The sequence below is a fragment of the Cynocephalus volans genome, chromosome 8, assembly GCF_027409185.1.
Source record: "Cynocephalus volans isolate mCynVol1 chromosome 8, mCynVol1.pri, whole genome shotgun sequence".
NCBI classification, from domain to species: domain Eukaryota; kingdom Metazoa; phylum Chordata; class Mammalia; order Dermoptera; family Cynocephalidae; genus Cynocephalus; species Cynocephalus volans.
The window spans coordinates 57514110-57658288 of NC_084467.1; the positions used below are offsets into that span (position 1 = coordinate 57514110).

At 39.1% G+C, this 144179-nt stretch overlaps 1 protein-coding gene and 1 pseudogene across 1 annotated transcript; both read left to right on the top strand.

Annotated features, from left to right (window-relative positions):
• The first annotated feature begins 25808 nt into the window (after positions 1–25808).
• IL23R (interleukin 23 receptor) lies at positions 25809–100946 on the top strand. The gene is made up of 10 exons (XM_063107092.1): positions 25809–25878; positions 28646–28942; positions 34714–34837; positions 54527–54687; positions 58691–58836; positions 68485–68641; positions 80118–80207; positions 82612–82714; positions 91187–91277; positions 100290–100946. The coding sequence occupies exons 1-10, from the start codon at positions 25809–25811 to the stop codon at positions 100944–100946; spliced, it is 1896 nt and encodes a 631-aa protein (XP_062963162.1).
• Positions 100947–110511: 9565 nt separating this feature from the next.
• LOC134384161 (cytochrome b-like) lies at positions 110512–120182 on the top strand (annotated as a pseudogene).
• The last annotated feature ends 23997 nt before the right edge of the window (positions 120183–144179 follow it).

Below are 144179 nucleotides of genomic sequence, written 5' to 3' on the forward strand. Positions count from 1 at the left end.
TTCCCATCCTCAACAGTTACTTAATGTGGATTAAGTTTTAATGACTTTGGGGGGCCATTCAATTCACTGCACATGATATAATCCTAATGAAAGTAAAGAGCTCACATTTATATAATTAATTGCATGCAAATTAAATCAAATTAAATTGATTAGTGATTCAAGACTGTCAGTACAGCACTTAGCAGGCAGTTAGTCACACAGAAGGACCAACAGCTAAGCTGGTTAGGCCTCATTGCCATAATAGTTCATATTTTCTAGTAAATTAATATCGTTGAATATCCCATCTGGGGTCAAGGCATCCATATTAGGCTTGGGGAGCTGTATGAGACATCAGGACCTGCTTTATTTTCATCTTCAGATGAGAAAACTGAAGGCCACAAAGAAGCTTATCAATGCAATACAAATAGCTAGGGACACAGTGGAGTCAAGAATCCAGGAATATGAACCCAAAGCTCCCTTTATATTATTAATTTTTAAAATTTGAGTAGATCACTATGCATTCAATGTATTTTTTAATTGAATGGGCTCCAGTGGCATTTAAGTGTAAAAGTTATATGGCTCACAGAAAGTACTGAATTTATCAACATTTTTAATGAACATCAATGTCAATGCTAAGGTTCTTTCTAGCTCAAGAAAATCTATGATATTTCTCCCATATTCTATATTATTCAATCTATATCACACAGAAACAATAATGCATGAAAAGCCAAGCATTCAGGATCCTATGCCAAAAGCAGACATTATTTTGTATTTGGTTTCTTTTCACTCTTCTCTACTCTCTTTCCTTCACCATACATGGACCTGAGTGTGAATTCCTCCTGCTCTGATAGAGATTTCCCATCCTACTATGCTCTCTGCTATGCTGCTAGATATTCCACCTCCATCCCATGATGTAGTCCATTGTGACACAGAAGCTACGCACAGAAAATTCTGGTCCATGGGGGTGCAGGCAGACAGCATGCCTTGTTACAAACCACATAGCCTTAGGTTGTAGTTTGGAAAGGGGAGATTCAGGGTAAAGGTGTTAGTACAATGTTCATGACTCTGACGCTCTGGGTCTCCTACAGGATGGAAAGGGATTAGATTATGTGGACAATATATACTTTCTTTTCAGACCCGGGAACCAGCCTTCTGGTATATTCTAAAAACAACTAAGGAATTCTAGTTTCTGTGTTTCCCTTAAACATAACAAGAGTTCTGTGGGGTGGAGAAGGCTCCCATATTCCTTACCAAAATTTCTTTTATTGGAGATAAAGATTTCTCTCAGCAAGAGATATGAAGATAAAAAATTGGAAGAACCAACATATTGAAGTGAATGGGTTTCCCAGTTTGTAGAGGATTTGGTCACCACTGTCCTGGAAAACTCCTTTCACCTCCTCCCTAAATATACATAATCATTTATCTTGTACATGCTACATTCTAAATATCTTTTTGCTTTTTTCCTCTTATCTAGTCATATTGCTACTGCCTCAGTTTAGGATTCCGTAACTTGTTGCCTGGATTATTGCAATAGTTTCAAAATATGTCTATACATTTGATCCATTCTATCCTCTATCCTGTTCTTTACATCTGAATTACTTTTTTCAAGAAAAATACAATTACAAGACTCTCTGCTTAAAGCTTCAACCCCTCCCAACAGCTTTCAGAACATATGTCAAGTTCCTTGATTTATCACTCAAGGCTCACAGTTTGGCCTCTGACTAAATCTTTAACCTCATCTGTCTCTTGCTCATGTGCACTTGATACCCCAGTCATAACAAACGACTTGTGGTTCATTAAATATGTTGTATTTTCCTCTATTTGCTTTGCTTTTGCTAATCCTTTTGCCTACCACATCATTCTTCCATTCCCTGTATTCCTGAGTCCTACTCGTTCTTCAAGACCCAACAACACAAGCAACACCTCTCCTAGGAAGCTTTCTCTGACACACTATGATTTAGATGCCAAATGTCTGTGCTCATATGACATCTTATTGTAAACTGCTATCCTAGCACTTATCACACTATAATAAAACATGTGATATATTTGTCTTATTCCCCCTCTATACTATGTGTTTCTTGAAGGCTGGGACCATGTCTAATTTATCTTTGCATCCCTAATACCTAACAACTTGAATGAATGACTTAACCATCAGCCACAGAGGAAATGGACAACTGTAAATGTATGACTGTTTTTAGCTTGTGTTTATATTTATGAGTATGCACGAATCTTTGACAGAGTCCTGTTGAGGTTCTTCCAGATCAAGCCATAGCATTAAAAAAAAAAAAAAAGAGGAAGAGAAAATTGGTTGAAGGGAAGTAAAAGTTAAAGGAATAGATCCTATATTAAATGTAATATAGCAAACATTGCTTTCTCCCCCACCTTCAAACTTAGAAAGGCAGCATAGTGTACTGCTTAAGAACATGGACCCTGGATTCTGACTTTCTGGGTTTGAATCCTTAGCTCTGCTGCTTACCAGTTGTGTGACTGTGGGCTTGCTTAATCTTTCTGTGTTGCCCATCAATAAAATGAAAATAATAAAAGTACCTATTTCAAGGTTGTTATGAGGTTTTATTATGCAAATGTAAGTGACATATAAGTGGTAAATAAAATAAATAAATCTAAGTAGTGATACACTTACCAGTCAGAAATAAGATGTGTGGGATTTCCTATAAGTGCTGCAAAATGCACATTCTCCATCTGCAAATCATTTCATTTTTTTCTGTTATACTTGCCACCATGTGATCAGTGGTCTCTGTATGTCTGACTTTCTTTCTATTTGCTTCCTTTGCAATATATTTCTTCAGTTACACCTATACTAAATCACTTTGGAACTTGGGAAACAATGAGAATTTATTCAGCAGTTTACTATCTTCTATTTTAATCCAGTAATTCAATATCTTCTGTACAATGTTATCTGATTATTTTGTTTCCTTTCCTTTCCTAATTTCCTCACAGTTTTACTTCTGAACTTTCTATTAAATTCTTAATTTTGAGTTCAGTGAATAGAAATTGAAACTCATTGCCCTATAAAGCCCAAGTATAGGTCTTGAGTAGATAGTAACTATTTAGGGAGATTACCCTGATAAGCATTACTATGTCTCCATACCGGCATCTCGACAAAAAACAATAATATGTTTTGTGTTTAACAGATATCTAATCATCCCCTTTTCAAATGATATATTAACTGGGGGTGGGAGAGAGGATCTCACTTCTTAAATATGTATAAGTATGTCTGAAGCATTCTTATAGGGGGAAATGCTCTCATCTGGAATACAGGGTTTTTATGTGGTCACAGAAACCTAATTCATAGAATCTCAGGGTTAGAATGCATCAAGTCTTTCACATAATTCTATGAACAGTGGGGCTACATTGATACAAAACTCTACTGATCCTTGCTTTGACTTCCATTGCCCTTGCCCTCCTTCAGACCTTTAGGTTTTCACTTTCCCTGCCCTGGGTTACTGCACTATACTCCCCCTTATTTTGCCTGCCCCTAGCTTTCCTCCTCATCCCTCTAATACTGATCTTTCACAATGTTATCAGAACTGTCTTTCTTAAACAGGACATTGATCAGGTCCAGCTCCAGCCCACAAATGTTGGCTTGCTTCTCATTACCTGCAGGATGACACCCAAAGTCTTCAGAGGATAGCAGACCATTCAAGAATACACAGTCCAGAATCTGGCTGAGCTCACCTTTTCCAGTTTATCCACTCTATCCCTTCCTCTTCCACTATATTCGACTACTCCTGTTCCCTGGATGCTTCCTGCCCTTTTCCCAAGCACGTCCCCAACTCGTGTTTCCTTCCACTCAGAATGTTCTCTCCTCATGTCTTCCAGTCCAAAGCCTACTCTTAATCAAATCCTAGTGTAAAGACAACTACTTTCAAAAAACTCTTCTTAGTGTCTTCTCATTCCTTGTCTTGGTGAAAGTCCCTTTTCCTTACGTTCTCTTATTGCACAGTTAACACACCAGGAGGAAAGACCTTGTGAAGACACAGTGAGAAGGCAGCCGTCTCCAAGACTAGGAGAGAGGCCTCCAAAGAAATCACCCCTAAAAATCTACAACTTTTAGCTTCCAGTACTGTGAGAAAACAAATTTCTATTGTTTAGCCTCCCAGTCTGTGGTATTTTGTTATGGCAGTCCTAGCAAACCAATTCAGCCCACAAATTGGGAGAACTAACTTTAAAACTCATTAATAAAAGACAACTATAAAACTGGCCCATGTTCTTAGATCCATGTCATATATATTTTTGTCCTTTTTTTCTTATGAGAGAGGGAGAGAAAGCTTACTTTTCGTTTCTAACTTTTACTAAAATCTGCCTGTCACCAACTTGAGGTTGGAAGGGACGTTTCTAAGGAAAAATATGAAGGAATTTTAAAAGTATGATGTACATGCATTGGGGAATATTATTGGGAGCAACCAATCTGATAATGATTCTAAGAAGTGATTGGCTCACTCAACATGGGCCCATTACTACCGCAGGAGTGATTAGCCCCCCCAGCCGCTCCAGCTTCCTCCGGCCACTGGCAAGTTGGAAATGTATCAATTATGCGTCCTTGAGCAGCGTCTGGCGCCTCTCCCCGCCCCCCAGTTCACCTTCCCTCTGCGCCTCCATCCCTCTTGGAAGAGGAGCCCGATTCAAACACTCTATGCCTATGGTCCTTTCATGGAAAGCCAAAATTGGAGGCAAACTTGAGGAAGCTCATTCATATTAAGCATTGAAGAGGCAAAGGGTTTTTCAAGGCACCTGGAAGAGCCTCTCGGCCCCGCCTCCCACCTGCGTCCCACACTCACCTGAGAGCCCAGCTTCAGGTTATGCCTCTCGCATCCCACCCGTACTCTCTCCCATCCCAGATCCCACTGGCGAAAGTTCCACCGACTGGGGGGACAAAAAGGATGTTTTAATAAAACTACGTTTTTTTTCTGTTTCACCTCCCACCTCTGTACAGATCGTGATTTCCAGCTTTTCCAACGCAAAACAAACCCCATCTGCTTTCTCTTCTGGCTCTGGTAGTTACTCCCCTCCCCCGTCTTTAGTCCCGTAGCAACGCGTCCTGTGTCCATAGAAACAGTTTCCCAAGCTTTCCCTACCTTGAACAGTCTTGAGAGCAGCGTTCTCTCTTCTTGGAGGGGTTTCGCCCACGTACTTTAGTCACAAAACGTTAAAGTGTTTCACCAAATACTTACGGATATAAAGAGAGGGTGGGGAGGTGGGAGAGGAAAAAAAACCCCCAAAACTTATGGGTATAAAACCCGACTATGCTGAGGGACGGGAGGGAGAAAGGTTTAGGAAGGGAGAAATTAAGTAAAAAGCACTGGGGAGCAGTGATTTTGCTTTCCTTTATGGCAATTCCTTCTTCCTTTTGCACTTTCTTGGAAAAGGAAAACCTCAAAGAGAAGTTTAAAACTTTCCCCATGCAGCTTGCAGGTTTGAATGGAAGTAGACAGTTTATATTTGAATATTTGATGGAAGATAACTTTCATGACTTACAACATGAAGAAAAAAAAATACCCATTCTTATTCCCAAGGCCAAGAAACCACCCATGTGGTTACTAAGATCACCCTTGTATTATATATGTTGCATAGTGGGTTTGGACACATATGCACACACCACGGAACCATAATCTAAAAATGACTTGAAAACAGCTTGTATTTGATCAAGAACGGCAGGAAATTTCTATATTGATTAAATTTTTATTCAAGAGTTAAATAGTAAGCATTTCAGGAATGTACTTTGATGCAAATCACAATAGAAAAAAAAAAGCTTTAAAAAACAGCATCAATCATTACAACATAAGTCCTTGCTAGTGGCAGTGGCAGAAACTTTGCAAAAAATTTGGTTATACAACTACAGATAGAATTGTCGTATGATCCAGTAATCCCACTGCTGAGTATATACCCAAAGGAATGGAAATCATCATGAAAAAGAGATACCTGCACTCCCAGGTTTATCACAACTCTATTTACAATAGCCAAGATACAGAACCAATCCTAAATGTCCATCGACAGACGACTGGATAAGGAAAACGTGGTATGTATATGTACATAATGGAATACTACTCTGTAACAAGAAGGAATGAAATTCTGCCATTTGCAGGAACACGGATGAACTTAGAGAAAATTATGTTAAGTGAAATAAGCCAGGCACAGAAAGAGAAATACTGCATGTTCTCACTCATAAGTGGGAGATGAAAAAAAAAAAAAAAGAAAAGAAAAGAAACAACAATTACAATAATTCCTTGAACTCTCAAAAGGAGAGAATGAGACTGAGGACAACAGAGGTGGGAAAGGGAGAAGATATGTATAGCAATGTATAACAACTTTCCACAAAAAATGTTTACATTGTGTAATTGAAAAAATATATAACAACATAAAAGAATGTATTTGAAGTACATAGAAATCAAAATTTGGCTAGAGGGCTATCTGTTTAGCTCAGATGGTTAGAGCCCCTCCTTATAAAACTAAGATCAAGGGTTCAGATCCCCTTGCTGGCCAGCCATCCAAAAAAAAAAAAAATTGGCTAGAAATTGCTATTCATAATCAATGCATGAAATCAAATCATTGGAATCAATTTATTTTACATGCTTAAGATATATGAAATGCAATAATAAAAAGTATAAGGTACTTTGAGTCTATCATTTTTTAAAACCATATACATTCAAGTACAATGATTTGTATGGAACTGGTAACTAGAAACTAGATGGTAGTGGTGATTTGTCTAATACTATGTGTTAAATGTGTCCGCCAAAAGTTCATTCATGTGTTGGAAACTTGATCCCCATTGTAACAGTGTTAAGAGGGTGGGAAAGCCAATTATGGCATTTGAAAGGTGGGTCCTATAAGAGGTGATTAGATTGTGTCCTAATGAATAGAATAATCCATTCATGAACTAATGGGTTAATGGTTTAGTGGGTCACCATGGATGCAGAGTGGTGGCTTTATAAGGAGAGCACATGAAAGAGCTCTTGCTATGCTCACCATGCAATACCCTGTGTTGCCACCGGACCCTGTGGAGTTTCCACCCAGAAGGCCATCATCAGAAGCGCCTCCTGGACTTTGGACTTCCCAACCTATGAAACTATAAGAAATAAATTTTGTTTCTTTATAAATTACCCAGTTTCAGGTATTCTGTTATAAATGACAGAAAATGAACTAATATACCTAAGATTATTATAATGCTGTCAGTTCATAAGTTTGCAAAGAGTTCAAAAGTTTGGAATTAGTTTCTTAAATAAAGGAGAATTGAGTTCAGAAATATTAGCCACCCATCAATCTTTAGTCAACCAAATTTATGAAGTATAAATCTTATATGAAATTTTTAGAATATTATCATCATCTCAGTTAATATTTATGGAACACTTACTACATGGCAATACTAGGCTAAATTTTTTTTTGTGACCGGTAAGGGGATCGCAACCCTTGGCTTGGTGTCATCTGCACCGCGCCCAGCCAGTGAGCGCACCGGCCATCCCTATATAGGCCAGCCAGTGAGCGCACTGGCCATCCCTATATAGGATCCGAACCTGCAGTGGGAGCGCCACTGCGCTCCCAGCGCTGCACTCTCCCGAGTGAGCCACAGGGTCGGCCCTAGGCTAAAAATTTTTAATAATATATCGCATTTCATCCTTCATCTTTCATTAAACCTTAATCCTTACTTAGTATCTGTGAAAAAGATATTAATTTTGGAAATGATCAGACTCAAATTCAAAGAAATTATGTGATTTTCTCAACATCATACAATTAGTAACTATTAATATAACACAAAGTATTTTCTCTTTAATAAAAATCTTTGATAAAATGTACACTAAAAACAATTTAAGTGGATTCTTTCCTACTACTTTAATTCTTCTCAGTTAAATTCAATAGGTATTTATTGGATGATTTCACAAACCCATTATAGATGAATTAGGGTAAAGGAGCCTAATGAATGTTTTATTTAAAAAGTATACAGGGGCTGGCCAGTTAACTCAGTTGGTTGAAGTGTGGTGCTGATAACCTCAGGGTCCAAGGTTCAATCCCTGTGATGGCATGTGAACCAAACCCTTACCTTAAGCCACACTGTTGGTCTTTCTGAAGTGGCCAGCCCTCAAGCTAAATCTCATTGCTAGACTATCCAGTAGGACCTAAGGTCTCCAGGCAAACAAAGATCCTCCTATCAGGCATAACATTCCCAAGGCACAGAGATTACTCCCAGAAGCCAAACTTTCTCTTTGGGCAAGAGATTCTTTTCTATGAATTCTTTACTACACATCTACTATATTTGTCTTAGAAAGTATCCAAATTTTTATTTAGTATCCAGAAATGGTTAAAAGACCATGATTCCCCACCCCCATCTTCTATCCTGTCTGGAGAAGGGAGCTTTGTTTTTCCCTTGTCTACCCCATGAGGACTTGGAGAAATGTCTGTATTCTTCATCCTTGCTATTGTCCCTTCTACACCTTCATTTTTCCTCTTCCTTAAGAAAAGTCGCTTCTTATCAGGTTCATACCACCAACTTTCTACATGTACTTACTACAAATTCCCATTCATTTCTTACTTTTACAGATATGGAAACTTTATCAGTTTTCCTTTTCATATTTTCCCTGGGTCAAATGTGTCTCCCAAAAGTTCATGTATTGGAATCTTGACCCCCATTGTAATGGTGTTAGGAGGGTGGGAAATCCAGTTATGGTATTTGAAAGGTGGGACCTTTAAGAGGTGATTAGATTGTGAGGGCTGTGCCCTAGTGAATGGATTGATTGATTCATGGAGTAAAGGGCGTGGTTCTGATGGCTTTAAAAGGAGGGCAAGTGGGAATGTTAACTCTCGTAGGCCGTTTTCTTGCCACGTGATACCCTGGTCTCTATGGGACCCTAAAGAAGGTCCTCATCAGATGTGTTCCCTAGACCTTGGACTTTCCAGCCTCCAAAATGTTAAGAAATAAATTTCATTTCTTTATAAATTACCCAGTATCAAGTATTCTGTTATAAGCAACAGAAATGGACTAAAACAATATGAAATCCATGAAGTAAATAGTTTTGCCTCAAAACTCATTAACCTCCCAAATTAAAGCTATTTTTACTTCATTATCCTCTAAATCTATAACTCCGAAATCTTAAGCTTGAATCAGTCATCTCTGATCACAACCTCTTACCCCTTTAGCCCATCACCTCTATTATTACAGATAATAGGCTCTTTGGCCCATAAATGACTTTCTATCTCTTATTTGCCAATCCAAAGGACATCTTTCAGGCCCTATGCAATCTGACCTATGTTCTGAATTGAACACTTTACTTCTGGCTCTTTGAAACTTTCCTTTCTCTCGGCTTCAATTACACCACTGTCTCCTCTTTCACTTCCTGCCTTACTGACAATTTCCTGACTAACTTCCTTATGGGCTCCCATTCCTCTGCTCAATCCTCAAATATTATTGTACCCTGGTATTCTTTCTTGTTTTTTTCTCCCTTTGTTTCCTTCCTAGGCTTGACATTGCCCTCAGAGTTCAGTCAACATTATGTAGCATGAATTATAGACCCTTCTATTACCTGAGCCCAGTCTATGTTGAACGGAGTTCTGATTTCCTTTCCAGCTTTATCTCAGTCAACCCATGGTACACAAAGTGACAACCTTACCAATTAATGAGAATTTTTCCAGTGTTCCAGATTTTTTATATCTCTGCATCTTTTTATGCTGCTGTCTCAGCACAGGCACTTCAGAAGAACTTATTCAACCCTGTGGCTCCCAGGTGGAGCACGTTATCCATGTTAGACCAGTGACCACAACACCCTGACCACAGGATTGACTCAGGGAGAGGCAGATGACTCATATGAAGACAGTTAGGGCCTAGGAAATTCAATTCTGGCACTTTGAGCTCTTGGAGAAGCAGACTTTCTCTTCTCCTAGTCTGCCTGTTATGACAATTTGAGCCCTAGGCTGCAGGGGCCACCACGAAGAGCCTGATAATAGAGCCAATCCAGAGGAAACAAACTGAGACATGGAACTTGGTGGTATCATTTGAGCCCAGGGTCAAGCTACCACGAAAGCTAGACCTTTTCAGTTAACATGATCAAATAAATTTTCTTTGTGCATAAACTAGTTTGATTTATTTTTCCACTTTCTACAGAAGTAAGTCTAAAAACTGATACTGTGTTCAACAAATATTTGTCAAATAAATGGAAACCATAAAATGGGTAGATTATCAAAAAGGGCAGGTCTGAGAACTAAATGATTTACCAATCTAATGTGCCAAGCACAGTGCCTGGCAAAAGCAGATACTAGAAACACTCATTATGTTTCTATGCTCCAGCCTTCTCCCTATCCCCACAAAGTCCAGACAGTATAATTCAAAAATTGCTACCTGAACTTGATTTTATAGTATTAAAAAGAGCATATTCTCAAAATTGTTAGTTATTAAATGCTAGACTTTTCCCCTATAAGTGCTGTCCTTCTATTAAAGACCACAACTTTAAGCATATTCCTTTGTGTAGCATTTTTAAATGCTTTCTTACTATACATGCAAAAGCACAATACTTAAAGTAAAAGATTGTTAGATCTGACTTCATAAATATTTAAAATTTCTGCATCTCAAAAAATGATATTAACTGTAATCCTCAAGGACACTTACTTTGAAACCTTACTAAGAGAGTCTATGGGCAAAATGGTATTATTTCAGTTAACAATAGCTTTTATTGCTTCTTTGAGATGATATCTGTAAAATTCCTAGTATGGGAGTTCCGGTCAAGATGCAGAATAGACAGTCCCCAGCGTCACTCTTTCCCACAAATCAACAAATTTACAACTATAAAAATGTAACATCAGCCAAGCTGGGGCCCGTGGAGCTCAGGGGAAGAGGAGGAGAGACCTACAGAGTTCATGAAGGCAGGAGAAACCATGATGAGAGAAAGAAAAAACTGCTCTAAGCGTGTTGGGCTGTGGCTGCTTTAATGCTGGGGCTGCTGAGTGCATGGAGCAGGAGCTGACAGAAGCTGCAGCTGTGCCCTTCAGATGGAGTTACTTGGAGGTGGCAGGGTAGAAGAGGACCTTGGTGGCCCCCAGGACAGCAAGACCACTAATAGGGTTCCCATGGACCCACGCAGGAGCAAGGAGCCAGAACAGCTGAAAAGGGGGAGCCATTCAGAGGCCCGTGAGTCAATGCAAGGGACTAGCTCAGGGACCATCCCATGGTAAGTGTTTGTAGCATGGGCGGTCGGGGAGACCGGCCCACCCAGAGAACACTGGGACACAGCAAGGACAGCTGATCCACCCCTCAATCAGCACAGGACCACTCAGAGGAGACTGGTCAGGAGTGCAGAATTGCATGGGGTGCAGTTTGATGAAAAAACTCAGGCCCGGATCAGAGTTTCTACACAACCCAGGTACATCAGGTGTCTGGAGAGCCAAAAGTACCTATAAGGTCAACCATTAAACCTGAGCTATACAAAAAGCCTTCCCCAGGGAAAAAGCAGCAACGCAGTTAATTTAGCTCAACAACACAGCTTAAGTACTGGTTCCCACAGGGAGTTCCCCTGTGTTAGAAGTAAGCAAAGGACAAAAAATTAGTTCTGGCCCAGGCACACCACCAGTGCCTTGGGGCCCACCAGGGGACATGAGGCATGGAGCAGGGGACAGGATCCCCGCCCAGAACCACTCACACTGCCAGTGCATTTGGGGCCTGCCCAGGGGCCCCGGGCATGCAGCTGGGGACTGGACCCCCCCACCCACAACCAGGCACACCATGCCAGTGCCACGGGGCCTGCCCAGGGACCTGAGGCATGGAGAGGGGACCAGACCCCCCTCCCAGAACCAGGCACACCATGCCAGCACCTCGGGGCCCACCTGGGAACCCAAGGCATGGACTCGAGGATGAGACACTCCCACAACCAGGCACACCGCCAGCACCAAGGAGCATGCCAAAAACATCACCCGAATGTGTTTGGCCCACCACAGCCACCACAATAACCATGGCTGCCGCATAAGTGGCTAGACACCATAGCCACCATACAGATGGTCTGCCAGCCACTGGAGTGCATTGACACAAGGAGAGTCACCAGCAGAGATAAAGAAAAGAAGAGGATGTCTCTCTCCACAAAGCCTATTTCAGAGTGACAGAAGAAGCATATGCTCTGTGATAATATTGGGGGACCTGATCACATCTCTAGCATTGGACAGATCATCTAGGCAACAAGTTAACAGAGTAGCCATTATTCTTTCAGAAGGAGAGAAGAAATCTAGGGTAATTAGAGGGGGGAGGAGAGAGGGAGAGGGGGATGGGGAGAGATTGGACAAGGGGCATAAAGAATAATTATGATTTGTAACTATATATATGCTAGTAATATTGATTTGATCAACATATCTCAATGTTGAACCCCCAAAATATGTATAATCAATTTTGATTCAATTAAAAAAAAAAAAATTCCTAGTACAGTGCTTGTCACATTGTAAGGGCTAAAACTAGTTCTCTTTCAATTGCTCTCTAGCATTTTGGGATTGATAAAATCTACTAACTTCTTCATTCTACTGTATGTAATAATCTTACTGTATGTAATAATACTATCCGTGTAATAATACCACAGTGGACACCTATTCTCTTATTTGCCCAACATCCCATCTCCTTCTGAGGCATGTTTCTTGACATTCACCCTCTGTGGTAGATGAAATGATTAGCACTATCCTTCCCCCTGCTGGCCCCACCCCCCCACCCCGCCTCCCACCTCCCACTCTGACTGTAGCTTCACTGTGGGCAGAAAGTATTTCTCTGCCCTTTGACTTAGTGTTCAGCTTTGCCCAGTGGCTTGTGGGCAGGAGTGGCAGTGTTAGGAGGGTTCTAAGCCTAAGCTTCAGAAGCTTCTCCTATTCCCTAGCTGGCTTACTGGCCCCAGGAGGAGTATGACCAGTATGTGGAATAAAACCACCCAGTCACCACTGCCTGAGGCACAGCTGCCCCAGCCAAGCAGCAACTCTGTGAAAACAGATGATAGTTGTGTCAAACCACTAGTTTGGGGCCTTCTGTTATAGAACATTATAGAGGTAATAGCTAACTGATACACCTCCTACCCCACCCCACCCCCAATCAGGGCTCTCACAGGATTTACCAGGTTCTTTTTATAAGATCAGATCCCCTTTCTTGTCATCAGTTGATCCAGAGGCCAACTGGGCCACTTAGAGCTCTTGTCAATACTTTGAACTTAGAGCGAGAACATCAGGCACTCTTTCTTGTGGCAGAGAGTCTAAAGTGTAGGACCTGGGAATTATCAGCCATGTTGGCCAGCCTGTGGAGAAAACAGATTTGCAGTGAGAAAGAAGTCAAGTCAGGAGGTGGAGGGTGACACCTAGGGGCTGCTTAGAGTCCCTGGTTGCACTTAAGACCCCTCTGCTTCCTTCCCCTTTCTTAGGTTCTGTGAAAGAATAAATTCTTTTATTTTAGCTAAGCTATTTTGGTTGAGTTCGGTCCTTTAAACCGAATGAGTATTGACACATGAACACACAAATAGTTTCTTTTTTTAATTGTGATAAAAAATATATAACATAAAATTTACCATCTTAACCATTTTTAAGTGTATATACTCATGCAGTACAGTAGTATTAACTTTATACGCATGTGCATATTTGTACAACAATCTCTAGAACTTTTTCACGTTGCAAAACTGAAATGTTATTTCCATATAGCTCCCCTTTTCCATTTCACTCCTACCTCTGGCAACCACTGTTCTACTTACTGTTTCTAAGAATCTGATTATTTTAGATACTTACATAAGTGGAATCATGCAGTATTTGTCTTTATGTGACTGGCTTATTCCACTACGCATAAAGTCCTCAAGGTGCGTTCATGTTGTTGCACGTGGCAGAATTTCCTTCTTTTTTAAGGCAGAATAATATTCTATTTTATATAGACCGTATTTTCCTTATCCATTCATCTGTCGATGGACAATTAGGTTGCTTCCACCTCTTGGCTATTGTGAATATGGGTGCGCAAATAAACACATATGTATTTTCTTGATGGAGTCAAACTAATAATCATTTGTGGAACCTCTGCTCCTTCAGTTTGAGACATAAAGCCCCATCAGTGAAACACTCTCCTGAGCTTTCCCACCTTGGGACTATGCGCATGCCACACTTTCTACCCCTCAAAATTCCATCCTTCTCGTATTTTAGGGGCTATCTTACACACCATGTCCTCCATGGAGCCTTCCCAAATGTCCCCAGGTGAGAATCACTTTCTTTAGCTTGAACCTCCATGACTTCTTTCTATGGCTCTTACCACATTTTGCTTATCTTACTCCCTTTCTTCTGTTGTAATCTTTCTGAAGAAAAGGATAGTGTATTATTCATATTTGCATTTCTCAAAGTACCCTATCAAGTGTCTTACACATAACAGACACTCAGTAAATATTCGTGAAATAGAAGTGGTCCCCCAACCAGACCCCCTGAGTTAGAACTAGATCCCCCTCTTTTATCTGAGCAAGCCCACTGTTACTCTAATCTATCTACCTTATGCTGCAGGCTCATTTTTCAGTCATTGCCCAGCACTTGACTGAGGTTAAATCCCTAAATTGGAATTTGATTAAATGACTCAGTTAGCTAGTTTTTAAAAGGTAGTAGTATTTGTTGTCAAAGATCCAACAAGTTGAATCTGATCATCCTTTAGGTTAATGTCTATTTTAGCCTCAAGATTGTATAGTTTTGTGATGTATGCATTAACTATTTTTTTAATTACAAGCAAATGGATTTCCTTGTAACCTTCTTAAGATAGTAGAAAAATGGCCTTGGTTTATTTTTCTTTATATCTTTACATAGGAACATCTGGGTTCACTCTAGTATGTACTTCTGGTAGTAAATGAGTAATTATAGATGGTACACAGATAAACATGTTTATTTAATGGGCATGTGCTTATTTTAATGTGTATTAGTAAACATGAAACTAGCATGTGACAATTGTGATGTTCTAGATGTGACTTTTCAGGATGAGGCTAAAGAAGGTAGAGCTGTGTTAATCTGTACACAGCATGAATCACAGAAGCGGGACTCAGGCCTGCCCGTGATTGTCGTAAACCTCCAGGGACTGACTCTCCTCCTGCGACTGTTCATAAGAATGGATAAATTGGATGATGCTGTTCATTAGTATCGTTTCTTACATACTGAATTTTCAACCTCATTCCTGCATTCTTTTCATTACTAAACTGAAATGTCACCTAGAGAAGCTGACAATTGTTAAGTACTGAAGTATTAAAATGGTTGCCCTGAAAGCATAATCCAGTCACTGTTGCATGCACCAGCAAACAAGACACACAATCAAACACCTCAGCACACACTTGGAAATTGAAGAAAAATATTTAAATGGTGCTTTTTTTTAAGGGTCTGACCAGTTAGCTCAGTTGGTTTGAGTGTGGTACTGATAACACCAAGGTTCAATCTCCGTACTGGGCAGCCACCAAAAGATAAAAATTATTAAATATACTTTTTAAATTGTCAATCACATCAACCAAAGCCCTCTAAACTCCCGCTCAGATTTTTACTCAGCTCTCTGAGATGAGTAGAAGCAACGAAAGCCACTGCAGATTATTGGCTTCCATGCAGATGGGTCTCTTCCATTTGAGTGGTAGCTAATCTTCCTGGAGGAAATCTTTAATCTTCCTAATCATTGCATGAGTGGATTTGCAACTTAGGCTATCTCATTGATATTTTTATTAATTAGAACAACCTAAAATCACCCATACAATATAAACTTTCATTGCAATTGAAGGCCAGGTGAATGAGGGGCTTGCAGAGTGATGGGTGTGTGCCTTGATCAGGCTGAGCGCTGTTCTTCTTTAACTGAAAAATTCTCTAAAAAGATTTTGAACATTATGAAAGACTTCATAAATACTTTCCCCCATGGATTGGCAGCAGTAAGTGGATAAAGAAAACTTTATTTCTTTCATTACCTTCTATTGTATATAAATTGGTAAAAATTTTTCATCAAAACCAACAATAAATAACAAATGATACTAAATGTCTTTTTAAAAATTTTTTTTGGCAGCTGGCTGGTACAGGGATCTGCACCCATTATCTTGGTGTTATGAGGCTGCTCTCTAACCAACTGAGCTAACCGGCTGGCCCTCCTAAATGTCCTTATTAAAAATAATTATTATTACATTTCTGATGTGGTTTTTTCTTTGAGTCACTGAAATCTCAGTGTCTATATTGAAAGGAATAGAAGAAGAGGGAAGGGGAAGTTACTGGGATAAAAACTTTCTCTACTCCAATTATAGTTGAATTTGCGTAATGAAATGTGCATATCAGTAGACCTATTAATAATTCCCTTCAGCTGTCTCCTATTCTAGAATTGACTAGGAAGAAGCCTCCCATTTATGTCCCTTCCCTTTCCTTGTCCTTTAATGTGTTTAGTATTTAAAAAAAATTTTTAGATTATCACATATAATATACTCATCTTAAAAAATAGGAAGTTAAAGAAAAGCAAAAGGGAGAAAAAATAATCATAATTTCATAATCCAGGAAAAACTACTATTGATATTTTGGTGAGTTTTTTCTACAGATAGTTTTTATTTGGCTTGCTTAGTTGAGCTCTAGTGCAGTGGTCTTCCAAATATTTTCCTTGAGTACCCTTAAAAGAAGCTTTTCAAGCTACATACTCACTTGCATATTTTTAAAGTAACATCTAAAATACCAAACATAAATCTAAATAAATGTACTTCCTTTTTAATACAATAGAAATTATTGAACATTTTATGAGATGAAATAAGTGAGAGTTGGCTGTAATAGGAACAAATATGCCATAATATGATTTGACAAAATAGCCTTTACCTTACTGAATAAAGTACGGAAAATCTGAAAGAAATCAAGTCAAATTTTACACATGAATTTTATCCAATGTGTCTAAAAAATGTGATATTCCATCAAAAATTTCATTTTAATTTAAGAAGATAACCATAAGTCTATTCCAGAATGGGCCCAAATATCCCTGAATTGGCTAAAATTGAGAGTACCCCAACATGGGCTGAAATACAGGTATTTTAGTAAGCTTTACTTTTCTAAAAAATATATATAAGGCAGGGAAAGACGAGGAGCCTTGTGTGTTTAAAGTGCCTTGATGAACTATTTAAGGAGGCCTCCCTGAAACCATTATTTCCACTTATTCATTTGTTTGGCACTCTGGAACTATTTATACCAGGGTAATGTGCCATAATAAGATTTGAGTTGGAGGGGTGCTATCCTTTATGAATCTAAAGAGTGACTACTGTGAACCCAGGCTCATTCTTAGAGGAATCACATTTTGGAAAGAGCATATATAGAAGCTGAGAATCTGAAAAATAACCCCTAACAAGTATGCATGCAGTCTCCAAGAGCTAGAGTTGTCCATTGAAGGTTTTGAATTCACCTTCACTTCTTTGTGTTCTCAAGTCTCTAACAAGCTCTTAGGAAATAAGGCAAAGTTGACATTCAATGCACACTTCACAGGAAATGATGATGATTTGGTCTGCAGCACTCTTTCCTCCAGCAGAGCTGAATGAGCCGTAAGGTGTTTGATGGTGAGAAGAATCGAGCACCTGCATGTATGTACCATCCTTTGGATGAGTCAAAAGATCCATGGTATTTTATATCTCTTCAAGGAGTCTTCATAACTCTATGAATAATGGGGTTATCATTCAGTGGTTGAGAAAAATTAATAAAATAAAATGACACCTCATTTACCTGGCATATTTGAAGAATGTATAAAAGGGACCTCAGATAATTAAATCTTATAACATCAAGGCCATGAAGTTAGAAAAATAAGTTTAATATTTTTGATAAAAAGTGTTCTGAGGTGGGGCCAGCCCCGTGGCTCACTTGGGAGAGTGTGGCGCTGGTAGTGCCAAGGCCACGGTTTCGGATCCTATATAGGGATGGCCAGTGCACTCACTGGCTGAGCGTGGTGCAGACCACACTGTGCCAACGGTTGTGATCCCCTTACCGGTCAAAAAAAAAGTGTTCTGAGGTGAATAATATTTTGTTATGTTCTTAAATAAAGACTAGGGAGTTTAAATTGTACTTTTCTTAATTACTGAACAGTGAGCTGGACACCACCTGTGAATATGGTGGGGGTATGCACACCCACCGGAGGGGGATGGGGTAGCAGGAAAGCCTTTGAAAGAGGAATGTTGGCACCATGAAATCTAGTTCAGTGTCAGATGAGACTGGAGGACAGGCAAGAAACTGAGCCTCATTGACCAAGATCAGACGAGCTCTGCCCTACAGGAGTTGCCATTCAGGGCGGAGACTTGCAAAAGTATAGATTAGAGTCTGCTGTGTATTTCTCTCTGCTCCCTTAACTGTTTTCGTGAGTATTTTGTTCTTTTGCATTGCAATTTTTAAATAGAATCTTCTTTGCCACTCCAGAGTCCTTGGAAGCTGTTAACTTCACCCTCTAATCAAAGCCCCAAGCATAGTGTGGGCTGGCGCATGGAAGGCGCTCAATGAAGGTGCAGCCCCTTTAGAAGGCCTATAATACAGAAGGGCAGGATGGTCAAAGCAATTACAGGATAAGTCTCTGCTTCTATTGCACACACAGTCTGCAGTGTATTGGGGAGGGCAGAAGAGTTCTTTACTTCAGGATCAAGCCCTCGGTGCAGTACATACAGAAACTACCGTAAGTAGGCCATGTGGAGTGGCTTAGGACTCAGGGCCATCCACAGTCACAGAGGGCATTTCTCCTCCCATCCTCAACTTGTGGGGGCCCACCCATGTTGCTGCCTCTCTTTAAAGAAGAAATTGGGAGGAGGAAGCCACTTTCCCAGTCAAACATCTGTGAAACAATTAAACTTTTATTCTGCCAAAATTGGGGAATTGTTTCAAAAGCATAGTTCCTATTATTTGATTTAGAAAAAACAAAGAACAACAAAAAAAAGCCCTTCTGGCTTGTCTTCTCTTTGAATTGTCTTTCTAATGACAATTTTGTCTTCTTGGTTTGATTTGTGACAGCCCAAGAAGGAGGGTGGATATGTGTCTTGTCTCAGGCAGGGAGAGAGGTGGACATTCAGCCACACTTTACCCATTGCACTACAGTCAGTCCTCTCAAATGGGAACACCTATTTTCTACCCATGTGTAGGAGGAGACTGGACTGCACCACAGCATCCTACCTACCAAGAAATTGTACAGATATGTGGATGGTATCTTTCCCAAGTACACCCATGTGTTAGAGGACTTCCTGTTGGCATGTATAGGTAGCTGTTGCATCTTCTCTGCTTCAAAAACCAACTCATCTGACCACCCATCAGCCTCCAGATTTTCCATAATATTGATATCTTATTCTATAAAAAATTGCTAGATCCCTAAGGTACAAAATTTTGTCTCCCAAATCAGGTCTTCCTAATGGGATTTGCATATTTAGTGGTGCCTGCAAGGGGATGACTTGGGAGCTTTGTTCATTATAGTATTCAGACCCTCTCTCCCACTAAAGTCACTTCAAAGAAACACAGTAATCTAAGTAAAAATAGTGTTCCTGCTATGCAAGCACAAATTAAAGACAAGTTCCTTAGTCCCCTTCTCTAACAAGATTATCAGTCCTAAACAAGGTCTATTAAAAAATGCTGGAGTTGCCATATCACTTTCCCATATACAGGTGATAGGTTTCCCACCTTTATTCAGAGCCAGCGGTTCACCAGTCTATTCCCTGTTCTGCTCATTATCCATTCCCCACCCACTTATGGCATCTGGATCCCGAGGCAAGAGAGATCTCTCCAGGTCTGCCTCCCAGTGGGTAGACCAGTGTTGCTAGGCAACAGTGTAACATCCCTGTCTTGATCTTCAACTGTTCTTAAACTGAGAGATCCTAATTAATCCACTTCAAGGAGCCCTGCTATGGTCTGAATGTTTGTGTCCGTCTGAAATTCATTTGTTGAAATCTAATCCCCAATGTGTTGGTATTAAGAGGTGGGGCCTTTAGGAGGTGACTAAGTCATGAGGGGATTAGTGCCCTTATATAAAAGGCCTAAAGGAGCTTGTTTGTCCTTCTGCCATGGGAGGACATATAAAAGGAACCATCTTTGAAGAAGAGAACAAGCCCTCATCAGATACCAAATCTGATGGCACCTTGATCTTGGATTTACCAGCCTCCAGAATTATAAGCAATAAACTTCTCTTGTTTATAAATTACCCAGTCTAAGGTATTTTGTTATAGCAGCCCGAACAGACTAAGAGAAGCTCTTCCAGTAGCCAGTTAGTTTATGACAACATTTTTTTTACCTCTGGACAGGGAGACTGGAGATATTCTCAATCCACAATAGGCAGGTAAATTTATAGAAAAGCACCCCACCTTCCTGCTTCCCCAGCTCCAACCTCCCCTGGTGGAGCCCCACTATGCTGGACAGTTTGGACACTTTACAAAGACAAAGAGCCCTAGACCAGAGGGAGTAAGAGGAAGAAGAGGAGAGAAAGAAGGAAGAGACATGTGAGCTAGGAAGGGAGTGAGTTTGGAGACATCCTCCCCCTCTGATTCTCCTCGAAACCCCCTTATGCCCAAAGCCTGAAAACGCCAGCATGTCTCAGCTGTGCTGGCACCACTTTCAGACCCCACCTTTCTGAACTGGAAATGCTGGTGAGAGGTTATTCCCATCTCCAAGGGCTGTGGTGAGCCAACGCTTTGAGTTCCTTGGCCAGGACAATTGAGGATGGGAGATGGACAGTCACCCAGCTCCCTGAGATGAAGAAACTGAAGCTCAGAGAGGTTAAGAAACTCAACTGAGGTCACCCAGCTGAAGCTCCAGCAGGAGAAGAAAGCTACTAACCTGAATGACACTGTCAAGGAGCTGTTCAGCATAGTGCCTGGGGACGTGGACCCTGTGCTAGAGAAGAGGTCAGTGGGCTGCTGGCACTGCACCGTCATGGGTAACTCAGGCAACCTGCAGGAGTCCTTATACTGGCCCGAGGTATACAGACACAATTTTGTGCTCGGGATGAACAAGGCACGACGTAGGGGGCAAGACCACCCACCACATTGTGTACTACGAGAGCTTCAGGGAGCTGGGGGAGAACATAGGCATGGTACTGATCCCCTTCAAGACCACCAACCTGGAGTGGGTGGTGAGTGTCACCACCACAGGCACCATCTCTCACATTTACGTCCCCGTCCCTCCAAAGATCGAGGTGAAATGGGGTAAGATCCTGATCTACCACCCAGCCTTCATCAAGTACTTCTTCAGGTGGATGGATCCAGGTTGGTGGATTTGCGGAGTGCCCTGCACTGCCTCCCTTCCAGCCCACCTTCCTTCTTTCTCATTGTGCACTTAGGTTCATTCTCAGGCTAGGCGTCCGTAAAACTCAGTGAAATGTCACTGGGGCCAGGTGAAGAGTGGAGAGCCACAGGCATAGGAGGACAGTAATTGTTGGCTCTGGTTGGTGATGTTTAATCAGAAAATCTACTTTTTCTGTTGAAAGCGTTTCCTTAAAGCCCACTGTTGCTTTGGAGAGGTGTCACATTTTCCTGGTGAAGCAGGATGGATGCAGTCTTGGAAGAAGACGTGGGGCCTGCTCACCCCGTTGCAGGGCCACTCTTGCAAACTGGGAGGGAGGAATTACAGGAGCTCAGGAGGGGGCGCTTAGTCCACAGATGGCTTCCAACTGTTCACAAGGGTCCCCGGAAATTGTGCACTACATTCTTTTGTTTGTTTGGTTTTTTGTTCCAGAGCCTGCATATAAGCATTTTTCTGGGGAGAGTTTCCATAGCTTTTTATTAGATTCTCAAAGATTCAGAATCTAGAAAGTATTTAAAAATTAAAAACAACAACAACAACAACAAAAGACTTGCTCCAGCTTCAAAATCCTCCAAACCTTATGACTCTCTTGACTGATAGAGGCTGGTTAATCACTGTGAGCTCATCATTCCGGGCAGACATTTGCGAAGACTAGAGCTCACGGCATACTGATGTGAAGAACTCTATACATGTTTGTTGGTTGGCTGGTTAATCCTGGGGACAATACAGAGGGTAAATGGGCAGTGACACAGGGAGTGATGTTGGCTCCTGAACCAGTCCCTTCTCCTACAAGCTGAGTCTAATTAGGTATGACAGATTTAGGTTGAGCGAGCTACTTCTTTGGGTTTTACTGAGTGAGACTAGGTCCCTAAAGAGCAAACATGTCCATGTCTGAGCTAGATGCGGCCCAGTTCGGTTGTCTGATCTCCGTCTGGTCTCTCCCTCCCCTGTTTAAGCTGTGAGAAATCTTCCAGTCCACCAAACCCAGCTCTCCCATTTTACAGATGAGAAAAGCAAGGCCCAGAAAAGGGGAATGAACCAATGGTGAAAAATAGAGCAAGCCAAAGAGGTTGAACAAAAATAGGACATTATTGGCTCCATATTTAAAATATTCATAGGTGAGTTTTCCCAGAAAGGCCTTTTCCAGCATCTTGAAAAAATGTAACTGGAGCATAGGTGTCTGAGTCTCTGTTCTGCCTCTCAGCATCGGGTTCCATCCTCAGGGGTGACCATGTAGCGCTCTGGAGGAGACAATATTTCTCTTTCCCATAGCCTGTAGACATCTTGTGTCCCACTGGCTTAGCTAGGTGTACTTAACCAAATAAAAGCCAGTTGTGGCCAAGATTAAATGCACCAGTTGGGGCAATGGCAGGGTGCACCCTCAGGCACCTGAATCCCAGCCAAGGGCTCTGTCCACTCCATGGGTGCAGAGCTCCTTGGACCCCAGCCCTGGGCTCTGGGCAGGGGGCAGAGGAGTCCCTGTCTGCAGCACATGGGGCTGAACCTGAAGCAGCAGAGGCAGGGGCTGATGAGGGGGGACCAAGCAATCTCAGCAACACCCAGCCTGTGGGGTCCCCCAGCAAGCCAGGAGGCTGATTTCCTGGAGCTGGAGCCTCATGGCCCTCCCCTGCCCTCACCCACCTATTAGGGGGGAAAGGAGGATGGATCTGTAGCCCTTGGCTCCCCGGAGGAATCTGGGGCAAAGAAGAAAAAAGTCATTTAATGGATGCCTTTTGAAACTCTGGCTTTGTCAGTCATCATCCAGAAAATCATATGGGCTGGGCTTAATGGGAGAGCTAGATCTGAGAAAATAGAACATAAATAGGGAAAGCAGACAAAAAAAGAGGAGACAGCAGTTCAGATCTGGGTGATTCAGGGAAAGGACAGATTGGGAGGCTTAGATGGGATTGCAGTCTCTGCCGTGGCCAGTAGGGGCCACTGGAGGACAGTCCTACCTTGCCCTGAATAGGGCCTCTAGGTCAACCGTGGGATGAGAATCACAGAGAACATTTAGAACTGTGATGTTTGCTTTTATTGTTCTAGTCAAGCCAGGCTGAAAACAAATAAAATGGAAAACAGGAAAGAACTCACTCTTCCTCACCTGGTTATGATCGAGAATGCTTTCTCCAGGGAAGCCTAAGCCCCGAGTAGCCACTGTCCTGCTGAAGATGGCTGGTGTCCAGCCATGGGACATCAGCAACTGTCCTTATCCCTCTAAAAAGTTCAGGGATGTTGTTGTGTCCATCTGGCTCGCAGCAAACGTGTCCCCATGCCGGACTACTCGTCCTACCTAGTAATCTGGGATAGCCAGTTTTGAGAATCAACTTTCCTCCTCTTGTCATGAAAACACCGGCTCTTGCATCCCTGGGGTGCTACCTAACACCTGTGCAAGGAAAAGAAAGCGTAGTTGGGAGGAAAAGGCAGAGAAAGGCAGGGCAGCATCTCACGGTTTGTCAATTTCAGGGCATTAGCAACTATTTTTTCTTACCAAAAGAGCATTGAATTTCCTACAGACAGATGCCTGATTCCAGCCTGTCCTCTCTCCCAGCCCATCAGATGATCCGCACTTGGGTTGAACTCAATCCCATCACTCAGATTCTGTCATAGCACAAAACTGCCATTGGTTGGTTGCCACCTGCCAACAGTCCTGGGATGGGTCTTCAGCTTTAATCCCTGAGCCTGCATCAAGAACCCCTAGCCATTAGGATGAACATGGGTTCATTCCCTTCCTCCTGAAACAGTGGAATGGTGGTTACTACAGGCAGGAGGGTTGAGGAAAAGGGGAGATGTTGGTCAGAAAGTACAAACATTTCAGTTATAAGTTGAATTAAGTTCGGGGGATTTAATATATAGCCTGGTGATTATAGTTCACAATACTGAACCGTATACTTGAAATTTGCCTAAATGTTTTCACCACAAAACTAAACAAGACAAAAGGTAACTAGGTAAAGGTGATGAATCTTAACTAACTTGATTGTGGTAGTCATTTCACAAAATATATGGGCATCAAATCATCATGTTTTACACCATAAAATCATATGATTCTATTTGTCAATTAAGCCTCAATAAAGCTGAGAAAATTTTTAAAAAAGAAACAGATTTATAATTAATATCAATATTGGTTACAAATTAAAGCTAAGCATCATGTTTTTGGTGTCAAGAATTTTGACAAGTAAAGCATGTATGTGTGTCCTACCTCTTGGAAGAGACAAATAATTTTAAATTAAGCTGAGAAAAGAAAGTACTGACAAAGCAGTTCACTTTCAGTAATGTGGGTTTTCCCAAAGAGTGACATGAGAGCCAGTCATTTCAAATTGGACAGCCTGAGTTTCTCTTTAAGAATCTGAAATGTAGGTCAGGACGGTGCTGACGTTCTCATTTACCTCATAGCTGAAAACCTCAAGTGATCATTGATAGGCAGGCCCTGGGGAAGAAAGCACCACACAGCCAGCAAGGGCGGCAGCCTGGCTCTGAGGTGGAATTATGTGCTTCAAGCAGGTTGGAAGGTAAAGAGGCGATGGTCCTCAGAATTCTTAAAGACGCTACCTTTCCTTCTGGAAATGCACAGTCCACGTTGTTGTTTCTTATAAGTTCTCATGATCTTTCACATGGCGGTTACTGATGAAAGCTGCATCCATATTATTGTTTGGCATCACTTTAATAATTATTGCATATATTTCACTAAGTGAGTCGTTAACTTCTAACCAGGAACATTTTAAGGCTTGTGTTGCAAAAGAAGACCTACTATTGCTAACAAATTATAAAAGGGATTTCTATATTCCTGAGCCACGTGGACCTCAGCTTTTTAAAATATCATCATATATTTTATGCTATTCGATGAACAATGAATTGTGTTTTGTTGTTGTTTTAGATGAAAGGCTCAGGTTTTATTAAAAAATAATGTTGGTTATTGAGTAACTGAATTATTTAATAACTTAAGTCACTGATGAACTGAATAACGTAACTCCAGTTGTAAACTACTGACAGTGCTGTTTGGAATTTCTATAACATGTTTCTTTTGCACTCTCTACAGGAGAAACGGCTTTCTGTAAGCTTAACTGGTGATGGCACACATGCTTTTGTCTCAGTTCATATTTTTTCATTCTGAATATCTTCAAAAATTTTCATGTCTTTAATACTCTTCAAATATTTCATTTTGAATATTTTTTCTCTGGGAGTTCTAAAATTTGGGAGTTTTCCCAAGTTTTGCTCATCAAATACTGATATTTCTAGAGCATGATAGGTCAGGAGAAAAATTCATCATCAGAGTTAGAGCAGAAAGATTCCGATGGGAGAAACTAGATGAGGAATTGTATTTCGAGGGTAAAATGTCCTACTAAGGTCATTCATAATGACTTTTAAAAGGTATAAAGTCCTATTCTTATGCTTTACTCTTCCACCTCCTATTGTACCTCCTTATACAACAGTGACATTCTTTGCCCTGTTTCCTTTCTTTCTGCCTTCCTTCTTTTATTCCTAATCAAAGGTTCCCATCAAAAGCAGTAACTGTTAGTGAAAAATGTAATGCTTTTTATTGTTTTATTAAAATATTACAATTTAAACATTTTTAAATGTTTTTTTTCCAGAGGGAAACAAAGGGCTTTTTCCTGCTTTCAGGCATGAGTCATGTCACTATTCAATGGGATGTGGTAATAGCTCTTTACATATTCTTCAATTGGTGTCATGGAGGTATAGTATTTTTCATCTCTCTCTCTCTATCTTTTATTTAAAAAATAGAATATTGAGTGATTATTATTTTCAAGGCATTATGCTAGTTGCTCTGAAGAATACAAAAGTTATTAGATTGGGGGCCGAGCCCGTGGCGCACTTGGGAGAGTGCGGCGCTGGGAGTGCAGCGACGCTCCCGCCGCGGGTTCGGATCCTATATAGGAATGGCCGGTGCACTCACTGGCTGAGTGCCGGTCATGAAAAAGACAAAAAAAAAAAAAAAGTTATTAGATTGGGAAAATTTATATGTAGATAAAAGTTATATGGAATGAAATAGAAATGGTCCACCCTCCCTCCAAATGCAGGATTCCTTTCTCCAATATCCTTGATGATCAGTCCTCTAAATCATATGAGTATTTCCACGAAGGAACTTATTACTTTGAGTTGGCATGTTCTTTCTTCAGACTATATTAAGTGTTATGAGAAATCATCAAATATTTGAATTTAATTCAATTCCACAAACCATTCATTGATGGTTACCATGTGCCAGGCTCTGCGCTAGCCTTCTATTTCTCCCAACAACTTCATGCAGTACTATCAAGTGCTATTATTATTTCTATCTTATAATTGACACAAATATCTGGACCTATTTGGTTGGGCATCTTTGAGGAATTCAGGAAGGGGATTGTCAGAAGTTCAGGCAGGGCAGAAGTTGGCATTTGGGAGTTTCTGTTGGGGACAATAGTGTCCTGGGCAGGTGGCAGAGGTTCAATTACTGGAAGATAAACATCACCAAGGCAGGGTTAGAATAAAGTTTTGCAGACTAGCATGGTGACAAAAGCAAAACCATCATTTCTAGGTTGGGACACAATTATATTGAAGATATAGATGTAGTCTCATCCTCAGAACTAGAATCCCTCAGCAGGATGATGTTAGACACTTCTAGAGTCAGATCAATAGCTATCCAAGAAGGTTTAGGGGAAATAAGACACTAGCTGTCTTTTCCAGCTTCTTGAAATATGCAAATGGTAAGTAGAACTTCTGTTTATACATTCAAGTGATTAGTATATACAGAAATAAGACAAAAACCCCTGTGACATGGTCTTAGAGACCTTCTAGTTGCCCATTAGAAATTTTTTTATCTGTTGCTGTTCAATCTGTTATGAATATTTTTAATATCATCCAGATTACGGTTTTTTTTCAAGTTTTCTACTAGAATATGTCATTCCTTTTCAATAGCTTTGCAGAAATAAAAAATATACTAAGTTTATTATTCCTCTAACCAATACAATAACTCTATTACAAAGGGAAACTTATGTTTTTGTATGACTTGTTCTTATATAGTCCATTTTGACTCCATCAATCACTGATTTTTTTTTCTTTGTACTGAAAACCCATTGACTAAGTAATTCACTCCTGAATGTTGTGAAGCTCAGTGGTCCAGTGTTTCTGAGGTTTTCCTTTCTTACATTTTTGTAAAACAAGATAGCATTTGTCCAAATATGAAGTCTTCTCAGATTTTTGACATTTTCTATGTATTCTCAAAGACTACTCACAATAGTTTCATTATAGTATCACATATTTCTTTAAGGTGCTAGGGATACAGTTTGTCTAAACTGGAATTGTTGAACTTATTTAAAGTAGCCAGATACTTTCTTAAAACTTCCTTTTCATGTCTTGTCCTTTTTATTTTATTTCCCTATTGATGATGATGGAATTATTTTTATCACTGCATTAACATTTAAATATTTATAATTTATATGTAGATGTTCATTATACAAATAGAAATATTTAATTACATTTATATTATACAACGAGTTAATTCTTTAAGCTTAATGTTCTAAAGATAAGGTCCTTGATGTTCCAACTCAAATATTGACCTTTAATTTTCACTATTTTGATAAGAGTTAAAGGTAGTTTAATAAAGGTATATTCAGAAAAATCCTGCAGTAAATTTGGTAGAAACTTTAGTATGTTTTCCTTGACATATATTTCATTTTATTAATATTGCATTGAATTGTCATTTGACTTTATAAAAATAATTTTAAATGATTACTTTTTGGTTATTAAAGTAATGTATTCATTATATAATTATTAAAACACAGAAATATATCATTAAAAATAAAAAAATTAACACAGAGATTATCATTATTAGTATCTCAGAGTATTTCTCTTTCATTCATCCATCTGTTTACTTCTTTCTATCATTGAACCTAAATTAAATATGCTATTTTGCAACTTGTTTTTTTACTTAATATATTCTGAACATTTTCACATATTACTAAATTAATGATGAATTCTGCATCGTTATTTAGCACTAGATTTTTGTCAGTGGCAAGAGTATGATTTTATTCATCATATTTATACTTTGCTGATACAAGTAGCCTATATCTAAAAAAGAATGAAAGCCCGAATAACTAGAGAATGGGTTTCAGATTCTGAAGTACCAATGTTATTTCTAATCTTACTTTTGAAAAATGGTGTAACTTTATAATGCCTCAGTTCTCCTCTTTAAAGTAGGAGAGTTAATTTACTCTTTAGATAATTACAGAAGGTTAAAGGCTGACTCTAGTCTTGTTTCATGCTGCTGAATATCAATAGAAGCATGATAAAACCACACTGTAATAAACTAATCAATGAAAAGATACACTTAGTCCCAAAACTTTTTTTCCAATGGAAATCATTTAATTAACAGAAAAGAATAATTTTACATGCAATAGCATATTCTTTTGAATCTCTTGTTTTAACATTTTACATAGAAGTTATTATTTTATCTATTTATTTCCAGGAATTACAAATATCAACTGCTCTGGCCACATCTGGGTAGAACCAGCCACGATTTTTAAGATGGGTATGAATATCTCTGTCTATTGCCAAGCAGCCATTAAGAACTGCCAACCAACTAAACTATATTTTTATAAAAGTGGCATCAAAGAAAGATTTCAAATCACAAGGATTAATAAAACAACAGCTCGGCTTTGGTATAAGAACTTTACAGAACCACATGCCTCCATGTACTGCACTGCTGCATGTCCAGGACGCTCTCAAGAGACACTGATATGTGGAGAAGACATTTCTTCTGGATGTAAGTGTTGGGGAACCTCCAAAATGCAAACGTAAGCTAGTCTAACAACTAATTGGTAATTACCAGTCTTGTCTAAAAATAGAGGCAAAGTGATATAGATCACTTCTTCGATTGGTTTAACACAGGGGCCACAAAAACAAATATCTCCAAGGGCCACATTGGTGAACTATATGAATGCTACTGCCCAGATCCAGCATTCGTGGGACCTGGTATTCCCAGATTTTTGACTCTACAAAGAAAGACAGAAATATGAATTTTTTGTGTGAACTCTTCCGATTTTAAAATGTTGCCAATTCATTCAAAAAACAGTTTGGGGGCTGGCCAGTTAACTGAGTTGGTTAGAGCATGGTAACACCAAGGTCTAGGTTTCTATCCCTCTACCAGCCAGCTGCCAAGAAGAAAAAACAAAAACAAAGTAATTTTTCACTACTAGCCTGGCCAAAAATGGCATACGTGAGGGCCGGCACCCTCAGATTTAAACTGTTGCTCTTTTCACCTCTTTTTCACTTATGTTTTTTATTTCTTTTCCAAACTAATATCATCAGTCTTGAAGTAGATCCCATTGAGAAGTTTTGAGGTCAAGATTTAGGGAGAGTTGCAAAACTACCTTTGTGTTCCCGTTGTACTTCTTAATAGCTATGTAACCTTGGGCAAATCTCAAGGGTAACCAATTTGAGCCTTAATTCCTTGTCTGTAAAATGAGGTTAATTATACTGGTTACATTAAGCCCTGAATTTCAATAATTTATCATAAACTTTAAAATACAGCAACAGTGCTTGAACCTTAAAAATTCATCCTTTTGACAAAACATGAGGAGGTTCTCATACAATCCCCTGCTCTTAATTCCACTGCTCCAATTGCGGATCACTGTTTGTTACTGTAATTATTAAGAAAAAATGTAGTCAAGTTACTCTTAGAAATATAGGCTAAATTTAATTTGTGTTTATATTATTATGAAGGCGTTTAAGTTACTACAGTAATATGAGTTGATTTGTGGAATTGGACAGATCAATAAGTTCAGCACTGTCTTAATCCTGAGATTCATCCTCTGTGGCACCTGGGCTTATTTTCAGTGAAAAATAAAGGACTTTGGGTCTTTGCCTTGCTCCCTTCCTTCATACTTTTGAGAATCAAATCTGAGTTCTTGCTTCTTTCACACCTCCAGACCTTGGCTGAGAAGAGCCAGACCAATGTCACCACTACTGCCTGTTCTATATAGTGACCTCCTAAAAAGCAGGAGCCTTCCTTGTTCTGTAGTGAGGCCATTGTCCTACTTAACTGGGCAACTGATCATGCATAATTTTCAAAAGAGACAAGAACTACAGAAAGTGATGGGGGTGAGTTGAGGAAGGAAAGTAGTAAGTTTTGGAGCCAGACAATAAAGTTGGTAAACTGATGCCTTAAACATGCTAAACTTGCCCTAAATTGTGGAAATTAAACCACAAGTAGACATCTTATCTGATATATGAAATCTCCTTAAATTGTCCACATCCTCAGGAAACATAACCATCCCTCAGTGCTTAAATACTTTACTATTTATCCTTTGGGGGTGGGAGTGAGAGTGGAGAGAGTGTATCATTTCTCCAGAGAACAAATAAGCAACTTCCACAGTTATGGGAAAAAGATTAGTTGTTAATTTAAGCCAGAAGAAAAAAAGAAGCGAAATAAGTATTGTCTCTGTTAAAAGACAAAATTTCAACATATTTAGTTTTTAGATCTAATTGGCTTTTATTTGCCATTCTTGAATTGGGCAGCATTTCATTCTATAAAATAGACAGGTACTCCACTGGGCATGACAGAACAGTTGGTTTTTTGTAAGGTAGGAACAAAGAAACAGAATAATAAAAAAATGGATTGGTTAACACCATGTTATTTCAGGTTACTTTTCTCGTAAAGGTTAAAGCAGAGGGGACTTCCTTATACCAGCTCAGGTTGACTGGGCCGTATCTGATTGGTTTCAGTGAATCTCTTGTTTTCAGGAAAAACTGGTCTGTTTGGGGTTTTACCTGCTTTCTTAAAGTTTCAGTTTGATTACATGGCACTTAGCATAATCAACTCCATTTTGGTTTGGTCTGTTGGGGCCTAGTGCAGGAGCTCAGTCCAAAATGATAACCTCCTACAAATTTTAACACCTCCTTCCTTGTGTTGTAGTTTGTGGACTGATTATTCTCAACAGCTCTCCCAGTGTTGGCTGAGAGGCCTCTCTGCCCCCAAACCCAAAACCAAGCCATGGTTAAGATAAAGGAAACGGACTTTGCTCCCCTTCTAGGACAACCTAATAGATACACAGTCTCTGCTGATGACTGCTTAGAAAGAACATCACTCTTTCCATTTAATTTGTGAATTGTAACTCCTTACTTAGATCTCTGGTTATGAGTATGAAAAAGTAACTGTCAGGTAAAAATTTACTCAAACCTCTGGATTCAAGCTGAACTATTCTTGGGTTCTGCAGTCTTAGCAAACAAAACTTCCTATTTAAGTAGGTCGTAAAAAGGTTTTTGAGGGTTTTTGTGGCATTCTAGAAATCACATTGCTTTCACTGGACCACTTTGATCACAGGATAAAGCTCCTGTGAGCTTTACTATGTCAACTTATCATCGCTATTTTGAACAAAAAAGATTATATGTATTTTTTTAGACTGGAGGCAAATCATAAAAGACAAGATAAATGCGTCATTGCTTTCTCTGAAAAGAAATCCAGATATATTTAAAAGAAATCCAAATATATTTAAAAGTTTGTGCTTTAATGTGTAACTTGTAAAACATAAACCATATTGTCACAATTTCCATTTTTAGCCATAGTCTTAAACACTTCTTATATTCTTATCTGTGATTAAATGCACACATATAATGAGAAACTTGTTCTGACAGAGCCACACCAATCATGGGATAAAACACTACAAGATATCTTTATTTATGTAAAAACAGCAAAGTAACATAAACCATACACCATTCATCATGGTTCCACTTAATCGTTTATTTAAAATTTTAAACATCTCTGACTTAAATTTAGCCATCTTTGACCTCTACCTATAGTGATGAAAGCAGATTTGTTATCTAATAAAAGCCCCTGAATATTCATCTTTAACATTGCTATTAAGTATCATTACTACACAGTTAGGCTGGCCTGCACCGTCCTTGGGTAAGGAATGCAGAGTGGTCACTGCCAGACATTGTGCCTGTCTTCATTTTAGTCCTTGTTATCATCTTATTAATTAAGCCAATCAGTTCATGGAATGAAATTCATTGAGTGGTTACCAGCATGAAAAACATGTGAAATGCCTGAAATATAAAGAAGAGGGAATCATAGTTCTGCTTTCAGGAAGCTCTCAGTAGAAAATAATCCTTGGCTAGACTTTGAATTAACAAGAATCCTGGCCTGTGATTAGTGAGTGTCCCAATAATAGGGCAGGGGTGAAATGGGTAGGAAAAAGCAAAAACTCAAGCCTCCTCCTTTGTCTTTCAGGACATTCTCTAGTATCTAGTTGTATAGCAAGTTTATTCTTGGATATTGAATAATCTGGCAACGAGATCTAACAACAATCTGATGTAACTCTTATTACCAAAATCCTTACTCATTTGCTAATTTGATACATTTAAATGACATCCATTATTGTTTTGATAAAATTTTTAATATGCTTTATTATTTTACAAGTAACATTGTTGATAAATGATTTGCAGGCAAACTGAAAGAGTGCGTTTGTACTTAAGATAAATCTTTTGGTGTAGCTTCAGGTGCATAAATATCTTTATGAGCCCCCATTTTTCATTTGTTTTGTCATTCTTAGAGTGGTCAAGTATCTCAGGCAGTATTTCACATGTAAGGACAAGATGAGAGAGCCATGCCTGAAAAGTAAATATATAATAAACAGTATACATTTCCATACTTTTTTTCAATCTTGATTTTAGTTATTTTTTAATGGATATTACTGAAAATTTCAGATGCCCTCCTATAGTTCTTTGGGTTTCATAGGCTTCAGAGGCCCCAAGGGCTCAAACGGTGTCATCAGAACTCTCTCATCTTTTCCGGTCTCTTGGGTTTTGGTTTCCCCTATGTTGACTTTATTCTTAAATAGGCTAAAGAGTGATAAAAAGACTGTTTTACTATGACAGCAAGATGGCCACCAGCAACTCACAGCTCACATGCTACTCAGAGACAACAATTTCAGGGAGGAAGAATGAGCCTCTTTTACAATGGCTCCAGCAAAAGTCCCCTGGAAAATTCTAATTTGTTAATCTTGAGTTGTGCACTCAGTCCCAAGGAAAGTTCTCTGATTATCCAAAAAAAAAAAAAAAAAAAAAAAATTTCTCTGATTAGTTAGCCTAGGTCAAGAGCACACTTCTATGTAGAGCCTAATGATTGACAGCCTAGTAATTGACAGGGGTGGGGTGGGTGTGAGGGAGTTGGGGGATGTCAGTTCTCAAAAGGGAAAAATGCTAGTGGACAAAAAATAAAGATGTTCTCCATAATATGGCCACCTGGAGAAAAAGCTGGGTGGTAGGGGTTGGGTTTGGGGAGAGAATGGGGCAGTGAAGAAAAAGCCTTGAAAGAATTCTGTGAATACCAAAGTTCAAAAAAATTTTTTTTCTTGTTGTGGCAAAATATACATAACATAAAATGTACCATTTTTACCATGTTTAAGTGCATAGTTCAGTGGCGTTAAGTACTTTCCCCTTATTGTGCAACCACCATCGCCATCTATCTCCAGAATCCTCTTAGTGCAAACTGAAAGTCTGTACCCATTAAACAATAACTCCCACTCCTCCTCCCCACAGCCTTTGGCAACCGCCATTCTACTTTCTTTCTCTATAAGTCTGACTACTCTGGATACTTTGTATAAGTAGAATCACACAGTACTTGTCCTTTTGACTCTGGCTTATTTCACTTAGCATAATGTCTCCAGGTTTCATTCATGGTGTGGCATGGGCCAAGATTTTCTTCCTTCTTAAGGCAGAATAATATTCCTTTGTATGTGTGAGCACCGAGCTTTTAGAGTGAGTAGGGAATATGTGTCAGAGAAGGAGATAGTATGCCAGAGAAGTAGGAAAAAACTATGAAGAGCACTTTCACAAGAGCCAAAAAACAGAGAGGTTTCAAGGAGGGAGTGAGCAAAAATATTGAATGCTGCAGAGGTCAAGTTCAACGACAGCTGACAAGAGATCGTGGGGTTTGTTGAAAAGAAAGTTGTGAATGGCCTTAGCAACCGTGGTTTTGGTGGAATTGTGGGGACCAAATCCTGACTGTTTTGGATTTGAGAGTAAATGAGAGGAGCTGGCTGGTTAGTTCAGTTGGTTAGAGCGTAGTGTTGATAACACCAAGGTCCAGAGTTCGGTTCCCATACAAGCCAGCCACATACACACACACACGCACGCACGCACACACACACACACACACACACAAATAGTAAATGGGAGAGGAAGAATAATGAACTCTTTAAACATGTTCAGCTGTTAAGAAAAGGAGAAAGATATAGTGACAGCTGAGGGGAGACAGAATTTGGGAGGAGCCTTTTTGGGGGGATGGGAGGAACTTGACCATGTTAGTCTCCCCAAAGGAATGGAGAATATAGTGACGTATATGAAGGAGAGGAGCAATGTGTGACGGCAGAGTGTCTTGCGAGGTGAGGTGGCAGAGATGGAATGAAGAGCAGGGCGGTGAGGAGTGCTGATTGGCCTGATTTCCTAAATAAAATGGACAGTCCATCAACTGACTACTTCATAAAGAACTTCATGTTTCTTATGGCGGCTCCTAAGGGATATGTTTTGTTGCAGATCCACCAGATGTTCCTGACGAGGTCACCTGTGTCATTTATGAATATTCAGGCAACGTGACTTGTACCTGGAAAGCTGGGAAGCCCACCTACATCAACACAAAGTATGTGGTGTATGTGAAGAGGTAGGTTCCTTCCTCAGCTTCCTTCACATAAGCAGTTCCACTCCAGTTGTCCAGCCCAGGATCTGCCTCCAGCAGAGATCCAAACAGTTAGCCTCAAACAGTAAACATACACCCTGATTATCCCCAACTTCCTAGTTATGCTCAGTGAAACTACCAACAACCTTTTCGGGACATTCATATTTTCACTCTGTGGGGCAATGTGTTCTATGATCTTTTTTTTTTCCTCCAAATTTTAGTCCTCTTTTGTGTTCTTTGATCTTTCTGACCTTTTTATTCACTGGTAGGTAATTGGTAGCAGGGGCCCAACGTGGTACGGCAGGGCACAGTTTTAACCCTTTGCTGAAATCCCAGCTCTATTCTTGTTCTAGGTTTTAGACAACTTAATGTCTCCAAATTGTTATTTCTTTAAGATGGGCCTAAAAATAGAACCTAATGTACATGTTTTTTCTAATTAAGTGGAATTTAGCTTTTAAAGCATGTAACATGGTGCCAGGTCCACAGTTAGCACTAAACTCATGAAAACTATTAATTGTTAATAATGACCCTCAGATCTTAAATTTAATGTCTCTATAGGTTGACTGACTTTCCAAGATTGCCTGATACTAAGGGGAGTAGGGGACCAGATCTCAGGGTGTATTTAAGGGATGCTGTATATTTCTTATCATTATGGAAGAGAATAAACTTCCAATGTGTTGTCTCTCTCCACCTGTTAGATACTCAGAATAATTTTGATTAGGTGAAAAATAAAAAGAAATTTCTTTAATCAAGAAATTCTGTGTAAAAACTAGACAGATTTTATGAATACATTGCTAAACTTCAGCTTACCAGAGGCATTCCCTGGGCATATCATTCTCAGCCAGGGTTAAACAGAGGTGTGGTCAGGTACCATGAGACACTGATATCAGGGATAGGTAGCGTCCATGGATAAATATACAACATGCTGAGTACTGTTCCCTGTACTTGATGTGTATTATGTCTCAATTCTCAACTCAGCCTTGTGAGGGAGCTATTATTATTGTTCCCATTTTACAGGTGGCTTGAAGAACTCACATGACCTCTCCAAAGTTACTTGGCTAAGAAGAGAGATGGGATTCTAACAGGGGTCTCTTTGGCTCTGCAGTCAGAGACTTACCCCCTTGACTCCAGGGTGAAATATTTACCTGGGGTGAACAAAGGCCATGAGAACCAGAAAATTAGAGTCTCATTGCTAAGTCAACTTTAGGAATGTGAAAATGAGGGCGGTATGGGACCAAACCCCACACTTCAAGCTGTCAGAAAAAGTATGTAGTGCCAAGTTGACAGAGAAAGCCTAGTGCCTCGAGGATTTTTACTGTCTCCTGGAACCTGGAAGTATCTCATGGACCTACTGATCCTTTGGTTAGTTAACTCTATTTCTCTCTCTCTCTCTCTCTCTCTCCCTCCCCTTCCTTCCTTCCTTCCTTCCTTCCTTCTTTCGTTTTAGGTATAACAGCTTTATTGAATACAATTCATCTTATTTAAAGTATACCTGCTAAAGGCCCCTCTTAATATTATTGCATTGGGAGTTAGATTTCAGGTTTCAACATATAAATTGTGGTGGGAGTGGGAGGGGACACCCACATTCAGACCACAGCAGGGGGTATTAGAATATTATAATGACACTCAGGCTAACTCCCTAGGCTAGTTTGATTTGCTCTTACATCAAACCTAACTGATTTGGGAAAGGAAAAGATTGATTTAAAGCCATAAAAATGACAGGATATTATAAACAATAATTTTATTCACATTATTTTCAAGTAATAAAGTAATTTTGGACAAATCTAGAAAGAGATGTTGAAAAAGACTAATTTTCTAGCTATTGTATACTATTGTCAATAGTAAATTCATTTGTTAATCTAAACTAGAATGTAAGTTCAATGTCGGCAAGAATTTTCATTTGTTTTTTTCTTTGCTGTATTGATTAAGCCCAGAATGGGGCCTGACACATATTAAGTGATCGATACATACTTGTTGACTGATTATTTTAGCTAATAACTAGAAATAGATATTTCCTGCATTCTCCCTTACAGTCTAGTTCAATAATAATAATAGTACAGTATCACACATATTTTAAAAATTGTTTTATCCACGGTCTTTCCTAAAATCCAGCAGTAAACTATAGCCAAACTCTGACAAACCTAACCCAAATTCTGAACTGATGGAGTTCAGACTAATGGGATTTTATCATATTTTAAAGAGGAGGTAAGGATGTGAAAGACTAGCATAAAAATGAATGTTCTTCTCTAGCAAATTCAAAGCATGAGTTCCTGGAAGCACAAATTGGAACAGAAAACAAACATTTATTCATCTGATGATAATTGGAAACAAACTCATAAGTTACAAAAACTAGAGAAGAGAAAGTCAGTTTCTCTAACTAGCAAAAAGATCTTTCCCTCCAGGAAAAAGTTGACTTCTAATAAATGTTGTGGCTGGGGTAGTATTTATCAGGTTTAAAGAAGTTCTTCTGATCCTGGGTTATGACGGTATTTTTCACTTTGGCAGAAAAGAAGAGATCAGCATTTGCAAGGTTTCACTTCTAACTCATGTGGTGTTTTTTCCCATAAAATCACAAATACCTGCCTTGAGAAGCCTTTTACCTCAGCCCACCCACTAGTTTCACCAGTGGCAGAAAGGCGGTGTTCCCTCTATGGCAGCATAGGGGCCCTCAGGGGCCTCCTGGTGTTGGACTAAAGTACTGTAGAGGAATTATGTCTGTGTTGCTTCAAGACTTTCTTTCTCCCCAGCTCCTTTGTGGAGCCCCACCGGACACAGACGTATAGTTGTTCATATACTCTCTTCTACCTCCTGTATTTTACTATATATCAGTGGGTGGTGATAGGAAAAAAAAAAAAATACCCCACTTCTGCTAATAAACATCTACCACTGTTGTCCCACTGTCCTCAGCAGCTTCATGTAAGTATGTTTTTTCTTTACCTCGGGAACTCTTGTAGTGTCTGACACAGTGCCTTTTACTGAATAAATACCTGAATGAAAATGAATGAATAATGGCCCCGCATTCTGTTTCATTCAAGTTAATTTAGCAAATCTTTATTTAGTGTTTCATGTCTTCCTGACACTGTTAAACTCTATAGATTAATAAAAAATAATAGACACCATCTCCGTGTATAACAAGCTCATAAACTTTTTAGAATAACACTAATGGTGAAATTTGGGGGGACCATGGAAAATCACTAGGGCAAACATTTTTAGATTAGATATCACTTTAATTTTATTTACATTTTTAAATTTATTTTTTATGTTTGTTTTTTATTTTTATAGATTATACATATTCATGGGGCACAGAGCTGACCATCAGCATCTGTGCCCAAGATGCGGTGATCAGACCAATACTATCAGCGTGCCCACCACCTCAAATTGCAATTATTCCCCATGTCCCCCACCCGACCTCTCTCTGAACCCCCCTCACTGTCCTCCCCTCCCCTCACTGCCCCCAGCAACCCTAGTTCATCTCATTCCCTCTGCAAGTCCAACACACCACTGTGTCTTTCTTTCCTTCCTTCTTTCTCTCTTAGCTCCTACTTATGAGTGAGGACATGAGGTATTTTTCCCTCTGTGCCTGGCTTGTTTCACTTAACATAGTTTTCTCCAACCTTATCCATGTTGCTGTGAATGACAGAATTTCATTCTTTTTAATGGCTCAGTAGTATTCCATTATGCATATATACCACATTTTCCTTATCCAGTCGTCCCAATGGACATTTAGGTTGGTTCCATATCTTGGCTATTGTAAATAGAGCTGTGATGAACATGGGAGTGCAAGTATCTCTTCGACATGATGATTTCCATTCCTTTATGTATATGCCCAGAAGTGGGATTGCTGGATCATACGGTAGATTTATCTTTAGTTGTTTGAGAAACCTTCATACTGTTTGGTTTGATGACTGTACTAATCTACAGTCCCACCAACAGTGTACAAGAGTTCTTCTTTCTCTGCATCCTTGCTAGCATTTGTGATTCTCAGTCTTTTTTATTATAACCAGTCTAACTGGGGTGAGATGATATCTCAATGTGGTTTTACTTTGCATTTCCCTTATGATTAGTGATGTTGGGCATTTTTTTCAAGTACCTATTCATCATTTGTATGTCCTCCTTTGAAAAATGTCTATTCAGCTACTTGGCCCTTTTAAAAATTGTGTTATTTGTTTTTTTTACTGTGTAGTTGTCAAGTCCCTTTGTATATTCTGGTTATTAATCCCTTGTTGGACATATAGTTTGCAAATATTTTCTCCCATTCTGTAGGTTGTCTTTTCACTCTGTTGATTGTTTCCTTTGCTGTGAAGAAGCTTTTTAGTTTGATAGAATACCATTTTTTTATTTTTTATTTTCTTGCTTGTGCTTTTGGTGTCTTATTCATAAAGTGTTTGCCCAGTCCTACTTCCTAAAGTGTTTCCTCTACATTTTCCTTTATTAGTTTTATAGTTTCAGGTCTTACACTTAAGTCTTTAACCCATTTCGAGTTGCTTTTGGTATATGGCAAGAGGTACAGTTCTAGTTTCATTATTCTGCAAATGGGTGTCCAATTTTCCCAGCACCATTTATTGAGAACATACAACAATGTATGTTCTTATTGCCTTTGTCAAAGATCAGTTGACTGTAAGCGGATTGATTTCTGGGTTCTCTATTCTGTTCCATTGGTCTGAGTGTCTATTTTTATGCCAGTACTGTGCTGTTTTGGTTACTATAGCTTTGTAGTATAATTTGAAGTCAGGGAGTGTTATGCTTCTGGCTTTATTTATTTTTTGCTCAGGATTGCTTTGGCTATTTGTGGTCTTTTGTGTTCCACATGAATGTTAGGATCATTTTTTTCTATTTCTATGAAGAATGTTATTGGTATTTTGATGGGGATTGCATTTAATCTGTAGATCACTTTGGGTAGTATGGAGATTTTCACAATGTTGATTATTCCAATCCAAGAGCATGGAATGTCCACCTTTTTTTTCTTCTTTAATTTCTTTCAGTAGTGATTTGTAGTTCCTTTGTAGAAATCTTTCACATCCTTGGTTAGATTGATTCCTAGTTATTCTGGTTTTTTGGTGACTATTGTAAATGGGCTTACTTTCTTAATTTCTTTTTCTGTTGGTTTGTTACTGGAGAATAAAAATACTACTGATTTTTGAGTGCTGATTTTGTATCCTACAACATTACTGAAATTGTTCATTAACTGTAAAAGTTTTTCAGTAGAGTGTTTAGGTTTTTCTATGTAAAGGATCATGTGATCTGCAAACAGGGACACTTCCACTTTGTCTTTTCCAATTGGGATGCCCTTTATTTCTTTCTCTTGCTTCATTGCTCTGGCTAGTACTTCTAACACTATGTTGAATAGGAGTGGTGGTTGTGAGCATCCTTGTCTTGTTTCTGTTCTTAAGGGAAAAGTTTTCAGCTTTTCCCCATTCGGGATGATATTAGAAGTGAGTTTATCACATATGGCTTTTATTGTGTTGAGATACTTTCCTTCTATACTGGTTTGCTGACAACCTTTATCATGAAGGGATGTTGAATTTTGTCAGATGTTTTTCAGTGTTTATTGAAATAATCATGGTTTTTGTCCTTGATTTTGTTGATGTGGTATATCACATTTATTGACTTGCCTCTCTGGGATGAATCCCACTTGATCATGGTGTATGCTTTTTTTGATGTGTTGCTATATTCTGATTGCTAACATTTGTTGAGAATTTTTGCAATTGTATTCATCAATGATATTGGCCTGTAGTTTTCTTTTTTTGTTATATTTTTGTCTGGTTTTGGTATCAAGGTGATGCTGGCCTCCTAGAATGAGTTTGGGAGAATGACCTCTGTTTCAATATTTTGGAATAGTTTGAAGAGAATTAATATTAATTTCTTTTTAAAGGTTTGGTAGAATTCAGTGGTAAAGCCATCCAGTCCTGGGCTTTTCTTAGCTGGGAGACTGCTGATTACTGCTTCAATCTCATTGCTTTTTATTGGTCCATTCAAGTTTTCTATTTCTTTTTGGTTCAGTCTTGGTAATTTGTATGTGTTCAGACATTTATCCATTTCCTCCATGTTTTCAAATTTGTTGTTGTATAGTTGATTATAATAGTCTCTAGTGATTCTTTGTAGTTTTATGGTATCAGTTATAATGTCTCCTTTTTCTTTTCTGATTTTTATTACTTGGGTCTTCTCTCTTCCTTTTTTCATTAATCTAACTAATGATTTATCTATTTTGTTTATCTTCTCAAAAAAACAACTCTTTGTTTCATTGATCTTTTGTATCATTTGTTGGGTCTCTATATCATCTTGTTCTGTTCTGATCTTAATTATTTCTTTCCATCTACTATTTTTAGGATTGGATTGTCCTTGTTTTTCTAGTTCTCTGAGGTGGTGTTAGGTTGTATATTTGAAATCTTTCTATTTTTTTTTTCTTTAAAAGATGACCAGTAAGGGGATCTTAACCCTTGACTTGGTGTTGTCAGCACCACACTCTCCTAAGTGAGCTAAACAGCTATCTCTAGTAGGGATCCGAACCCATGGCCTTGGTGTTATCAGCATCGCACTCTCCCAAGTGAGCCTTGGGCTAGCCCTTAAATCTTTCTATTTTTTTGATGTAAGTGTTAATTGCAATAAATTTCCCTCTTAGTACTGCTTTTGCAGTATCCCACAGGTTTTGATATGATGTGTCTTTGTTTTTGTTGGCTTCAAGAAACTTTTGATTTCCTATTTAATTTCTTTTTGGACTCATAGGTCATTCAGGAGTCTGTTGTTTAATTTCCATGTATTTGTATAGTGTCCTGAGTTTTGCCTGTTATTAATTTTTAGTTTTAATCTGTTATGGTCTGAAAAGGTGCTTGAAATGATTTCAATTTTTGAAATTTGTGGATTTGTGACTGAATATTTTCTACCCTGAAAATGTTCCATGTGCTGATGAGAAAAATGTATATTCTGTAAGCTGTTAGCTGAAATGTTCTGTAGATAATCTGCCAGGTCCAACTGGTCTAAAGTATAGTTTAAATTTTGTCTTTCTCTGTTAATATGTTGCCTGGATGATCTGTCCAGTACTGAGAGAGATGTGTTCAGTTCCCCCACTATTACTACATTGGGAACTGTCTTTTTCTTTAGGTCTAATAGTGTTTGCTTTATATATCTGGGTGCTCTGGTGTTGGTGGCATATATATTTACATTTGTTATGTCTTCTGGTTGGATAGATCCCTCTATCATTATATAGTGGCTTTCTTTGTCTCTTTTTATGGTTTTTGGTTTAAAGTTTATTTTATCCAATGTAAAAATAGCTAATACTGCTCATTCAGGGTTCCATTTGCATGGTATATCTTTTTCCATCCTTCACTATTCATCTGTGTATGTCTTTACAGGTGAGGTGAGTCTATTGAAGACAGCATATAGTTGGGTGTAGCTTCTTAATCCAACCCATCAGCCTGTGTCTTTTGAATGGGAAGTTTAATCCACTTACATTTAGGGTTGTTATTGAAAGGTATTGTCTTACTCCTTCCATTTTATCAATTTTTGTTTAGATATTTTAAATATCTTTTGTTCCTTTCTTTCCCTTTTATTATTCATCTTCAATGTTTGTTAGTTTTTTGAGGTGGTAAAATTTAGTTTATTTTTACTTTCTTGTTTGCATTTGTGTTTTACCAGTGGGTTTTGTTCTTTCTTGTGTATTTGTGGTAGTGATTATTGTTTGAAGTTAGTTTAGCAAATATTTATTTAGCATTTCATATCTTTCTGATACTGTTAAACTCTAGAGATAAAAAAAAAAGGCACAATCTCTGTATGATAAGATCATAAACTTTTCAGAATAACATCAATGGTGGAATTTTCAGGGACCATGGAAAATTAGTAGGGCAAATAATTTTAGATTAGATATCATTTTAGACCTCCTAAAATCAGTTGCCTACTCTGCCAGTTCATAAGACCTACTTATTTTTGTCACATCCTCTTCTCCACATGCATGTTTAGTTCTTACATATGATTCCAAATATATTTAAGGCTGTAATGTTAGGTTTCAGTAGTTCTTTTAGGACTCAGTAAGCAGTTCATATTTTTTTTTTTTTTTTTTTTTGTGACCGGTAAGGGGATTGCAACCCTTGGCTTGGTGTTGCCCGCACCACGCTCAGCCAGTGAGCACACTGGCCATCCCTATATAGGATCCGAACCCACAGCCTTGGCGCTCCCAGCACCGCACTCTCCTGAGTGAGCCATAGGGTCAGCCCAAGCAGTTCATATTTTAAAATCCATTTCCTCACTGATTATGAGCCCAGAGAGCTAAATGGGGCTGGAAACAAACGCAGCCTTGTTGACTGGCGTCACTTTATATTCATGACCACTAACCTCAACTGGGCCCAGAGAACCTACCAGTAGTCTTACTACCAGTAGTGTTACTTTCACTAGCCAAGTCACTCCCCCACTAAACCAGATAATTATTTCATTGCTTTTTCTCACACCTATGGCCTCTAATATCCTCCCTTCCTCATTCTTTATTGATGACCTGCTTCCTTTTTTACTAAGAAACCAGGATAATGAGAAATACCACAATTTCCCTCACCTATTAATGCATTGACATCTGTACCCATATACTTGAACTTAACTTACTATGGATGAACTACCATTGGCCTAAGGGCAATTTTCCACTTGCATACTAGATGTTACCCTTCTGCCTACTGAATGACATTGTTCCAACAATTTTCCTCTTTCTTCTGAATCATTACCTTCTTTATCTTTACTGGATCATTCCCATCAGCTCTCAAACATGCTGTAGCATATGCCTGTTTGAAAAATATAATGCTTCCTCAGTCTCTCCTCTTCACTGCCTTATTTCTCTGTTCCCCTTTATATATATAAAAAAATCCTCAAAAGAGTTTTCTTTACTGTCTGTCTTTACTTTCTCTCTTCTCATCCTCTCTTTAATCTGGTTTAGTTGCATTTTTACCCTCACCACTCTACTGAAACTGCTCTTATCGAAGCCACTAATGGTTTCCCCATTGCCAAAGTGAGTGTTTTATTCTCCACCCTTATCTCACTTATTGGAAGCATTCACTTTCAGGAGTATTTGGCTTAGCTTTTCACTTCCTTCTTTTGGCTTTCAGGACACTACTTTCTTTTGTTTCTTCTCCTGCCTTTCTGGATGCTTTTTCTCTGTCTCTTTTGCCAATTCCTCTCCATTTCCAGTAAAGTAATAGTGACCCAGAGCTCTATCTTGGGGCCTCTTATTATCTCTATCAACACTCATTACCTAAAAGGTCTCATCCAGATTTATGGCATAAAATTTCCCAGTTTCTACCTCCAGTCCAAACATCTCCCCTGAACTGCAGCTGCCATATAGCTAACATCTCTTTCAACATTTTCTAGTAGATGTCCAAAAGGTGTCTCAAAGTCAGCATTTCAAAACTGAACACCCAGCTCCTTCTCCCCAGACTTGCATTTCCCGTCTCAGTAAATGACAACTTCATCCTTCCCATTATTTGTGTCAAAATCACTGGAGTCCTCCTGGATTCCTCTGTATAATGCCCTTCATCCAATTGATCAGCAAATCCTTTTGGATCAGTTTTTTAAAATCTGACCTCTTCCTGCCACCTATACTACATTCCTGGTCAAGCCTCATCATCTCTCACCAAGGTTAGTGTAAGAACTTCCTAACTGTCCCCTAGTCTCCACTACAGTCCCTAATTCACAAGTAGTCAGAGTAATCCTTTTCACATGCACCTCAGATCCTGTCACCCCTCTGCTCAGAACCTCCCAGTTCCCTAAGAGATCAAAGCCAGATTCTCTGCAGTGACCCTATGTGACCGTACAAGCCTTTTAAATCTCCCCTTCTTCAAAACTCTCTGATATCATCTCTAATTCTTTTCCATCTCCCTCCTACTGGAAACTCACTGACCTTGCTATTGTTTGAACAAGCCAAGCAAGGTCCTGCCTCAGGGCCTTTGCACACTAGAATGCTCTTCCTCCAGAAAGCCACAGAGCTTGTTCCTTTACTGCTCTAATGTCACCTTCTCAGAGAGGTCTTCTCCCATCTCTCTCTGAAAAAAAAAAAAAAATCCCTCACCACGACTCCCAGAAATTTCTAACCCCTTACTCTATTTGTTTTCTAAACATTTATCACCACAGAATATATTATATATTTATTTGTTTCCACCAAAATGTGTGTTACATGAGAGTTGGACTTTATCTGTTTTGTTCATTGTAGCCCCAGTGTCTAAGTATGTGCTTGGAACACAGCTGGTGTTAAATAAATATTTGTTGAATGAGTGATTAAATAAACAGAAGACACTAGTAACCATTATAGCGGCCAAGGGATGACTTCCCCTGTAACTTCCTGAATGTTCTCTGAAAAATCAGCTGACAAACACAGATTAATAGGGGGAAAAACCATAACAGATTTATTTTAACATGGGGAGGGGCAATGCACAAGGGAATCATGAGAGTAATTTTCCAATAACTCAATAAGGTACTGAAACTTACATACCAGTTTTTCATAGGGAAGTGGGGGAGAAGAGAAATGTAGACAATTCTTTTGAGGGACAGTAAATGATTAAATGAAATTTGAATGAGCATGAGAGGCAGATATTATTTTGAGAAAAGATTTATCCAAGTGTGGTGACCTCCCAGTCTGTCCAGTCTGTGGGGGTTGTTCTTTCTTAGTTGTCTAATGAGATTCCTTGTTTTGGAAAGAAGCTTTCTTAGTCAGATAAAGACATTCCAGAGAAAGTCCCTCTCTTGGGGTAAGCAGGGCAAGACAAAGTTAGAGGTACCTTGATTCTGAGACTTATTTCTGGGTCCTGTTAATTTTCAAAGTGCTCAGCATTCCAAAGCACCATAATTCAGGGAATAGTTTTCTGTGCCACAACACATCATCACTATAAATCGTCATTATTTATTGAAAATTTATTAATTATAACTAGGGCTAGATGCACAGGGAAATCAGAAAAATGTAAATTGTGCTGACCCCCTTCAATGAATAATCTGTTATATATTAGTCTACGAAAAAAAGAAATAGAAATAAATTAAAAAACTATGTAATATACATTTCTCTAAGGGATATAGGAAAAACCACAGTGTTTTTCCTACTCTCTATTCTCAACACAATACTTCTGACACCAGATGTGCATGTGTTGGGGGCATTGGGGGAAGGAGGTCTTCGCACACCAAAAATTTCTCCAGCAGACACCAGCTGGGTGTCTCTAATTCAATTCAATTCTGACACTATCGACCTAGAGATAGCATCAAATCCCACAGGTTAAGGGCTCTGCCCCACAAGACTGCACCCACTTCAGATGCCAGTCACAAGCCCCAGGTTGTGTGACCTGTGCTTCTGAACAACTGGCTAAAAATCAGGATTTCCACAACCCCCTCCCTGGGTTTGATTAATTTGCTAGAATGTTCACAGAACTCAGGGAAACACTTTACTTATGTTTCCCCATTTATTTTAAAGAATATTATAAATATCAAAAGACAAAATTACAACAAATTTAGTTAAAGATCTCAATTTACTTTGTTGTGATTCTAGAATTGGGCAACATGTCACATGAAATAGAATAAGTGTAATGAACCAAGCAGAGGAGTTTGGTTTTATAGACAGAAAATGCTGAAGAAAGCAGAAACACAGAACAAAAAATGGATTGGTCATCTCAAAGTTTCTCTCCTTGTAGGGGGGAGTCAGGAAGTCAGACAACGGAAAAGTAACTGTGTAATTAACATCAGGTTACTTCAGGCTATCTCTTTTGTGTAAGGATTAAAGCAGAGGGAACTTCACCTTTACGCCAATTGAAGATTTAAACAGGCCTGTTTTGGAAATTGGCTGTTATCTCTCTCTCCTGATTTCTGGACAGGTCAGATAACTACTTAAAAATGTTGGTGACTGGAAATTTAGCAGGAGTGACTCCATTTTGACTTTTAGTCTGGTCTTTTGGGGCCTAGTGCAAGAACTTAGACCAAAGCAATGGCCTCCTACAGTTTTTATTTAACATGAAGGATAAAGATGAACAGTTGGATGGAAGAGATGCACAGGGCAAGGGATATGGGAAGGGGCGTGAAGCTTACATGCCTTCTCCAGGTACATACACTATAGGTATCTCCACGTGTTCAGCTACCCGGACACTCCTTGGACCCAATCCTTTCAGGTTTTTATGGAGGTTTTTGTTAGGTTCAGTGAAACAGAGAAAAGAGAGAGAGAGAGATCCAAGCCAGGTACCATTTCAGCAGAGAAGGTTTATTCCACCAGTGTGGAGGGGAGACCAATCAGATCAGCTCCCACCCCTGTACAGACTAAAAAAGGTTTTATAAGGTTTGAATTAGAGGAAGGGCCTTGGGTGGTCATTTTTGCATAAGAATCCGTTTTGCATAAATTCTGGTTTTTCTCAGAAAGCAAGGGGGTAAGGGAGGGGGAAGTTGATTAACATGAGATAGGGAGGGGCAAGGGGGAAGAGGGTGGAAAGTTGATTAACATGGCTGTGCTGATGCTGGCCATGAGGTCTTTATTACATAGGCATGATTGATTACGTCACTGGCCATTGGCAATTTACTCACCCTTCAGCCCCTCTCCCTTTTCTGGAGGTGGGGGTGGAGTGAGGAGTGGGTCTAAAAGTTCCAATCCTCTCTCATCATGTGGTTGGTTCCTCTGGTAATCGGTTCCCATCCAGAGGCTATCCAGGAAACCCCAGTCATCAGTTGTCTTAACAGTATACAAAAAGACACATCACTATGGAGATTCCAAGGGTTTTAGGAGCTGTGTGCCAGGAACCAGGCAGAGACCAAATATATATTTCTTATTATATCACAGTATCACAAGTTTTATGTGAAAATAGTCCTAACATGTAGGCATTCGTTATTACTGGATTCTTCAACTAAAACAATGCCTTGTGGTCTAAGTACTAATCTGGGGTAGACTTTAAAAGCAGAATTAAATTACCTAGTAACTATGGTTAATATCAGTCTGAAAGTACATTTCCATTTTGACTTGCGGTCTCAATATGTGTGGTAAGAGAATTAGCCACAAACCAATTAAGAACATGTATGTGGTTTTCTCTAACTGGAAAATATTCAAAGATGTCCTACTTACCACTTACACAAAGCAGCCCATTTCTTGTTTTCACATCTGAATTCTTATTTAGCATGAATCTAGCATGCCTTATAATAAGTTCTCTGTTAATGTATTTATGTTCCATCTTCAGAAAAAATATAAGGCAACTATGTAAACATCTAAATGTAATGGCATGATTTAACTTTAGATACAATCCTATGAAAGAAATTTCATTGGTTGAAATATAACAATTTTTAAAGTTTTATTTGTATTCTTCAGAATGTGTAGAAGTCACATATCATAACTTTTGATTCATAATAATTATTGTTTGTTCAATGAGTCTTGTTAACAAAAGACAATGAGATCCATGGAAGAAGAAAAAAGAGAAAAACTTTATATCCAGAGAAAAAGAAAGAAAATTTAAAAAAAGAAAGAGAATCTGCAGACTGAGGAATTGAGACCTCCAGGAAAGCAGCATGTGCTTTCTGAAGGAGGGAGGCGGGGAACTGGTTTTTATGCCTTGCGGGGTGAGCTTCACGTACATATTTAGCAGGTTTGGAGGAATTCTGTGAAATATTATGAGGGAAGTCATGCTTGTACAGTAAGCACGCATGTAACATACGTCCCATATTCATTTGGGGGTGGAGATTTGTTATTAAAATGTGGTGAAATTTGGCTCCTGACACCAGAAGGTAACTATAAGGCACAAAGATTCTTTGTGCAGACTCAGTAAGCCCCTGAAGCTGGTTCAGAGGATGCAGTGCTTGTGGGAGAGAATTGTGTGTGAAGCCGATTCTCTGTCCAGGTGGAGTTTCAGTGGGCCCCCATAAATGAGGGGGTTGGTGAGGTTGGTGGCTGGCCAGGTGGACTGTTGAAGGTCAGTGTGGAAATTTCCCAGCTGTAGCCGATTTGACATTATCTTCCAGGAGCTGGTTTCTGATTGATTACAGAAAGAAAACTTCATGATAGTCAATACCAGAGCATATATATTTTGTAAGCAGGGGAATCCATGTCTAATCCCCTATCCTGCTATGGACATTTAGTTCCATTTGGGAGTTATAATGTTTCTTTTCAGCCACAGGGAGCCTGTTTTATCTCCCTGTTTGGGTTTAACAGACCTTTGTTATATGTGAAGCCGTTAGGTCCTTACTTTCTTTTCTTATTTGCTCATCTATCTCATTAACTCATGATAACAACAACAATTTTACCATTCCTATTTTATTGATGAGTAAATTCAAGTATATTGAGATTAAATAACTTGCTCCAAGTCCCACGACTTATCATGCTGAAAAGCTGGGATTTGAGGTTAGGTCTGTCTCTAAAACCTGAGCCCTGTGCTTTTAGTCGTCATGATGTGTCCTTCTTGTCCTCTCATGATGTTCATAGTGACCTCACTGCTGATGTGAGGAAAGAGGAAGCATTGGAAAATGGACTAGAACTTAAAAACCTGAGCCGAACAAGAGTAGTTGCTGCACCTGCAGCTTTGTAGTCCCCTCTTGCCCGCAATGACTGACAGCCTTAGAAAAATTCCTTTTTATTATTGGAAAATAATGGATTACACATATTTGTGGGGTACAGTTGAATATCAATACCTGTGCACTATGTGAAGATCAAATCAGGATAATTAGCATGTTCATCATTACAAAATGTAATCATTCCTTGTGTCTATTAACCAATTTCTTGCTAACCCTCCTCCCCCTTACCCACCTCTAATAACAACCGTTCTGTTCTCCCTTCTGAAAGTTCAGTAAATTATTGTGATTACCCTTCCTTCCTCCCTTCCTGCCTTCCTTCCTCTCTCTCTTTCTTTCTCTCACTCTCACATATAAGTAAGAACATGCAATATTTCTTTTTCTGTGCCTGTCTTGTTTCATGTAACATAATTTTCTCCAAGCTTATATATGTTGCTGCAAATGTCAGAATTTCATTCTTTGTTATGGCTGAGTAGTATTCCACTGTACATATATTCCACATTTTCCTTATCTAGTCATCCATCAATGGACATTTAGGTTGATTCCATAACTTGTCTATTAAAAATACAGCTGTGATAAACATGAGTGTGCCAGCACCCATGAGAATGTGTGGAGAGTCATGTGGGGGAGGTAAGGGCTACCACTGGGCTGGCTGTGGGCCATTGCAGGCACCTCTGGTTTCAGCAGGTCTGTAGGCCACACAAAGCAGATTTGCATGAATGTGGGGAACCACCACACCTTGGCGGCTTTTCTGCTCAGCTGGTTCATTTGCTTGCCTGGGGTGAAAGGGTGCTATGTGGGTTCAGATGCTAGAGTCTCAGACTTTCTGTCTGTTATAGGCACCAGACATCCTGGGCCATGGTCCCGCCAGCACCCATGTGAATGCGGTAGAATGCAGGTAGGGCCTCCAGACAAAGGGAGTCAGTTTTACTGGGTCTGGGGCAGGGTGCACTCCAACTGCAGGTTAGGCTCCAAGACTGCTCTGTGTCACAGCTGCTCAGGGAAGGAGGAGTTTTCTTCTCCTTGGGCTTCCACTATGAGACTGTGCAGCTATACTAACTTCCAGCTACTCTCCAACTGGGCCTGAGTCCCCAAAACACTGGGGGATTCTCTTGTGGAGGGGATTACTGGTGTTTACGGTGGTGGTGGTAGCAGCTGGGATCTTTTGCAGCTTACTTGCTCTCCACCTGATTCCAAGCTGGTCCCTGCAGTGGGGCATAGGCTGAGTGCCCTACTCTGCTCTCTATGGTGTCATTTCCATCTACCTTGTTTCACAAAGATCTCATCACTCTCCTGGTGCTCTGCAGCATATTTCTTCAGTTGTTCTGGTCAAAATATATTTGATTGTCTATTGTTTTGGTCTCTTTTTGTGGGGGAGAATAGCACCAGACCTCTTTAGTCAGCCATCTTGGTGAAAAAAACCCCCAGATATTCCTTGATCACCTACTGACGTCTTGCTCTAGTAGTAGCAATAAGTTTATACATACATACATATATATGTATGTATGATAAATATGTATAACATATATAATTTCTGTAGTATTTTGATTCATAAATCCATTTATTGCTTGGTATCATAAGCCTAGTTCCTTTTTTCTGTGTCTCAGCAAACATGTCTCTTGGATTCCAAAAGATGTAAGTGTCTGGCAAGTTATAATCCTGGCTGCTATATTGTGGAAGAATATTCAGGAGTTGCTAAATAGATACTCAGTAGTAACAGGACCTGGAGTGGAGCGCTGTTATGAAATAACAATGATTTTTAAGCTCTACCTTCCCCACAAATCCTGTCAAGACAGTCTCTTGAGAGCAGAGAGCAGTTAGTGGTACTGGATAAAAGAAATTAGATCAGAGCTTGCCTCGGCAGCATGAATGTTATAACTGAACAGTACAAAGAAGATGAATATGACCCCTGATCAAGATGATAAGCAAATTTGTGAAGTATTTCCACTCATTAAAAAAAAATAGGGGGCCGGCCCCATGGCTCACTCCGGAGAGTGGGGCACTGGTAGCACCGAGGTCACAGGTTCAGATCCTATATGGGGATCGCTGGTGTGCTCACTGGCTGAGCATGGTGCAGACAACACCGAGCCAGGGGTTACGATCCCCTTCCTGCTCAAAAAAAAAAAAAAAAAAGGAATGTAGGGTACTTGGTTTTCCATCATGGTTCAAATTTCAAGATTATTTTCCTTCTAAATGAGTATATCTGCATCAAGTCAGTTTTCCGAATGCAATACAATTAACTTAGGAGTGTATAAGTAATACACCGGACAATATAAAGCCTAGACCATTGTTATAGCTATCAAAACAAGGAGGAAAGATAAAATAAGGAAATAATATTTTAAAACATCCTTGACCTTCTTTGGTTATTGGTTGGCTCTTAAAGGAAAGTTGTTAAAAATGGCAAACTGAGAAAGGAGAGCATACTTTAGACAACAATGGAGAAACTGCCAAGAAGTGCTGATTTGAATGGAAAGATAATTTAGTTGTTAATATGCTGTAGGTCTCTGGTCCCACTCAGACACCCAATGAAGCGCCCTGTGAGAGAATGGATGTGTGGTAGCCGTATATGCACAACAGTGGTTGAAAGCAGGAAGGAGAGTGAGCCGAGGGAAAGATCTTGCAGAAAAGGCAGTGCCAAGGCTGCCCTTCAGAGTGGTGGGGTGAGAGGGAAAGGGAGAGGAACCCAGGTGGAGGGCTGGAGGCGGAAGATGTCACTAAGCAGGTGTGGGATAGAGATGTAGGAGCTCTAACCCGGAAGACAGGGTCCAGGTAGCCAAGGGAAGTGAGACTTTTAAGTGATCAAGAGGGACAAGTGCTTAAATGAGGATCCAGAGGACTTAGATAAGTAATTTCATAGGAAAAGTAAAAGCAAAAATCACAATAAAAGTATTAAAGAAGTGGAAATGGTAACTTGGAGGTAGTTGCCAAAGATGTAGAAAATCTGACTGAGAGCTTAAGAAAAGAAAATACAGAGTTGGTAGTTCAAAAACTTAGTGAAGTCTAGTGAAAACACTTCCATGTTACCAATGGATCTGATTATATGTGATAGTGGTTTTTAGAGTTTATGGGGCCCTATATTTGTCTCTGCAGATATCTCTCATGAGTTCTAAACCAACTGAGAGAAACCAAAGAGTCAGCTGCTAAAGTCAAAAAATCAAAAAAATATTATATTTAAATTAATTTTAAATTTTGAAAATTATTTATACAAATATTTAATAATATTTATTATTGATGAAGCTGATAATGTAGAGCATGGCTTTGGTATGTAGCAATAGTGAACTTTCTAATAATAACTTTCTTATTTATTTATTTTTCAATTTTTATTTTTTATACTTTGTTTTTCTTCTAGTAACTTTCTAATAGGAACTTTCTAATCCTCCCAGAATAGACAGATTCACTCGACCCCCACCAACGTCCCCGCTGCAGCCAGCACTGGATATGGAACTTACTCCTCTAAATCTTACAGCATATCGGAGGAGCAGACGAGATCAGATCACATGCCCAGTTCTCAATCCCTAACTCGGATGAGCAGAGTTACCCACACCTTCAAGGGGGCAGAATGAGCAAGGGATGGGGCAAGAGGCTAGGAGGTTTAAGAACAATCTGTCTTCCCAGAAACCAGAGAAGGAGAGAAGCAGCATTCTCCAGCATGCCCCTCACCACTACCTCCAACCCCTCTCCACATAATATTGTGTGCTTATTTTGAGTTAGTGATTTAAAAACATAGGCTCAAACTTTCTGTCCAAAGCCAATGTCAATTAATAAAAATTGAAATTTTAGTATTAACAGACAACATTTGAAATTTTAGCAAATTCGGTTGGCTGGTTAGAAATCCTGAGCCATTCAATTGTAACAATTTAGATAAATATAATTTGAAATGATATTTAATAGCTTTCTCTATTCCCCATTCCAAACTGGGTCTTTCTCCCCTATCTTCTCCGTCCTTTTCAGCAGTAAACAACTTCCTTTCCCCTCATTCAATCTCTTAACAGGTCCAGTCAGTTCTGCTTTCAAAATCCTTCATGTCCATCCTCACTGACCTCCATGTACTTCTAATAATCCAATTCTGGGTTATTTCATAGTCTTTTAATTTTTCTCCTACCACCACTTTCATTTCCCACCAATCTACTCTCTGTAAAGGTACCAGACAGCCAGCCCCAGAGACCCTTAAAATAGTACGCATCTGATTATATACCCTCTTTCCATCACTTGCATGATGAAATTCCTATCCATTGACAGCTCATGGAGGGTCTTTTTAGCTGGCCTGCTCTACCTCAAGTGACTTCTTACATTTTCGTGCTCCAGAGTATCACACTTGAACTTTCTCAGAAATGTCATGTCATTTTATTTATTCATTTTAGAACATGCTGGTTTTTATCTGCCTGGGAGGTTGGCTTTCCCCTACCCCATCTCGACCTCTCACCCCATCCTCACCCCTCACCCTACATCCTGGTAGAAATGTCTACTTCAAAGCTCTTGCCCTGAACCCCTCTGCAACGTTCCTCCCCAGAGGTGGCTCATTTATTTCAAGCTAAGTCCAGAACCCACTTATTCAATAGACACAGTAGGCACAGTGGGTAGGGCCCACATTTTAAGAGTCCATGAAAATGTTTAATTTCATTTAAAATCAGAAGAGAAAAACTGTTAGGTTAAAGAAAATGTTTTAATGTGTAATATTAATATTTTTGTCTTTATGTCAACACAGTTGTAAAACAATGCATGTGAATGTATGTGTGCATACGTATGTGTTTGTATATATGTGTATTTTATGTATATTACATATATATAAAATATATACACACACACTTTTTTTTTAATAAAGGAAGGGGTCCATGAAGACAAAAGGGCTTAGGGCCTACCAAAGCCACACTGTGGCTCTTGCTGGATTTGAATTTATTTTTAAAAATTCTGAAAATCAAATCAAATTTGATTCTTTTTGCAGTAAAAGGTTACATGTCTGAAAACAGGCTTTAAAAGGTAGCATCAAAAAAGTTCTGTAACTAAGTGAGGGAATGCATTTGTTAATTAGCTATATTTAACCATTCCACAATGTATATGTACTGCAAAATATCATGCTGTACATGATAAAAATACACAATGTAATGTGTCAATTCAAATTTTTTTTAAATTCTGCAATAATTAATTCAAGCTAAATATAACTTGCGGTTATCTTTTTTTTTTTTTTTGAAGTTTAGAGACAGAAGAAGAGCAACAATATCTCACTTCAAGCTATATTAACATCTCCACTGATTCATTACAAGGTGGCAAGAATTATTTGGTTTGGGTCCAAGCTGCAAATGCTCTAGGCATGGAGGAGTCAAAACAATTGCAAATTCACCTGGATGATATAGGTAAAGAAAAACAAATTTTATGATGCCTTTAATAATAAACAACTAATTTGTGCTGACCTAGTCAAATGAAGTCTAGATCTGAAGAAGTTCCCCCAAAGTTCCTGCAGATCATAATAAAGAAAACAGAAATTACCCAAAATTCCACCTGCCTGAGACAACTCACAGATCAGTGTGGCCACACTTTGTTGTATGTCCTTCTGGTCTTATTTCTGCCTAGGCATATGTGTTTTTACGAATATTTATAGGGAACTCTTATGTTCCAGACATTGTTCTAAGGGCCAAGGAGAATGAGATAGACAAAGTAACTGTCCTAAAATAACTGCGATCTACCAGGGAAGATGGAAAGAAACAAGGATTATAATAATGTGCGATAAGCCTCATGTTATGAGAAGTAGAGCATACTAAATAATTATACTCTATACACTATTTGGGGACTTATGTGGGAGGGGTGTTTTTATTTGGAAAAGTTTTATAAAATACATAGAAAATTATAGAGAATTGTGTAGATGTCTGTATGTTCACCAGCCAGATTTAACAAATGTTATTTTTGCTTCAAATATTTTTAGAACATGCCTTTTTTTCTTACAATATGTAAGAAACATTTCTATTAATTTAATCTGCAATATTATTTTTAATGTTGGCTGAATGTATAATAGTTTAATCTTATTGTTGGAGATTTACATTGGTTTCAATTTTTCACCATTATAAACTATATTGCCATGAACAGCCTTGTGGCTAAATTTTTGCATAACTCTTGGTGTTTCCTTTAGGTAAATTTCAGAAGGTAATTACCACTGAGACTTTTGCAACTGTGTCCAAGTCCTAAAATCAGAATTCAGCCAAAGAGCACCAAGTGTGGATCACCCTCTTTTTGAAAATCCTAGCACTAATGATTACTATTGTTATAATCAAGGATGATTTCAACAAGCTAACATTTATCGAGCACTTTCTCATGTGCTAAGTGTTGTTACATACATTATTTTATTTAACCCTTAAAACAACCTTGTTTTGTAGGAGAGTATGACTTATACATGAGAAAACCGAGGCTAAGTGGCATTAACATTTTTAGATTGCAGAGCAAAAGAGCATCTAATTTCAATATCCTTGACTTCTATCTTCAGTCTTTTTTTGTTTGTTTTTGGAGACTGGCCAGTAAGGGAATCTGAACCCCTGACCTTGAGTTTAGCACATGCTCTAATCGAGTGAGCTAACCAGCCAGCCCCCTCAGTCTTTTTGAGAAAAACAAAATCTCATTGCAATGTATCTGAGAGCTTTCTAGCTGATTAATGATGCAGGGATATGAAGCCTTCCCTTGGGATGGGTACCCTTTGGGGATCACTGAGGTCTGCTATCACAGCTATCTCAACCTTTCAGCTAACCTCAACTATCTCAGCTACTGCAATTGCTCTAAAAATCTGTCAATATGTTCTGAATATTAGATTTGAGAACACATACTGTTGACTACGGTGATGAACAATAACTGCATTTTATGGTATATTTCTGGGGTTATAGGTCTCTTGACTAATATCTGCACCTGTTTGTAAATTTGCATTTTTGAGGTAGAGTGCGATAATATGCCCTTTTCTTAAAATAGTTTTCCTTGACGGATTAGAGTGTGTAAAGCCTATCATGTCCAGTGATATTTTGGCAGTTTCATTTTTAGGAACTAAGTTGTAATTAGTAGTAGTATTACTGTTATTATTATCATCATGAACTTATTATGATCTTAATATCATTGCGTGCAATTATTGAATATCTACTGTGTTGCAGACATTCAACATGCACATCACATTTAATTCTGGGAAAAAAACATACCATACTCGATACTACTGTCCCCATTTTACAGATGAGGAAAGTGATAAAATAATTTGCTGAAGTCACTTAGCTAGCAAGAAGCAGAGCCAGATTTCATCCCAGACTTGCTGACTTGCCATAGTTAACCACCACCCCACCACCTGCACAGGGAAGATCTCATCCAGCCTCCACATCCATATCTGACTTGTCACACTGTGAACTGGGAGTTTGGCATTGTTATTCCTTCTCTTTCTCCTTCTCCTCCTCCTATTCCTCCTCTCTCCTCTCCCCACCCCCACCTTCTCATTATCCCAAAATGGACTCAGAAACTTGGGTTGAAGAATACAGGTTGACTATATAGGAAGCTCCAGTCAACAAAGCCACCAGATTATTAACAAATGAGCTGTTTACACTGATGACACTTTAAGAATGAGACATTGCAAGTTGGATAAATGAACTATTCCGTAAAACTGAGAACAGAAGGCTCTCCTGGGAGCAATCTCCACATAACAGCCATGGGGTTGGGCTTTAATTATGCGGGGAGGCTTTGCTGAAAGGCAGGGCAATTAGCAGTGTGGGAGCCAAGATGACATGTGTGAGGAAGGGGCTTTTTGACTACTCTTATAGAGAAATAAGTTTCAATACAGAAAGTGCAGTGCCTTCTGACTGCCATTGTGAACACTAATTCTTCCCATTGTGTGAATATGGATAAATACATGTTGTTAGAAAGATACCACGCAACTATAATCTTGTTCGTTATTTCAATACAAGTGGAATTTAAAAATATGCTATCTGCACTTCTCATAGGACTTAACAGACTTTTGCTTCCTCCTCAGAATATTTCTTTCTGAAAAAGCATCTCAAAATGCTTGTGCTGCTGTACTCGTGGCCAAGCTGGACTCAGAGGTGGGAGACAGGAGGAGGCAGGTAATATAGCCTTGAGGATGCTAAAATGGCCCCAAGTGGTCTCAGAACCCTGGGGACTCACCTCCTTGACTCTAGAAATCTCTGAATACTGATTCTTATTGCAAGAAGCTTGCACTCACAAAAGGAAACTAGCTATGGAATTCAGACTAGAAAAGTTAAGTACAGTAAGCTCTTTAATTAAACTAATTTTGCTACTACTACATCTATTCTATACTAGGTTTAGCCCAAGGATTTTATTATAGGACTGTGCTACTAAAGAGCAAATATATAATTTTTATATTTCTCTATAAATCACCTACCTGTGCACATAATTTTAGATAATAATAGTCACTGATAATAAAACAATAATTTTCCCAAGGAATACTTTATAAACTTAGAATAAATGAAAAGAAACTAACTCATAGAGAATATTAAGCTTTAACAATGGTCCCTAAAGGTACATACAGGCTCTTGAGTTCTTTATTAAATAATACATCTAGCAAAGTGTTAGGTTTTTATTGTTGTATCATGCATATGGGAGAAATGAAAAGTGTCAATGATTCTATTCTGTTTAGACAGAGCAAATTTACAAGTATTTGTACAGTTTATAAATATAGAGATTCCAGTTATTCCACGCCTGCTAGTACAACAAAGTAAGTAGTAAGATAACCAATCAGTATCTCAGTTCCTTTTTGAGGGTTATTATCACAGAACATGGCAACAATGTGTAAAGTCTTTAGAGTCTTATGGGACCTGCTTTCAAATCACACTTTCAAGGGAAGATTTAATGGAGAACAAAACAAGTTAGCAATAACTGTAAATATTCATACAGGTTTCCCTATTACACAAGAGAAGAGGAAGATTAATGTGCAAGGTTTTAACTTAACATCTTATCAAATTAGATTCGTTGAACTAAATTTGGATGCAAAATATTATTCCTCCCTAAACAGATGAGGGAAAGAGGGGTATCTCTTTTTTACACTCTTTTGTTAATAAGGCCAGGCTCTGGAATTTCATTAGTTAGGAATATGTGGGAAGTGGGAGAAAGCAGAACTATTAGAGTTTGGTTTAAAAGAAATGGAGAATGGGGGAATTTTTCTTAACAGCAGTTTTCTCCTACATAATAGATTAGCAATCAAGAAAAAGTTCATTAATTGTTAATTAGATCATGAAATTGCTTGTTTTTTTCATTGAACGTTGAGTTCTAACATGCCTATATATTGATGAAAAGATACCGATTTCTCCCCAGGAAATTTTTAAATTGCTAGTTTTTTTTGTTTGTTTTTTAAATTTTTTTCTCTAGTGATACCTTCTGCGTCCATCATTTCCAAGGCTGAGAATATAAATGCTACAGTGCCCAAGACCATAATTTATTGGAATAGTCAAACAACAATTGAAAAGGTTTCCTGTGAAATGAGATACAAGGCCGCAACAAACCAAACTTGGAATGTAAGCTAAAATTTCATTATTCTTTAGCATGTGAACAAATGATTTAAAGAAAAGCCAACCATTAGTGGCCACAGTGGACCTATAGTGATCCATTTTACATGTTTTTATCTGCTTGCACAAAATTCAGACCACTCAAGTTTTAATAAAGATTACCATAGGTTTTGGAACAGAGAGATGTTTCCTGAAAAGATCCTTTGCCTTTTATGAATTGATAAATAGACAAATCTCCAGTTAAGAGAGATCTATCTATTTGGCTCCTTGTAATTACGTGTCTCCTAGGGTGAAATTTACATCAGTGATCATGGATAAAATTTAAGTATTCTATGCTGAAATTTGACAGGCATCCAGGGAAATAAAAATTATTCAAAAAAGGAGAACTTAGACTTATGGGTGTCTCTTTCTAAATGAAAAACTGTGTAATTCAAAGTAGAAAATGTATTACTAGAACAGGCCTCAGTTTCAGATGAGCTTAAAGTAAAAAGTGGATGTCTAGAGAAACAAATTAACCATCCTTAAATACCAATGGTAAATTATCAAATGTCTTAGGAGAAGCATAGGCACAAGGTGCATCGATAAAATCACATTGGGTGACAGCACCTATAAACAACGTAATAAGAACTCACTGATTTGAACTATGGAAGAATACTAGTCTGACGTAGGAATAAGTTCCAATTTTGGTGTATTTGAAAAGAAATGCCATTCTATTATTTTCAAGTACAATAAACTGCCATTGAGTCCAAATAATTGAGGAATGGAGTTTCTGGTTTTGTTTGAATAAGAGTTATAAATCAGCTATGGGTTACCATCTTTAAGGGAGTTAAATAAAATGTATTTAACACTAAAACATATATTACACATAATTTAACTTTTCTTTGGTGATTAGGGAGACTCCAAAGCCCACTGCTTTAGCTTCATCATCTGAACATCAGTTTTGCTAGACTAATATGTTTTTAAAGTGTTGAGAAGATGGGGGTAAAGCTATACTGATTGCTCTTTAAAAATAAATTCCTGATGTCAAGTTGTTTGTTTACCTTTGTTTGCTTAAATCCTTAATGTGAATTTTATCATTGTTTGGATTATACTTAGATGGGAGACTACGTTCTGTATCATTTGATCAAAAACCAAGTGGAGATCTTGCTGGACTCCTTTTGTATACGTGGGATTTAGGTAAATTTCAGAACAGCCCAGATGAAATTCTTGAGTCTTAGATTTTTGAGTTAGTGGGGTTTTATTCTAGTAAGACACCTGGGGTCCTTTGTGAAGTGCCGCGGTCATAGAATAATACTAAGAATACTACAATCCCTTTTTTAGTGTAAACAGGAGGAGGTAATAGACTCTAAGAATGTTTAGGAAATAGAGAATATACCTAGGGATACAAAGTGGAGTGGGAAAAGGGGGATGGGGAGGGAGGTTGGGGATAATTGAGGGGATAATTTGGTGAGGGACATGCGGTATAATCACAATTTGTGGTAATGGGCATGCTGCCAGTATGGATCTGGCCATCACATCTTAGGCACAAGTGGTGACAATTTGCTTTGTACCCCATGAATATTCATAACCAATAAAAACAAAACAAAACATTTAAAAAAACAACTTAAAAAAAAACAACCCCCCCCAAAAAACTTGCCCTTTATTCCAAAGGCATTCATTTTAAAAAACAAAAACTCTAATATTCTTACATTGTCTTATTAAATAAATAAAACATATCTTACATCATAAAAAGAAAAAAAAAAAAGGAAATAGAGAGGAATTATATTATCCGTGTCTCTGAACAGGTTTTCAGAAGCCGTTTTCTGGTTGAAACGCTTGTTCTCTGCTCCCTTGGTTGGTGCTACATGTGCCATCATGAGACTTGGTAACTTAGAGGTAAATTTCACTTTCCAAAACTTTCTTTTTATCAGAAGCAGCAAATGAAGGAGCTTAAGGAAATATTTGTCATCTCACATAATCTTCATGACAATCCTTTGTGATAGGTATTAGCTCCTTTATATAAATGAGGAAACAGAGCTTGAATGAGGTCGAGCCAGGTTTTTCCAAATGTCCACAGTCGGCAACCATGTGCCTCTCACAGACCCTACATCACTTTAGGCACTCAATAAATATTTAGAAAATGAAAGAACAGGTTTCAATCCCAAAGCCCGTAGTCTGTCCCCTCTACCACACTTTTTCTAAATATAACCGCTAACACAGGAAAAGGTGAATTAGCATTTCTATCCAGATTACCCAAGTCAATTCAGTAAGGAAGAAGCTTTGCTTTACATTTGTTACCATCAGCTTCATCTGGGTCATGCATGGAGCATTGTCTTTGCCTCCTCGTAGGGAGACAGGAAAGTCAGAGTTAAGAAGAGTAGGAGGACACAAAGGGCTACAGATCCCCTCTTCCACCTCAGCCTACATCGGACATTGCTGAAGGGCAGTTCTTTACTTCAAAGTGGCGGGCAGCTACAGCAGGAAAGCCTGTGGCTAAGAGCTCGTGCTCCAGAAATCAAAGCCTGGCCTTGCTACTTTCCACTTGAGCAAGTTCCTTATCTTCTCTGTGTCTCATTATTCCCATATGTAAAATGGGGATAGGATAGGCACCTACCTCATATGGTTGTTGGGGGGGAGGGGACCAAGTGATGTAAGAAGTTAGCCCAGAGCCCGGAACAGGGTTAATGTTCGGTGCATGCTAGCTATCATTGTTACTCTTTATCATAACCTCCAGGGGAGCCATGCAGCAGGGTGGTAGTGCAAAGCAATCTGCCTGAAAATCAGGGTATTGAGGGTGTTTTTCAGCCTCATCAGCTAAACTGCATACAGACTGCGAAGCATCTAAGGGAACCAGCCAGTCCTTCTGGTGTCCTGCAAGGCTGACACTGCATGGAGAATATTTATCTGTAGAGAAATGCTTCCAAATCAAAGCATCCTATTTTGTGCCTGGAGATTAAACTGCATTTGGGGGATCATTTACAAACCTCTTGCCCCCACCTCATTTGCCTCGTACTCTTCTTGGATTCCCCACTAGTTTATCTGAGACTACACTGAAACGTGCAATGGACAGTTTAGTAAAGGCTCAGAGGTAGCAAGAAGAAAAAAACATTTTAGAAAAAAACCAGCTACTATACAATATGGATTATAAAATATGACTAGTTCCCCAAAGTTGGCAAGCTCTGTCCAATCCAGCTTAAGCTTTTCTTTCATGCAGTAGACATCAGCTTAGCAACCACAACAAAGAGCTTCAGGGTACTTCAGAAAGTTTGTGGAAAAATAGAATTGAAATAGAATATGAATCTTTCCATGAATTTTTAAAAGTGCGCTCATATATCTGTCCTTCTGGACTCTAAGATCAAGAGAGCAGGCAGTTTCCATAGATAGGTAGGGTTCCTCTCTATTTAAATCCTGTCTTCTAAGTTCTAATTATGTCTAAGAACAATTACCCTACATAGATAATGGACACCAGGAATTTCCACTCTCTTCACGGCAAGTTATACAAGTGCACACACACACGCACACACACGCACACACACACACGTGCACACACACACACACACACATAAAGTGGATTTTACACTGGGGCCTCAAAAAAACCACCATCTTAGAAAACAACATAGTTGAGCCTCCCTGATAAGAAATACTTGTACAGTGGACATGAGGTCATCTTGTTGCATCACTAAAAAGTATTTTATAAACTACATAGCTAAGCAAATACCCCCTCAAATCCATTATTTAGCTGATAATCATACTGGACCCCACTCTAAGCAGCAGAATTTTAGATCTGCTATCTACCAGTTAAATACAGAAGTTTTAGTACTTAAAATCCTCTGCTGGGTTTTCATGATATTTAAAGTGTATATCAGCTATTTACTGCTACAGTAACGTGCCACAAACTGCCACAAAAACTGAAGTGACATATAACCATACACATCTATTTCTCACTGTCAGTGGGGTCCAGCTAGTCTAGGTTGAGCTTAGCTGGGATAGGACATGTGTTTGCAGTTCAGCCGGCTCACATATATGTGAGCATGGGCTCCTTCTACATGTCTCTTAGTCCTCTTTCTGGGACCAGTGGGATAACCTAGGCATGTCCTTCTTATGGTGAAGGCAGAGGGCAAGAGCACAGAAGGCCAGTCTCCCCAGTGCCTTTCAATCTTTGGATTGTGTCACACTTACCAACAGTCCATTGACCCAAAGCAAGCCACATGGCCAAATCCAGAGTCGAAGAAGGAGGACACTCAAAGCTACATGGTAAAGGGCAAGGATGTAGGGCAGGGAAAAGACCTGGGCCACTATTGCAATCAATCTCAAAATGTAATCAAGGTTCTCTTCCCTCTGCTAGAGCCAGTTGCTATGAGAACACCATTATCTTGTGAAGCAACAAAAGCCAAGAACTTTGGTTCCTCATCCTACTCTAGCATTTGATGCTGTTGACTGCCTCCTTGCAAATGTTTTTGGATTTTCCATTTCAGGAATGCCTTAGGTCTCTCACCATATCTCTGGCTACTCTTTCCTTTGTAAATCCTCTTCTCTGCCAACTCCGTAAGCATGGAGATCCCCTTCATGCCCACTTTCTCTCCCTCCTCACTTTGTTGTGCTTTTCACCCATTCCCCAGGCCTCAGTTACACCTGCAGGCTGGAACTTGGAGCCCTCCAAGCTCCTCTGAATGCCAGACTTCCATTGCTAGCTACTTGTTGGTTATCTTCATGGACTGTCTCCCTGGCACCTTACACTCCTGTCAAAAATTGAGCTCACAATCACCAGCAGTAATACATGCCCACTTCTGTATACCCTGTTTCAGGAGCATTTGCCACATTGTATAGACTTACCTTTTTACACATCTATTTCTCCAGCCTTTAACTATGAGCTCCTGGAAGGCAGGGCTGTACCCTAATCATTTTTGTATCTCTATTGATTTTTATAATGTCTGGTTCATGAAGATAATATTTTAAGTATTAGCTATTATTATTATTTGCCTTTAACATGGCCCAACCTCAGTAACAGTAAGGCACAGGGAAATCTTGGCTGTAAATTCAAGTAAATAGATTACTGGTGACTTATTTCTTTAATTAAGCTAGACCATGGTGTTGGCAAACTTTTTATTCAAGGGCAAAATGGTAAACTTTTTAGGCTTTGCAACATACTACTAACTCTATGTTTGTAGCAGGAAAACAGTCACAAACAGAATGAATGGGCATAGCTGTGTTCTGAAAAGGTTTTATTTTGGGGCACCAAAATTTGAATTTCACATAATTCCCATGCATCACAAAATACTCTTTTGATTTTCTTTGAACCACTTAAAAATGTGAAAACCATTCTTAGCTTAGGCTGCACAAAACCAAACATTCATTCTTTTCCCAGGAGAGGATGATAGAACAGTACACAGATAGCAAAGGATGAAATTCTTAGCTTTTGCATTTCAAAAGTCTAAATGCTGGTATAAGACAGAAAACTTGGGAAAACATGTTACATTTCCCAATCACCACCCTACTTCCCTCTTCAACTAAACACTAGATAAAAATTACTTAGGCAGAGAGTGGGGGAGTTTGGGAGATGGGTTAAGGGAAGAAACCAAAAGAGTTTAAACACCAGTGGGTTACCAAGGAGGAAACTCACTCTGGGCCACATCCCAGGCTGATAGGGGAGGTGGGAATTACAGGACTCTCTGGATAGGTTGGAGATTCTTCTTCTCTCCATTCAGTGATGCTCCCAGAAATAAACATAACTCCAAGAAAAGAGATACCTCAAAATGATAGAAATTTAATTTTCATGCTCCCAACCTTCAGAATTTAGGCTCTAAGTAGAAATTAACAGTTACAAAGAATGAAATTATATTTCTTGCATTCTTGAGATTATACACTCTACACAGCCACTCAGTTCAATCTAGCTCTCCCAATATTCATTTTAGCCTCTGAAGATACCCTCATGGGGGATCACCTTGTACTTGCAAGCCCCTAAGCAGGCATTTGGTTTGCCTCATGTTAGGAACAACTGTTAACAGTTCCATATAATTTTTCTTTCTAATTTGGAATTCTGGCTGTACTTTAGGGTATGTCTTCTCTTCAAGAAGACTTATCTGTAAACGAAATGGCAAGAGACATATTGGAGAATAATAACTGGCTTGCAAGAGAAGCTAATATGAAGCAAAATGTATTCAAAATTCAAAGTAAAATCTCGCCTGGACCCCAGGAGACTCCAGATGCCCACCAGTCATATTTACATAGCAGAAAATTCCAGGGGCCGTGAGTAGAGACATGGCTTATGGAAACTCTGAATGATATCTTTCAGGAACCGTGACATCCCCAAACAGATATTTTCATGAATTTTACATTTTTAGTGTATTACCAGTTTTAAAGATTGATATTAAGATTGTGTTTCAATGGAAGAATCCCTGAATGAGGTTGATAGCTTGTTTTTCGTTTTTTGTTTTTTTAAAAATCTCAGTAGTTTTTACCTTCTCTTTCATGCGTGTCAGGTAACTGTTTTCTCCCAGTTGTTGCATAAATGCATTTCTTTTTTTTTTTTCCTTGACAATGTAATAATGCCCCTGCTTTATTTATTTTCTTTTATTAATATTATATTTTTACATTCTATGATGTTGTTGCAGAGCAGTTGGGAGGGAGGGGGAAAGGGGAAAGGGGAAGGAAATGTGATGGAAGAAGGAGGAAGGAGGAGGGGCAGTGTTGAGGCCTGTGGCACCCCCCACATTCCCACAGGGGAGACCAGGGGGCTTCCAGCAGTGGCTTGTTCATTGCTGAACTGGGTGCAGATGTCAGGGGGGTGTGGCAAAAGCCCTTGCCCTCCACCACCCCAGCTTGGGAACCCAGAGCCCTTCTTACTATGGCTCAGTGGTTGTTGCTGGGCTGGCTGTGGGTGTAGCCAAGGCCCTCAGCCCCTCACCGCTCAGGCTTGGGAGAGCCCAGGGTGCTTCCTGCAGCAGCTTGGTGGTTGTTACTGGGCTGGTTGCTTGAGTCAGGGGACTACCAAGTCAGAGGGTGTGACCAAGGCCTGAGGCCCCCCACCGCTCTGGCTCGGATGAGCCCAAGGCACTTCCTGCAGTGGCTTGGTAGTCCTCACTGGGCTGGCTGTGGGTGTGGGGGAGTGTAGCTGAGGCCATTGGCACCCCACCGCCCTAGCTTGGGAGAGCCCAGGGCACTTCCTATGGAAGCTCAGTGGTCTTTGCTGGGCTGGTTGCTTGTGTTGGGGGCATGACTGAGGCCCTCAGCCCCCCACTGCCCTGGCTCAGTAGAGCCCAGGGTGCTTCCTTTGGTGGCTTGATGGTCATTGCTGGGGTGGTTGCACATGTGGGGCTGTGTGGCTGAGGCCCTCAGCCCCCACCTTTGGGACTGGTTATGGGTGTTGGGTGTCAGGAGGCATGGGTGAGGTCCCCGGCCCTCCTCCCTTTCTGATTTGGTAGCCCAGGGGACTTCTGGTCCTTCTGGGTGTTATAGGTATTCTCTGGCAACATGAGATCTTTACTAGTTACTATCAAACTTTGTGTCTGGTTGTGGGTACTTTGTTTTTTCTTTCAGTTCTGTGTTGGATTATTTGCTGTTCCCATCACTTAAACTCTGTGCTGAAACTAATTTGTTGTCCTTTGCTTACTTCTAAAATGGGACCTTCCTGTGGGGACCAGTAAGCGAGCTCTATGGTTGAGCTAAATTGCTGCTTTGCTGCTAATTCCCTGGGGAAGGCTTTTTGTGCAGCTCAGATTTTAATGGTTGACTTTATAGGTACTTCTGGATCTGGTGAGATCCAGTGCACCTGGGTTGTGTAGAAACTCTGGTCTGGGCCTGAGTCTTTACATCAAGCTGCACTCCATGAAATTTTATATTTCTGACCAGTCTCCTCTGACTGGTCTTACATTGATTGGGGGGCAGGTCAGCTGTCCTTGCTGTGCCCCAGTGTACCACTGGTGGGCCCATCTCCCCCACTGCCCATGCTGCAAACACTTTCCATGTGGTAGGCCGTGCTCTTGTCCCTTATGATGACTCACCAGCCTCTGAGTGGCTCTTTTTTTTTCCAGTTGCTGTGGCTCCTCGCTCTTAAGTGGATCCACAGGAATCCTGTTAGTAGTCTTGCTGGCCTGGTGGACATCAAGGCCCTCTTCTCTCCTGCTGCTTCCAAACAACTTCGTTCAAAAGGTGCAACTGTGGCTTTTGCTGGCTCCTGCTATGTGCACTCAGCAGTTCCAGCTTGGAAGCGACCAGGATTTGAAACAGTCCGAGTGTTTTTTTCTTTGTCTCATGGTGGCTTCTCCCACCTTCATGCGCTCCACAGGTCTCTCCTCCTCTTCACCTGAGCTCTAGCGGCCCCAGCTTGGCTGTTGTTGCTTTTTTATAATTGTAAATTGGTTGACTTGTGGGAGCTAGTGACGCTGGGGACTGTCTATTCCGCCATCTTGACCAGAAGTTCTGCATTTCTAGACATATTTTATGACTGCCTTTCAATCATGCTTCACTTTTTTCAGTAAATCACTTACTACATTATACTGAAGATGCTGTGCAAAGGCCTTGTTTTCTTTTTCCCAGCTGAACCAGCTTCTTTGGGGATCATTTTTCATTATGTTTCATAGCAGGTTGTCATGCCCCAGAAAAAAGATATGTAAGTTTATTCCTCAGCTATTTTCTTTCTTATTGTCCATTGGCTTTTCACAGTTCAATATTCTTAAATGTTTTGTTTCATTTTTTCTCTCATATATGTATTTCTCACATACATATATATTAGGCCTTCTAGACTCTGAATAAATCTGCAATAAAGACCAATTTAATAGCTTAGCTTAAGGGTAATTTTTTCTAAAAGTCATCATGAGCAAGTGAAATTATTTCATCATTAAGGAAGAATTATTGATCTAAATATTCAACTGCAGAGAGGGAGAGAGAGGATTCAAACAATTGCTATCAGGTTTCCCGTTTCCCTACCCCATTAGAATCAGCTATTCCAAAATTAAGAATATATTACATTTTGGACTTTCTTGAAATTTAAAAACTTGAGAGAGTTGTCAAGTACAAAATGTTACGTATTTCACTTTTAATGTTTAAAACATGCATTTGATTGTTGACCTAAAAGAAACTGAGGCCGAACATATAAAGCACAGGATTTATTGAGCCAAAACGACAATTGCAACCAGTGAAACACATAGGTCAGGTCATACTAAGAAATGTGCTCCAAAGAGGACCAGCAGAGCTTAGCATTTTATAAATCACAAGAAGAGTGAGAATCAAAGGAGAGAGAGAACAGCCCCTCTCTTCAGTTTTTCTTTTGGTTCTATGCAATGTATAGATATGGGATTGTTACTAGGTTACATCCTACATGCAGGGACCTAGGTCAGGGTTATCAGAAGCACTCTAGGTTATTTTATGACTTTCTGGTGGCATCACGTCTGCTTCTAAGTAAAAATGGTCTTATGATAATGTTTTCCAGAACATGCGGATGTGACTACTGACTTTTCCCAAATCTCCCAGGGCACTGTAATTTAGCTGACCTGGTTAGAGCAGATTTTTTTTTTTGTTATCAGATTATGTATGGCCATGTTTTACCTAAAGTGCTCTATTCCTCAGGGTTTAGAAGACTGCCAGAAACATAAAAAGTGCTCCATATTACTGCTAAATGGAATTATTGTTTGTTTTAAAAGCATACTGTGTCATTTTATTATTCTTATTCATCCATTTTAGGTTAAAGAATTTGACACCAGCTTGACACATGAGCAACAGTCAGAATTCTACCTGGAGCCAAACATTAAGTATGTGTTTCAAGTAAGATGTCAAGGAACAGGTAAAAGGTACTGGCAGCCCTGGAGTTCACCATTTTTTCATAAAACACCTGAAACAGGTGAGTGTATTTATATTTTTTACTCTCTTAGGCTTTTCCTTTTCTTTTATTTTTTTGGCAGCTGGCTGGTATGGGGATCCAAACCCAGTACCACGGTGTTACCAGCACCATGTTCTCCCAAGTGAGCTAACCAGCCAGCCCCTTTGTCTCTTTTCTAACTACATATGTTTTTTTTCTCCTTGAATTCTACCAATATTGACACAACTGTTCCAGGGCAGGTGGTAACATTTAACTTGTCATTTTGCTTTTATTTTTTACAACTTATGTGATGGTTGTCAAATGTTCCTGGTCATGAAAACCACATAGGGGTGCTTGTTTAAGATGCATGTTCACCATTCCTGCCCTCAGAGGGTCTAGTCCCATGGGTAGTGGGGTGGGGGTTCTTAAAAGTCAGCATTTCTTATAAACATACAGGGTGATTGTGAGGCATATAATAAACAAAGACCGTGTTTTGAAAAATATTATGAAGAGTTACATTAAATTCTTTAGGTCACTCTGATAAAATGCATTTTCCTAAAAGAGAGAGAAATCAAATCATATCAATAAATATTCATTACCTACTACAAGCAACTCAGTCAGAAAGAGCTAAAACACTTAAGCATGGGATTAATTCTCTCATCCACAACAGGATCCAGCTGATCTATAGTTTATCTTTAGATATTTTCTTACTCCTGATTTTTTTTTTTTTTTTTGGTTCGTTTTTGGCAGCTGGCTGGTACAGGGATTGAACTCTGGACCCTGGTGTTATCAGCACCATGCTCTAATTGATTGAGCTAACCAGCCAGCCCTACTCCTGATATTATTAGCTTAATTTTATATCTATTTACACATATCATTCAATAACATCTTAGCCAAATAAACTTCAACTGTAAGCAAATAATAAAATGAATCTATTGTAATTGTCATAATATTCCACAATGGCCCCATTAACCTGAAGATGTGGTAATTTATTCACTAGATTTAAAATACTTTTCTTCAGAACCGAAGGACTTAATTATAATTACAGTATTGTTAATATTATAATTATTATGGCACCTTGGTATTGTGTTTTATGTTTTCGAAGCATTTGGACATACATATATATATATATATATACACACACACACACATATATATATATATATATTGGCAGCTGGCTGGCAGAGGGATCTGAATCCATGACCTTGGTGTTACCAGTACCACATTCTCCCAAGTGAGCGAGCCAGCCAGCCCTTACATTATAAATGTTGATGGCTGCCAAATAAGCAGTGGGAGCAAAAAGAGCCAGACTAGCTGAACAGTTCTTTTGGCGCCCCCTAATGCCCGTATCTTAGAAATATTATTAAAGGAATCATATTCAAAGCAGAGCATCAGTTCTCTTTTTTAAAAGTTAGTTTTTAATTTAAGGTATTCTATCTTAAGTTGATATTGTTAAAAATTCTTAGGACTTTAGATGCCATTTTATAATAATCAGAACTTAGTTGATAAGCCAATTATTTTTAAATCAAATCTAGAATTGTCTAGTAAGATTATTCAAATTGATAACTAACATTAACTTACCATTTACAAAGTCCTACTATGTATAAGCTTGTTTGATTTTTACATCACCCATATTTGGTAGTGTATAACACCATTTTACAAATGCAGAAAGTGAGGCATGACTTTCTAGATAACATATTGCTAGTAAGTAATAGCACCTGAATGAGAAAGCAAAGTTTTCTTACTCAAAATGCTGTGCGTTTTCCCTACCACCCCTCAGCAATTTCATCATTTTTGTTCTTTAACCGATTACATCCAAGTGGAGGAGCAGTTTCCTTTAGTATTCTACAAGTACAGGACCATCAAAGTTCTTCTTTAAAGATAAAGGTCTTAAACCTCACGTAGAAGGAAATAGGAATACCACAACTACCCTACAAAAGACTAAATTTAAAGTCTGTGTTTCCTAAGGAGAAAAATTACTTAAGGGGCAAAAATACCAGTTTTTATTAAATATTCCTGAAAACGGGAATTTATTCAAGTTTACTATGTTAGCTGTTCCTTTGGTACAAATGCCTTTCTAAAACACATGAAATGAGAAACAACGAAGGTACGTTAGGGAAAGTGCTAACATTAAATCTTTCCAAAAATTTATCTTTTTTTCTGTTTGAAAAAGCAATGCAAGTTTATTGTAGCATTCTGTAAATGACAGACATACCTGCTATTTACATTTTAATGAATTTAATACTAGTTTTTTCCTATGCAACTCTTTTTTCAATGATCGGTGCTGTGGTGTCTATACTGTTTTATATCCTGATTTTCTTACTTATTCCTCCTTGCTGAGTTTTTAAAAAACTGCTTAATGACTGCATAGAAGTCTAGTTATGGATGCACTATAATTTATTTAGTAATTTTCCTCTTTAAACAACGTCGAGGTTATTTCCTCTTTTTTCATTGTCAGTAAACTTCTTCGCAGAGTTTTGTATATAAACTCTCCTTATTTCTCCTTATTTAGGTCTAAAGAAGAATTATTAGATCAAGAGTTGAGCACTTTTTAAGATGCTGATGCATGCTGCCAAACTGCTTTTTGGCAAATCTTTAATACTGATTGCTTTTTTCAAAGCTATCCATGAAAAGACAATCATTCACTTATTCATGAAATATTCATTTAGTACCAGGCACTTGCTAAGTGCTTGCAGAACCTCAGTGAGCAAAGGAGACAAAGATCCCTGCCCTTGAGAATTTTCCTTCTAAAGAAGACAGACAACAAAAAATCAAGCATAATAATTATATAAATTACATAGCATCATAAATATATAAATGAAAGCAGAAGGAATCAAACTTCACAGCTGAAGTTTGAATTGCCTCACTATTGAGAAAATAAAAAGATATAATTTCCATAATACTTTAGTTAACTAACTTGTTTGATAATGGGTTATTTTGGCCAGCCAAACTTTCCCAATAATTAAATATTTATTTATGGGGAAGCCCAGCCCAGCCAATAATGTTCCCTCCCTGCAGGAATTTCCTGTTTTATTCTCTAAAATTCTTATGTGTGTGTTACTGAATTGACTCACCTCAATACAATGTGTTTTCGAAATTACGCCTGGCTAGGATCACAGACAAATCATGAAGTAGGTATGGCTTGTCCCACAGCCTCCAGCATTCTTCTGTATCATTTTCCTTCTGGATAGTACCCTTCCTTTGACTTTGAAAACCTTGTCTCAGAAAGAAACCAAATCGACTCAATTATAGTAAGGGTTAAATGACTTATAAGTCTTATTTTCTTTTCCTTCCTCAGAGTATTTAGACTTTAATGGAAAATAAAGCCTTATATGAAAAAAGGAAAAGAAAATCACTTCCCCTTAACAAACACATAGGGGAAGTTTCTCTGGATAAAAGACATTTTATTCTATCCTGGTATAAAAAGCAAGAGGCCAATTAAGTAACTGAATCAAGTAACTTCAGGATAATAAATAATAATAGCTAATGTTTATTGGACACTTATTACGTGTTGAGCACTGTGATAAACATTTTACATATGAATTGTCCTGTGTTCATCACTGCAACTCTGTAAAAGGAATGTAATTGTTATTCCAACTGTGCAGATGAAGGCAATGAGGACCAAGCATTGTTGCCAAACGTTACAAGGCTGGTAAATGGTAGAGCGAGAGCATAACCCAGGCCGTGGGATTCCAGCATCCACAACATTTATAGCTCTGCTGGTTGCCTTCCTAAGAGACCTAGGAGGGCCCCATGTCAGCCCCTGCCTCAGCCAACTAACCAAATCCTCCTCTACTCATTAGCTAATAATAAAACTAGGCCAACAGACCTCCATTTTTTTTTTCTTTCTTTTTTTGCGGCTGGCCGGTGCAGGGATGGAACCCTGGACCTTGGTGTTATCAGTACCACGCTCTAACCAACTAAGCCAGCCAAGCTTCATTTGTAATGTAGGATTTGTTATGAAATGAGAACACATGAGAAAAGAACTGTCAGATGCTATCAACTATTTCTACTTTGGCTTGAATATAAGATGTGGAAGTAGGTTTGGGCTAAGGTGATGAGAAAGAAACTACAGGACCTCAAGAAACTCAGGACAAAGAAGGAACAATCAGCAGAAAGGATAAAGCATAGGTGGGAAAGGTAGCCTTGCCCAACACAGGACCACCTCCGTCAATTCATAATGTTTCTCCAGGTGGTCCTGGTTCAGTAAAATATCTAGAAAGCAGTTTGGGGTTTGTTTCTTTTCTTCCTCAGAGTGGGGTCTGTGAACCACCCACATTAGAAATGCTTGGGCACTTGCTTAAAATGCAGATTCCTGATTCTCTTGCCAAGTGATCCTTCTGTGGTGAGGTGTAAGAACCACATCTAGAGATCAGACACACCCTATAAGAGGGGAAGGTGCCATGAAGGACAATGCAGAGTACGGTCAGGAATTGTAGTAGAAAGGGGGACACCTGGTTGCCCAAGCCATTGCCTCAATAATAGTGGTTTTGGGGGGCAGAAAAGGGTGGGCACGTGAGACTCTCACCCATGATCACTGGTACTATCTGGTGACCTCTCCGCTTCTTCTTTCTCCTGAGTCACTGACCGCCCCTCCCACCTCAGCAGCACAGGAGCCCCACAAGTGCAGGATGTGGGACTGCTGCCCAGTTAACCGTCATGTCACACATTCCCCTCTTCTGCCTGGGCCCTGCACTGCCCCTGGATGTGAGGTTTCGGCTGAGATTCGGAGAACCCCTGAGAGCTGCTGAAGTTGGAGCTTCTAACCCACCAACCTTGATAGTCACTGTAAAAATTTGTGGGATCTTTAAGCAGTGTGGAAAGAGCCCCGAAGGGGAAAAGATAATTTATCAGTGTAGAAAACCAACACTGAAAATGTAAAAGTCAATTCTCTAAATTTGCTGCTATCAACGTAAAAAAGGTGAAACAACTTCTCGGCAAGAGTGTTTTTCATTTCTGCACCGTAATACAGATCCCTTTGTAATAATCCCTTTAATGCCAAGTTAGAGGCCTGAGGGGAGGGCAGTCACATTTCATAGTGACTAACTTGCTTCAATTGCTTCTTGCTATAAAAATTTCCCAGAAAAAATTGTATTATTCTTTTTATGACAGTTTTCCAGAGGAAGGCAAGTATGGGCAAGATATTAAACAACATTTTATCTTGTTCTCACAAAACACTACTGGTTGTTGCATTACCAACGGCTCCTTGAAGACTCTCATTACTTTTTCAGGACTTTTAGTGACTAAAAGAGAAAAAACAAATATTATGTCAACAGAACTAAATGTAGGTGATATTAAATACAATGAAAATTAGATGTTGGCACACAGAATGTATTTTTCAAAAATTCCGTTATTTGTAATTAGAGATTTATGATTCATCCATTTAGAGATGGATTAGAAATTTGTAGATTCTTGGTTACTAAACTGTGTTAAACAGACATATAGTGTTCCTTGAAATGCTAATCATTTTAGACTTTTCATTTGGGTTTATTTAATCTTCTTTGGGTCCTGCCCCTAATTAACTACCAGGTTTCTATAAAATTAAAAACAACTCAGAAGAATTCCACAATCTCTCTGAGGTTTGCAATCCACTAACAGAGAATAAAGATTGTGCTTTTCCATGAGGAAATAATAATCTCTTGTGTTAGATTCCTATTACTGCTGCAACAAATGATCAAAAACTTGGTAGCTTAAAACAGCACAAATTTTTCTTATAGTTCTGGAGGTGAGATATCCAAAATCAGTATCACGTGGCTAAAATCCAGGTATCAGATGGGCTGTTCCTTTTGGAGTCTCCAGGATAGAACCAGTTTTCATTGCCTTTTCCAGATTCTAGAGGCTGCCTGCATTTCTTGGCTTATGGCCCCCATCAGCCATCTTCAAAGCCAGAAGCGCAGCATCTTCCAATCTCTTTCTCTGACTCTTGCCCTCCTGCCTCCTTCTTATAAGGACCCTTGGGATTTCATTCCACTCATGTAATCTAGGATAATTGCTCCATCTCGAGTCCCCATTGCCCTGTAAGGTTACCTATTCACAGGTTCCAGGGATTAGGGCATGGACTACCACATCGCCCCACTTACAATTGCAATTTTTACTAGTCAGGGTGATTAGGTGTCAGCAAAAGAAGTCAAATCTGGTTATCTTAAGCAGAAAAGGAATTATTGGAAAGAAGTCTGAAAATCAGTAGAAAGACTATCAAAATGGATGTGAGCAGGACCCAAGTGAGAGCTGGAGCCAGAATCACAGCCAAAATCACAGCCTAGGAAGAATCTGGTGAGGATCCTGCAGCTAGATACTGTGATCACTGCCATGGCCTGCCCTGTGCCCTGGACAGCCCACTGGTGCTGCTGTCACCAGACCTGGATACAGCTAGTACACTCATATTAGATTCCAAGTGGTTTCCTGAAGCTGTGTGTCACTCTGTCCACATTCAAGTCAGGGAGTTGGGGGAAGGGGCATCTGATTGCCTAGGCTTGGGTCGTCTGCTTTTGGCTAGTTGCTGGCTGCTGCATTGAGAATTCCACAGTGGGAACCCTACCTGCCTCTTATCTATTTTAGGATGCCCACAAAGAAGCGTGTCCTGGTGTTGGGCAACCAAAAAATGGCAAACATCCACTAGATTATTCAGACTCAGGAACAGAGACACGCTATGTCTGAGAGCAAAGTTGTACTTTTGGAGAATCTTTGACCAGTGGGAAAACTTGGAACCCGCCCGTTCTTGCATGTAGAGTTTTACCATACTTTGATATCAGACCCTCATCTCTGTACAGTTCATGCCACTTAGGAAAATTTCCTGGTGGCTGTTGCCTTTTACCTTTTCCTCCTCCTTTTTCTTTTTTCTTTTTTGCAGCTGGCCGATACAGGGATCAAACCCTGGACCTTGTTGTTAACAGCACCATGTTCTAACCAACTGAGCTATCCGGCCATCCCCCCTTTCCCTCTCTTAATCTTTCTCTTTAACAATATGATTGCCACATGTACATTTCTTACCTTCTTCTCCTTACACACCAATTTCTTCTAGCCTAGGAATATGAGAATGAAAATAATCCCTTGAATATGTCTGTGCATACCCTGCTATCCTTAATATACTAGGATGACACTATAATCCACTAGATGATTTACCATTTGACTTGTTTTTCAAGGTGTAGTAATGAGTTTGTCTGATGTCTTTTTTCAACCCTAGGCTTCTGGTGCCTATTTGATCTGTGTAGCCATTGTCTTTGCCTTGCTAGGATCAAATCTTTGCCCTTGGCCCTATAATGTTGAATTCCAACTACAGAGCTAAACTGGCCTTTCCTGGGGAAATAGCACTTAATGCTGTGAAACAGCTAAATTATTAAAAGAAGGAAATTAGAAAGAGAGAAACTGAAAGGAGATGTTTGTGTTTTAAGAAAAATAGAATGGCAGGGACAACTCAAATAATTTGAAAAACACACCCTTTATCTCTTTTAACGTGACTTCTTTTTCTTTAGTATCTGGAACCGTCTGAAAGAAAGGTCCAGAGAGATCCATGTGTCAACCCTGATCAAAGCCTTTATAATGGAGACCTTGGTTAGGGTGGCTTTGACACCAAGACTGGCAAGCACAAAAGTAAATAAAAGAAATCTTAGAGATTTCTATACCCTTTGGCACAGTAATTCAACTTGAACAAATCTGGCTTTAGGAAATAACCAGAGATGTGGAAAGGAAATTTATGCACAATGATATTTATCCAAAAGCTAATTATAATAGCATGAATTTGGAACCTATCTAAAAGTACACCAATAGCAATAACAAATACCCAAGAATAGCAATAACTAATGCCTCTTAAGGTTTCAATTTGTGTAAAACATAGTACTAAGTGCTTGAAAAGAACATTTAGTTAAACCTCATGAGTGAAGGACTGATACAACCAAATTGTACAAATGAAGAAACTGAGTCACTTAAGCAACTTGCCTGGGACCATGCAACTCCAAGTGGTGGAGCCAGGAGTTGGACTGAGTTCCGTGTGAGTCCACAGTTGGTGTGTGAAACCACCAAGCTATGCAACTTCTCAGTATGGGTATGATTGAATAAATATAGTGCAAACATGATGAAATATTAAATAGCCATAAGTATGATGTTTTGAACAATGCTTATTAAAATGAGGAAATGTTCATTATATAATATTGAATGAAAAAGACAGGACAGAACACTTATTTATTTATATATTCGTTCATTCATTCATTTATTTTGGTGGCTGGCTGGTGTGGGGATCCAGGACACAACATTTATTAAAGATTATGATCTCCCCTAGGATACAGATATACACAAAAGACTGTTACCAAATAAAAAAAAAAATGATTGTTTCTAGTTTGTGAACTAATATGAAATTTTATTTTCTTCATGCTCTTCTATACTTTTCAAGAATCCTATAATTAGCATGTTTTGCTTGTATATCCAAAGAAATTCAAAGAATCAGTACTAAATTGGCTTAGCCCAATCATAGCCTATTGTGGTGGGGTCCAGAACGCTCCAAGACCAGGCAGCTTTCACACAGCAAGGGCAGCCTCCAGAGGGGCAGTGCCGAGCCCCATCGTGGGAGGGGCTGCTTCCTGGGCTGAGTGCGCCGCCTCACCCAGAGCCATCCTGCTGCAGAGTGGGGTTCTTAGTTAATGGGACCAGTGACCAGCACGTGTCAGAAAGGATAGGAATTTCCACTCTTTAACATCTAGTTAGGTGACTTTGGGCAAGTTATTTATTCTTTCTATGTCTTGTTTCCTCATCCATAAAATGAGGACAATAGTATTATCTACATGATTGGCTTGTTGTGGGGATTAACTGAATGAAACCACGTGAAGTTTAGTGTGTTACCTGGAAAATCATTAGTACCCCTTATATGGTTGCTTAAAAAGGATTACAAAACACACTTTGCCCCGTGGTAAATGTAGAGAGAAGAGCTGAGGAGATGATTTGGCATCATCTCTAAGAAACAGGTGGAACATATTATTGCTAAAACCAGGTCCTTTTGAGCAGATTTGATTACATTAGCTTGGTCTATGGTGGGCCAAAGAATGTGGTTATGTTATGCTTTAAGTTTTGCCCAAGAATAAGAAAGTACATTTCTTGTTTGAAACCACTCCAAATCCCTTGCAAACACATTGTCTTCTGTAAGGTTAACTCTAAAGTCCAATGTCAGTGTATATAAGTTACACAAAAATTCTTCCCAAATTAGAGGTGATTTGGGTTTTCTGAGTATATTCAAGTATCTCCTGTGAGAGTAATAGACATAATTTATCATTCTGTTGCAGGGACAGAATTGTCCTATTATGGGCATTGCACCACAGATATTAAATAAGTAATGGAAATATCATGATGTTTTTCTGCACATTAGGCAATACACCACTGATGATTCGAGCTCATATAAATGTTTTTCAGTCATAAAGTCTCTGTGTGTGTGTGCATCATTCTCTGAATGTTTTGTGTGTTAAAATACTATAAAATATTAATAGCAGGTGGATTAGGGTGATGGGGTTAAGGATGGCTCTTTTTTACTCCTTTTTGTTTTTCCTGTTACATTTTTTTCTCTATTATAATTATTGCTTTTATAATGAAAAATGTTAAGCATGATTTAAAAAGAAATGACCTAGCCACTTGGTGGCAGTATGCCATGAAGAATGTAATCTATATGGCTTCATTTCAGTTCTATGCTTAAAAATTTTGTTGCTGGCTTGATTTCTTCTCTGACAATCTTGTTTATAAATTGCCTTATTTCAGTATCTGATTCTTTGTGAAATTACCTTCTGATAATTAAGACTCTCTTTTAAATGACTTTAATCTAATTTAAATTAATGCACCTTGTTGGTTTCAAACTATGATAACAAGTAGACTGTAAAAGAAGATTATGTTTTTTCCCTATTAGGGCTGATAAAGCCCCGGTCAGATATGAAAATTATTTTTATGTGATGCAAATTAATAACTGAATTAAGTTTTATTGCCAAATAACCACCTGTAGTTTATACAACAGAATTACATTAACCTGTATTGATAACCAACAGCACCATATATTACTTTTACATTAAAAAATGCTAATTTTAAAATAATAAAAGTGGAAACAAAAAATATAGCAACATATGTTATAAGCCCATGATTTTGCCAAGTTGAAAATTGTGTTACATTTTAATGTTATATTTTTATTCTTAAAATTTCAAAATAATGTAGATACAGACTCCTGTTGAGCTCCTTGAGAATGAACATTGGCCTATAAAATACTAATTTAGATGAATAAACCTAATTGTTGGGCACTAGGGCATAGCCTTGTTCCCGCATAGTGTGAAGGAAACACATATCCAGGCAGCAAAAGAGATTCAGTGAAGCACTGAGAAACCAAAAAGAATTTCTGATTTGTCACAATTCCAGTCAGTGAAACATTTTTCTCTTGCTGTAGAGAAGCCAGAATAAAAACACAGGAAAGAACTCTTGGCTTTTCTGATGTTTTCATCTTCTAAAATCCCCTACCCATTGTTCTTACAAAACTATTCTTCAATCAAGTTTGTGCCTGCACCCGGATCAGCCTTTTTCAAAAGTTTCCAAAGACCTATAAGAACCTTTACATTGGAAATGTATGATCCTTTTCTCAAAGATAGTCCATGGGCTGCATAGCTTATTATACAAGCCTGTGATATCTCAATGATAAGTACACCTCGAGTTGTGATTTCTCCCTGGTCCAAAAGTAATTTTTTATAAGAGAAGAATTTGAAAACTGAAATCAGAATGACTGAATAAACAGGACTCGTAGCACTCTCAGTGGGAGAACTGTGTCCTTGAAGTCACCTCTGACAGCTTTTAATTATCAGAAAGGAGGAGCTGAACAAGGCCACTCCAGGACTCTTTTGAGTTCAGACTGGAGGCAAGTTCACTGCCAAGGCTGCTTACCCCACCTTGGTCGGAAGCTTTCATTGACAGTGTCCTGACAGCCTTTATGACCAGACAGGACTGGTCAGGATCCCTGCCAGTGGGAAAGGAGCAGAGAGAAGTCAATAATGACATTCTACCCCTGTGTTACAACCCCAAAGTGTCTGCTAATCAAAATTGGGCTTCTTAGGGGGAGCCATGAGAGCGTAACAGTATCCCAAAGATTGTGCAGAGGCAAAAGTGACACATCTTGGAGGCTCCTAAGGAAATCTGAACTTTATTGCATCATCTTGGAAGGAATCAAGTAGAGACCAGTAATTGTGCATTTTCCTGACTCAGTGAAATAAAACTCCTTGGTATTTGTTGCCTAGAAGCCTCATGAAATTAGTGGACACACCTTGAAGTTTCACAGACCCTGGGTAGTTTTTAATTGTCCTTGCAGTGTTTCCTCCTTTGAGATTTAACCAATTAAATAGAAAGAAAAAGACACATACTTGGAGGCCATTGCTTTTATTCTGTCTTTCAAGCCTATTAAAGTTTCTGCTTTACTTTAATCATCTCTAAACAAGGGGAAAAACTCTCTTAGGAAATTGGGGAACCTGAGTGCAAAATGTAAGAAGCTGACACTTTTTTCTTTTTGGTTAAGTTTTCCAGGTCATGCCAAAATCATTCCAACACGATACTCAGAATTCTGGGCTTGTATTTGCTTCCATCTTTAAAGGACACATTACTTCTGGTAAGAAAATACCTCTTAGGATTTTTGAGTAGTCTTCAGTAATTGCCCGTTTTAGCCCTTCGTACTGGAAAAAAAAAAATCATGCCAGGCATAAGTTTCTGGATCATAAGATATGCCGTATGCTTTCCATAGGAAAATAATCGACAAGGTACAAAGATCTGCTTAAAATCGAATTTAAGGAGTGGATTAGGTGGATATTGCTATATTTTGTAATGAGTTGGATACGTTTTCATTCCAATAGATACTAGGGCTCAAAATCCCAAAACTTCTTTTCAAAAACCCCCTTTATTTGTCTATCATGTGCTAGAAGTTTTATATACATCATCTTTTTCAGTCTTCAAAACAATCTGGTGAGATGTGTTATGTATCTATTTTATAGATGAGAAAACTGCAGCTCAGAGAGGTAAGGAGCTTGTCCAGTGTCACACAGCTGCTAAGTTGACAGATTGAAATTCAAACCCTTGGAAATCCTGAAGTTGATGCTCTTTCTCGTATACAAACCAGCTCCCATTTTATTTGTTTGTATGACTGAGTATTTTTCTATTGATGAGCATATCTGAATGATTTAGGCATAAATTTATTAGATCAGGTTGTGCAATGGGCAAAAATAACTCTAAATAGAAAGATCAAATTAAAAACTTAACGCGTGACTATTCACCACCAACCACTGGTAGACTATCTCCTTGCGTAGAAATCTGGCAGGAATAGTATAAGAACTTTGGCATGTTGCACGGATGTTCTTTGCGCATTTGTTTGCTTATTCAACAAATATTCATTAAGCAACTGCTATATGCCAGGCACTTTTCTGGGCACTGGGGAATCAGCAGTAAAAAAAAAAAAAAAATGAACAAAGCCCCTGTCCTCATGGAGCATCCATCCTAGATAGACAACGGAGCAAAGCTACAAACAGAACAACAAGAAAAGTCAGATGGCAGTTAAGTGTAATACAGAAACATGAAGCAGGTAAGGGCACTCTGAATCCGTAGGTGCGAATCAATTATGATCCAAGTGTTTAGGTTCAGTACAGATCCCTAATTATAGATGCCTATTTAGACATGCACCTTGACATTTCTGTGGGAATTGTGGAGGCTGGAAACTCAAGGCAGCTCTATGAGATAGATATTATTATCTCTATTGTAAAGGCTAGGAAAACTGAGCCGCAGCAAGTTTATGATTATGCCCTAAGGCCACAAAGCTGATAAGTGGCAGAGTTCAATTCAAGCCTAGATATCTCAGGCAGTGCTCTACTTCTTAGACCCCTTCACCCAGCACCAATGTTAACGGGATTCTCTATCCTCTTCCAGGCATTAATGCCCAAGGATGTGCTGCAGTCAGTACCCCCTATTAGTTGCTTAAAATGTTCAGCAATAGCTCTTTAGCCCTAGGACAATGCTAATTCTATATCCCACTGGGACTTTGGAGTTACCTAAAGCTATGCAGGACCCTGCCTGCCACTTGACTTTAGGAGAGGGGCTGGGCAGTCTAGAGACCCCCAAGTACAAGGTAGGTACAAGCACAAGGGAAATAACTAGGGAGGGAACTATACAGTGTCTGCCATATGGTAAGTATTCAATAAACATTTACTGAAGAGAGGGAGGGATTGAGGAAGGAGGATGGAAGGGAGGCCGATGCCCAGCATGGTTCTAGAACAAATTCCAGTAAGTCATGCCTCAGCTATCTTCTGTATTTGAAAATAGGGCTTTTTTAAATGCACCAGGGAGAAAATGTGATGATCCTGGTAGGTAACACATGTTGAATAAAGTATATTAATTATTTAAAGATTTCAGGAGACTAATTCAACTTCAAAATGCAAGAAAGGCATTGCTTTTAAAATAAGTGTGATGCAAGATATATGGCAATTTTTCTTTCTTCCTTATAACATATATTGTTCTAAGTAGAGGGAATGTCCTTTCTCAGCAGGAAAAATTTATGAGTAATCAATTTTAAAGAATGATGACAAGTTACACATAAATTCTGTCTCACACAAAAGATTTAAAAAGCCCAAAAGCCTCAGCTATGATTGTGGCTAACCTTAGACCCTGTTGCAAGTAATTGGGAATTCTGACCTGTGTTGGACAAACCAAACGAGGTTCATCACTAAATGTATTTGTATAAAATATGCGTGCACAAGCTGACCACATTTGCTGGGGATGCACTTCTAGATATCCACTGATATCAGATACACGCAGCCAAATTTTTTCAAACACAAGGATGTTTCCTGGGGTATAGTCGTGCAGTTTGGAAGAGCAGTTAGGGCCCAAGGTACAGGTTAATTTTGCTTCTCTCTTCCTCTTTTCCTTTGAGATCAATAATCTTCACTTTGAGCAGAGTAGAGAGAGCAATGATTCTGATATCACGTGAATACTAATGCTTAGTTAAGATGATTTTTCTTTCCTTTCATTAGACAACAGGCAAGACATTGGACTTTTATTGGGAATGGTCTTCTTTGCTGTTATATTGTCAGTTCTTTCCTTGACTGGGATATTTAACAGATCACTCCGAACTGGGTAAGATTTGCAGAATTTCTGTTTTCTTATTGAGACCATACATATGCACCATCAAAATGTAGTCAATTCAGTTACTTACTAGAAAGTTCCTTTCACTTTTTTATTCAGAAAAAAGAAAATAAAAGGAGCAATGTTTAATGAGTACCTACCTGTGCCATGCTCTTTACAAATGTCATTCATTTAGTCCTTAAAATGACCCTGCCAGAAAAGCTCCATGGCCTGTTTTTCAGATGACTTAAATGAGGCTTAGAGAGGCTAAATCCTCAGCCAAGGTCACTGAGCACGAAGCCGGGAGTCCAGACACAGCGATATCTAAGCCCATGTTTTCTCCTTTATTACATACACAGCCTTTCCATTGTGCCTCAGGATTATCTACAGCACCTGGGTTCCTGAGCATGGTTAAATCATAACCTGCCTTGACTCCTTAGCCATACAAATTGGCTGAATCAGTGTGAAGACCAGTGTGGCAACATTTGAATTTGCCACTCTGTTACCAGATTTGTGTTGGTATTTTAGCATCCAGCCCCAGAGCCCCTTCTCCTTGGCCTCCATCAATCAGTTTTCCCCCCGTATGGTTTCAGTAAGATCTATGCCTAGTTATTGAAAATGAGATGTTGAGGAGAGCAAGGCCTTTGATTTTTCTAAATTTTACTAGATGCACTGAGTATTTCTAATCTGTTAATAGACTAGAGTTGTTTAATATGGCAGTCTCCCAGTACATTCAATTACTCACAAAATTTGACACATGAATGTGCTTTGCCAAATTGGCACCAAGTTTCTCTTTCTTGCCATCACTTGCTTATGAGATAATCTTTCTTTTAAATTTATAATCAAAATGCAGTAGAAAGATTTTAAATGAGCTATTCTAAATAAAGCACACTAATGATTTCTTATCTATATAGGCTTTTTCCTAAGAACTTAAGTATATTTCAAAATTTAAATTATACATTAATACACATATCCCTAACACCGTTGTGAGATAGGCAGACTAATATGGAGTTTTAATTTTGGTTGTTTTAAAATATACTTGATTATAAAGTCCCTTGAAATATCTTAATGTTCAATATCTTAATACCCCATAAAAATACTCATATTAATATTTGTATCATTATCCAAAGATGTCTTAGTGTATTTTAAATAACATTAAGTGATTAGTGAATTTTTAAATAACATTCTTTGTTACTAAGAATAACCTAAAAACTAAGTTTCAGTTGGCAATGACAAATAAGGCAGTACGACAATTCTTTGTGTATTTAATTATTTAAATAAGTACTCTTTTTAAAATAGATAAAAGAAAAAGAGATAATTCCAATATAACTATTTTACGTTTGAGCAGATACTGTTATTTAATAAAACTATATATTATTTATAAAGGCCTTACTTTGGAAACAGAACTGGACAAGGGAGGGCAAAGCATTTTAAATATAATGAATCTAAGAGTAGGTAAATATAATAAATATGTTCTTATTGTATCAGCATGCTATATAAAAACTTTACTACAATGGCATGAACTTACTAATTTGGTGTAATTGTAAATATAGAAACAGAGTGTGAAGTAGTAAAAAAACTGAATTATAAAACATCGTATAAATATGTGTAAAGAAATTATTTTTAAGGGCCGGCTTGTGGCTCACTTGGGAGAGCGTGGTGCTGACAACACCAAGTCAAAGGTTAAGATCCCCTTACCGGTCATCTTAAAAAAAGAAAGAAAGAAAGAAAGAAATCATTTTACCCTAAAGTTGAAGGTCAGATTGAGCTAGCAGAATTTATTCAGCCATCTCAGTTGTTACTTAGTAAAAATTCTTAGAGAACCCACTTAAAGAGATAAATACATTTGATCTGTTGTTAAGGGGTGGGTTCTCTTGATAACATGTAAAAATGTGCTTGAAATCAGTTTCGTCTCTTAGTTCAGGGTACGACCTGTTTCATTTGCACTGTCAATACAGAAAATGCTTTTAAACACAGTGGCAGTGCCAAGGTAGCTTGGGGGAAGGAGGAAGTGGGACATTTATGGCTTCTCCCTCTTCTTTCTCTCACCCATCCCATCCCGGTGATCCTTACTAAGCACACAGTCTAAGTAAAAACCGGTTCTCACTGTGCCACACAAAAGCAAGACGAATTCCCCAGCCTCATACTCCATCCACATAAAGCTTAGAGCCACCACTATCATAGCAACTCTATTTGGAATAATTACAAAATTCAGAATTATAGGAGCTTGAATTATAGGATTTCATTGTATAACTTTCTCTTCCTTAATATTCTGCAGTCAATTTTGTTGGAAAGTTGTACAGAAATATCCCTTAAGTTTTTCTTTCTTTCTTTTTCTTTTATTGAAACATAAATTGATCATACATATTGGTAATATAAAGAGTTGACTATCAGTACTTGTTTAAAATATGTGATGATCAAATCAAGATAATTAGCATATTCATCATTACAATATGTAATCATTTTAATGTCCATTAACCAATTTCTTGATGACCTCCTTCCCCATCCCCCTTTCCCACCTCCAATAATAAGAGATCTGTTCTCACCTTCTGAAAGTTCAATATATTATTGTGATTATTGTCTTCCTTTCTTTCTTTCTCTCCCTTTCTTTCCTTCTTTCCTCACACTTATGAGTGAGGAAATGCAGTATTTCTCTTTTTGTGAGGACATGTGGTATTTCTCTTTCTGTGCCAGGCTTATTTCACTTAACATAATTTTATCCAAGCTCATCCATGTTGCTGCAAATGGCAGAATTTCATTCTTTTTTATGGCTCAGTAGCATTCCAGTGTGCACATATACTCCATTTTCCTTATCCAGTCATCCACTGATGGACATTTAGGTTAGTTCCATAACTTGGCTATTGTGAATAGAGCTGTGATAATCATGGGACTACCGGTATCCCTTTGACACAATGATTTCCGTTCATTTGGGTATATACCCAGTAGTGGGATTGCTGGATTGTATGGTAGTTCTTTCTATCTGTAGTTGTTTGAGAAACCTCCATACTGTTTTGCATAAAGGCTGGACTAATTTACTGACTAGTCCCACCAACAGTGTAGAAGGGTTTCCCTTTCTCCACATCCTGACCAGCATTTGTTATTCTCAGTCTTTTTGGTAACAGCCAGTCTAACTGGGGTGAGATGATGTCTAAAAATGGTTTTGATTTGTATTTCCCTGATGCTTAGGGATGTTAAATATTTTTTTCATGTACCCTGTTGGTCATTTGTATGTCTGCCTTTGAGAAATGTCTATTCAGCTCCTTTACCCATTTTTTAATGAGATTATTTGGGTTTTTACTGTTAAGTTGTTTGAGTTCCTTATGTATCCTGGATATTAATCCCCTGTTGGATGTATAGTTTGCAAATATTTTCTCCCATTCTGTAAGTTGTCTTTTCATTCTGTTGATAGTTTCCTTTGCTGTTGAAAACCATTTTAGTTTGATATAATTTCATTTGTTTATTTTTCCTTTTGTTGCCTGTGCTTTGGAGGTCTTCCTCATAAAGTGTTTGCCCAGTCCTACTCCTGAAGTGTTTCCCGTATGTTTTCTTCTAGGACTTCTATACTTTCAGGTCTTATATTTAAGTCTTTAATATATTTTGAGTTGATTTTGGTATATGGTGAGAGGTACAGGTCTAATTTCATTCTTCTACATGTGGATATCCAGTTTTCCCAGCACCATTTGCTGAAGAGGCTATCCTTTCACTAATGTATATTCTTGGTGCCTTTGTCAAAGATCAACTGGCTGTAAGTGCATGGATTGATATCTGGCTTCTCTATTCTGTTCCATTGGTTCATGTGTCTATTTTTATGCCAGTACCATGCTGTTTTGATTACTATGGTTCTGTAGTATAATTTGAAGCCAGCTAGTGTAATGCCTCCAGCTTTATTTATTTATTTTTAGCCCAAGATTGCTTTGGCTATTCAGGGTCTTTTGTTTTATATGAATGTTAGGATTGTTTTCTCCATTTCTGTGAAGAATATCATTGGTATTTTGATGGGGATTGCATTGAATCTGTAGATCGCTTTGGGTGGTATGGATATTTTCACAATGTTAATTCTTCCAGTCCATGAGTATGGAATGTCTTTCCGTCTTTTGGTATCTTCTTTAATTCCCTTCAGCAGTGATTTGTAGTTCTCATTGTAGAGAACTTTCACCTCCTTTGCTAAACTTATTCCTAGATATTTTACTTTTTCAGTGACTATTGTAAATGGGCTTGCTTTCTTGATTTCTTTTTCTGCTAGTTCATTGTTGGAGTATAAAAACACTATCGATTTTTGTATATTGATGTTGTATCCTGCAACTTTACTGAATTCATGTATCAGTTCTAAGAATTTTTTGGTAGAGTCTTTATGTTTTTCTATATATAGAGTCATGTCATCTGCAAATAGGGTCAATTTGACCTTTTCTTTTCCAATTTGGATGCTCTTTATCTCTTTCTCTTGCCTGATTGCTCTGCCAAGTACTTCCAATACTATGTTAAATAGGAGTGGTGAGAGTGGGCCTCCTTGTCTTATTCCTGTTCATTCTGGATGATGTTGGCAGTGGGTTTGTCATATATGGCTTTTATTGTGTTGAGATACTTATCTTGTATACCCAGTTTGTTGAGAGTCTTTATCATGAAAGGATGTTGAATTTTCTCAAATGCTTTTCGTGCATCTGAGATGGTCAGATGATTTTGTCCTTGATATTGTTGATGTGGTGTATCACATTTATGGATTTGCACATGTTGAACCATTCTTGCCTCCCCAGGATGAATCCCATTTGATCATGATGCATACTCTTTTTGATGTGCTGCTGTAGTCTGTTTGCTAATATTTTGTTGAGGATTTTTGCATCTATGTTCTTCAAGATGTTGGTTGTAGTTTTCTTTTTTTGTTGTATATTTGTCTGATTTTGGTATGAAGGTAATGCTGGCCTCATAGAATGAGTTTGGGAGAATGGCCTCTGTTTCTATTTCTTGGAAAAATTGGTATTAATTCTTCTTTAAAGTTTTGGTAGAATTCATCAGTGAAGGCATCTGGTCCTTGGCTTTTTTTTGTAGGAAGACTGCTGATTTCTGCCTCAATCTTTTTGCCTTTTATAGGTCTGCTCAGGTTTTCCATTTCTTCTTGGATCAGTCTTGGTAGTTTGTATGTGTCTGGAAATGTATCCATTTCCTCCAGATTCTCAAATTTGTTGGTGTATAGTTGTTCATAATAGTCTCTAAATATTCTCTGTATTTCTGTGTCAGTTGTGATGTCTCATTTTCATTTCTGATTTTTGTTATTTGGTCCTTTTCTTTTCTTTTTCAAGTTAGTTTGGCTAATGGTTTGTCTATTTCATTTATCTTATGAAAAAACAAGCTTTGTTTTATTGATCTTTTGTATCATTTGGGGGGTCTTTATTTCATTTAGTTCTGCTCTGATCTTAATTATTTCTGTCTGTCTGCTAATTTGGGGATTGAATTGTTTGTGCTTTTCTAGTTCTTTGAAGTGTAACATTAGGTTGTTTAAATGAAGTCTTTCTATTCTTTTGATGTGAATATTTATTGCAATGAACTTCCCTCTTAGTACTGCTTTTGCAGTATCCCACAGGTTTGGTATGTATGATGTGTCTTTATTTTCATTAGTTTCAAGAAATTTTTTGATATCCTGTTTAATTTCTTCTTGAACCCATATGTTGTTTAATTTCCATGTATTTGTATTGTTTCCAAGTTTTGCTTATTATCAATTTCTAGTTTTAATCCATTATGTTCTGAAAAAGATACTTGAAATTATTTCAGTTTTAAAAAAATTTGTTGAGTCTCGATTTGTGACCTAATATGTGGTCTATCTTGGAGAATGTTGCATGTGCTGATGAAAAGAATATGTATTCTATAATTGTTGAATGAAATCTTCTGTAGATGTCTGCCAAGTTCAATTGCTCTAAAGTATAGTTTAAATCCTGTGTTTCTCTGTTGATTTGTTATCTAGATGATCTGTCCAATGATGAGAGAGGTCCCCACCATCATATTGGGGTCTATCTCTCTCTTAAGGTCTAATAGTATTTGCTTTATATATCTGGGTGCTCTGATGTTGGTTGCATACATATTTATGATTGTTATGTCTTCTTGCTGGATAGATTCCTTTATCATTATATAATGCTCTTCTTTGTCTCTTTTTATAGTTTTTGGTTTAAAGTCTACTTTATCTGACATAAGAATAGCTACACCTGCTCATTGTTGGTTTCCATTTGTGTAGTATATCTTTTTCTATCCCTTCTCTATTAGTCTGTGTGAGTCTTTACAGGTGAGGTGGGTTTCTTGTAGGCAGCATGTAGTTTGGTCTAGTTTTTTAATCCATTTGGCCAATCTATGTATTTTGTGTGGGGAATTCAATCCATTTATATTTAGGGTTGTCATTGAAAGGTATTGTCTTACTCCTGGGATTTAATTGATATTTGTGTGGTTGTTTTAAATATCTTTTTTTGTGTTTACTTTAAATATCTTTTATTGTTTGTCTTTGATGTTCATTGTTTTTTCGAGGTGGTAAGATATAGTTTCTTTCTCTTTCTCATTTAACATATCTTCTCTGCAAATGGAATTTGTCCTTTTTCATACTCATGGTGGCGATTATCATTTTTTGGATTCCAAATGCAGGACTCCCTAAAGGATTTGTAGGGCTGGTCATGTGTTAGTGAACTCCCACAGTTTTTATTTGTCTGGGAAGTATACTATTTCTACTGAATATCTGAAGGATAGCCTTGCTGTGTATAGTATTGTCTGGCAGGCTTTTTCTTTTAGTGTTGAATGTAACATCCCACTCACTTCTGGCCTGTAGGGTTTCTGCTGAGAAGTCTGCTGTTAGTCTGATAGAGACTCTCTTATAGGTGACTTGATGTTTTTCTCCTGCTGTTTTTAGAAATCTCTCTTTGTCTTTGACTTTTGAGAATTTCACTATAATGTATTTCAGAGAGGACCTTTTTGGATTGAACCGGTTGGGGATCTTTGAGCCTCCTTGATCTGGAAGTCCATATCTCTCCTGATACCTTGGAAATTTTCCACTATTATTTCATTGGATAGGTTTTCAATGCCTTTTCCTTGCTCCTCTCCTTCTGGACCACCCATGATTTAAGGTGCACTTAAGGTTGTCTGATAGCTCTCATAGATTTTCTTCATTTTTTGATTCTCTATTCTTTTTTGTTTTTGTCTGCTTGGGTTATTTTGAAAAGACTGTCTTCGAGACTGGAAATTCTTTCTTCCACTTGCTCTATCCAGCTGCTTAAACTCTCTGTTGTAGTTTTTACTTTGTTTAATGTGTTCTTCAGTTCCAGGAATTCTGCTACATTCTTTTTTAATGTATTTATCTCTTTGTAAATTTCCTCTTTTATGGTGTGGATTTTTTTCCTCATTTTGTTGTGTCTTCTATCAGGGTCTTTTTGTATCCACTGGGTTTCCTTAAGATTGTTGCTCATAATTCCTTTTCAGATAGTTCAAAGATTTCCTGCTGTTTGGGGTCTGGTATTCATGAATTATTGTATTCCTTTGGTGGTGTAATATTTTCTTATTTTTGTATTTCTAGCATCCCTACTTTGATGTCTGGTCATCTGGTAGACTTGCTTCTTCTACTATTCTGAAGTGGCTTTTGAAGAGAGAGACTCCCTCTTGTAGACTTGTTTTATATTGACCACTGAGTAGGTGTTTTAGTTTGTGTTCTGGGTAGACTCAATAGTGTAGTCTCTTTATGGTTACTTCAGCTGTATTCATCATTGAAGTTGTCTGTGAGTGCCTCTGTGGCTTAGCAACTGGGCACTTAGTGAATCTTTACTCTTTCCTGTTTCCTCTTGTCTGGCAAAATACAGGAACACCTGGATCTCAGTGAGGTGCAGCTGGTGGCACCTGGGCTGTGCATCGACAGTAGCAGTGGCAATGGCTGTGGTGGGGAGCTAGACCAATTGCTAAGTAGGGAGAAGGTAGCTGCAGATGCATTGTTCTGGGGCTGGACAATGCAAGCGGCACCTGGCAGATGTGGGCAGGTGGTAGGAGGCTGCTTGGTGGAGGGCACTGGTGGCTTCAGATGTGGTTGCAGCTGCATGTGGTGGGTCCACATGGCAGGGGGTGCCAGCAGCTGCGGCTGCTGCTGTGGCTGTGATTGGTGGGGGCCACACACCCTTAACTTTTTCAAACTTTCCCTCATTGACACTTCTGCTTATAATGGTTGCTATTTTAACATGTGTACAGTTTCACTACCAGGGTGGTTCTCGCATTTATCTAGAATGAGTGTTTTGAAATGTTCCTGCTCATTAGAAAGAGGCAGAGAATTAGAGACAAGGAAAATCTGACAAAAGGTAAATTAACTTTCCACTTAACTTTCTTTAAGTAAGAGGTAGAACCTTAGTACCTGCATCAGGAAGCTTGATTTTTATTATGTATTCCATTCTCGTTGACTTCCTAAATTCCTATATGATTACCTGCACCAATACTAAAGTAACATGCTTCTTCTAATGTGTCATTTTTCTTTTTTAGAATTAAAAGAAGAATCTTGTCGCTAATACCAAAGTGGCTTCATGAAGATATTCCTAATATAGAAAACAGTAATGTTGTGAAAATGCTACAGGTAACCAAACACCATCAAATAAAAACTGAGTGGCAGTTGAGACCAAAAGTGCAGTCTAATAATTAAAGTAGAATTTCCATTCAAGTAAATATATGTGTATACATATTAAAATAATTATATAAGTATGTTGAAACAAAGTTGTACATATTTCAGACCCTACTTAAAATATATGAAAGAATGGAGGTAAGGAAAGAAAAAAAGAGAAGAAAAAAATTCCTATTCAAAAGAGAATAGTGAAGTGAAAGATTGTGGGCCAGGTGCCAGGATCACTTGGTGATCAAGCAATTGGCAGATGTCTTTAGAGACAAAGGAAGGAGAGAATAAAAGCTCAATGAAATGAGCTTCAAAACTCAAAGGGACTTCTGTTTTACATGAGATGGAGAAGTAGGTAGAGCTCAAGGAGGGCACAACTTCATTCTTTAGATGAAATTGGGCACAATCAGGGTGTTATAGCCATAGACAACTTCATTCTTTAGACCCAGTGGAATTTGAGAGAGTAAAGTGAGAGGACCGTGGGAAGATGTTGTTACCAGGGATGGGCCAGGTTTCCACGTCAGCAAAGAAGAGAAGGGTGTGAACCAGGAAGACGCTGAGGATACAGGGGACTTTTCTGGTTATGGAGGAGGGGAAGGGTCTGCCATGAGCATTCCTGCTACTTTCCTGCACTCTGCTAGGCTGTCAAAACCCAGTCAGTGGCAGAGGCAGATCATCCAAACATTTCAATGAAGCAAAGTAAGTGCAGTGACAGAAATGAGCCCAAACATTCCATGGGAGTAGAGAGGAAACACACTGAAAGAGGAGAGGAAGTTGCTCAGGAGAAAGAAAGAACACTCAAAGAAGGGATAAGAGGAGCAAAGGTACAGAGGTGAGAACAGCATGATGAAGTATTTGTAAAGCAAATAAAAGTGGCTCCTTTTGAAGCTCTGATGAGCTCATTAATTAACTCTTTCCCCAGCCTCACAGCATTTGAACAAAGGGTTCCTAGTAAGCCATTTGTCAACAGAACAAAGTTTGAGTTCTGCCATACAAGATCTTCTTTGGTCTGATCCCTCTCATCATTCCAGCATTATTCCAGCTTCTCCTCACTCAGGATTTTCAATAAAGCAACACTCAACATGCTGTGTGTGTGCCCAAACCTGGCAAGCTCCCTAGGGAGGCTGGGCCTGAAGAAAATCTGAATGATACTTTGTGCAACTTTATTTGAGATCTTCTTTGCCAAACTCCCCTACTATTCTAAGCTCCTGGAATTAAAGGTGAACCTTAGGGTTTCCTTCAGATGAGGTTTTGTTTTCTGCCCAAGAGACTAAGGAGTGGTGTCTTAATCTGCTTGGGCTGCTATGACGGAATACCATACACTGGGTGGCTTAAATAAGAAACATATATTTCTCATAGTTCTGGAGGCTGAAAAGTCCAGGACAAAGGTCCCAGCCAATTCAGTTCCCGGTGAGGGCCATCTTGCAGAAGGCTGCCTTGTCAAATGGCAGAGAGAGATCATCTCTCTCCTGTATCTTCTTCACTAATCCCATTCATGAGGGCTCCACCTTGTGAACTAATTACTTCCCAAGGACCTTACCTCCAAATAACATCACATTGGCGTCAACATATGAATTTGGGGGGAGAGAGACACCAACATTCAGTCCATAAAAGGTGGCTATAATTCAGGCCGGCCCGTGGTTCACTTGGGATAGCGTGGTGCTGACAACACCAAGTCAAAGGTTAAGATCCCCTAACCTGTCATCTTTTAAATTTAAAAAAAAAAAAAAAGGTGGCTATAATTTTATAATTGTGGTTGAGTGGGAATTATATGCCCTGGTAAGCCAGCCATCCATGAAAGCTTCAAGTCCATTTCTTGCCCAGGAAAGTCATTAGGCTAAAACCTTCACCCAACCTCCTGATCATCGTAGACATGTCTAAATTGTGAGTAGCTATAAACCTTTAGAACTCAGCACAACTTCATTTTCAATATGCAAGCAAAATAGAATTCTCCCTCCTTTTTTGTATTTAAGCAACAAAGTATTTTCTTGTAGTAAGGGTCCATAATACTAAGATATACTCCAACACATTCCAAAGTACAACTTTTATTTTTATTTATTTTTTTTTTTTAATTTTATTTTGTCGATATACATTGTAGCTGATTAATGCTCCCCATCACCAAAACCTCCCTCCCTTCTCCCTCCCCCCCTCCCCCCCAACAATGTCCTTTCTGTTTGCTTGTTGTATCAACTGCAAATAATTGTGGTTGTTATATCTTCTTCCTCCCCGCCCCCCAGTTTGTGTGTGTATGTGTGTATGTGTGTGTGTGAATTTATATATTAATTTTTAGCTCCCTCCAATAAGTGAGAACATGTGGTATTTCTCTTTCTGTGCCTGACTTGTTTCACTTAATATAATTCTCTCAAGGTCCATCCATGTTGTTGCAAATGGCAGTATTTCATTCGTTTTTATAGCTGAGTAGTATTCCATTGTGTAGATGTACCACATTTTCCGTATCCACTCATCTGATGATGGGCATTTGGGCTGGTTCCAACTCTTGGCTATTGTAAAGAGTGCTGCGATGAACATTGGGGAACAGGTATACCTTCGACTTGATGATTTCCATTCCTCTAGGTATATTCCCAACAGTGGGATGGCTGGGTCGTATGGTAGATCTATTTGCAATTGTTTAAGGAACCTCCATACCATTTTCCATAGAGGCTGCACCATTTTGCAGTCCCACCAACAATGTATGAGAGTTCCTTTTTCTCCGCAGCCTCGCCAGCATTTATCGTTCATAGTCTTTTGGATTTTAGCCATCCTAACTGGGGTTAGATGGTATCTCAATGTGGTTTTGATTTGCATTTCCCGGATGCTGAGTGATGTTGAGCATTTTTTCATATGTCTGTTGGCCATTTGTATATCTTCCTTAGAGAAATGCCTACTTAGCTCTTTTGCCCATTTTTTAATTGGGTTGCTTGTTTTCTTCTTGTAAAGTTGATTGAGTTCCTTATATATTCTGGATATTAATCCTTTGTCAGATGTATATTTTGCAAATATTTTCTCCCACTCTGTTGGTTGTCTTTTAACTCTTTTAATTGTTTCTTTTGCTGTGCAGAAGCTTTTTAGTTTGATATAATCCCATTTGTTTATTTTTCCTTTGGTTGCCCGTGCTTTTGGGGTCGTATTCATGAAGTCTGTGCCCAGTCCTATTTCCTGAAGTGTTTCCCCTATGTTTTCTTTAAGAAGTTTTATTGTCTCAGGGTGTATATTTAAATCCTTAATCCATTTTGAGTTGATTTTAGTATACGGTGAGAGGTATGGATCTAGTTTCATTCTCCTGCATATCGATATCCAGTTATCCCAGCACCACTTGCTGAAGAGGCAGTCCCTTCCCCAGTGAATAGGTTTGGTGCCTTTGTCAAAGATCAGATGGCAGTAAGTGTGTGGGTTGATTTCTGGATTCTCTATTCTATTCCATTGGTCAGTGTGTCTGTTTTTATGCCAGTACCATACTGTTTTGGTTATTATAGCTTTGTAGTATAGCTTAAAGTCAGGTAGTGTTATGCCTCCAGCTTTATTTTTTTTGCTGAGCATTGCTTTGGCTATTCGTGGTCTTTTATTGTTCCATATAAATGTCTGAATAGTTTTTTCCAATTCTGAGAAAAATGTCTTTGGAATTTTGATGGGGATTGCATTGAATTTGTATATCACTTTGGGTAATATGGACATTTTCACTATGTTGATTCTTCCAATCCAAGAGCATGGAATATCTTTCCATCTTCTTGTATCCTCTCTAATTTCTCTCAGCAGTGGTTTGTAGTTCTCATTATAGAGATTTTTCACCTCCTTGGTTAACTCAATTCCTAAGTATTTTATTTTTTTGGTGGCTATTGTAAATGGGCAGGCTTTCTTGATTTCTCCTTCTGCATGTTCACTATTGGAGAAAAGAAATGCTACTGATTTTTGTGTGTTGATTTTGTATCCTGCTACTGTGCTGAAATCATTTATCAATTCCAACAGTTTTTTTGTAGAGGTTTTAGGCTGTTCGATATATAGGATCATGTCATCTGCAAACAGGGACAGTTTGACTTCATCTTTTCCAATCTGGATGCCCTTTATTTCCTTCTCTTCTCTGATTGCTCTGGCTAGTACTTCCAACACTATGTTGAATAGGAGTGGTGAGAGTGGGCATCCTTGTCTAGTGCCTGTTCTTAAAGGAAAAGCTTTCAGCTTTTCCCCATTCAGGATGATATTGGCAGTGGGTTTGGCATATATGGCTTTAATTATGTTGAGATACTTTCCCTCTATACCTAACTTATAGAGGGTCTTTGTCATGAATGAGTGCTGAACTTTATCAAATGCTTTTTCAGCATCTATAGAGATGATCATATGGTCCTTGTGTTTGAGTTTATTAATATGGTGTATCACATTTATTGATTTGCGTATGTTTTTTTTTTTTTTTTTTTTTTATTTTATTTATTTTATTTTTTATTTTTTTATTTTTTTATTTTTATTTTTTTTAAATTTTATTTTGTCGATATACATTGTAGCTGATTAATGCTCCCAATCACCAAAACCTCCCTCCCTTCTCCCTCCCCCCTCCCCCCCAACAATGTCCTTTCTGTTTGCTTGTTGTATCAACTTCAAATAATTGTTGTTGTTATATCTTCTTCCCCCCCCCCCCCGGTTTGTGTGTGTGTGTGTGTATGTGTGTGTGTGTGAATTTATATATTAATTTTTAGCTCCCTCCAATAAGTGAGAACATGTGGTATTTCTCTTTCTGTGCCTGACTTGTTTCACTTAATATAATTCTCTCAAGGTCCATCCATGTTGTTGCAAATGGCAGTATTTCATTCGTTTTTATAGCTGAGTAGTATTCCATTGTGTAGATGTACCACATTTTCCGTATCCACTCATCTGATGATGGGCATTTGGGCTGGTTCCAACTCTTGGCTATTGTAAAGAGTGCTGCGATAAACATTGGGGAACAGGTATACCTTCGACTTGATGATTTCCATTCCTCTGGGTATATTCCCAGCAGTGGGATGGCTGGGTCGTATGGTAGATCTATTTGCAATTGTTTAAGGAACCTCCATACCATTTTCCATAGAGGCTGCACCATTTTGCAGTCCCACCAACAATGTATGAGAGTTCCTTTTTCTCCGCAGCCTCGCCAGCATTTATCGTTCATAGTCTTTTGGATTTTAGCCATCCTAACTGGGGTTAGATGGTATCTCAATGTGGTTTTTATTTGCATTTCCCGGATGCTGAGTGATGTTGAGCATCTTTTCATATGTCTGTTGGCCATTTGGATATCTTCCTTAGAGAAATGCCTACTTAGCTCTTTTGCCCATTTTTTAATTGGGTTGCTTGTTTTCTTCTTGTAAAGTTGTTTGAGTTCCTTATATATTCTGGATATTAATCCTTTGTCAGATGTATATTTTGCAAATATTTTCTCCCACTCTGTTGGTTGTCTTTTAACTCTTTTAATTGTTTCTTTTGCTGTGCAGAAGCTTTTTAGTTTGATATAATCCCATTTGTTTATTTTTCCTTTGGTTGCCCGTGCTTTTGGGGTCGTATTCATGAAGTCTGTGCCCAGTCCTATTTCCTGAAGTGTTTCCCCTATGTTTTCTTTAAGAAGTTTTATTGTCTCAGGGTGTATATTTAAATCCTTAATCCATTTTGAGTTGATTTTAGTATACGGTGAGAGGTATGGATCTAGTTTCATTCTCCTGCATATCGATATCCAGTTATCCCAGCACCACTTGCTGAAGAGGCAGTCCCTTCCCCAGTGAATAGGTTTGGTGCCTTTGTCAAAGATCAGATGGCAGTAAGTGTGTGGGTTGATTTCTGGATTCTCTATTCTATTCCATTGGTCAGTGTGTCTGTTTTTATGCCAGTACCATACTGTTTTGGTTATTATAGCTTTGTAGTATAGCTTAAAGTCAGGTAGTGTTATGCCTCCAGCTTTATTTTTTTTGCTGAGCATTGCTTTGGCTATTCGTGGTCTTTTATTGTTCCATATAAATGTCTGAATAGTTTTTTCCATTTCTGAGAAAAATGTCTTTGGAATTTTGATGGGGATTGCATTGAATTTGTATATCACTTTGGGTAATATGGACATTTTCACTATGTTGATTCTTCCAATCCAAGAGCATGGAATATCTTTCCATCTTCTTGTATCCTCTCTAATTTCTCTCAGCAGTGGTTTGTAGTTCTCATTATAGAGATTTTTCACCTCCTTGGTTAACTCAATTCCTAAGTATTTTATTTTTTTGGTGGCTATTGTAAATGGGCAGGCTTTCTTGATTTCTCCTTCTGCATGTTCACTATTGGAGAAAAGAAATGCTACTGATTTTTGTGTGTTGATTTTGTATCCTGCTACTGTGCTGAAATCATTTATCAATTCCAACAGTTTTTTTGTAGAGGTTTTAGGCTGTTCGATATATAGGATCATGTCATCTGCAAACAGGGACAGTTTGACTTCATCTTTTCCAATCTGGATGCCCTTTATTTCCTTCTCTTCTCTGATTGCTCTGGCTAGTACTTCCAACACTATGTTGAATAGGAGTGGTGAGAGTGGGCATCCTTGTCTAGTGCCTGTTCTTAAAGGAAAAGCTTTCAGCTTTTCCCCATTCAGGATGATATTGGCAGTGGGTTTGGCATATATGGCTTTAATTATGTTGAGATACTTTCCCTCTATACCTAACTTATAGAGGGTCTTTGTCATGAATGAGTGCTGAACTTTATCAAATGCTTTTTCAGCGTCTATAGAGATGATCATATGGTCCTTGTGTTTGAGTTTATTAATATGGTGTATCACATTTATTGATTTGCGTATGTTGAACCAACCTTGCATCCCTGGGATGAATCCCACTTGATCGTGATGAATAATTTTTCGTATGTGTTGCTGTATTCTGTTTGCTAGTATTTTAGTGAGGATTTTTGCATCTATATTCATCAAGGATATCGGCCTGTAGTTTTCTTTTTTGGTTATATCTTTACCTGGTTTTGGTATCAGGATGATGTTTGCTTCATAGAATGAGTTTGGGAGATTTGCGTCCGTTTCAATCTTTTGGAATAGTTTGTAAAGAATCGGTGTCAATTCCTGTTTGAATGTTTGGTAAAATTCTGCTGTGAATCCATCTGGTCCTGGGCTTTTCTTTGTTGGGAGCCTTCTGATAACAGCTTCAATCTCCTTTATTGTTATTGGTCTGTTCAGATTTTCTACGTCTTCACGGTTCAGTTTTGGGAGCTTGTGTGTGTCCAGAAATTTATCCATTTCCTCCAGATTTTCAAATTTGTTGGCGTACAGTTGTTTATAGTAGTCTCGAATGATTCCTTGTATTTCAGATGAATCAGTTGTAATATCGCCTTTTTCATTTCTAATTTTTGTTATTTGAGTCTTCTCTCTTCTTTTTTTTGTTAGCCATGCTAATGGTTTGTCAATTTTATTTATCTTTTCAAAAAACCAACTTTTTGATTCGTTGATCTTTTGAATTGTTTTTTGGTTTTCAATTTCATTCAGTTCTGCTCTGATCTTAATGATTTCTTTCCGTCTGCTAACTTTAGGATTGGATTGTTCTTGTTTTTCTAGTTCTTTAATGTGAAGTGTTAGGTTGTTCACTTGCCATCTTTCCATTCTTCTGAAGTGAGCATTTAATGCAATAAATTTTCCCCTCAATACTGCTTTTGCAGTATCCCACAGGTTTTGGTATGATGTATCATTGTTTTCATTAGTTTCAATAAACTTTTTGATTTCCTGCTTGATTTCTTCTTGGACCCATATGTCATTAAGTAGAATGCTGTTTAATTTCCATGTGTTTGTATAGTTTCCAGAGTTTCGTTTGTTATTAATTTCTAGTTTTAATCCATTGTGGTCTGAGAAGATACATGGGATAATTCCAATTTTTTTGAATTTACTGAGACTTGATTTGTGACCTAATATGTGATCTATCCTGGAGAATGATCCATGTGCTGATGAGAAGAATGAATATTCTGAGGTTGTTGGGTGGAATGTTCTGTAGATATCTGCCAATTCCAATTGGTCTAGAGTCTTGTTTAGATCTTGTGTTTCTCTACTGATTCTTTGCCTAGATGATCTGTCTAATATTGACAGTGGAGTGTTCAGGTCCCCTGCTATTATGGTATTAGTGTCTATTTCCTTCTTTAGGTCTAATAGAGTTTGTTTTATAAATCTGGCTGCTCCAACATTGGGTGTGTACATATTTATGATTGTTATGTCTTCTTGATGCATCAGTCCTTTTATCATTAAGTAGTGTCCCTCATTGTCTCTTTTTATGGTTTTTAGTTTAAAGTCTATTTTGTCAGATATAAGAATAGCTACTCCAGCTCGTTTTTCTTTTCTGTTTGCATGGTAAATCTTTTTCCATCCTTTCACTCTTAGTCTGTGTGAATCTTTATGGGTGAGGTGGGTCTCTTGTAGGCAGCATATAGTTGGGTCCTGCTTTTTGATCCAGTCAGCCAGTCTGTGTCTTTTAATTGGGGAATTTAAGCCTTTAACATTAAGAGTTGTTATTGAAAGGTGTTGATTTATTCCTAGCATTTTATTGGTTGTTTGGTTGTCTTAGGTGTCTTTTGTTCCTTGCTTTCTGATTTACTGTTTGGTTTCTTTGTTTGTTGGTTCCTTAGGTTGTAGATAGTGTTTTTGTTAGCTTGTTTTCTCTTCATGAATGCCATTTTTATTGTCAAAGTACAACTTTTAAAAGGCCCTCAGATAATATGCAAGACTCTTCTTTCTCTTTAAAACTTTTAAACCAAGAAATGTGCTTAAGACATGGATTGTTTTTATTATTCCTTTACTTTAGTCTCCTCGTGGGAGAATTTAATAAAGATTTGGAAACAAGAAGAATAACAAAATACAAAAGGAGGAAATCATATGAGAAGATAAACAACATGAGAAAGAGGAGGGGGAGAGGAAAGTTGAGGGAAAGCGAAATGCCAGTTTTTATTCAATTATCCAGTTGGCTGCTTTACATGCCTTTTGTAAAATATAACAATGTCTTTCTTTCCTAGGAAAAAAGTGAATTTATGAATAGTAATTCCAATGAGCAGGTCCTATATGTTGATCCCGTGATTACAGAGATACAAGAAATCTTTCTTCCAGAAGAACACAAACCCACAGACTACCAGAAGGAAAAGAATGCAGGATCCCTGGAGTCAAGAGACTGCCTGCAAAAGTCACTATTCACCGATACTACAGTTGTGTATATTCCTGATCTCAATACTGGATATAAACCCCAGATTTCAAATTTTCTTCCTGGGGGAAACCATCTCAGCAATAACGATGAAACACCTTCCTCAACTCTTAATCCTCCAATTGATTCCTTAGACCTGGAAAAGAATGCCAGGTTAAAAAAATACACTAATTTTGCTTTTTCTGTCTCAAGTATGAATTTGCTTAGCAACACACTATTACTTGAAGAATTAAGCCTCATTTTAAATCAAGGGGAATGCAGTTCTGCTGACATACAAAACTCAATACAGGGAGAAACTAGCATGCTTGTGGAAAACAGTTCACCCAATGAAACTATTCCAGAACAGACTCTGTTGCCTGATGAATTTGTTTCCTGTTCGGGGATCATGAATGAGGAGCTGCCATCTGTTAATTCTTATTTCCCACAAAATATTTTGGAAAGCCACTTCAATAGTATTTCACTCTTGGAAAAGTAGAGTTGTGTGGTCAAAATCAATGTGGGAAAGTTGCCTTGCAATTGGAAGTTGGATCTTGCCCTCTGTAGAAATTTAATTCTGCCTCAATTTTAAAAGTTAGAGAATTTAGATCCAAAGATGGAACATGCTTCATGGTCAGAAAAAGGCGACATTATTAAGGATATTTCCTGTAGTTTTTATAAAGTATCAACCATTTCCTCTTATTGAAAGGAGGTATAAAGAAAGAATAAATAATATGAAATATGTAGTAGTGAAATAAATGCCAAGAGCATCTCTTTAAAATAAAAACATTAATATTTGCTTGAAAAGGGAGAAGTTAGTTTAATTTTTATCTTACCACTTAATATTCTCTTGAGTAGATAAAATATAGCCCAAACAACAAAGTGAGTAAAGAATAGAAACAGAGGAGCACTTAATTAACAGGTTTGCTGTATTACTTTTTCCATTACTTTCCATTCAGGTATTAGGGAATTGATCTTTCCTGAGTGTGACTGTGGATTAAGAGAGCTGAAATCATGAGGTTGCTGTCTTCATTCAAGTTAAGAGTAATGGCATTGTTCTCCCATGGCATAGTTGGTATGTTATTTACACTATAGTAGAATCTATGAAAGGTAGCAGATGCAGGATCAGCAAGATGTAATTTTTTTGTTGCTATCAATTATATATTAGATATGTGTCAGAAAATTATTGTTAAAATAGGTATTTGTCCAAATCTGGGGTGGCAAATACTTGCCACACCTGCCATTGCCCCGTATTTTGTGTCTTCTGCAGACATCACTAGCTGATTACCACATGCCTTTCTGCTGAGCTCTCTGGTCACCTCAGAATCCTCTCAACCCATGCTCCTGATGGCCAAGGGACTGGGACCAGAGATGAAATCTATCTGCCAACCAGGTCAATATTGAAGAGTGAATGATCTTAAAAATACGAAATGCATATTTTAACCTGGGAAATGGTATCCAGCAGACTTCTCTATTCTGATTAATTTTTATCAAGTAGAAATTTTTCTAATCAGAGTAATTTGAAAATAGAGTAGATTACTGAATTTCTCCTCTAACAGTTGTCAACAATAATAACTTATACTCAAATTTAATAGTTTGATTTTATTATAACAAATCAAGCAGTTAATCAAAAAAGAACTAGTTGCCTACTATGTGTTTAGCACATGAGCAAGCTATTTTGACTTTTATTTAAATTTAAAAAACTACTAAAAGCAGTTTTGTTGTCATTAAGTGTCCACATATAGAGGATGACCACACATCCTAGTCTGTTCTCTTTATTGTTCATTGTCCCAGTTTTAATTATGATCAGTGAGTGCCCTGTTTCACTCTCCGAAGCATATTTGGATGATAAATCATATGGTCACTCTATCTATGAAGACTGTTTAAGTCCAGCATATCAGTAATTCACCAGAATACATCTTTTTTGGATTGACAATTCCCTTCATTTTACTTTTTATCATTTACTAAAGCCATTTTGCTCCAAAATGAAGCATTACTATTCACAGTGTAAAAAACTTATCTCATGCTGTAAAATTCTATTCTGTTTATCCTAAAATACAAGGGGACTTGAAAAAGATTGTGGAAAAATAGAATTAAAGATTAAGAAAATAATGCAAATCTTTCCATGAACTTTTTGAAGTATGTAGATATATGTATATTTCCATGAAATATATATATATTTTTGAAGTATGTCTATATCTGTCACATATTCTGAAAGGAATATATTTTAAATCATTAATGAAATGCTAATGTTAAATAGCATTGTAAACGCTATTGACTTAGTGACTTGTAAATTATCATATGCCTTTGCTTTATTCTTCTCCAAAGGAAGAATCATAATGAAGCAAAGAGGCAGGTAGTATGTGAGATGGAAATAGCAAAAGAATAAGATAAATCTTTGATGTTTATCAGCCTGATAGGGACATCTGGTAACACATGAAAATATTTTCATAGTGTGTTTCACCATAATTGTAAGCTATTGCATGTCAAAAAAGCACGTCAGGCTGAAAGGATTATAGCATTATTTGATCTTCTGCAATGCTTCCACTGCAGTGAGTGCCTCCTTGAGAACTTCTCCTTCTGACCCCCTGGAGAGGAAGGGGGCTGCTTTCTTTTCCTATGGTGTCTTCCCCACACCCACTTCACTATTCAGCATGGAGGACACACATTTGTGCCATTAGCCCTTATAGGTCCCAATGGACTAGAAATTGAGGATTTGCCTGCCATGGCAGCAGTGTACCTGCCATTGCCCCAACACATGGGGAAAATTTCAACTCCTTTGTCACAATGCAACCTTGGTAAAGAGGCAAGGGTTTTCTTCCTATAAAATTATTTTTTTCAACAAGGATTCATTGAACTTTTGAATACTTCTACTATGTGCAAGGCACTTTGAGGGATATGGATCTTAACAAAACCAGCTAAGTCCCTGCAGCTTCAGGGTGTATATTCTAGGGGCAAGAGACAGACAATAAATAAGTGAGAACAAGTCATTGCCACATTTTAGTTGGGAAAGGGTAGGGGAAGGGAATGCAGAGAGGCAGAAAAAAATAAAGGAAAATAGTAAATAATAGTAAGTGCTGTGTAGAGAGCTAAAATAGGATAAAATGGTGGAGAGCAATTTGATGGCCACTTTCCACTGGGTAGTTGGGAAAGATCTCTCCGAGGAAGTGGCATTGACATTGGCACCTGCATCTCAGGTAGGAGCCATCATGTGAGAATCAGCTTTCCTTCTGGAGAAAAATTCTTGAGTGGCCAATGTATTTACTTTCTCTCCTGTACAAATGGCCCCTAACTATCCCTTCCACTCCCACCCCGCCTTCACCTTCTTCAGCCAGAATTTTCTGTAGATTCTGGGGATGGGTGTGTATCTTTTCCTCTAGCTCTTGGACCTATTATTAACTTTCTTTCTCTGAGTCTTACAATCTTTGTAAGTTGCTGATTCCTTTGTGAGCATGTCTTTCTTGTCTGTGTGGGTTAAGGGGAAGGAGGAAGAGAGAAAGAGAGAGAGAAAGCTTCTCAAGGTAATATTCAGAGGGAGAAAGGGGAGAGAAATACAAAGAAAGGAAGGCAGATTAATAGGAATGCTGAAGGAAAACGGAATGCCATAGTTCTGGACAATATTAAAGCTGATTAAGGAATATCCAGTTTCCTCCTGTTCTAGTCTCTTCCTTGGCCCCTACTCCCTTTCCTTATATATAAGCATTAGGAGGCACAAGTGAAGTACAATTTGGGAGTGTTTTCTTGGTGCATGCACTTGGGTATGTGTGTTTTATCATTTTTAAAATTTAGGATTTTTTTTTTTTTTTAGCGAGAGTTAGAAATAATATTGAAGATATAAGAAGGCTTATGAGTTTTAGGATGCAGTTTTCAGGTAATGTGGGTTGCTTTTTGGTCCTCCTGGTGTGTTCCTGGCCTCTTTTCTTATATTTTTAGTTGAGAGACGGCACATGAGTATGACATAGGACGGCACATGAGTATGACATAGGGCAGAGGTTTTCAAAAATAAATTTTAGCAATCGATCTCCATCTCTAAATACAATCTGTGGCAGGATCCCAAAATGTAAAATCTACTGTTGAAACAGAGGTTGTATCAGTGTCCTCTCCCTTTCCCTCTTTTCTTTGTATCTGCCTCTGAAGCAGCGTAAACTTGAAGCCTCAGGGGTTCTCTCTTCCATACCTAGGTGATCTGGATACTGGATCATCCTCAAGAAGCCTGTAGTTCAGGATTGAATTTCACTCTCTACCTCATCCACAAGGCTCTCAGCTCAGGCTAAGGGGACCAGAACTTCCTCAAACCTCCCAACACCCCTAACGACTTTGTAAAAAGGAGTTCTGTCTCAGTAGCTGGTAATAGAGGCAATACTATATGGGATAATTAACTTGCTTCTTTCCAATTACTTTATCATAAATGTCTGGGCTTTGTTCAAGTTTATGTTCTTTTTGAGATCACTAAGGATAAAATATTGTGTTTTGAACATAATTAGATTGTATAAACCCAAGGACTGTCAAATTGTGCTGCTGTTTATCTCTTTATAAAGTAATTATGCCAATTATAGGAGGTGATGTTTTAATGGGAAATGTTACCCACTTGGCAGATGTTATTGATTTAAAATAAAAGAAGTGATTAAAAACAATTTATGGATCTTTCTTGGGTAAAAGCATGAAACCAATATAAAATAATTGGATTCCGATTTATGGAATGGATTGTGCACAAGTTTCTTAGAAGCTATAGTTGAGGCAAAATTACAAGGAACTCTACAAAAGGTTTGATAGAATGTTATTGTGTCTCTTTCCTACTGCTAAAATTATACCATTAAATCCAATTAATGTTTTATGTTAGCACTCTCTTAGCCATTTTGCTAATTTCACTTTTCAACTTAATTTAGGCTAACCATTCTGCATCTTTTATGTACAGAATTTCCATCAGTTTTCTGAAGATGCATTCTTTTTATGCTTATATTTAGGAATACAAATTATTACCTGATTCTCATAATTATCATTTAACAACAAATTAAGGACTTATTCTTAAATGGTCTATTTTTCTTTGGTATAGTAAGAGCATGCTGGCCTAGTTTTACGAAAGGGGGAAAAACAAAACTAAACTAAACTAAGCATCAGTGTTGCAGAAAGATAATGCTTTCCTGAAGTTATTGGCTCAAAGCTTGAAGCAAAACAAAATGCTGTTTCTAACCATAAAGGCACATCTAAAATTAGTGACTCTGTCAGAGCACAGGAAGGAAATCATAAACACTGGAACCCAAGTGTGAGATACGGAAGTCAGTAAACCTTGCTGTTTTCTTTCTGTTCACATCCTGCCTAAGAATTTTATTAGAGTGAGAGAGAAGGGATACAATAACAAAATAAAGAGAAAGCATTTTTATTTTTAAACTGCACAGTAATTTATGAAAATACACTTAAAAAAAATCAAAGTAATACCGATGTAAATGTAGTGAAAAGTGAGAGTTCCTTTTCACACCCGACCTCCCGCTCCCTGCCCCATCTCAAAGGCAGTGACTCTGAACAAGTGAGTGTTTTTCTTTCCACTTTAAAAAAAATTTAAATGGTTAAAATAGGGTGTTCTATGATTTGCTATTTTTCACCTAACAATAATATATCTTGGAAATCTTCCCACATCATTACGTATAGTTTTACCTTATTATATTCTTTTAATGGACATTTAGGTTGTTTCCAATTTTGCACTATTATACCCATTCCTGTAATTAATCCTTTCAAACATATCATTATACATAAGAGAATTTTGTGTGGGGGGTGGGGTGGGGAGGGGACAGATGCCTAAATGTGGAATTTCTGGGTTTAGAGATAAAATCATTTGCATTTTGGTAAATATTACCAATTATTTCCCTAAAAAGACTCCCAATATTATCAGTATTTAAAATGTTTGCTGATTCTCCCAAGACGACGGCGGGAGCAGGGAGCCCGGGCCCTGCGCTCCACGCAACCAGGCCCTGCAGGCACCAAGCCAGATCCCCAAACCCCCAACCAAAAGCTCCCAGGCAATGAGATGGGGGTCCCCCCAGAGCCTTAGCCCCGCCCCACCTTTCCCCCTACCCCCTGCAACAACATCAGAGTGTAATTATTAGACATGAGTGTTGCTGCGGGGTGTGTAACTCATCTGCTCTTTTAAACATGTTCTGAATACTTTTCCTAGCCTATTTGTTGTTTTCTTATCTTTATGTTTCCTTTTGCCAAAGTTTTTAAATTTTATGTAGTCACTCTGCTGCCATTTTTCTTTAGGACTTTTGGACAGGGTATGGTGATTAGTAAAATATATTTTTCAGCTAGAATACTGAGTGGTGATATCAATGAATGGGAAAACAGTGGGCATTAGGAGACCACGGACCTGATTAGAATCCCACTTTCTCAGATCCTGGCTACGTGGTTTCTAGCAAGCTCTTAATCTCTTGAGGATTCAGTTTCTTCTTCCTTAAAAAGGGTCACATTAATACCTCCCTCTGGCCATTGTTGAGAGGATTAAATAAAATAACATATAAAAGCACTGGCAGAGTGTTTAACACATAGCAGACACTGAAGGAATTTTGATAGGCGATAACGGGAGTACTAGGTACCTGAGAGAGGAGGCAGAAAATGTCAGTGGACTAGTGGAGTGAAGAGGAGGTGAGGAAATAGGACTAGAAAATTCTAAAAGCATGCACTTTTAGGTAGTGCTGAACTGCTCTTGTCCACCTATTAAATAGCACCAATTCTAAATTCCTATCATATTCCTGATCTGTTGTCCTAGTGTTCAGAATTTCATAGTAAGTATGCAAAATTTGGTATTCATTTGATATTGATTGCTGTGATACTTATTCCAAACCTCTTCTTGTCTAGATTTAAAATAAAGCTTAGCACTCATTTTACTTTGGGAGTCAACAGAGAAGATTTATTTTATCTTAGTTGCTGAAATTGGAAATCACTTGAATTTCATTAAATGAATAGATTAAGATTTTAAGAAACTGCCAACTGCCAAGTATTTGCAGGTTCATTTTCTTTTTTTAGTATTTCTTGCATGTTCCACTCAATTTGTTGCTTTGGAGATTATATTCAATTGAATAGAGACAGCATAGGCAAGACCCTGTGAGGGATGGAGAAAGCTATGCAGAAAAGCAATTCTAATGCAAAAACTAAACAACAAAAAACAGAAATGCTTTGCAAACACAATAGATGATAGATTCAACCCATCCTCATCACTTCAGTAAAATGATTTTTAAAAGTACTCTTTAAAGTTCTTATGTTGTCTAATCTGTTTTGTTTCTTTGTTTTACTAAGAAGTGGAAATCCTCATTTAGCAAAACAATTCCGGAAAAGCATATAGAGTGACAAATACTACCAACGTTGCAAATAGGTGAACTCAACTTTCTTTTTTATTTTCCATTTAAGAGCTTGGGTTAAGATCAATCAGGGATTTTGAATTTTAAAATTACCACATGCCAAGTGTATGATGTTGAGCAGTCACTGGAGTGGAGTTTCATGTTCTCTCTCCTTGTCCTTTCTGAGAAAGGAACACTGATCTGGGTGTACCTTGCTTGAAAAGACTTGACTGAGTCGATGACTCTCTCCCGTCCTTGAAACACTTTCTTTGCTTCACCCCAAGGATACCACATGCCCATGACCCCTTTCTCTGACCACTCATTCTCAGTCTCCTTTTCTGGTTTCCCCTAGTCTCCTTGTCACCTAATTGAGGCCGCACAGTGCAGGTCTTATTTTCTCCTTTGGTGATCTTGTCGCTTTAAACACTATCTGCATGTCATGAAAACAGATTATCCTGACCTCTACCCTGAAATCCAGACTCATATATTCAACTGTCTACTTTACATCCCATTTGTAGGTCATCAAGGCATGTAAGTCCCATGCCTTCTCTTCTCGCAGGTATGTCCATCTCAGTAAATAGTATTGACATTTTTCCAATTGCTCAAAATTTTTGGTGTCATCCTTGACTTTTTCTTTTTCTCTCATTCCTCACATCTACTCTGTCAGGAAATCCTATCCATCCTACCTTCAAAACATATCCAGAAATTGAATCACTTCTTACCACCTCAACTCAACCAGCCCAGTTTCAACCACCATCATCTCTTGCCTGGGTTGTTGCAAAACCCTCCTAAGGTCTATCTTCAATAGAGTACCTAGAGGATCCTGCTAAAACAATACTTGTCTGTTCAAAACCTGCCAAAGTCTTCCCACCCACACACAATAGGAGTCCGAGTCACTACAATGACCAATGAGGCCCTACCTGGTTTTCCTCTCTCTGCCCCAGTATCTTCCCCTATAACCACTCAGCTCCTTTGACACTGGCCACCTCGTAAACACCTCGGGGTCTTTGCTCTTGCTGTTTCCTCTTGGGATGCTCTTCCCCCAGATGTTCACATCACACACTAGCACACCACCTCTGGGAATTACTGTTGCCGCCTCATTCAGGCCTTCCCCAGCCACTCTACCTAAAATTGCAAACCTCCATGTACCCTATTTTCCTCTGCTCCCTCTGTTTTTCCTTTCTTTGCAGCACTCACCGCCATCTAAAATCAAACATACTACATCTTTTACACATTAATCTTGTTCAGTCGGTCACCCACTACAATATAAGATCCAAGAGGGTAGGAATTTTGTCTGCTTAGTCCCTGTATATCTTTAATGCTTAGAAGAGTGTCTGGCACATAGTAGGTGATCAATAAATATTTGTTGAAAGAATGAATGAATGATAGCCAATGGCCCAATCTATCAATTCCATCTGCTTTCCATGACAAAGAAAGCAATGTTTCATGGAGGTGGGAAAGAGCTTTCAGATTTCAGTGTGTTTTCTGCGGTTCTTCCATAACACTCCAATATTTTATTATCATTATTGCTGTTTTCCCTAAACTGCCACTGTATAACTGATGAGAAGGCAATAATTTAATATAAAACTATGCATTTTTCTTTTCATCTCTGCACTTTTATTTTCTTGGATCATTCCCACATGACAGTCATTTTCAACCATGTTTTTTACTTTTGACTGATCCCTTTTCTTCAAATAGATTCATATGGCAGAGTTACTAGCACCTCAGCAAGCAAGAATTATCCTTCATTTCTCTGGGAGGAAGTCTTTCTAACCACCACACTAATTAGACAGCTGTCTGGCTGATAATCAGGGGCAGACAAATGGTGTAGCATGTTAAAAAAAAATGAACAAACAGGTGTAATCATCTCGCAGAACATTAATTATCTTACTAATTAAAGACAACTGCTGAATTCTAAAGGACCAGGCATTCTTGTAGCTGATTGGATGTTTAGCATAAAGAAATGTGTGATTTCGATTATAAATTACAGACGATTTTACTTGAAATGGTCGAGTAGCGATAATCCATGAAATTGTGTGTGTGTGTTGTTTTGATTTTGTTTTGTTTTGGCAGCTGGCCAGAATGGGGATTCAACCTTGGACCTTGGTGTTACCAGCACCACACTCTAAACAAATGAGCAAACCAGCCAGTACTCATTATTGTTTAAATGCCATCTAATTTTGTTTTGATCCGGCCTGTTTATTTTCTGAATAAAACTGTAGCTGGCATGGTGATTTGTGCAGAGTATGCTGAGGACAGATTCCCCCCTCCCTGACTCCTAGTCCAGGGGTCTATTGCAAACCACACTCAATTAACTGTTCAGAATCGAACTGGTGCTTCTCATCCTGCCTGAACATTCAAATGGCCTGGATAGCTTAAAACAAAACAAAACAAAACAAAACAAAACCCTACTAAAACCAAACCACTAAAGTCTGAGCACTGCTGCAAGCCCCCTTGATACTTTTTTTAAAAGTTCATTAGGGGGTTGAGCCATCAAGGAAAAAAAGGTGGGAGAAGCCCTGGCAGAATTGAAGCTGCTCTCCTGAATTTGCAATGCAGCATGATAAATCACCCCAGGACTTGATAAAGAGGGGACTCAGTCCCCCTGCTTAGATTTGCCATCTAATGCCTACTCAGCCACTTCATCCTCTACCCATGTTCATCAACCGTTGACTATTCTTAACAAACCATAGAGACATCAGGACACTGTATCTCCTATTCAGCGCTTGAGCCGGGATGGTGGGAACAGCCCTGAGCCTTCTCATCCGGGCTGAGCTGGGCCACCTGGACTCTCCTGGGCGACGATCAGATCTACAACGTCATCGTCACCGCCCACACGTTCGTAATCATTTTCTTCATAGTCATGCCCATTATCATGGGAGGCTTTGGCAACTGACTGGTCCCTCTCATAACTGGAGCTCCCGACATGGCATTTCCCAGAATGAATAACATGAGCTTTTGACTTCTCCCCCCATCATTCCTGCTCGCCTCCTCGATAGCAGAGGCTGGTGCTGGGACAGGTTGAACCGTCTGTCCCACTTTAGCTGGAAATCTGGCCCACGCTGGGGCCCCTGTAGACCTTACAATTTTCTCCCTGCACCTAGCGGGTGTCTCCTCTATTCTAGGGGCAATTAACTTTATTACCGCCATTATCAACATAAAGCCACCGGCAATATCCCAATACCAACCCCCCTGTTGGTGTGATCGGTACTAATCACAGCCGTCCCCCTGCTCCTCTCCCTCCCCATGCTAGCAGCCGGCATCACCATGCTACTGACAGACCGCAACCTAAACACCACATTCTTCAACCCTGCAGGAGGAGGAGACCCCATCCTATACCAACATCTATTCTGATTTTTCAGACACCCCAAAGTCTATATTCTAATTCTCCCTGGCTTCGGGATGATCTCCCACCTTGTAACCTACTATTCAGGTAAAAAAGAACCATTTGGGTACATAGGAATAGTCTGAGCTATAAAATCCGTTGGCTACTTGGGCTTCATCACCTGGTCGCATCATATATTCACAATAGGAATAGACATGGACACCTGAGCATACTTTACATCAGCCACTATCATTATCGCAATCCCCACAGGCGTAAAAGTATTCAGCTGGCCAGCTACACTGCACGGAGGTAACATCAAGTGATCCCCTGCTATACTACGAGCCCTAGGTTTCATTTTCCTGTTCATGGTAGGAGGCCTAACGGGAATCGTGTTAGCCAACTCATCGCTAGACCTCGTCCTTCATGGCACATATTATGTAGTAGCACACTTCCACTATGTCTTATCCATAGAAGTGGTATTTGCCATTATAGGGGGCTTTGTCCACTGATTTCCCCTATTTTTAGGCTATACCCTCAACACCACCTGAGCCAAAATCCACTTTACAATCATGTTCATAGGTGTAAACCTAACATTCTTCCCACAACACTTTCTTGGCCTGTCAGGAATATCGCGATGAAACTCTTACTACCCTGACGCATACACCTCATAAAACACAGTGTCATCCATGGGATCATTCATCTCCCTAACAGCAGTCATACTAATAATTTTCATAATCTGAGAGGCCTTTGCTTCAAAATGAGAAGTCTCAGCAGTAGAACTCCCACCACAAACCTAGAACGACTGCACGCCTGCCCACCTGCCTACCACACATTTGAAGAACCTACATATGTAAAAGCCTAATGAGAAAGGAAGGAATCGAACCCCCTAAGAATGGTTTCAAGCCAACCCTATAACTTCTATAACTTTCTCAACAAGCAAGATATTAGTAAAACTATTACATAACTTTGTCAAAGTTAATTTATAGGTTCAAGCCCTGTATATCTTTATGGCGTACCCACTACAGCTAGGCCTTCAAGATGCCACTTCCCCTGTCATAGAAGAACTACTACACTTCTATGACCACACCCTAATAATCGTATTCCTAATCAGCTCCTTAGTCTTCTACATCATTTCCTTGATATTAACTACAAAACTTACCCACACAAACACCATAGATGCTCAAGAAGTAGAAACTGTGTGAACAATCCTACCTGCTATTATCCTGATTTTAATTGCCCTTCCATCATTACAAATCCTGATATAACAGATGAAATCAACAACCCTCTCCTAACCATCAAAACCATGGGCCACCAATGGTACCGAAGCTATGAATATACAGACTGCGAAGACCTAAACTTCAATTCATATATAGTTCCCACCACGGACCTAAAACCAGGTGAACTCCGACTTCTAGAAGTCAACAAACGGGTAGTACTCCCAATAGAAATCTCAATCCACATGCTAATCTCATCTGAAGGCGTACTACACTCATGAGCCATACCCCTCACTAGGCCTAAAAACAGACGCAATCCCAGGATGCCTAAATTCAGCAACCCTAATGGCCACACAACCAGGCCTGTACTACGGACAGGGCTCAGAAATCTGTGGCTTGAACCCATAGCTTCATGCCCATCATACTTGAACTAGTTCCACTCAAACACTTTGAGAACTGATCAACTTCAATGCTACAACCACATTGTGAAGCTAAACGGCATTAACCTTTTAAGTTAAAGAATGGAAGCGCCAGCCTTCCCACAATGAAATGCCACAACTAGACACTTCAACATGACTCACTACTCTTGCCTCTGTAATCCTGACACTTTTCATTGTGCTTCAATGAAAATTCTCAAAATTCACCTACCCCTCTAACCCTGCAGAAAAAACTGTTCAAACATCAAATCACGTAAACCCCTGAGCAAAAAAATAAGTGAAAATCTATTTGCCTCTTTCATTACCTTACTCTAATAGGAATGCCTATCATAACCCTTATTATCCTACTCCCCAACATAATATACCCCTCTCCCTCCCACGTCATCAACAACTGCAAAATGACTTGATCCAACTCATCCTAAAACAACTAATAATAATCCACAATACCAAAGGACGAACATGATCTCTAATATTAATTTCACCAATCCTATTTATTGGCTCAACAAACTTACTAGGCCTACTACCCCACTCATTTACACCAACCACCCAACTATCCTAAACCTAGGTATGGCAATTCCCCTATGAGCCAGAACAGTAATTACAGGTCTTTGCCACAAAACAAAAGCATCTCTAGCCCACTTCGTACCACAAGTGACACCACCCCTCTCATCCCAATACTTGTGATCATTGAGACCATTAGCCTTTTCATTCAACCTGTAGCCCTAGCCGTACGATTAACAGCCAACATCACAGCTGACCCCCTGCTCATGCACCTTATCAGAGGTGCCACACTAGCACTAATAAACCTAAGCCCCCCAGCTGCCTCAGCTACCTTCAGTGTCCTTATTCTACTCACTGCCCTTTAACTTTCCGTAGCCCTGATTCAAGCCTATGTATTCACTCTCCTAGTGAGCCTTTACCTACACGACAATACCTAATGACTCACCAAACCTATCACATAGTAAACCCTACTCCCTGACCACTCACAAGAGCCCTGTCTGCCTTACTTATAACATCTGGCCTGGCAATATGATTCCATATTAACTCTACCACTCTACTAATACTAGGCCTACTAACCAACCTACTAACCATGTATCAATGATGATGAGACGTAGTGAGGAAAGCACCTTTCAAGGCCATCATAGAACCGTAGTTCAAATAGGCCTGCGATACGGAATAATCCTATTTATTGCATCCAAAATCTTCTTCTTCATTGGATTCTTCTGAGCCTTTTACCACTCAAGCCTAGCCCCAACTCCCGAACTAGGAGGCTTCTGACCACCAACAGACATTAACCCTCTCAACCCTATAGAAGTCCCACTGCTCAACACATCAGTCCTATTAGCCTCCAGAGTATCCATTACTTGAGCTCACCACAGCTTCATGGAAGGAAACCATAAACATATATTCCAAGCCCTCTTTATTACAATCTCTCTAGGAATTTACTTCATACCCTCCAAGTCTCAGAGTACTTTGAAACACCTTTCACTATCTCCGACGGTGTGTATGGGTCAACATTCTTCCTAGCAACAGGCTTCCGTGGCCTGCGTGTAATTATTGGCTCCACCTTTCTCATAGTCTGATTTTTACACCAACTAAAATTTCATATCACATTCAACCACCACTTTGGCTTTGAGGCTGCAGCCTGGTACTGACACTTTGTGGATGTAGTCTGACTCTTCTTATACGTCTCTATTTATTGATGAGGATCCTATTCTTTCAGTATCAGCTAGTACAATTGAGTTCCAGACAATTAGCTCTGGTCACAACTCAGAAAAGAATAATTAAACTAATACTCTCTCAACTAACATAGTGCTAGCACTCCTGCTCATCACCATCACCTTTTGACTACCACAACTAAACATCTGTGCAGAAAAGTCACTCCATACAAATGTGGGTTTGACCCAATAGGATCCGCCCGCCTGCCATTCTCCATAAAATTTTTCTTAGTAGCCATCACATTCCTACTATTCGACCTAGACATTGCCCTCCTGCTCCCATGAGCCACCCAAACAAACGGGCTTAGACTAATACTCATCATAACGCTTGTGCTAATCCTCGTCCTAGCACTGGGCCTAGCCTACGAATGAACCCAAAAAGGCCTAGAATGAGCTGAATATAGTAGTTGGTTTAATCAAAACAATTGGTTTTGACCCATTAAGTTACATTCCGTAACTACTAAAATGCCTTCAGTTTACATCAACATTATCCTAGCATAGCCCACATCCTTTGTAGGACTACTAATGTAACGATCCCACCTTATATCCTCACTCCTATGCCTGGAAGGCATGATGCTATCCCTATTCATGCTAGGCACTCTCCTATTCTTAAATATACACTTCAGCCTATCCTACACCCTCCCATTTTCCTTCTAGTCTTCGCAGCCTGCAAGGTTGCCATAGCTCTAGCACTTCTAACAATAGTTTCTAACACCTATGGCCTAGACTACATACAAAACCTCAACGTTCTATAATGCTAAAACTCATTATCCCTACAATTATACTTATTCCCACTACATGATATTCTAACAACAACATAATCTGAATTAACTCAACAACCCACAGCCTATTAATTAGCCTCACCACCTTCTTTTTCTTAAATCACAACAATGAAAACAGCACAAACACATCACTAAACTTCTTCTCGGACCCCCTCTAAACCCCCTTCTAATATTAATGACCTGACTCCTTCTTCTAATAATTATAGCAAGTCAACAACACCTCTCCAAAGAAACAGACACACACAAAAAAACTGTACATCCTTATATTAATCTCACTACAAATTTTCCTAATCATAACCTTTACCACCACAGAACTAATCATATTTTATATCCTATTTGAAGCAACACTTATCCCAACCCTAGCTATCATCACCCGATGAGGCAACCAACCAGAACGACTGAATGCAGGACTCTACTTTCTATTCTACACCCTCCTCGGCTCCATACCACTACTTATTGCACTAATTTAAATCCACAACTCTGCTGGCTCACTAAATCTATTGTTAACCCAGTACTGAACACAAACACCCTCACCACCATGATCCAGCACCCTTTTATGAGTGGCATGCATAATAGCATTTATAGTAAAAATACCACTCTACGGACTCCACCTCTGACTACCAAAAGCACATGTAGAAGCCCCTATTGCCGGATCTATAGTCCTTGCAGCAGTTCTACTGAAATTAGGAGGATATGGAATAATACGAATCACCACCACTCTGGATCCGCCAACAAACTTCATGATCTACGCCTTCCTCATATTCTTCCTATGAGGAATAATTGTGACAAACTCCGTCTGCTTACACCAAATGGACCTAAAATCTCTCATTACCTACTCATCCATTAGCCATGTCGCCCTGGTAATTGTAGCCATCCTAATCCAAACACCCTGAGGATTCATAGGAGCCACAGCCCTAATAATTGCCCATGGACTCATATCATCCCTACTTTTCTGCCTTGCAAACTCCAGTTATGAATGTGTCCACAGCCGAACTACGATCCTAGCCCACGGACTACAAACGCTTCTCCCCCTAATAGCGGCATGATGATCACTAGCCTCCCTAACAAACTTAGCCCTCCCACCAACCATCAACTTAATTGGGGAACTATTTGTAACAATGACATCATTTTCATGATCAAACATTACAGTTATCCTCATAGGACTCAACATACTAATTACAGCCCTAGACACCCTATTCATACTAATCACAACACAACGAGGGGCCTTCACACACCACACCAGCAACATTAAACCATCCCTCACACGAGAAAACTCTCTAACACTCATACACATCATTCCACTCCTACTTCTATCCCTCAACCCTAAAATGCTCTTAGGCCCCTCCTACTGAAAATATAGTTGAAACAAAACATTAGATTGTGAACCTAGTAACAGAAGCTCAAAACTTCTTATTTACCAGGAAAGATTGCAGGAACTGCTAACTCCTGCCACCATACTTAAAACTATGGCTTTCTTCCTTTTAAAGGATAGAAGTAATCTGTTGGCCTTAGGAACCAAAAAATTGGTACAACTCCAGATAAAAGTAATAAACTTATTTCCCTCCTTAACGGCAGTCTCACTTATTATCCTTATCACCCCCATCATCCTTGCCTTCACCAACATATACAAAGGCAACACCTCTCCCTATTAGGTAAAAACCTCAATCCAATTTGCCTCCCTAACTAGCCTCACACCCACCCTTATACTCATCTACTCTGGACAAGACACAATCATCTCTAACTGACATTGAATCACCATCCAAACACTTAAACTATCCCTCAGCTTCAAACTAGGTTATTTCTCAATGATCTTTGTCCCAGTAGCTCTCTTCGTCACATGATCTATCATAGAATTCTCACTATGATATATACAATCAGACCCCAACATCAACAAGTTCTTCAATTACCTACTCACTTTCCTTATCACAATGCTAATCCTGGTCTCTGCCAACAACCTATTCCAACTCTTCACTGGGTGAGAGGGAGTTGGCATCATATCTTTCCTCCTCACTGTATGATGATATGGCCGAACAGATGCAAACATGGCAGCTCTGCAAGCAATCCTTTACAACTGCATTGAGGACATTGGCTTCATCTTAGCCATAGTGTGATTCCTGGCACACTCAAATACATGAGACCTTCAACAAGTGTTCATCCTCACCAGAAACCCAGATCTCCTCCTGCTAGCAGGCCTCCTCCTCGTCGCAGCAGGCAAATCTGCCCAATTTGGCCTACACCCATGACTACCCTCTGCAATAGAAGGCCCCACACCAGTCTCAGCCCTACTTCACTCCAGCACAATAGTCGTAGCAGGAATCTTCCTACTAATCCAATTTTACCCACTAATAGAAAACAACAAAACAGCTCAAACACTAGCTCTATGCTTGGGTGCTATCACTACACTGCTCACAGCCATCTGTGCTTTAACACAAAACATCAAATAAACATTGCATTTTCCACCTCGAGTCAACTAGGCTTAATAATACTGACAATCAGCATCAACCAACCACATCTAGCATTCCTTCATATCTGCACACATGCATTTTTCAAAGCTATATTATTTATATGCTCCAGCTCCATCATTCACAACCTAAACAATGAACAGAATATCCGAAAAACAGGAGGCCTGCACAAAACCAAGCCCTTTACATCAACCTCCTTAGCCATCGGGAGCCTGTGCTCATGGGCATACCATTCCTAACAGGCTTCTGTTCCAAAGACCTGATCATCGAAACGGCAAATACATCGTATGCCAATGCCTGAGCCCTAGTAATCACACTCATTGCCATCACCTTCCCGGCCGCCTTCAGCACCCGGGTTATCTTCTTCGCACTGCTAGGACAACCCCGCTTCCCAGCCCCAGTAAGCATCGACGAAATCGACCCCAACCTAAGCAATTCAATCAAACGCCTAGCAATCGGCAGCATTACGCTGGCTTCATCCTCTCTAACAGTATCACCTTCATAAACACCCCTCAAATAACCATACCCCCCGACCTCAAACTCTCCGCCCTCCTCGTAACCATCCTGGGCTTCACTGCGGCACTAGAACTAAGCCTAAACGCACAAAAGTTAAATTTTAAACTTCCTTCACACACACACAAATTCTCCACCCTCCTGGGATTCTTCTCAACCATTACACACCACATGACGCCCTCCCTTAACCTAACCATAAGTCAAAACGTAGCCTCCCTAACACTAGACCTAACCTGACTAGAAAAAGCGATTCCAAAAAACAGCTCCCACATTCAAGTACTAGCCGCGACAGCCATTTCCAACCAAAAAGGCCTAATCAAACTCTACTTCCTCTCTCTCCTCATTTCAACCCTAACAGCAACACTGCTAATAATTGAACGACCTGAGTGACCTCAGTAACAATAACACCCATAAACAAAGACCAACCAGCCACTACCACTAACCAATACCCATAACTATATAATGTGGCCACACCCGGAGAATCCTCATGAAAATAACCTACCCCTCCCCCTAAAAAATCACCCAATCACCTATATTCTTAAAACTGATAACAACCTTCACCTCATCAGAATCCGTCATCCATAAAACTACAAACAACTCTATCACCACCCCCAACAACAAGGCCCCTCAAACGACAACATTTGAACCTCAAGCTTCAGGATACTCGTCAGTAGCCATAGCAGTAGTATAACCAAACACCACCATCATGCCTCCCAAACAGACTAAAAATACCATCAATCCCAAGAAAGACCCCCCAAAACTAACCACAATACCACAACCAATCCCCCCACTAACAAGTAACCCCAACCCACCATAAATAGGTGAAGGCTTTGAAAAAAATTCTACAAAACCAACAACAAAAGCAACATTCCACAAGAATACAGTATATTTCATAATTCTTACATGGACCGCAACCACGACTGGTGACATGAAAAACCACCACTGTACTTCAGCTACAAGAACCTGATGACCGACATCTGAAAATCCCACCCCACACCCTCATCGACCTACCCACACAGTCAAACACCTCAGCATGATGAAACTTCGGCCCACTACTAGGCATGTGCCTGCTACTCCAAAGTATTACAGGACTATTCTTGGCCATACACGACACAGCAGACAGCAGGAGCATTCTCCTCTGTCGTCCACATCTGCCGAGACGTAAACTATGGCCGAATCATTTGGTATATTCACGCCAGTGGAGCATCCATATTCTTTATCTGCCTTTCCATCCATGTAGGCCGAGGCCTCTACTACTGATTGTACACCTGCCTAGAAGCCTGAAACACTGGCATCATCCTGCTCTTTACAGTAATAGCTACAGCATTCATGGGCTACATCTTACCCTGAGGACAAATATCTTTCTGAGGAGCAACAGTAATCACGAACCTATTATCTGCCATCCTGTAAATTGGCACAAACCTAGTAGAGTGAATTTGAGGCAGATCCTTGGTAGACAAGGCCACCGTCACATGCTTCTTTGCTCTCCACTTTATCCTCCCCTTCATCATCTCAGCCTTAGCCATTGTGCACCTTCTATTTTTACACAAAACAGGATCCAACAACCCTTCAGGAATCCCATCAGACTCAGACAAAATCCCATCCCACCCCTACTACACAATTAAAGACGCACTAGGAGCCCTCCTGCTCACCTTACTCCTCCTCAACCTCATCCTCTTCTCCCCTGACCTCTTAGGAGACCCTGACAACTACACTCCGGCCAACCCCCTAAACATAGCACCCCACATCAAACCAGAATGGTACTTTCTATTCGCCTACGCAATTCTATGTTCCATCCCCAACAAACTAGGAGGAGTCCTTGCTCTCATCATATCTATCCTAATCCTAGCACTCATCCCCACCCTCCAACTATCCAAACAATGCAGTATAATATTCCAACCACTCAGCCAATGCCTGTTCTGAACCCTAGTATCCAACCTCCTCACACTCACATGACTCAGAGGCCAACCAGTAGAATATGCCTTCATTGCCATTGGCCAAATAGCATCTCTCTTGTATTTCCTCATTATCCTAGTCCTCATGCCCCTTGCCAACCTGACCGAAAATAAACTCCTCAAATGAAGAGCCCCTGTAGTATAGAAAATTACTTTGGTCTTGTAAACCAAAAACGGAGAAAACACTTCCCCCCAGGACCATCAACACCCAAAGCTGAAGTTCTACCTAAACTACTCCCTGCATATTCAAAAATTAACCCCTCAAGTGCTATATCAGTATTGACACCAGCAAATAAAACCACAAACATCCTATGTACATCGTGCATGAAGTGATTTACCCCACGAATAATATGCTAGTACTCTATATTTCATACAGTACATAGTACATACATGTATTATCATACATGAAGTTATTTACCCCATGCATATAAGCAAGTACCAGGTATGGTTTATCGTACATAAGACATACAGTGATTTATTGTACATAGAAACCAACCTGAACATGGATATCCACAGCAAACATGACCCCTTAATCAGACATAGCACATCCAAGTCAAATCATTTCCAGCCAACATGTGTATCACCTCCAATGTTGGTCTCTCAACTACCAAGCTCAGAGAAATCAGCAAACGTTTGGGAAGTGTCCCTCTCCTCGCTCTGGGCCCATGAACCTTGGGGGTTTCTAGCCTGAAACTATATCTGGCATCTGGTTCTTACTTCAGGGCCACAAAATGAAGATCACCTACTCATTCCCCTTAAATAAGACATCTCGATGGACTAATGACTAATCAGCTTATGATTACACGTAACTGCTGTCATACATTTGACATTTTTTAATTTTGGGGGGGGGAAGTGCCATGACTCAGCATTGGCCTAGGAAGGCCTCAACACAGTCAAATCTGCTGTAGCTGGACTTTAAGTCAATGTTTCTTGCTCACATGTTAACCATAAGGTGCTAATTCATTCATGCTTCTAAGACATAACACATAAACATACATAACCCATGAGTAAACGCATACACAACGCATGAGTAAACACACACAACTAATCCTGATTAAATCTGCAAACCCCCCTACCCGCCTTCCCCAATCTCAGTAAGCCATGAGTGTACATCTTCTCCAGTTAGCTCAGTTGGTTACAGCATAGCGTTATAAGACCAAGATCAAAGATTTGGTATCCCACACCCAAGAAAATTTATTGGGGGTATTTTTTTGCATTGCCAGTGTGGGCAACCACCAACCTAATTGTTCCTTCTTGTGAAAAAGAGCTTTTTGCTTTTGTCCATTATTATTTAATACCCACGATTCTTCCATCCCCTTTTCTTTCGAGGGACAATAGATGCCAATCAATGGGAGCCCCTCACCTCACCACCACTCCATTTACAAACTTACCTTCATCCATCCTCTCTCCTTACTTCCATTAAAACAGAAGAGGAGCAACTCTCGTGTCAGGTCAATCTCTCCACCTGGCCCTGGACTCCCCTCCATCTCATGCTTCCCTAAGGAATGGCTACTATCATCTGTTTATATATCTGTCACCCCATCTTGTTCCCAGCATTTACCAGTGTCTGGCTCACAGTAACTGTGGCAGAGACTGCAGGTTGTCTGTTCAGCGTCCATTCTTCCATTCTTACTTACTAACAGAAACCCCATGTTAGAGATGGCAGCAAGGTACCCAACTAAAAGATACACTGTGCAGCCTTGCTTGCAGTTCACCGTGGCCATGTGGCCGAGTTTTGTCCAATGAGATATACACAGAAGCTATTAGAGGGATTTCCAAGAAGTCTTTTTAAAGGGGGGGGGGCAGACAAATGGAGAATTCCTTTCCCCCTTTCCTCTCCTTTTCTACTTCTTGCTGACTGGGAAGTGGACATGACAGCTAGAGCTCCAGGGACCATAAGGGGGACCATAAGGGGACACGGAGGACAGAAGCCATGCACTGAGGTTAATGGAGCAGAACAGTGGCAGCAGCCCACGTCCCTGATGGTTTTGAGGAGATTCCCTGGATCACTTACCTCAACTTCTTTTACACGAGACTGACTGTTTTTACATCACCATTATTGGAAATCCTGCTCTTTGTATTTGAATTAATCCTAATGGATGTAATAAGTAATCAGAAATTATTTCATGCTATGGATTGAATTGTGTCCCCCAAAGCTGAATGTATGAGAAGCTTAATCCCTACTGACCATGTTGAGAGGGGGGCAAGTCCTATTGTGGTAATTGAAAGGCGGGGCCTTGAAGAGGTGATTACATTGTACATGATGTCATCATGAAGGGGTTAATAGTGGTGGTCATGGGCATGGTTCTGATGGCTTTAAAAGGGGAACACATGAGGTGCTCTCTCTCTCTCTCTGCTTCTGCCTTTTTGCCATGTGACACCCTGCATTGCTGAAGTCACCACCAAAGAAGGCCTTCACCAGATGTGTTCCCTGGACTTTGGACTTCCCAGCCTCTGAAATTGTAGGCAATAAATGTTATTTCTTTATAAATTACCCAGTTTCAGGTATTTTTTTTATAAGTAACAGAAACGGACTAATACATTTTATCAGAGAATGAATGGAGTACACCCATATGGAGGAGGGGGACAGGAGAGGGATATCTGGTATCTCACTCTTATAAAGACGTAGTCGTATGGGCCCCACCCTTACAACCTCATTTAGCCTTAATTACCTACTTAAAGGCCCTATTTCCATCCAAATAAGGTCACATTGGTGTTAGGGCTTCAACATATGAATTTGGGGGGACACGATTCCATTCATAACAATTGTCATCCATTGTCTCTGCACAGTTCCCTTCTTTTAGAACTGCCCCTTTCCTTCTATCCACATGTGCTTCAATGTCACCCTGATCAGCTAGATGTACTTGATTGGTGTGAGATATACACCTGACCCAAGCTAGGCCAAGCAAAGGCCCTCCCCAGGACCTGCTTCTAGAAATAACAATTGGTCTGGGGTGGTTCACTTGACCCAAGCTGAAACCATCAGAGGCTTTTCTTAGGCATTTTGGAATTTAGACCTGAGAAAGAGAGAGACTCTCCAGTGACAGAATGTTAGATACCAGGTTCAGAAGCTGTTGTCAGTCATATTTTTCTCCATGTGGCCCAAATAAAAAGAGATGGTCTACAGACAGAGAGCAAGAAAAATGAATAGATAAACAGAAAAGGGCGAAGAGGAGAGATGGAATAAGAGTCCTAAATGCATTTAAGTCCATCGTTTTGTTATAAGGTTCAATCACATTCATGTTATGATTCACGAGAAAACTTTACCATGCAGTTATTTTTCTTTAGCTACTTAGAGTGTGGCTTCTGTATTTATAATTGAGAGTCCTAGCTAATACAACTCCTAGAATGGAAAAAAAGAAAAAAGTTTTGTATTTTTAGGTTCCTAGAACTGACATGATTTTCTTTTAGTAATAATTAGCAGTGACTGATGGTGACTGCTTATCTGTTTTATCTTGTGCACTAATTTATCTGAAATTGAACAGGGACAACTTCACAAAGAAATATTTGATGTTATTTTCGGTAAATTGTTATTGGAGTTAAACCTCAATTCATCCTGACAACTCCTCCCTACATCAAACTCTTTGCAATCTCAAATGGAAGACTTGGCAATAAATGCAATTCAGCTTGAAGAAAACACCATAAATTTTAAAAGCCTGTGAAGAACCAGGATTGCATTATTAACACACTGTACATCCTTTTTGGAAGACTAAAGTTGAAATAAAATTCTAACTTTTTCACTTTATAAATGTGTATAATTGTCATCTTTCCATCTGCACAATTATTCCTGGATAAAGATACTGCATATTGTCTAAGAAGAGGAAAACCCTTCTAAATTACATGACTGAGTTTTAGAATATGAGTAAAGTATGGCTAACCAAAATATTCAAGCACGCTGATGCAAATTTCCTTTTCTATGACTCCGTAAGCAAAAATCTTTTGCACGGTACCAAGTTTGATGTCATGTAGCACGTAAAAGAGAAAGCGCTTTTACATGTGTTTGCGCAGAAACCAGGTAACCTTGTCATAAAGTGGAGAAGAAATGACTTAAGTGTCAGCTCCCACATCTCCTGCTGTCAGCTGACTTCCATGGGTTATTAGGTGTCATAATCATTAACACACAAACTTGACAGAAACTAAATCTCAGTGCACTAATTTAATTTTCTCAGCAACCTGTCAAGTATGTATTATCATCACCATTTTACAGCTGAGGAAACGGAGTCACAGAGATGCTGCATCTTGCCCAGTGTCGCTTAACTAGTAAACGGTAGAGCTGGCTATTGAACATAGGTCACCTCACTCCCACCCCATGTGCCTAATTCAGCACTGCACCATACTGTGAATTCCTCAAGGGATGGGAGCTGCTATTTAAATTTTCTTTAAATTGCCATGTAAGACTGGAGGCTTCTTGGTAGAAATAATGTAAATAGCACTAAGCATAGCAGTTATATCAAAAATGTATTAAAATCAGCAGATGTATGTAACAGAGGAATTACAAAAGGCATAACTGTGAAACATGTTCAGATTCAGCAATAATAAATCATTTAAAGACTAGGCGTGACCACTGAATGCAACACATGATCCTGACTGAATCCTATGCAGAGAGTGAGTGGGATGGGAGATTTTCTCTAAAACTACTATTGGGACATTCAACAAAATTTTAATATGGACTATAGATTATAAAAAGAAATTCTGTATCCATGTTAGATTTCCTGCATTTGGTAAATGTACTGTGAATATTTAAAAGCATACCTTTATTAATATGAAAACACACAGAAGGATTACAGCTAAAGGGCCATAGTATGTGCAAAAATTCTCTTGGACGGTTTAGGTAAAATATTATATCTCTAATGAGAGAAAGTGAGACTGAAAGAGAATTTAACAGATGTGACAAAATGCTAAAAACAGGTAATCTGGTAAACGGTGTGTGGTAATTCTTTCTATTTATTGTTTTCACAGTGTTTCTAGAAGTTTGATTTCAAAATTTAAGGTTAATAAAAAAGAGCACTAGGCTTAAACCCAGGAGTCCTGATTTCAGGTTCAGATTCCCCATTTTCCGAGTGACATTTGTCATTTCCCATAGTGTGTCTGGACCATGCCCCTCCTCTGTAAAATACAGAAGTTATTTGTTTTAACTGTGGATCAGTATTCCAGTACACAAATAAGCCTCAGCCCATTGTTACATGCAAATAAACCTCAGCCCATTCATTTCCTTACATCAGGTGGTTTTGACTTTTTCCCTATTACAGTGCTGCACTGAACAGCTGTATTGATGCTCCCTTGTGCTCATATGCAAGCCTGTCCTAGGACAAATCCACATGTATCAACATGTGTAACACAGAGTGAAAAAAAAAACTGCCAAAGCATTTAATATGATTCCATTTATGTAAATTTTCAGGTACTAAAATACATCATAAACGTGGAAAAACATACATTGAATTGATACATTGAAAGTAAGCTCATCATAGAGCTTACTTTTGGGCAGGAAGCGAGGAGGAATGGAAGGACAGGGTGGCCTTTAGTTGTATCTATAATGTTTTATTTCTTTAACAGAGAGATCTTCCGTGAAAAGGGTTCAGCAAAAGAATCTCTCAGGTCTCTTCAAGCTCTAATGGTTTACATTTAAGTTAGATTTGCAATCTTAAAATACTTTATAACCTTTAGCTTGCTTATGATTGTGTGTAAATTTAATTTAACAGAATTCAACAAGCACATATTGACTGAATTCTTTATGCAGGTCATCGAGCTACCTACAAGGTAGCCAGAGATAAATACAACATGGTTTGGAATGCTTTGAAAGAAAAAAGACTCTGAAACTGTAGTAAAGAAAAAGCATTTCCTTGAGATGATGGCACTGTAAGTTATAATTAAAGGAGACAATAAACAGAGAGGGGGCAGACTATGGTTAGAGAGATGCTTTTAGTCATATATTCCCAATATGAAAACAGGAGCTTTTCATTCCTAACATTGTGGGTTCAGTGAACTGCCTAAGAAAGTTACACCCCAGAAGGAAACACATTATTACATATTGGAATTTACTGGTCCTCCATCAACAGCCACAGTTGAATTGTGTGTATTAAAACAGCAGAAAAACACATACAAATAGAAATTTTTTGAATCAAGGTCTGGTATCACTTAAAGCAAAACTAAGTGGAAGTGTAGTAAGTATCCAGTGAATTTCTGCAACTTGAACACCAAACTGTATAATTCAAACAGAGTTCATCTACTGGTGTGTTCATGCTACTATAGCAAAATGTCTCTCTCTACTTCTGAGAGTCATCTTTTGTAAATGTGAACAGCAGAGGGGCTTATTCATCAGGGCTCTTTTGGTACCAAAGAACAGGAAACCTGACTCAAATGAACTTAAATGAAACTAAAAAGTCCAAGAATAGATTTAACTTCAAGTATACCTTGATCCAGGAGCTCAGGCAACGGCATTGCAGGGGAGCCTGTAGATCCCCTCTACCCATCTTAGTTCTTAAGTGAGATCTTCAGCTGAGTCTAGGAATCTAACTGACACAAGACAGATTATCAGGAGAAGAGCATTCAAGTTTTATTATTTTTACATGTACATGGGGATCCTGAAAAGAGAGTGTAGACCTGAAGAAATGGCCAAAGCAGAAAGCTTTTATGCTTTTTAGACAAAGAACAATAAATTTCACGAAGAAATGATAAGACAGAGAAGTCTGCACTGGGGGCAGTAAATTCCAAGGGAGTCACTGGATGTATGGAGTGGTGTAAAGCTAGTAGAAGGTAAGGGCTATGTTCTTAAGATTTTTTTTACAGATCCACTGCAGCGCTGATTCTCAGCCACTGGTAATAAGGGTTATCTTCTTGTGTTGGTACAGGAAAGGCAGCTTTCTCACAGGAATTTTTATGGCTTGCTATAGGTAAGAAAGGGCAGTGCGAGTAGTCTTTTCTGCAATGGCTGCTTCTCCAGTGATTTCAGCTCAAAATAATCAATATGCCAGGTCGGGACATTTAGGGGGTTATGTCCTTAACTCCCTTGCATCAAGACTGTTTGTCCCCATATCTTGGCTTATCCCTGTGCACTACTGGCATCATTTTCAAGCTTATACCTATGAGGGGTCTTTGGAAAGCTCATGGTAAGATTCATATTATATTTTCATTCTATTTTTCCACAGACTTTTTGAAGTACCTCATATGGTGGCCACAACAATTCCAGACTCGGGTTACCCTCACTACTGCTGCAGCCTTTAGAGAAGAGATATGGTCTCAGCTCAGTAGTTCCTGCAAAGATTCCAATATTTAGGTTGTTTGGCACAACCTGAGGCACATGCTCGCCCCTACCCTAAGTGATCATTGATGCCAGGGAATGAAGTGCTCTCAGTGGCCAACCATGTCAAATCACACGCCCACCAGAGGGGAGGGGTTAGCTCCACTCAGCACATATGAGGGAGGCACTGTTCCCACTCAGCTCTTCTCAAACTTTAATGTGCACTCAGATTACAACTTGTTTTAGTCCGTTTCTGTTGCTTATAGCAAAGTAACTGAAACTGGGTAATATATAAAGAAAATGAAATTTATTGCTTATGGTTTCTGAGGCTGGGAAGTCCAAAGTTCATCTGGTGGTGGCGACAGTGACCCAGGGGTCTCACATTGCAAGATGGTGGAAGCAGAGAGAGCAAGAGAGAGACAGTTCCTCATGCACAGTCCTTTTAAAGCCCTCAGAACTATGCCCATGACCTCCAGTTTTAATCCATTCACTACTGCATGGTCATGCAGTCTAATCACTTCTTCAAGGCTCCATCTTTCAATTACCATAATAGGATTTCCCACCCTCTTATCAGTCACAGTGAGGGCTAAGTTTCTAATACATGAAACTTGGGGGACACAATTCAAGTTTCAGGGAGTTTGGGGGGAACATAATCCAATCTACTACACCAGGGGAACTATTACAACACAGATTTTGACTCAGCAGATCTGGAATAGACCCAGGGAGGCTGCATTTACAACAATTCTTGCCAGATCAGACTCCCCAAAAGCATGCTGAACTGCTAAGGATTGCAAGTATAATTAGTTGCAGGCCGGACCTGCTACCAATATGAGAGGCCCAGTGCAAAATGAGAATGTGGAGCTCCCTGTTCAGAAATTATTAAGAATTTCAAGAAAGTGGTAGGAGAGCATTAAAACAAGCACAGGGCTCATCAAAACTTGGAGCCTGTGCATTTTCACAGGTCATGCAGCCATTTAGCCAGCCTTCTGTTCTGATGAGTTTGAGTTGGGACCAGAGCAGGATTGCTGTGAACGGTAGCAGAGAGACAGGCAGAACTTGTGCTCCTTCTCTGCTCTTCTCCCAAACACGGTCAGCCTCATCTTTGAACAAATGTTGAACAGTTATTTGAAAACAATCTCTCTGCAGGAACCTGTTTGCAGAGCCCGTGCATCTCAGTCCTGCTCTCATCAGAAGAGCACTGAAATGCTTACCCCTTATTTTACCCCCAGATTAGGCTAGATATTCTTGCTGTCCCCAAAGCCCCTTACACTTTCGCAGTCATAGCACTTATTTAGCCCCTTTCCCTGGTTACAAGGCCTGTTTTATAAATACAGTAGCTATAATAGCAGTAATATTGAACATCTTTGACATTGTTCAATGTTTTAATTTCAGCCATTCTGGGGGGTGAGTAGTGGTATCTTATTGTGGTTTTAATTCACATTTCCCTGATGACTCGCGAGGAAGAGCACCTCCATTTTGTTGTTTAATTTGTTAAGCATTTACTTTGTTAGTTCTTCAAGACTAAAATTCTCATAGTGATTTAAAAATACATGTGTTAAAACCAATTCTTATTTTCAGAACTTTCGTTTGATTCATTTTTACAGTTTTTGCTTTTCTCCCAAAATTCTCCATTTTGTTGTTTAATTTTTTCAACATTTATTTCTTTAGTTCTTCAGAAACAAAATTTTCATAATGATTTAAAAATACCTGTGTAAAAGCCAGTCCTTATTTTTATAGGTCTCATTTTTTTTACTGAGCTCTGGACATTGTATGTGAAAAATTATAAAGGCGATGTGAAGCTCTGAATAATGTTATCTTTGTCCACAGAGGATTGACTTGTGCTGCTGGCAGAAAGTCTGGCCACAGGTGGATCATCTTGATGCAATTAGGATTAAAATAATTCAAAGTTAGGCCCCCGTTCTTGTGAAGTCTATTTCCCATTCACATTTACTCCAAGAATGAAGACCTTCAGGATCCCAGATGAATGCCTGGAGTATTTACCAGGGAACTTTTCTAGCTTCGTCTTTTTGTTCCTTCATTTTTTGTTTGTTTGTTTTGTCCCCATAGCTCATGGGGACTCCTCATGGAATTCCTCGGCCACCACAGTTGTCAAGTGCCTCTAATGGGAAAGAGAGTCCAAACACCAGACTCACATGTCTAAGCTTCCTTTTTCTTCCAGGTCTTGGTCCTACAAATTCTGCCTTCCCTGGTCTCTTGTCAGTTATTGGATGGGAAAAGGGGGAACCAGAACTGGCTTTTTAGAAGCTGACTTTCTCAGAAGTTCCCACTGTTGGGACACACTCACTGGTTTGCTGAGCTGTGCTCAGATGTCTCTTGGGTGCTTCTTGCTAATACCTCTTGAACAGGAAGCCTCATCACCAATCCTGACTTTTTTTCCAACCAGTAAGAATATACATACACCTTGGGATGAGTACACCTTAAAAATGCATTCTCTAGAGAGCCTCTGCCTTGAAGACATTTATTTCCCACAACTCTTCAGCCAAATCTGTGTATTTTAAAAATTAGATCCTGAATTCCACTTTGAAGATAGGCTGTTCAACATACCTCAGCCAGCAGCTTGAGCACTTCATGTGAGTAGCCTCATGTAAGAACTCTGCACAATAGGAACTTGGAGAGTGACTGTATTGGGTTAAATAGTATTTCCCTAAAACTCATGTGCACCTGCACCTCAGAATGTGACCTTATTTGGAAAAAAGGCCTTTGCAGATGTAATTAGTTAAGATGAGGTCATACTAGAATAGGGTGGGCCCTAAATCTAATGACTGGTGTCTTTATAAGAAGACCATGGGAAGAAAGAGGCAGAGATTAGATGCTGCCACAAGCCAAGAAATGCCAAGGACTGCCAGGAGCCACCAGAAACTGGGAAGAAGCAAAGAATGATTCTTCCATAAAGCCTTCAGAGGGAGCATGACTCACCTTGATTTCAGACTTCTAGCCTCCATAACCATGACAGAATGGATTTCTGTTGTTTTAAGCCACCCAGTTTGTGGTAATTTGTTATGAGAGCCCTGGAGAACTAATATAGTAGCTAACAAATTTAATCATAACTTTTCTCCATAATAGTATTAAATCTGAGACATTGCTTTGATTGTACTCAGGACTGAATTTGTATAGGTAACTGAATGACATGGAGAGGTCAATGCCATTGAAAGAAGCTTTATTACTCACAGTTCCCAAGAGAAGGGACAGACCATGCCATGCAGGGTCCTGTGGGGAAGCACCAGAGTGATCAGGAGGCAGAAGGGGTGGGGGTAGAGCATGGCCCAGAGCCTTTTCTGTGGTTTCCTCAAGAAAGAATGTGTGAGGCAGGGTAGGCAAGTTTGAGCAAGCTTAGGATTTGTAGGTTCTAGGTTATGGTCTCTAGTTTTCCAGTACCTGGCCATTGGGTGATTTAGAGCAGAGAAAATATTGGTTTGGTATGTAAGAGTTAGTTCAAGGTGGAGATTGGGGATGTGAGCTTTGGACTGGTGATTTGTGTATGAAAGGTGTATTCACAGGCAAGTTGTTTATTATCTCTAGGATTAGCTAGCCTGGGAAGGACAGTCTCTCCCTGGGACCACAAGATGTCAAAGTATTACAAAATACAGAAAAAAAAAAAAACCCAAAACAAACCATGATTAATACAAACATACAGAGGAAGGTCTCCAGAAGCAGAAGTAGTAATAAGAAGAAAACATAATCTAAAATTATTTCTCCTTTCAGAGCCAAATTCCTTGAAATAATAACTTAGGTTCCTTGCTTGTATCTCATTTACTCCTCACCAACTACATCTGACTTTTTCCTTACCTCTAGAAATTCCCCTTTTCAGATGACAGCTGACCTCCTCAATGTTAAATTCAATTGATTCTCTGATTTATGTCACCTTCTCTATGAATCTTGTCCTTTCTCTCTGCCCTCCACAAGTAGAACTAGCCTCTCCTGTACTGGTGCTCTTTTTGTCTCTTGTGCAAACTTTGATCAAGCACCTTAATTATTTCACTGCACACTTCCTCTCTCTACTAGAATGTAAGCTACGAGACCCTGAATTTCTACTTTTAATGCTTCGAGTTATTTCTATCCTTAATGCTTAGAACCTAACAGAGTAGTTTCCCAATAAATCTTTCAAAATGAATTTAATGAATAAACATACTCCTCTGGAGCAGAATGTATCATTTTTGACTGTTCTTTGGCCTCTTCAGATAGCTCCTCCTTCAGTTCCATGGTTTCTTTCTCTTCCTGCTTTTTGACTACTTCTTACTGCTTCTTGTCTATCTCATTTTTTCCCACATCTATTAAATAAAGGTTGGTGCTTCTCAAGGTCCCAAGAACTCTATAAAATCCCCCTGTAGGATGTCCTATACTTTCATGTTTTCAATCACCACCTTTATGCTGATCTTTTCAACAACTGTAAGTCTAGGCTGGATCTCTCTTCAAAGTTCCAGGCTTACATAGCCTGCCATCTCCTAGACATCCCTATCTCACAGCCCCAAACTGCATCAGACTCAACACATCCAAAGGCAGGATTCTCCTTCAGGTTTCCTAACCACTTAAGCCACCTTAGACTCCTTCTTCTCTGTGACATTTCATAATCTCTTGGCCAAGTCTTATTTTGGAGTTTGTCACCTGAATGTCTCTTAATTCCATGCACTCCTCCATATCTCTCTGCCCCACTCAAAGAGGACTTATTCTCTCCATCCTCCAAGAGTAACTTAAAAAGAGGATTAGGTCAATTTTTTCAGTCCCTCAGTAGTTCTTTATACTCCAGGATAACTATCTCCCTAAATATAACATGCTTTTATGTTTGTCCTCCACCTGGAACACCCTCTCCACTATCAGTCTGGCAGTCTCTTGTTCATATAAGCATTCAATTAATTTTAACGTGTGCTTTCTACGTGCAAAACACTGGACTCATGTGTCCTTCAAAAAGCTTCCCTGATCTGCTTCTCATTTCACAAGCTAGCTGCTTTCATAGAATTTGTCAAACTCTATTTATGATTACTTACATATTTCTTATTCATCTCTTTCCTGGGAGGCCTATTATAATGCTTAAGCCATACCAGACTGATAGAGTTTGGATGTGTTGTCCCCACCAAAACTCATGTGGAAATCTGATCCCCAATGTGGCAGTTCTGGAAGCTGTTTGAATCATGGGGGTAGATCCCCCATGAATGGATTAATGCTCTCTCGGGGGGGTGGGGGTCCTGAGCAAGATCTCACTCTATTAGTTCCTGCAAGAGCTGGTTGTTTAAAAGACCCTGGCACCTCCTCTCTCTCTCTCTCTTGCTTCCTCTCACCATGTGATCTGCTTGTACCTGCCGGCTGCCTCCCACTTTCCACCATGAGTAGAAGCAGCCTGAGGCCTGCACCAGATGCAGCTTTCCCAGAATCGTAAGCCAAATAAACCTCTCTTTATAAATTACCCAGTCTTAGGTATTTCTGTTGTAGCAACATAAAACAGACTAATACACAGTCATTTAACAAGTCATCATTAACAGAATGGATGGCTGGTTCATTCATGTCATTGTGGGTCCTCACAAAGAACAAATGAATACTTTTCCAATCTGATACACCCAACATTTTACCTTTACTCTCTTAGGTTTTTCATCTGGGCCTGAGAATTAAACTGACATAAGACAGACTAACAGGAGAAAGTCATGCAAATTTATTTAATATAAGTTTTATGTGACATGGGAGCCTCATAAGGAAATGGAGACTCGAAGAAGTGGTATCCGGCCAGCTTTCCTGCCCCCCCCCCAAAAAAAAACAGTGGCAAAGACTAAATGCTTTTATACTAGGTTGAACAAAGAGAGACAATTATGGAAAAGTAAACTGTGTGAGGAGGCTAAAGAAGAAAAGAATTATTTTAACAAGGTCTGTTGGTACAGAATTCTCTTGGTCTCAACTTTCCCTGCTTGATGATAAGAATGTTACTTTCCTTCTGGTATAGGAAGGACATCCTCCATATGGGAGTTTTATCTCCTTCTTTCAGGAAGAAAAAGGGGAGGGATAGAGTTCCCCTCTTGCATCTGCTGGCTTTTTAAAGTGCCTTTAGCTCAAAACATCTTCATGCCAAAGTGGCATATTTTGATGTGGTATATTCTGCCACCATCATACCCCATGAATCCTTATTACACAGGAATTACTCAAATCTCTGTGAACTCAACCTGTACTTTCACTCCTTCTTGCTTCTAACCATACAAGTCTATCTCCATGGATGGTCTTTCCACACTTCTTTGGGGCTGCAAATTTCCTATTTATCCTTCTAGACTCATCTCATGTGTCCTATCCTGTGCCAGTTTTTAGTTCCTTAAGAATGAATCAGATACTCTTCTGATTATTCCCAGAGCAATGCATACATTTTATAACTTATCCTTGTACATACCATGCTTAAGAATATATGTATGTATATCTGTTTTTTTTTTCACCAAATTGGGAGTAGATTGAGGACATGAAATGTCTATCCATCTTGGTATTCTCAACAATTGGTACTGTAAACCCAATGAATGGTTGAGTAGATAAACATATGTTCAAATATGGGCTTTAGGAAGATTAAATTGGCAAAAGTGTAACTAGGAGTACAATATAAAGTCAATGAAGTCCTGAACTAGGATACTAGCAGAGATGATAGAAACGCAAAGAACATCAAGGAGGCGAGGTGAAAAGGATTTGACAACCAAATAGAAGGTAAGGAGAGAGAGAAAAAAATTAACTCTAAGTCAGTTTATTCAGTTATACATACCTTTGAAAATTAAAGAAAGCAAAGGCATTCATTCCTGGAAAAAAAATGCACATATTATCATCCACAAAACCTTTTTGCATATTAAATCAGGAGATTCCTTTCTTAAACATCCTTCACTCAAGCTTACAAACCACTACTTTAAAGCTGTGAGATTGGATGGTGATACCATCAATCAACTTACAAACATCTTGTAAAATAGCTGGTCTAGAGAAGTAAAGCTGGGTTCTGAGAACATAGAAGACCAGATAGTGCTCATGGATTTGACTACTCTGGAGAGATCTGAGGTGCGTGATTTGTAGTAATTTGCAATAAGGCTGAGGCACATTTGACTCCTGAGGTACTGCTATATAATAGTCACCCCGTAGTTAGCCCAGCCAAGTGTCTAGGAAATGAATCTCAACTTCTTTATATACTGGCCCTACCAAAGTGAAAAAGATCAGCTTGTGGAGTGTGTATATGCAAAGAAAACTCATAATTCTAGAGGGTGAGTTAAATTATGAACTCAAACAAGCATTTCCCTAGATGAAAATTTGAGATATATTCATTCATCTTGAATACCAAGTTTTACTTTGTGGACTTTGGAGACAGAGCCATTCATTAGATGGTTGAAAAGAAACCGAAGTTAGAATCAAGACTTGAGACTCATTCCTGCTAAGGAATGAATTTAACATATCTGAGTGTGAGGTTACCAAGTGTGATAGGCAGAATTCTGAGACAGCCCCATAATTCCCACTCTCTTGTGTTCACACCTTTCTGTAATCCCCTCCACTTGAGTGTGGGTGGAAATTGTGACCTGTTTCTAATCAACAGAATATGGTAGAGTTGATAAGATAGCACTCCTCATTCTTGTAATTATGTTGTCTTATGGTAAAGGTGAAGGTATTTTGCAGGTATAATTAAGGTCCCTAATCAGTTAGCTTTGGTTAATCAAAAGGGAGATTATCTTGGAGAGACCTGATCTAATCAGATGAGCCCTTTAAAAGCCCTTAAAAGGGCTCCCTGAGTTCAAAGAGATTCTCTTGCTTGCCTTGAAGAAGCAAGTCACAGCTGCAAGAAAATGAATTTGGCCAACAACCCTGTGAACTTGGAAAAGGATCCCAAGTCTCAGATGACATCATAGCCTGGGTCAACAACTTGACTCCATCCTTGTGAGACCCTAAGCAGAGAACCCAGCTCAGTTGCGCCTAGACCCCTGACCTGCTAAAACTGTGAGATAATGAATGTATATTATTTTAAACTGCTATATTTGTGGCAATTTGTAATGCAGCAGTGTAATATTAACACACCAAAGGAATGAAAATATGGAGAGAAACAAAGAGGGTCAAAAAATTTCTGACTAATATACCTACATTTGAGTGACCAGACATTAATGGAGATTAAAAGGGAGGGTGATGAGGCAGAGACTTACAGAAAATAATACAGCAGACTTGGCTGGTACAGGAAGATTTCTTTAACTCTAAACACATAGAAATCCTGAATTAAAAAAAAAAATTGTTTAAAATACATAGCCAAGACAAAAGCAAGAAAGAAGAACTCCATGTGCCAGAAATGAAGAGAGGCCCTGCATTAGTCAGGGTTCTCCAGAAAGACAGAACCAATAGAATATGTTATAAATACATGAGAGGGGATTTCTCAGGGGAATTAGCTCACGTGATTGTGAAGAGAAGTCCCACAACAGGTGTCTGCAAACTGGATGCTGGTAGTGTGGCTCAGTCCAAGTCGAAGGCCTCAAAACCAGGGAAGCCTACAATGTCCTTGGTGTAAGTCCTGGAACCTGAGAGCTAAAGAGTCTTGAGCTCTGATGTCCACAGACAGGAGAGGAGAGTGTATCCCAGCTCCAGCGGATAGAGAAACAGATTTGCTTTTTTCCCCCTATTTTTTGTTCTCTCCAGGACCCAGAGTATTAGATGGTTTCCGCTCACATTGAGGGTGGGTCTTTCCCATCCAGTCCACTCAGGTTCTCATGCTAATCTTTGCTGGAAATACCCTCATGGACACACCTAAAGAGATAGCTTTACCAAGTTTTTTGGCATTCCTTCATCTAATCAAATTGACACCTAAAATTAACCTTGCGGGCCCTAAGCAAGAGCATTAAGAGGGAGATAGAACAGCTTACAGGGGTAAAAGAAAAAACTGCAGGTCTTTCAGACTAGAATTTTAATAACTCTGAGGAAAATAAGTGATCAGCATCAGATCCGAGCTTGATGGAAAGCTTGCATAACCCTGCAAACCACACAGGGCTGTCCCCTTAGTGAAAGTGGGACAAAGAAAACTCCACCGACACAATACAAGAAGACAATAAAAATAAATAGGAGTTATAAGAATTAGAACTGGAGACAAAAGGTTTCATTATTTTTAGGTGATATGACCATTTGCATTAAAAAAACACAATTTATAACCAATAAGGTTATAACCAGAACAAGATCAATGCATAAAAAGCATTAGTGTCTCTGGGTTCCAGCAATTTCCAAGTACAAAACGCAATTGAAAGATTTCACTTATGATAATGACTAACAATAAAATTGGAATTAACTTAATAAGTAAAGCCAGACCTTTATATAGAAAAATTTAACTAAACATTACTTATAAAATAGCTAGAGCATACATATAGTTCAAAATGTTAAAATACAAAAAAAAAAAATGTTAAAATACAAACATATATATATATATATTTTTTACAATATTGCAACGTAGTAGAACATTGTTCTGTATCTGACTTTTCTTCACATATCCATATATCTTGGGAATAATTTCATATCAGTACATATAAAATTGCCTCATTTTTTAAAAGTGCATCATTTTTTATTTTTTTATTTTTTTTAAATTTTTTAATTTTTTAATTTTTTAAAAAATTTTATTTTGTCGATATACATTGTGGCTGATTATTGCTCCCCATCACCAAAACCTCCCTTCCTCCTCCCTCCCCCCCTTCCCCCCAACAATGTCCTTTCTGTTTGCTTGTCGTATCAACTTCAAGTAATTGTGGTTGTTATATCTTCTCCCCCCCCCCCGGTTTTGTGTGTGTGTGTGTGTGTGTGTGTGTGTGTGAATTATATATTAATTTTTAGCTCCCACCAATAAGTGAAAACATGTGGTATTTCTCTTTCTGTGCCTGACTTGTTTCACTTAATATAATTCTCTCAAGGTCCATCCATGTTGTTGCAAATGGCAGTATTTCATTTGTTTTTATAGCTGAGTAGTATTCCATTGTGTAGATGTACCACATTTTCCGTATCCACTCATCTGATGGTGAAAAGTGCAGCATTTTTTAAAAGTGGCCATGTACATAGCCAATTCCATAAAAACAGAAATTGGTACAAAAAATTCTGTTGTGAAAATCCCTGTACATACATCATTTTCCACATTTTCACGTGCAAGAATATCTCAAGTTCAAATTGCTACAGGATGAATTAAGTCAAAGGGTATGAGCATTAAAAATTTTAATATATAAGACAAATAGCCCACCATAGAACAACAAATTTACATTCCCACTGGTAATGTAGGTTAGTGCCTGTTTTCTCCCAGTTTTTCCCCATCTCAGTGTTTTTTTGAATCTTGATCTTTGCCAGTATGATAGGTAAAAAATGGTTTAATGCAAATAAAACCTACAAAGAAATGCCACTTCCCACTCACTAGGATGGTTATAATCAAAAAGAGATAAATTTTGGCAAGGCTGTGGAAAAATCAGAGCCCTCATATGCTACTGCTGGTAAGAATTTAAAATAGTGCAACCATTTTAGAAAAGTGTGGCAGTTTCTTGAATACTTAAGCATACTATTTGACCCAGTAATTTTCACTCCTAGGAAAATACCCCTAGGAAGATAAATGAAAACATTTCTCTACTCAAAAATTCGTATATGAATTTTCATAGCAACATCATTCCACCAAAAATTGGAAATAAACAAATTGTCTCTCGGCTGATAAATGGATAAATAAAATGTAATATATCAATACAATGCAATATTATTTGACCATAAAAAGGAATGAAGTACTGATACATGCTACAACACAGATGAACCTTGAAAACAGGCTTAGCGAAAGAAGCCAGTCACAAAAGAACACATATTATATGATTCCATTTATATAAAATGTCCAGAGCAGGCAAATCAATAGGTACAGAAAGTAGATTAGTGTTAGCCTAAGATTGAAAGGGGCTGCTGAGGGTGATAGCTAAAAGTTAACAGTATTTCTTTTGAGGGTGACAAACCATTCTAAAACTGATTGTAGTGATGGTTCCACAACTCTGTGAATATACTAAAACCACTGAAATGTACACTTAGAATGGCTAAATTCTATGGCATATAAATAATATCTCAATAAAGCTGTTACAAAAATGGTCTCAGTATAGTTTTTAACTTGCGCTTCTATTATTAAGAGTAAGTTGAACATATTTCCATGTATTTATTAGCCTTTCTAGTTTCTCCTATGAATTGTTTATTTATATCAATTACTTCTTTTCTATTCATTTTCCTTGTCTCACCAATTTACAGTAGTCCTTTATACATTTTAGCTACATTGAGATACTTTGCAGATTGGCAAAAACTAGAAAGTTGATGTGTAGGCAGAAAAATGGCCCCCAAATGATATCTACATCCTAATCCTGAGAATCTGTGAAAATATTAGGATACACGGAAAGAGAGATTATCCTGGAGGGCCCAATGTGACCCCAAGAGTCCTTGTAATGTGGAAGTGGGAAGCCGAAGAGAGTGTTCAAGTGATATGAGGTGAGGAAGACTTGACTGGTCATTGCTGTCATTGAAGATGGAAGGAAGCCATGAGCCAAGGAACGCGAGAAGCTCTAGTAGCTCTAGAAGCTGGGAAAGGCAAAAAGATGGATTCTCCCCTAGTGTCTCCAGAAAAGAATGTAGCTCTGTCAACACATTGGCTTTAGCTGCATAAGACCCACTTTGGACTTTTGACTTCCAGAGCTGTAAAAATTTGTGTTGTTTTAAGTCATTAAGTCTGTAGTCATTTGTTGCAGAGCAACAGAAAACTAACACAGTTGGATAACCGAATTCTGGAATGGATGAGAAGAAAAAGATATCTTTGTGTGCCACTCATGTGAGTGCCAACTGGTACAGCCAATTTGGAGAGCAATATGGTAGTACTTAGTGCAATTAAGTGTGCATCGGTTACATGACTTAGCACTTCTATTTCTGGGTACACACTTTAAAGAAACACCTACATACACAGGAAACATACACAGCCATGTTCATTCATCAAGGTATTATTTGAGGTAGCAAGGAGTTGGAGGCAACCCAGAACCCTATCTGCATGAGTATAGATATGTAAAGGTGGGTTATGCTTATAATGAAATAATATTCAGCAGGCTGAAAGAATGAATCAAAGCTACTTGTAGCAACATGGATCTATCACAAAAACACGCTGTTGAAAAACCTGTTTATCATAGGTTCATGTGTATGTTAATAAACACATGGAATGTGGATTGGAAAGACATACATTATACCAATAAGAGTGTCAGTGGAGTGGGAAGCAGAAAGGACTGGAAGATAAGTGAGGAAAAAAGAAAATAAGATAAAACAAAAAATTAAAAGGGAGTATGGACCTTGAAGGCAAATTGTATGCTGTGTACTCTATGTCCTGACAATTATACGCAACACAAGTCTGAACACCTAGGGCAGGGCTCAGCTAACTTTTTCTGTAAAGGGCCAGATAGCAAATATTAAGGCTTTGCAGGTCATATAACATTTACAATCTCTAGGGTTCAGTAAAAACATTACCAGATGGGCAAAGAAGCACAAATAATATGATTCATAACTGAGAGAAGAATCAGGCAATAGAAATAGACCCAGAAATAACAAAGATAGCAAAAGCGGACAAGAATTTTACAAGAACTATTAAAAATATGTGGGTAGGGGGGGTTTCAAGATGGCGGTGGCTGCGGCGGTTCGCGCGGAGTAGCTGAGGTGGAAAAGGCGGCAACTGGGCCTCAGGCAGCCGGGAAACTTGTGGACCTTCCTCTTGCCATCTCTTAAGGGAGGACCGCTGATGGTGGACGGTGGTGGGGGGTGACCGCCACTTTGCCCTCGGCAGGAGAGGCTGCCTCACTTACAGGCAACAGCTTTGAAGTGTGGAGCAGGAAAAGAACTGTTTCTTAGCTGCAAAAGTGAGTCTCAAAACAGGGAACACGGCGCCAGGGCTGCTGTGGATGCAGCCAGGATCCCGGAGGCCGGGGCCACACAGAAGGCGGCCAGCTGCCCTATTCAGGATTCAAGGTTTCAGGCCGGCATTAAAGAAGATTCCTGGGAGCGCCCGAACCGCGCCACGACTGAATAGCCTGAGGCGACAGCGGCTGACAACGGGGAAGGAGGCAAACCAGAGGCACAGAGTGAGAGCCCGACCTGGCACAACCCTGTGAGTGACCCCTGGACCAGCCCTGTTTGGGGGGCTGATGCCCACCCGGCTCCCGCCTGCATCACCAGGCCACTCACCGCCCCGGGGCTGCCTCCATTTTCCCAGGTGCGGGCAGCTCCGCCCGGCTCGGCCGTCACTGAGCCTTCCCACTTGCTTGGCCCAGCGCGGGGCTTTCCGGAGGCTGCAGGCCAGCCTCCCCTCCCACTCCCTCAGCGGTTCTCTGGCGGGTTGGTGGCATGGGGCATCCCTGGCCAGTGTCAGGAGGGCAAGGAAGTACGGGCAGGGCCGACTGTCACTCCACCACACCCTGGACTCTGGCCCCCGGTAAAATTCCTGTTACTGGGAGGCAGATACCATCTCTGCAGCCACTAGTTCGGAAAAAAGCCTAACCAATTTCTGGTTGGTTGGGAATAGTGTGGTAGGAGAGTTCCCAGGTCCGCTTGAACCTGCCGGAGAGCTGGCTGCAGGCGGGCACTAGACTCGGTTTATACCGGGGGGTTACAAAGGTGAACAACTCCCGAGAAAGATCTACACAGTGCTACAAAGGCACCCAGAGCGACCAGTCGTCTGTGCCTAGCAGAAACCTGGTAGACTTCCTGGGCGAGGCGGTGCGGAGCAGGGTCTTAAAGGCCCAGCTGATAGACAAGGGTTGCAGAAGACACGCCCCAGCCCAGCACAGTGCGCACAGAGTGGGGAGATGGGCGGCCAGGGAGGCGGAGACTCGACAGAAACCACACACCCTGTGGGGTCACCACTGCACGATCCAACAGCCTGGGCCAGAGCACACGGAACAGGGAGAAGTCCTGCACAGGAAGTGAAAGCTCAACAGCGATCATACACCCTGTGGTACGTGATCCACCAGCCCAGCAGAGTCCAAGCTGACCAGAAAGGTGGCTCCCCGGAGAAACCCAAGACCTGAGGCAACCACACACACAAGGCACTAGAGGCCAACTGAGCAGCCACGGAGGTAGCCATACGAAATTGGCAACCACAGTAACATCCTAGTTATTCATTAGTCTCAAACCGGTGGACTGTGAAACCCCCTGCCACAATGAATAAACATCAAAAAAAAGATACCAGAAATACAAAATATCAAGAAAGTACACCCCCAAAAGTTAATAAATCTCAAACTCTAGATCCTATAGAACAAGAAGCCCTTGAAATGACTGACAAGGAATTTCTAGTGATAATTCTAAGGAAACTGAATGAGATACAAGAAAACACAGCTAGACATCATGATGAAATGAGGAAAAGTATACAGGATCTGAAAGAGGAAAGTACAAAGAAATCAATGTACTGAAAAAAAATGTAGCAGAACTTGCTGAACTGAAGAAGTTATTCAGCAAAATAAAAAACACAACGGAGAGTTTAACCAGCAGGCTTGTCGAAGTTGAAGAGAGAACCTCTGAACTTGAAGATGGGCTGTTTGAAATAACACAAGCAGACAAAAAGAAAGAAAAAAGAATCAAGGACATGGAAGAAAATCTGAGAGAGATATCAGACAACCTTAAGCACTCAAATATCCGAGTCTTGGGTATTCCAGAAGGGGAGGAAAATGGAGATTCCATTGAAAACATATTCAACAAAATAGTGGCAGAAAACTTCCCAGGTATAGGAAAAGTCACAGATCTTCAGATCCAGGAAGCTCAACGATCTCCAAACGTATTCAACCCAAAAAGGCCTTCTCCAAGACATGTCATAGTCAAATTGGCAAAACTCAGAGACAAAGAGAGAATCTTAAAAGCTGCAAGAGAGAAGCGTCAGATCACCTATAAGGGAGCCCAATCAGGCTAACATCAGACTTTTCATCACAAACCCTAAAAGCTAGAAAGGAATGGGATGATATTTTCAAAATACTAAAAGACAAAGATTGCCAGCCAAGAATACTCTACCCTGCAAGGCTATCCTTCCGAAATGAAGGGCAAATAGCATATTTCTCAGACAAAGAAAAACTGCGGGAGTTTACTACCACACGACCACCCTTACAAGAAATCCTCAAGGGAGTACTGGGTTTGGTTCCTGAAAAATAACTACCACTGCCATAAAAACCCAAGAAAAATCAATACCCACTAGTATAATAAAAATGGCATTCATGAAGAGAAAACAAGCTAACAAAAATGCTATCTACAACCTAAGGAACCAACAAACACAGAAACCAAACAGTAAATCAGAAAGCAAGGAACAAAAGACACCTAAGACAACCAAACAACCAATAAAATGCTAGGAATAAATCAACACCTTTCAATAACAACTCTTAATGTAAAAGGCTTAAATTCCCCAATTAAAAGACACAGACTGGCTGACTGGATCAAAAAGGAGGACCCAACTATATGCTGCCTACAAGAGACCCACCTCACCCATAAAGATTCACACAGACTAAGAGTGAAAGGATGGAAAATGATTTACCATGCAAACAGAAAAGAAAAACGAGCTGGAGTAGCTATTCTTATATCTGACAAAATAGACTTTAAACTAAAAACCATAAAAAGAGACAATGAGGGACACTACTTAATGATAAAAGGACTGATCCATCAAGAAGACATAACAATCATAAATATGTACGCACCCAATGTTGGAGCAGCCAGATTTATAAAACAAACGCTATTAGACCTAAAGAAGGAAATAGACACTAATACCATAATAGCAGGGGACCTGAACACCCCACTGTCAATATTAGACAGATCATCTAGGCAAAGAATCAGTAGAGAAACACAAGATCTAAACAAGACTCTATACCAATTGGAATTGGCAGATACCTACAGAACATTCCACCCAACAACCTCAGAATATTCATTCTTCTCATCAGCACATGGATCAATCTCCAGGATAGATCACATATTAGGTCACAAATCAAGTCTCAATAAATTCAAAAAAATTGGAATTATCCCATGTATCTTCTCAGACCACAATGGATTAAAACTAGAAATGAATAACAAACGAACCTCTGGAAACTATACAAACACATGGAAATTAAACAGCATTCTACTTAATGACATATGGGTCCAAGAAGAAATCAAGCAGGAAATCAAAAAATTTATTGAAACTAATGAAAACAATGATACATCATACCAAAACCTGTAGGATACTGAAAAAGCAGTATTGAGTGGGAAATTTATTGCATTAAACACTCACTTCAGAAGAATGGAAAGATGGCAAGTGAACAACCTAACACTTCACCTTAAAGAACTAGAAAAACAAGAACAATCCAAACCTAAAATTAGCAGATGGAAAGAAATCATTAAGATCAGAGCAGAACTGAATGAAATTGAAAACCAAAAAACAATTCAAAAGATCAACGAATCAAAAAGTTGGTTTTTTGAAAAGATATATAAAATTGACAAACCATTAGCATGGCTAACAAAAAAAAGAAGAGAGAAGACTCAAATAACAAAAATTAGAAATGAAAAAGGCGATATTACAACTGATTCATCTGAAATACAAGGAATCATTCGAGACTACTATAAACAACTATACGCCAACAAATTTGAAAATCTGGAGGAAATGGATAAATATCTGGACACACACAAGCTCCCAAAACTGAACCATGAAGACGTAGAAAATTTGAACAGACCAATAACAATAAAGGAGATTAAAGCTGTTATCAGAAGGCTCCCAACAAAGAAAAGCCCAGGACCAGATGGATTCAC

Excerpts from the sequence above, each read along its gene's own strand:
- IL23R (XM_063107092.1), top strand. The coding sequence starts at position 25,809 with ATGAGTCATGTCACTATTCAATGGGATGTGGTAATAGCTCTTTACATA. Across the intron at positions 80,208-82,611 it reads TAAAGGACACATTACTTCTG|ACAACAGGCAAGACATTGGA; the intron begins GTAAGAAAATAC and ends TCCTTTCATTAG. Across the intron at positions 82,715-91,186 it reads AACAGATCACTCCGAACTGG|AATTAAAAGAAGAATCTTGT; the intron begins GTAAGATTTGCA and ends TTTCTTTTTTAG.